This window comes from Apteryx mantelli, chromosome 2 (assembly GCF_036417845.1).
Source record: "Apteryx mantelli isolate bAptMan1 chromosome 2, bAptMan1.hap1, whole genome shotgun sequence".
NCBI classification, from domain to species: domain Eukaryota; kingdom Metazoa; phylum Chordata; class Aves; order Apterygiformes; family Apterygidae; genus Apteryx; species Apteryx mantelli.
Window position 1 is genome coordinate 102563951 of NC_089979.1, and position 144179 is coordinate 102708129.

Here is a 144179-nt window from a genome sequence, read left to right on the forward strand (position 1 = left end):
TGTAATATGTAACTTCTTATTATAATGAGTATATGATATATGAATATATTTTTTCTAATTCAATTGTAGCTATTGTAATTATAATATTAAATTTGTATTTGTAAGGGATAGCCTATGATTAGAGGTGGTATCAAGTAACAGTTCCTGAGCCCTGTAAATATTTTTCCCCTAGGACCTGATTCAGTAAAGCACTGTTCCAGAAAGTTTCCAAACAGTTTTCAGTTTTGCAGTTCTGACAAGAGCTTTGCAATCTCAATGAAGCAAATAGACATCATATGGTCAAAATCCCCAGTTCAGGTCTCTGGCTGTCATTCTGAGAAAAGAGGGGGAAAAAAAGCCCAAAGCAAACATGAAAATTACAGAAAAAGTTTGAATTGGGACTATTTTAGTGACATATAGTGTAAGCTTTTGTAATCAGTGTATGGACTTTTCCATTCCAGGTTCTGCAGAAATGCTATTCCACTATAACAGGTACCCTGACAGAGGAAGATTGACCTGGCTTCGGATTAGGAAAGACAACTATGCATAGTTCCCTTTAAAGAGGTAAGCAGATAATAGCCCAGAAATACTAGGAAAGGACTGTTTAAAGGCTTCCTTGCTTTTAAGAGGGAAAACGGCAAACATGAAACCAAAACATCTTGCAGGAAAGTGTGGGTTTTAATCACTGTTTAAAAGATATGATTTTTTTTAGGCTATAAAAATATCTGATTTGATCTTTTTAGAGTAAGAGATTTACTTGTTCAGTTCTAAATAACTTTTTCTTTTAAAATCCAGCCAAATTATGTCAACATAAAAGAAATACCTGGTCAAAATCAAACACGGTATGCTGAATTTATTTAAATGGCATATTTTCAGATTTTTGATGTTTTGACTTCTTATCACAGTTTGAGCTATGAAAAAATTTCTGCATATAAGCATATTTCCCAGGGTTAGATAGACTCTCTCTTTCTCTGCTATCAGTTTGTGATTCAGATGAGTCCTGGCCATGGGTTTCTACCTTTTTTCTAGCTATAAACAGAAAATGTATTGGCGAAGTGGAGGCAGGAAAATAGGTTTAAAATTAAATCTGAGAAACAACAAAACTGTATTTGAAAATCAAAAGAAAAGCAGCAGAATGTATTAGGAGCATTAAAATGTAGCAGTAGAGAGAAACAATACAGTCTAATCTGTCTGCATCCATCAAAAAACTTTTCTTCTGTTGATTTTTCAACCTTTTATTTGCTTGAGGGGAAAAAAGTCCAAAAAACAAAGGTAAATTGTTTAAATTAAAGTAAAATTGTCTGAAAAAGCACAGCTTCTCGCTGCTGATACTGCTTTTATCAGATTCTGGTCTTACGCCTCCAATCTTTAGTCTGGGTAGTGTACAGATATACTAGAATTTGTTAAAATCAACTGTAGTGTTTCTATCTCTGAAGAAAATGCTCTTCTCTGAGATACAGCCAAACTGACTTAGAGGAAAGTAAGGAAAGAAGGCATTTGTACAACATAACCATTGTACAGAATGTACAGCAAATGCTTCCTGGATTAGCTAAAGACTGAAAACTTTTTAAGTGACCTACTGTGGAGGTGGAGAAAGAAACTGAAGCATTTTATGAATATTCAAAATTGCACAATTGAGAGGTCCCACTGCTCAAAGTACCTCTGAAAACTTCAGTCTGAAACATCTGCTGACCCCAAGAGCCAGATATTAAAAAACAATGACAACAAAAACAAAAATAAATGACCTTTGTGAGACAGATGTTTTAAAGGTGTCTCATATTGGATTGGATGTGTTGTTTTATGGATGGTCCTGTTTGACTGTCAAGATGACATGGAAGCCTACCTGTCTACAGGCCATAAAGCCTGATAAAAAGAGCTCCACCTGCCATGGCCCTTCAACATCCAAAATGATCTTGTAAAAATTGATTGTGAAAATTGATACCTGTGAACTAGGGAAGAGAATGGAGGGGTCGAAGGAGCTCCAAGCAGAGAGAGAGGAGACTGCATGGTAGATGGCTCTTGACCTCCCTTCTTATTAACATGACCGGCTCTGAACGATTCTCTGAATTGCTTTGCATAGTTCTCACTTTTGACAGTTAATGGAAAGTGGAGACTGGGACTTCTATCTCACCAACACAGCTGTAAAAGAGAATTTTACCCTGAGTGAGGCGGCATAAGGTGATACCATCTCCCCCTCTTCCTCACTAGTACGACATTTTTGATTCACTAATTTTATTCCTAAACCGCACAGAGGTGTGTAGATCATGTGGAGTGGAAAGTTGCAACCTTAGAAAGCACAACAAATTACCATTGTTGATGGTGTGCAAATTATTTTAAAACTAAAGTCTAAAAAGGCAACTTTAGAAATAATGGTTTGTGTACTAGTTTGATGGAGCTTTTAGCTGAAGTTTGCTTTTCTAAATTTGTTCTGTAGCCCAGAAAGCAAAGATGCAAGGAGCAGTTAAGTGCAAATGCAGATTTATTGGATCTGGCAAGCATTCTGACTGTGAAACAGTAATCTTGAAAGCAAATCCTTTCTTCAGCATTGTTGTCAATCAGTCAACAGGGGAAACTATCCAAGCAACTGTTTGCCTTAAATGAACATCTTCTAGCAATGCATTGAAAAACAATTCTGTTCCAAGAATTTCTGTCAGTGTAAAACAACAGCCCTGAAACAATATTCAAAAGCTGTTCAGAAGAACAATGTGAAAAGAATAAAAATATAGAAGATGGGGAACAATGCAGCATTTGATGAGCAGGACTAATCTTTAGGAAATAAAATTGTTTAACAGGCAAGTTTTAAGGTCTTTTGTATATGACACTGAACATACAGTAATAATCCTCATTGCATCTGTCACAGGATGTAAAGTAAAAGTGAATTTCCCTTAATAACACTACATAACCTTAACTACATCATTTTTTAAAACTTCTAGTGTGCAAATTTTACCTAACAAATTAGAATCCCCTACTTCATCTTCTATCATTAAAAAGATTCTATTCAAATTTTAATTAAAATTTAAGTGAATTCAAAACTTCTGAAACATTTTTTTACTGAGCTCTTCCCTGCTAACCCAGACACTGGAATACAAGGTGGTAGAAACAGACAACTTTACTGCAGTGAGCGTGTTTTTTTAATCAGGGCCCTTCACGGGTGAAACTTATAGGAAACCTGTAGCAGAATTTAATTGTGCATTGTGAATATGTGATGTCACAGATAAAGGTACTGCTCTTGCATCCTGATATCAAGACTCCCCTGAACTTGTAGCAGTAGCTGGTGTGGTATATGCCATATGCTGGTGGTGCTGTCGTCCTGCTTCCATGTTACAGTGCTGCAGCCTATATTCTTCCTGTCATAAGCCTGTTTAAATTGTTTAAATTAAATTGTTTAAATTGTTTAAATTATTTAAATTAAATTGTTTCGATCCTTCAATGAAGGATCGAAAATTTTGGATGTCTCAGCCTGGGATGTTTACTAGCTTTGTTCTAGGCTTTGTTCTTCACTAGCTGCAGCTGAGACATCCTAAAAAGGGTCTGTATAATAATAGTCTGTGTGAGGAATATACTAAGAGCTGTAATAATATTTTGGAAGAAATGGGATATATTGCTTTTCATGGGCAAAATGAATTATTGGCTATAAAGAATAAATATGTCTTCATTATTAATATTATGTTCTTGTTGTTCAGGAGGACAGAGCATTTGATTTCTAGCCTTTGTTGAGTCTGTGGTTTTTCCTCTTGACCAAATGGCAACACAATAGTAACATACAGTATTGCTGTTAAAGTGATTTTCAACTTTTTGATCTGGGAAAAAGAAAAAAAACACCAAAAAAAACCCAACCCACAATATTTTATAACCCTAAACATTCTCTATGGATTTTCTGGACCTGTTCAAAAATTTTCCATATTGCCCAGTCTCAGGTACGTGTTTTCTTAGATTAGCAGTCTTTGTCATATGCTTTAGTATCTCCAGTCTCCCAATCCTGTCCTCAGGAGTCTATCGCCTACAGATTAAAAACCAGTGCTCTAGTGGTCTCTACAATGTGCTGAATGTTTTGTGAAATAACAGATGGGTAATTTGAAAGGTCTTTGCAAAAAAGTAGTTAAGTCTGAAATACTAATTATAACAGGAGGATCAAAACATGCATTCAAAAGGAAATGGACCACTGAATTCCATACTACTTTGAACCTCATAATAAGGACATTGATATCTGTCTTTTTTGTCATTAGCCAGCTGAAAATTTCCCTATATCCCCAAAACAAATGCAAATCATAAAGGGTTCGATGATGCATAGCAACAGAAGTAAGAAGCTTAGTTATTGTGTATGCTAATGCTGACTCATCAGATGTGCAAGCAACTATTAAGTCAGTACATTATTCTGAAACCTAAAAGAAAATTCAGGCAAGGGCCATGATCCTCTTTACAGACCAGACCCATGCATTGATTTAAGCTGTATGAAGTGACTGGCTACCTTTGGTCATTAACTGTGACCTAACGTTATTTTAGGTTCAGCTGCAAAGCTGGGAAACTAAAGAGAAACTGCGAAAGAAAAATTATAGCCATGTGAGAATGAATTTTTGACTCCAAGACTACAGATTAACACCTTTTTAAGTAACATAAAAGTTAGTGGTTATTGACATTGTGTATTTTCTGGTCAGGGGTGTTTATAGGGACTTTTTTGCCACATTTTGTTATTACATTTCCAGTTCTTCAGAATGCCTTTCTTCCATCTGTCTTCTTACAACTGCTTTTTTTCCTCTGTGCTCATTCCACCCTGGTCTTGTCTTTTATACTTCTGCTGTGAGTGAAGGTTAGTTGGAGAGAGAGAGAGAGAGAGAGAGAGAAATATTAGAGAAAAGAAAGAAACTGTTCTTGCACACCTGAAGCCCCTGAAGAGCAACTGTGTTGAATCCCTTTGAACTGCCATTCAAACTTTCAGTTCAACTGACCTCTGTAAACAAGGTTTTTTTGAAACCGGGCTCAGACCACAGATGAACAGTGAAAGATGTACTAGGTAGAAAGAAAAACTGTCAGAAGAACAACAACACAGGTCTAGAAGCGAACATCCAGGCTGCGGATTCAAGTTCTTTCTGACTGCATGCAAACAAATCTTTTACTTCCTTTAATACAGTTCTGAAATTTTGATTTTAAAATCTGTTCAGTTTCTTGTCCCCACCATTTATAACATAATATTTCTCTAGAGATTCACTTGTAATGAAAAAGCTTGTAATTTCCATGATCATTTTTATTCATCTCTAATCATTTATACCTATGTCAATCCAACCCTTTGTCTTACAGATTTTTTTTCCTTTTTTATGTTTAAATTCCTCTGCCTTTCTCCTCTTGCATTTATATAAAGCATTTTTTCTTTCCTCTAAGCATTTGCTTCATTACACAAACACAAGCCATTTCAGTTTTCCACTTATAATGCAGATGCACTTATAATGCACTTATAATCCCTTTCCTTCCTTTTCCCTGTTTTTCTGTACTTATTCCAAGTGTTGTTGTTTTTTTTTCGTATTACGAACCTAGTATTGTATGTAGAAGGTTCCAGATGACACCCAGGCAATGGCTGGTACTATTTTATTTCCTTATAAACACTGAGTTTATAATTGTTAGGTTCTTTCTGAGGTTAAGTGACATTAATAGATTATAGTCCACTACTGATCAGCTAATAATTTCCTTCTCATGATGTCTATTCATAAATTTATCACAGATATTTTGGTTCTGGTCCAAAAGGATGGGTTTCCATCTTGTTTAGATGGACCTAACTTAAATTAGATGGCTAACTTCTAGGCTACTCCTTAGGATCTGTTTAATCTATAAAGTTAAAGGGAGCAGCAGGAAGAACAACCTCCAGTGGTGCTGCAGAATCTGAATTAGGTGTTGCCCTCTCAGTTTGCATATCAAGCTTATATTTGACATGCAACTTTTACATGGCTGAAGTTAGGTGAAGTGAATCCCTGCCTAAGTGCACAATTGACACGGTTAATTTTTATCTCATTTCCATTTCTGTAGTCAAGGTCATCCAATTATTGCTGTATGATATTTCAATCCACCTCACAGTCGACAGTGCCTCCTGACTTCATGTCATCAAGAAATGTTATTAGCTCACTTCCACTTTCTGTGCTAAGATCACTAATGAAAATATCAAGCAACGTCATTTTTAAGGCTGATTCTTGAAAAACTCTGTTATTAGCTTCTCCTAAACCAGATGCGTGGAGAAGAAAGCTGAGTAATTATTATATTTACCTCAATTTATTTAATGAAGAATTTCAGTAACCCTAATGTCTGCATCCTTTCATGTGCCATTGCTTGCTAGACAAGATTTTATCCAAAAAATTTTGTATAAGGGAAACTTTTAAGAGACAGAGAACAGCAGTTGAAAAGCTCAGGGTGAATAGACTTTGAAGATGTCAGTTATTTTTATTCATGAATGAAGAACAAGGGCAATGGAGAATCTGGTGAAATCCTATAGGGTGAGAAATGGCCTGCTCAGTGAACAGTACCAGCCTCAGAGGAGGTATTGGTCTTGCCCACTTGTTCTGTTCCATGTAAGTGTAGATACCATATTCCATGTAAGTGGATGATGGGGAGAGCCAGCACTGAATCACCTCCTCAGTTTCCCCTTATATTGACAGCTTTTAAACTTCACCTGGTTATCTTTCTAAGTCCACCAATGCATGTTTGGCTAAGGCATTCAGAAAATATTGAGTTAAAGATATAATGAGATGAAGATCCCCTATCTTTCCTGATGGTCTGTTTTACCATTTAGTCAACCTCACTATAAAATATTAGGGCCTGTATTCTAATTGAATTTGTCCGACAAACGTTTAGACATTGATTCTTCCTTTGCTTTTCTCTCCTAGGTTATAGATTCCCTTACTACCTATAGTTTTCCTTCTGTGAAGATACTTATATCCTCGAATTGCATTGTCTCAGTCTTCTTTGTGATAAGATGAACAAATTGTGTTTTAAGTTTCTTATGGTAAAGATTTTCTTCAGCTGTCAAATCATTTTTTATTTTGATTTTGTGAGCCGTTTCAGATTTTTAAAATATTCTTTTAAAAATATGAACCCCCTGAACCCTATATAGTATTTTAATATTAGTCATATGAAAGAAATACACAAAAGTGAAATCATTTGCCCATTTCTACCCTCAACTTCTTTTTTTACATACTTACAGAGTATGGTTTTTCTCTTTGCCACTACAAAGATTTGGTAGCTCACACTTGATAACTTGTAAACCTTATTGTGCATGAGTCCTTTTTCAAGTTAATTGTTTCTCAGAATATATTCTCCCACTCAGTACATGTGGAAACTGTTTTATTTTGAATTTGGCTGCTGTAAAATGCATTTTGTTTGAATGGGCACATCAGATCAAGGAATCTAAATCACTCAACAATCACAGACGTTATCAGCTGTGAGTTCATAGGTCATTGACTAACATTAGACATATCTATCTTTGCAGAACCACACTGGTAAGAAACCTGCTCAGAGATATCACCCCACTGACAACTAGGCTTTTGAGATTTGTCAGGTAGGTAGATTTTCATCCATTCATTGTATGCTTTATCACTATTGTTAGTTCTCATCATTCTGTACTAAATCTATCACCTTACAAAGGTATCTAATATTTATGCAGTTACTTTTATCAACAAAGTTGCAAAAAATCTCCAATCATAATTTCCAGTTAGTTTCAAATAAATCAATTTTATCATAACATCATACTGCTTGGCTTTCTTTGCAATCTTTCTCTGTCAGTTGCATCTCATACCACCTTTTGTATTATTTTGCCTAGCAATAATAGTGGTCTAGCTAGCCCATACTCAGTGGATGTAAACTACACAGTTTATCTGTGGACTCAGATCTGAACTTCTTGAAATACCAGATTTTGGCTATGAATATAATTTAAATTAATGCTGGAATGAAATGTATGTGTTTCACCCTGGTTCCTTCCCAGGGAAGAAATTAATCTTCCCTGGTCCACTTCCGTGTCCTGATACCATAATCATCTGCGCTGTTCATGTTAGGTGGCTGCTGGATTTGGTGTCAGTGAACCAAATGGTTCTCTCTGGGGTGAAACACACTCCCTACAGGAAGTACAGACATGAATACACTGCATTTGGCCCCCTCTATCATGTAAAGTCCTCCTAGCCTATGCCAGTAGGCCACATACCCTCAAATAGCTGCCCATAGTGTAGTTTACATTTCCCAACTGTGAAATAAACCTTGAAGTATCTTTTCCCATTGTGAACTTTTTCCTCCAAAGAGGATGATAAACCACCATGACTTTAAAAAGAATTTCCTATAAAATGCATCATTTATCAAAGAGGAGAGGGGCATTGGGTTTGGATGCCTGTAGACCAAACCCATCCACTGGTAATATAAGAAAACACACAGCAAACACTGTAGCCGCTTTAACTAGCAGCAGCATCTGTTAATTACTGATAAAAGTTTCTTAGTATTCAGCAATGAGTTTGGCATCCATAAGAAAATACAGTAATTGAAATTTTCTCAATATGCTGCCTTATATTACCTTGGAGAGTTTCCAATGATAAGGCCTTGGCCATTAGTCAGGAGTCATGACTTCAGAGTGTCTCAATACAATGTGACAGCACATTTGGGGTTGGTGTTGTGGGTTTTATTCAAATTTTTATTGATTTGATGCCAAACATGCCAGCTGTTAATGTAGATAGGAACTATCCCATCTCTTTTGAATTAAAAAAGCATGGGTAATAAGAATAAAACTATTTCCCCAAATTTATTGGGAATTGATTTTTTCAAGTTCTTTTTTCTGTCTCTCATTTCTCTTGTTCTTTTGTTAAATCTAACAAATAAAATGCTTACCCATTTTTAGCTATATCTTAGACAATTCAGTGCTCATAGAAGATGTTAGAGCATTTGTGCCTTTGACTTCCTTACGAGAAAAAATAGTAAAGACATAGCCCTCAACCGAATGGGTGCATGTTCCATAAAGCCATAGTGTTTTACAAGGGCACTTTGAAAGAAATGTTGGTAGTGCTTAATCTTGCACCTGAAAGGTAATAGTTTTACACTCTGTGTTTTGATCGCCTCTCCCCACTGCCCTTTCTGCACAGCATCAGTCATGATTGTCTGCTCAAATGCTGAACACCGACTTGTTTCAGCAATGTTTGTATGAGACCAAAGGATCTGACCTGCTTAGATGGATAACTGGTTTAATCCATTACAGCAGTTCTTGTGTTCTATGTAGTAATTTTGAGATGCTGAGGAAGTTGTTTGCCAGAAACTGTTGTATGCTAAGGACATGAGGCTTTGGAACCAAAAGCCAGCCAATGATATAGGAGTAAAATATAGACAGATATTAAAAAGCCAAAGAAGTAAGCTTCCCTTTAATCAGGCCATAAAAGTGGAGAAGAAGATCCCACAGGCAAACTCCCCAAAAAGGCCCTTTGTAAAAGGACAACAGCTTAATTACTCCCACCAGGAGTATCAGGGAATGACACTCACGTAACTTAATTCTCAAAGGGAGGGTAGAAAACAGCAACTTGAAATTAGGATTGGATGAATAATAGAAAATATTATCTTTAAATATTGGCTTGAATTTTTAAATATTTTCAGGGTACATTTATACCCCCATTGTGTTTGCTTTCCAGACTTTTTCCATTGAAGATGTTTAGCTGTATGCACATCTGTGAGGTAAAAGGAGGATTTCAAGGGGAATTTCGAGATTCTCTTCATCAGGAAGTCAAGAATAGTATCATGTTACTTTTCTCACCAATGAAGTGAGAAAATTTAATCTGTTAAATTTCTTGAATTCACAATCTTGTAATAAACCCATAACACATTCTAAAAGTTACTGAATACATTTACATAATCAATGTGTTAAAAGAAATCAAGATCTACCCATGGCCATTTTGTAGGCAGAAGAAGAGAATGAATTAGTCATATAAGTGCTTTCTCGTTAATTATCCTTTGGGCATTCACTTAAAAATAGTTCGTGAACATTGAAGGTGATATGACACCTTTGCCTAATCTTAAAAGAAAAGCATTCAGAACCCTTTTGCTGTCCTGCTTTCACATTCATGTCCGTCCTTAACTCAGAACATTAGTCTGTTCTTAACTTACAAGAAAACTACAATTAGTACTTCAATTGAAATAATTCACAACTGAAAAATAAAATGCATGAATAAGAGAAAATAATGATAATTAGTAGTGATGGGCAAACTTTGTAAGGTTCATAGGAAAAGTATTAAAAAATCTATTACTGTTTTAGAAGCTTTTTTTTCCTGAACCAGTTTCTCGTTGCTTAAAACAGGTCCCACGTGTACTTCAAAGGCAGAGATTCTGTGGATTTCTCCGTGGTGTTTTCTGACTTTTAAGTCTTTGAAATGTCAGTAAGAGTCACTTATATCAAAGAGAAAGTGACGTTTTACATTTAAAAAATCAGAATCCTGCTTCTAATTCCATAGAATCATTTTGTTTCAGGTATTGTAAGTAGTGGGATTTGATGAAAACTCTGTGGTATAAAAAGGTAAAATATATTCAGTTTTATGACTGGGTTTAGAGGCCCCTGCTCTCACCTTTAATACAGGCTTATTTAAAAACAATTTGCAAAATTGGTAAGTTCTTCAGAAATGTTGTGACACCTGACAAATTGACTGGAATTCTCAAATATCCAGGATGATCTATTATGAAAATAAGGAATTAATTTTGAATGATTTTGAATATTGAAGTGTTCTTTTAGTTAAATAGAGTAAGTTTAAAATAATTTATTGTATTTTTCAGAATCTTAAATCTATTACTAGAGAAACTAGAGATCGTTCCTATAAAATGCTTTTTTGTTACATTGACTGTTTTGGAAATGAAAGGGAAAAACAAAAGAATATACAGGATGGCATTGCCCTCTAACATTTTCTTTGTGTGTGTTTGTGTATCTGTTTGTGGAGAGCTTATGATTACAGTTTTATAGACTTCTATATTTACATATTATCCCAGTGAAGGCAAATTACTATTCCACAACACATGAGTAGTTACACTCAGTAGAAAGATAATGCAGCAATCCGTTCCCTTTCAAATGTTAAGGAAAGAATAATTAGATATAAATATGTTGATAAGCACTTTAAAAGGTGATATTATTCATCTTTCCTGTTCTCACTGTTGTGCACTGTAGCTTGAATAAAACAAATGTGAGATTTGAAGTCACTGTGCTACAGAAACTAATTCTGGTACCACTATACCAGCTTTCAAAGCAATCATAGCCTCTTATGAACCAAAGCGGTATCTGATTTGGCCTTTGAACAGCAGTTCAAGGGATGGCATTGACACATATGCCTTCAAGGATGGATGGGACTTTAATTAAATTAAAGTAATGGTGGGAGCCACAGAGCTCTTGGAAAGAATAGCTCAAAAGGAGAGATGGAGGTATCCTTCATATTGTTTACGAAATTTCAAGTTCCCAAGACTGGTCCAGTCTGGTGGGGAAGAAATTTTAGTTACGTTACCTGCATATGAACTTTGAACCCTTTACAGTCTTCAAGTAAATCCTTCATTTTGAGAGGTCTCAACAGGTACCGCAGAGTCATACTGGATAACTAAAATACCATATTTGTATCCAGATTTTAGTTCAGATCTGCAATTAAGTTAAAATTTTCTAGACAATTTTGATTTGTCTTTACAAAAAAAAAAAGCAGAACAATCAGCTTGTTACAGAAAACATATTAATAACTTTTTTATAGTCTAAAATTATTTTTCCTGTTTCCAGCAGTACCTAATGGATGATGTGCATGTCTAAAGGCCTTCGTTTCTCATTGCATGGAAGTACAAAGCAGCAGTTTCCAAGCAGGCAAAGGAATGCCATGGTGGGTAGGTACCATGCTTTACTGTGTTGCATGCTATTTACAAAGTATGTTAGGTATCAATATATCTGTGCTTTAAGGGATTCCAAAGAATTAAATTATAACTTATGCCACTTGGAAACTTCTCCATTTTCTATTTTATTCTCACATATTTCTTAATCTTTTTTTTCACAAAGGGGAGTGTCTAATCTATAGAAAGCAGTTACCATCTGTATGAGAAACCTTAATTCTTTCTACTGAGTTTTGAGTGTGCTATGTTGTACTGCCTAGCTTCAATGTTCTTGTGTTATTTTGTATTTCCACAATTTTTTTTGAGACGTAACATCATCATGTAAATACATGCTACAATTGTCCGGATTTGAAGAGTGTGTCTCCTAATTTTTCAAGTCAAATTGTGTCTCCCAAGATGTAAGAAAGCATGTATAGAACCGATGTGAATCAGATACAGAAAATGAGGGTTTTCTATTTTTCCAACATTGAGACAGGTGTAGAATAGGATGAATAATGTAAGTACTTTCTGCATATATTTGGTCTCATTTGTAATAAATTTATTGTGAAGAATATGCACACATCTCCCTTTGTGTTTTGTTAAGAACAGTTTTTCAGCCGTGGAGTTGTATTGGTACCAATGTTCACACGGAAACCAAGATTTTAAAGTAGCATATGCAAAAGTTCATTCAGGAAATATTTAACAGGACAGGGACTTAATGATCAGACATGATCAAGCTCAAATATTTGGAACATTCATTCCTAGCCTGTAACAAATAATATTCCAAAAGATAGTCATCCTTTTTTTGTGTTTAAATATCAGGTGTTTGGGGGGAAATAAGCACTTAGGAATTAGGAAACAGCAGTTATGACCTTGTCTATGTAGTAAAAGGAAATGAAATAACTGAAGCAGTCGTCTGTGACAGGCTAGCTTTTTGCAGTTTAAGTCTGTATGGTAAGACTTGTTTAGAAAAAACATAACAGTATTTTGTTATAACTTAAATCAGTAAATAATACATAAGATAAATATTAATTAATATACTGCTTTAAACTACTTGCTCAGTTCTACACAAAAAAAATGACAAAAGTGTCTAGGTTCTCATGAAAGCAGAGGTAGGCCACAGCCTACCAAAGTCTAAAGTGTATTTTCATTGCAGTTCATATTATCTGTACTTGAGATTCTGCTCTTGCATCAGACTGCAGACAAATGGCTTTTCTGAGCCTCAGCTGTGACAGTGGTTACTGCCTACTGGTCCATTTCTGCTGAAAGGTCCTGATAGCTGGTAGGAACGCTGTATGAGCATGACCAATTTCACCTCAGACAAAGCTGCATGGCCTGCTGGTTAATTTAATTGAACCTGAATGGTTATGTCTGAGACAGAGTTAGCAGATGAGGGGACTGCTCTGCCAGAAGATGAGCTGTGCTGGGATCCTCTAGCACTGAGGATTAACTAGAAGAGAGTCCCTTTCCTCAGTGCAGCTGGCTCCAGAACAGGATGTCCTTAGGCCATTAGCAGACTGCAAAATAACAATCACGGCCATCTGAGATTTGTACTTCTGGTGTGGGCATTAAGACTTCCGTTCTTTTTTATGCTTTTCTGTGACTACTGGAAAAACCTATCTTTGTCTTCTCTGAGCACATGGAGAAAAATATTGGAAGATTCTGGAGGGCTGTCAGCACATGAATGGTGCTAGCTGATGTTTCTTACACATGATAGTCACGCTAGCATCTGGCAAATGATGTTAGCTGCCATTTTTGCATACAGCCTTTATAGACCAGCCAGTGAAATAAAACTTCAGGTCATACTCGAGTTAGAATTGGCATAATTCTGCAGCAAAAATAAATTGCTGCAGGAACATGGAAACCTTGTGGCTGGGTGCTTATAACAGAAGAATAAAACTCACCTTCCATCTCCGTCCTTACCTTCCAATGAACTATTCACTGCATTTCTGTAGTCTAGCTCCTCAGCCAGTGTGAATAATCATTGAGTGATTCAGAAGAGCTATGCTGATTTATACATAGTGTGTGAATCTCTCTCTCTCTGCCAGTCTCTTCATTTTGTCATTGCATAGCAGAGGTAATATGTATCTTGCTTAAACTTTCTGAGATTTTTACTTGAAAGTTGTTGATAGATATTAAAATAGCACTATAAATCTAAACTTTCTGAAGCACTCTCTCTAAAATGGCGGCCAGCACTTCTCTCTTGTGAAACGTAGGCTTGAAACACTCTCTGTATTTTGTTCGGGAAATAATCTCTCACTCTTCAGAACAAAGGGCAAGCTAGAATAATTATGATGTATTCAATTGCTACAAGATAAACTTCTTAAAAGATCCAGCTAAGATTTGCACAATGAGGATAGCTATCCACAAAAATATTGAAGTAAGAGAATGTCCAGTTTTTCAGTGTCATGGTTAACAGTTTTATTGACAAATTCTCAATCCCTGTAAATACATCCCAGACAATTCCAGAATATGTATTAAGAGAATAGAAAGCTTTTCTTAATATGACAATCATGTAAATCTTTAATGACATCAAGAGCAATACTAACATAGCTATCTGTAGGAACTCGTGCACTAGGAAATTGTGTCTTATAATGCAATATTGTGTCATGTAAATGTATGAGGTCAAGGCTAAAGCTCTAACCGGGTGCTTTCCTTTCACCTTTCTTTCACCAGCAAAGTACCTGAATTTAATAGTTTCACTGTAAACTACATTGGATGTCATATCAGACATCAGTGACCAAATACTTGGCTAAATCAAAGGTTAATACCATCTCATATTATATGCAAAAGTAGAATGCCAGAGGAATAGCACTGAAACTCTAATTATTAACAGAAAGATCATCTGTGGTTTTATAGCTGGGTTGTCACACAGGAATTTTTGCTTTTGTACATGGTAGTACTGGAAAAAGGAGATAATACAGGCATCCAGTAACCTCAGTATTTAAAAGGAGATAGAAATGCTTGACAAGGAAGATATTTCCCCAAATTTCTGCATTTATTGGAATGGGACTACACAAAGTACTGGATGTTTAAGAAATATGCTGTCAAGAATACTGTCTAGATTAGACTGTCTTAATGCATAATCACAAAGTGGGCCATGGGCTTTTTTTGCTTTTTTGAAACTGGTACAACTGGAAGTTGCTCTGTGATTGGTCATTTTAGTATTTTAATCCATAAATGCTAATATTCCGTTGCCAACAGCTGATAGTCGTAAGTGGATCATTTTGAGCAGGCAGGAGAGCCAATATTATTAGCCCAGACAGGTGTGAGAGAGCATTACCTAATAAACAATAATTGACAGTTAATAGAAGATAAAAATCAATATGCTGTCAAATAGGAAGCCAGTGCAATGCAGCCAGGTTGAAAAAATATGGGTAGTTTTTTTGTCTGAGTAAGTACCTAAGCCACTGCATTCTAAATGAGTTACAATTTATGGCTAGCCTTCTGGGAGAGGCCTATAAATACAGAATTGTAATAATCCAGTCTGGATGGTAAAATCCATAGATCATGAGTGTGCTGCTTTGTGATCATTTAAATGCAGGCTACTGTAGGTGTTCATTTTAAGAAAAACCTTTTTTTTCAATAAGTAGAATAAGACTGGTAGCACAGTATTCACAATTCATAGCCTCCTACACCCATGTGCCCATCCTCCTGAATCGAAAGTTTAGACAGAAAGTCATATAACACCACTGACTAAAGTAAAAAAAGATTATTAAAGATTATTGTCATCCTGCTCATGCCAATGAGAAATCTAAGTAATCTGGTAAAATGTAGATGTACCCTATTAAGTGCTTTCCTCCCTAAGTAAAATGATAGTTTCTCTCACAAAATACATCACTTTCCCTAAATTTCAGGGTTTTTTGTGGGTGAACAAAAGAAGCTTTTTAATCAATGCAGATGTTCAGTGAAACAGTCAGAATCCTCAAAATCCTTTCATTTGGAAACAAATAACGCTGAAGGAATAGGTCCACTGAAAACAGTACTTTCTTTTTGTTTTTAATTTGTTGCTTCTTGAAGTAAAGGAAAATAACAAATAATAGTTTGATTTTTAGAGAAAGACTGATAAAATATTGAAAATGCCTTTGTAATTGTTTTCCAGTTAAGCACATTAAAAAACTCTATCATGAGAGAGTAAGGGAGCAAACACTGCCCCTCCCCACACATCTTTCCTTGTATTTCACATTTCTTACTGGAAAAAAAAATCTTTCTAAATGGGAGCATTCCACATAGGTGTTTTTCTTGTACATATTCCTATGGGAGAAGTTTGCATTTTCATGACTTGCCTTAATGGACAAGTGATTCCACAAATCAGAGGTCAGTTTTCTTTCAAGAAATATTGCAATGACAATTTAATATATGCTTATTAAGCTTTAAGCCACTCTTCAGTATAAATATCAAGGTTGAAAGAATCTTCCTCTGCCATTAGAAGATTAAAAAATTAAAAAAGCTTGAGGTTTCTCTGTGCTTTAACTGGAGCGGCTACAACTCAGATACTCACACCCCTGGCAGTATCTGAAGGAGTTACATGGAATGACACAGACTTTGCACTATTACAAAGCCTCTGCGCAGATGCTTTTATGGGAACGGGCAATTTTTAAGGTGGAGCTAGGAAGTGAGAGAGGCAGAATACAGAAGTCACATCCCTGGTCCATCTCTGAAACTATGAGCAGGTGCAGTGTGAAGCCATTAAGTAAATTGTGTAACACAACACTATCCAAACTCCGCAGAATATTGTTTTGTTCTGATCTTACAGAGCTTCTTCCCAAGAAAGAAAACACAGATATAGACTGGGGAACATTTTCTCATTCCCATATACTTTGCATTCACTGAAGGCTTTTTACCCCTCCCATGAAGCTGAAATGGTTTCATCAAGCAGAAACACATTTTAGCTCTCAAAAGAGGTGTCAAAAAATGAGCATAATATGAATAACTATTTCAGATGAGCAATTTAATTACAGAAGTCTACTAATTAAACAGGAACAGTACCATAGGACTTAAACAGGGAAACATCGTATGACTTGTAAATGCCAATGTACAATTCAGAATAGGCGTTTAGTTGAAGTGTGTGTGTGTGTGTATGTGTTGTATGTGTGTTCGATATCCTCTCTTTTACAAGTGTTTGTGTTAATTAGGTGATGTGACCCTCAGATTTGCAAAGAAAGGAAAGCACTGAGGCTTCTAAATATTGTGATACTGGAAATTGCCTTATTGCAAATGTTTATTGCAAATATATTACCAATATGTTACTCAGATCATTTAGTCTGTGTACCTCTCAGGCACCTAAAGAAGTTAAACTGATTAGCGTAATTTAAATACCGAATAAAAATGCAAGGAATCTATATATGCTAGTGACATGCTACATTATTTGTAACTCAAAATGATAGCACTATCTAACTGATCTTAACTGTAATGAGAAAAAGTGTAAACAATAAACAGAAGAAGTCAGAAATTCAAACAGTTTAGTGGGGGGGTTTTAAGTCCATTTTCCTTAATGGATTTTCAAATGATCTTCTCAAAGAGTGAGGTACTTAGAATCCCTAAATAGCTACAAAATTAAAAGAATTCATTAAATATAGCCTGTAGCCATAAACAGGCACATCAGGTTATATTTGACTAGAAATTGGTTCAAGGTGCAGAAAACAGAAACAGAACAAAACAGCATCAAGCTCAGGATCTGTGGATTCTTTCTTTTTCTTTCTTTCTTTCAGTTCAGTCGCTATGACTTTGAGTTAGGTTCTAAAAAACTTCATGGGGGTCTTGAGCTGTTCAGGTGATTTATCCTGTCAGCTGTACAGAGCGTGTCTTATTAACAGAAACAAAGAGGTGTTAAAGTCAAAGCGAAGACAAACATTGGCGAAGGGGGGAGCACAGTGTAAGGTTTATATGTATGTTTTATATACGTGTTTGTTACCAAGAAGGCAGTACAAATCAAGGAAAGAGCTAGACATTCATTCATTGTATCATTTGTGCAAGGGAATTGAGATAGAGTTTACAACATCATTTATGTTTACTCTTTCTTGGAGGTTGTCACCTTATGGTCTTTATGCCTCAATGTCTCCTCTCCATATGAATAATTAGACTTGAGACTTCCCTCTCTTTAAATTCTGCTTTGAAAAGTTCAAGATAACAGCTAAGTGATATTTTCTGCAAATTATGTCTACAAAGTTTTCTGAGTTCAGTTTGCTGGAATAGTGATGATGTTAAAAAAAATCCATTTATAGGTTTGGTAATGTGAAGTGAATAAATATTTCTTATCTTTTCTTCAGGGAAAAAATGCTTAAAATATTGCATATAGCAACACAGAATACTGGAAGAGCATTGTACTATTCATTATTTCATCACCTCTTGCTAAAATCTGACTTTGTATACTCAATTCCACAATTTAAATTCAGGGATGTTCAAACGTATACTTAAGACCAATAGAATCTGAGAACTCTGTTAATTGTCAAAACAAAAGTACTTTTGCAAAATAGGAATATTTCCAAAATAAAAGGGTAGGATAGTGACTTTGCGATAGGTAGGTGGAATATAGCCATGGCCAGGCTGGTGAGAAGAATTGGCTAAGAAGTTAACAAAGCGGGGAGAAGAGATTATTCTTCTGCCAAAATTTACGCCTAAATTATTGGGAGCCATTCTCCATAGTACTATAGATAGAGAGAGAGAGTGATTGTGAGCAGCAACCTGACCTGGAGGCTTGAAATACCTTGTTGATGTGCCTGTTCCTCTGCAGTGACTACAGAGGGAGCCTAGGGAATTAGACAGCTGACACAGATGCCAGGTTTGGATCGAGTGAATACTCCCTTGAATACCTCCTCTGAATGACCTTTCAAAGGATCTTACCTGTCTCCACCGGCTATACAGGGAGGGAAGAGAGATTAGCCTCCTAAATTAGGTGTAGATGTGTAGGTGCTATTAATACCTTTCATAGTCTGTAGACAAATTCACTTCTAAGTATGTTTTAGTTTAGGGTAGTAGGGGAAAATGTCTATATGGAAACTGACACAGCCTTAATCTGTGCCTGGAAGTTGGAGCGCTTTGCTGGTACCTAAGAAAAAAGCCGTGGTAACAGCTTTACTCATCTTCTAGAAGAACGGGTGGTCTAGGAAAAGAGATATGATTGTGATACTTTGTTCTGTGGCTTGTATCCATGCGTAGATATATCAATGTATGCATTAGGGAGGAAAAAGGAAGATTATTTAAAAATAAATGTAAATGGTTGATCAAGTTGAAAAAGGCCCCCTTTTGAGGTTTGCTGAAAAACTGTGAACGTAAAAGTCAGACATTATTGCACAGCTTTGTTTTTTTTGAAACCATAAGGCTACTCAGATAGTCTGGAACTTTAATATAGTATAACATGTATGGCAGCCAGGTTCTTTACTAAAGACACAGTTGAAATTTAAAGCTTGATATTACCAATTAAAAATGGAACAGAGCATTGCACGATGATCTGCTCTACCAGCCATTCTTCTGAAAGTTTCTTTTCTGGAATTGATTGCTATGAGATGTCACCCTCATTTTGTGATTGAATTGGCTGATATCAATCAACAAGACTCTCTGTAGAGTATGATATTAATCACAAGGAGTAAAGGTGGCAATCCAATCCCACATTACAGCTTGATTGTGAGAGATATTCAACATCTTCAAATTGCACTGACACTAATGATAATAGAGAATGTTAAACCTTTAACAGAAGTGTTCAGTTCTTTCCAGGGTTGCACTTTTGTTTCAAGGGGTATGTTTTCAGTGTTTAAGATGAATGTAAGAGATGAACTTGAATTAAAATGTGGAATAACAGAACAAATTTTGGATCTAGAATCAAAGATAACTTAACAGGTCCACTTGAATGAATATATAGGTTTGTAGTTTTAAAGGCACAAAAATGTTAAAAATCAGGTATAAAGTCATACAGTATTCCATTAAAGTCAGTTACAGTTTTGCTCTTAACTTCAATGGAACAAGAGAGGAAACCGTAAGGGTAGACCTTATTCAGTAATGTAAGGCATACTGGAGCAGTATTCTTTTCTTGGTAGAATTTCTTAAAATGTCTTAAAGAAGTAGATTTCATTTTCTCCCTCATAACTACCTTTATGTATGTATGAGATGCAAAATAAGATAATAAATCTTACAACAGGCTATTACAGCTAAGTTGGTATTGATCACAAGGAGTGAAATTGCTATATTACATGTTGTAAAACTTTTTCATATCTGAGGAAAATATTACATTAAAAGTATAATAAATTGCAATACTTTAATCACTCGGCAAATGATTTGACTCTTTCTGTTCAATTTATAGTATCGTTTCAGTAGCACCTGCTTCATAAAATGTGCATATTACTGGTACTATTCTGATGGCTTTTATAGGGACATTATTGGAATAATTTATGCAATTGCTCTTTTTAACTAATAATTCTTTTTTTTTCCTTTCCCAGATAGCTCCATTTTTAATCTTTTAAAATCTTTTGTCTTACTTTATATTATTTCTCTTCATCTTCACCAGTGTCAGTTGTTGAGCTAATGAAATATCTTTTCTTCAGGTAACTTAATATTTCATCAGAAGAGCAAAAGAAAAAGATCACGGTTTTAATATTTCTATTACTTGCCTTACAGTTGCCTTACAGTTATAAATCATACAAATACAAGTTTACAGAGTATGAGAGTCTGAGATTACACTTCTGTTTCAGTTTTATGATACCGCATCTTTTATTTTTAATTACGTTTCTATTGAATTTTCCTTTGAAGAGTAACAAACAAACCATAAGCTGTGAACTATACATAAGCTGAAACATTCTACGTTAGTCAAAGGAAAAAAGAATTCATACTTACTCAATAAATATTTTTCCCCTACAGATTTTGGATCGAATCCTACCTTAACAAAGATACAATCTATTCTGCAATATGCATATATAATATTAGTCTCTCATCCGTATTTGGAGGCATGAAAGGATAGGAAAGTGTAATATATGTAGAGCTGCATTCAGATTTAATCATGGCCTTCTAGAATAACTTCAGCAACATAAATAGCACAAAGCCCTGGAGATGAGTTGAAATAAGATCATGCCAAATCCATGGACAAAGTACTAGATCCAAAAAGAACTAAAATCTGGCACTTTTGTAAGATATTTTCCTGATCAGTGATCACTTAGCTTGTTCTTAAGAAAAGTAATAGAAAGTAAATCTTGTTTGAGGTGAAAATGCTATTTGTTTGCAATTATTTTAATTGTCTGCAAAACAAATATTGACATTAATGAAATACATTTCATTTTAAATGAAATATCCTATGTAAATAAAAAGAAAAATTGAATGTCCTTCTTTCTTTTCCAACTTTTTTTCCTTGCAAGTGAGGTGGAGGAAAGAGGAAGAAAAGAATGTGGTCAAGACACTGCATTTTCACTGCAATTCTACTTAGAACACTTTTGCTGTAGAAACAATTACCCCCAAAACTTGAAGTGCAAGACATTCATGGAAATTTTATAAACCTGCTGTATTCAGATCCCCCAAAAGCTGCTCATATTATTACGAAAGGAAGAGCTAAGCGATGAGGATTTCTTGAAAATCAGGACACATGATTCCACTCCTACCCAGGAGTTAGAAGTGTAATTTTAAGAGCACCTGTTTTGAAAAAATGTCCCTCTGTGGTGATCGGTTGCTGCTATTTAGTGGGATGCAGTTATACAGAGATGAGAGAAAGAGATTTGGACCGGCCTAATTCTTTTTTGCTGACACTATCTAACTATGTTTTTCACGAAAACTAGGTGAATACCTCAGGAATTTTAATGCTCTTTGCCTTGACACATAGTCAACTCTGTCATTGTGTTTAATAACATAGAAGGAAAGAAGAAAACATACCAAGTAATTAAATCACACAAATTAGGCAGCCAAGGCTTTTTCTAGAGTAATTGAATCTTTCAATTAATCACAGGAAACATGCAGAATATACTCTGATGCTTCATCTAGTGGTGGGGAGACATGCAGGGGAATTTGAGGTTCACCGAAGGATATGTTTTTTACCATTTAGTCATTTAAAATAAAAAAAAAAACGCTCAAATGATTAATCCAGCATAAATAACAGATGCAGACATTAAGAAAAAGCCTTTTAAATTACTGTAATATCTTACACATATATTATAAATCCATTTAGTGCTAAAATCAGGCAAAAGTCCCCACTTTACACTGTGAACATAAGTAGTTCCATTATAGCACTAGCTCTGTTTATGTGTATGAAAATGTTCACATGGATATCCAGTTATGGAAATGAAGCTGATGCGTATGAACTGTACTATACTATGGTGACATTGCTAGACTGGCAGCGTTACGGTTACATTTTATTGAAAATTTGGTGGTAATATAATGCAGATATTTCAATCACAACCTCTCTGGGACGAATATGTATGTACCATGCTGTCATCTACATGTTAATAGATCAAGTTAAACAGTTATTAATAATGAATGGAAGAATATTGTTCTAGATAGTATGGGCTGCTAACATCTTGATTCTACACAACGATAACAAATTATGATAAAGCCTCAGCAGTTCTCACGCTTTTAAACAGAGTAGGAGATAGGCAAAGATGGCAGGAACAGTCTTACGTTGTACTTCAAAACAGCAATAGCCAAAATGTTCAAAAAATCTAAGGATATTCAGGCCCTGATCCTTAATAGAGAAGTTACCAAAGAAGAGGCTTCAGTACTGTCTGAAAAGCCTGCCTGAAAAATAAGGGTTCACCTACAGCTTTGAAAAATTTTGCTAGCAAAAAAATACTTGAAGCTGGTGGTGGAAAACCATCAAGTGAAGGAATATCAGAAAACTGAGGGTGCTTGTTGTATAGAAAGGTGGAACTATTCCTGGCAGGGAGAACTGTCTGAAAGAAGAAAAAAGACAAGAATCTTCTAAAAATGAGACAGAAAGAAGATAAAGAAATAGCAAGAGAGAGCTCTGAACAAGCTATTCTCATCCCAAGTTATGAAAGAACAGAAAACGGACACCAACAATGAGCCAGATTCCAGTCTGAATGCATTCTGTCAGTAAATTTATCTGCATTTATGCTGATATAAATGAGACCAGCATTCGGTTCATTAAAAAAGAAATAGTTTTCTTTCTTATGTGATAGAAACACTTTGCTAATCATTATCATCCCAGACAAGACAGAAGGGATGTGTGTTAACAAGGCCACAGTTAAACAATTTAATGCATTTGGGGAGTTATCCTGGAATACATCTCCCCATATTAGTCAGCCTTGTTTCTGTAATTTGTACTATATACAACTCTTAACTACTTTTGAATCTGTGCTGAGGGATTAGTTGTTTGCGCATAACACTGTCTGGCTCTTCTGTCCTGGATTGTCTCTATGTACTACTAAGAAAGTAAAAAAATAGTGCTGTTCACAGGGGATGCGTCTTTTCTCACGCTTTGTTTTTTTGCTAGCATAGTTCCACCGACATTACTGCAGTTACAGTGCTTTTGCTTTATAAGATTGTAATGAGAAAAGAATTGGGAATATAGTCCCTTAAAGTGAATTCTCAATGAGCTGGTTTACTTTTTTGTTTCTTTCCTTTTCTTTCTTTGTGTGAGATCTTAGGGTGGCAAAATTTGGAAATGGAATTGTCAGTCCAAAACAGGAGTCTTGTGAGCATCTTGTCAAGTAGAAGATCATTTGGAAGATAACAGGTTATAGAAAATATAGGAATATGCATTCCAGTGAAGAAATTTTAAAGACACGTAATCAAGTTTGGCTCAATTTTTAGTGCAGAGAATGAGCTTAAGTGATCACTCTTTTTCAGGATTGTTTAAACCTCTCTGATGCTGCAGGAACTCTCAAGCAAAGCTAAATACTAGGGGTGTGCTGGTTTTGACATTTATAAAGGTGAACACATAGACCTTTACATTGCAGATAGCTTTGCCTCAGACACTCACCACGGTTGCTGCAGATTCTGGCAGGAGGATTGATGGTGGTTCTGTGATGACAGCTGACGATGAGGGGCTATCGCAGGAATGGAAATTTAGCCTCGAGTTCTGTAACACTAGTATATGACTCAGCTGACTCAAATGTCTTGGATACATATATTATGACTTGTAAAAAATATGTCTGTGACTAAGATTTGTGAATTATGTGCTAGATGGGAGCTGGATATTTAAAATTCTTTTTTTTTTCAGACAAGCATCAAATCTAAATAGTTTCCAGTACTGAGAAAGCTAATATAGTAAATTGAGTAAACACAACACCTTTGAAATTTTTTCTTCTCCTCCCTTTTTTTAAGTCATTTCAAACTATCTACAATAAAGCACAGTACAAAAGATTTTATTCTCACATATTTTTGTTTTAAACAAGAATCAAGTGTAAAGTACATACATGGTTAAAGTTAAGGATCCACTAGCAATACTGCCTTTTCTGTATTTTGTACTACACGTGTGACAAACTATCTATAAGGACTACCTCACTAACAATTGCAAATGGAACTCTAATTTTTAATTTTGTCATTTTAGAGGAAGACTGCTGTGCAGTTCTCATCTGCACAAATATCTCCTTTTAATTTAATTAATAATATTGGCATGTAAATGGTTCTAACTAGATATCTCATTATAACTAGCTGTGATAACATACGTGGGCATATGTTGAACCACATGATCACATCTGTGCCCCTCACTGAAACTACATTAACTTGAAATGAAGTTTGCACAGGCGCAAGAATCCATGTGGGCCAGCTTGCAAAATAGGAGCACTGTTTAGATTAATGTGTTAGAGGGCAGATGTATTTCTTTCCTTCCTGCTGCTCTTTGGCTGGAGAATTTTCTGCTGCTTTACATTTTTCTGGCTATAGATCCAGAACAGAACACAATGGAATCTTTGGGCCTCACTTGGTGTCAATATAAATCAGCAGAGTTCCACTGTCTTCGTTAGCTCTGTGCTGATTTACAGAGCTGATCATTAGCCGCTTTCTAAAAGATGAGAGAATTAGCAGAGCATTGTGGAATGTGGTAGGGAGACATTAAAGCAGAAGGATCTATGACTTTGAATTTACTTTGAACTAAGGTTTTTTTCTATCTATAATAATAGATAATTCTCCTAATGAGTTTACTACATATGCTTCAATGACACACTTAAAATCTCCTACATGGAAATTATCCTCATAGAGACCTGATGTTCCTGATCAGACAATGAAGAGATAATGAACAGTAATATCACAAAAGAGGTAAGAATATAACTAGATTTTGTTCTGAAGCATTAGCAAATAGCTATGGAACAGACTTAGAATAATTTTTGCAGTCATTTATTGTGATTTATAGTGGGTAAATGAAATAGGTAAACAAAAAATTAGGGTGCATTTTTTTTACGAATCCTATTTCTTAGGTGCAGGTTTACTTTTTTATGGAAACTTTTTTTTCCCAACATGCTTTTCTGCTGATTGGTTCTTTCAGTATGATAGCAGCTAACTTTTGCAACTCCAGTATGGTTATTCTGTGCCTGGCTGCTGTAGCTTGTTCCATCCTATTGGTTGTTGTAGTAGTTTTAAGATTTAATCCTTGTCTTCACTTTGTTGCAATTCCTCAGCAGAGGTTATGGTATCATAATTACAGTTTGTATTATTTTTCTTGAATGTTCACTATAAAGAGGCAGAATTTTATTTACCAAAGCTTTTACCTATACTAAACTTTGGATTCCAGATATATTCATTACTGGGCTTTTTAGAATAGTTTGCAAAACAGGCGAAGGAAATCATGGGAATATCTGTTTTCTTCTGCTCTCCATAACTGAAAGGTTTATGATTAGCTTCCGATTAAACATCAGTCAATGTCACGTGATTCTGTCTTGAGTGTTCACCTCTAGGAAGAAATTTCCAGGTATTATCAGCAAAAATGGTTTTCCATCTTTACTACAAAAGCAGCTTCAACTGTATCATGCTAACTGGAAGCCACTAAAAATAAGTATATTCTGTTAGAGTATCTAAGAAATGATAGCAATGAACAAAACAAATCAGCTAACACTTCTAGGAATGCAACTGCAATCTACTGCATGGTGCCAAAAACTTACAGGAAGATACCACCAAAATAGGGAGGGAGGAAAAAGCTCACAAAGTGTTAGATCCAAACATCTTTGCTATTGGGAAGACACCACAGACTTGGTGTCTGGAGTTGATGTCTGCCCAAGGCTAGGTCCAAGTGAAGACTTCAGTCTAACTAGAACGAACACGACGGGAAGTTCTGCTTGGGATCTGGGTTGCAGTGCTGAGCTCCAGGCCCATGCTCAGTTCAAATCATGCTAGATAAACTTACAGATTGGTCTTCAGGATTCAGGGGTGTCTTGACACTTTTGCCTCTGTTTCATATTACCATATGTGAACTGTGTAAAGACTGCAGAATGCAATCCCGTCTGTAGAGAGTAGAATTAAGTTCAATGCTTAAAGGCAGCCTGCTAAAAAAAGTGGGGGATGGAGGTTCTGTAATGTCAAAATCTTACTTGTGGTTTTTATGTACAATTCTAGACATTAATCTAACCCCACAGAAAGAAAAAACATCTTTGCTTTAAAGTGCCCGCTGATTATTTTTGCTAATTTCAGTTGAGCAAAGTTCATTTAGTAAGAAAAAAAGAATGATCAGCTTTAAAACTAAAATAAGCAGAAGCCATTTGTTCCTTAATCATAGCTATTTGTTCTATATAAAATGTCATATCTCCAGAAAGATACAAAGGCAATTTTTTTATGAAAGCAAAACACAAAATATATCCTTGCTTAATGTTTTCTGGCTATAACTCAGCCTGGTGACAGCATATATTATCTAGCTATGTCACTCTGTTCACCATATTGAAAAGAAAAAAACAGGTAAATTAATCACACTGGATTTGAGCTCTATGCAGACAGCTGTTTCCTTACAGCCCAGCACTTAAATATGCTTAGGTGAGACATTTGATTCACTGTTGGCTAGTAGTGGGGTTGTGTGCTTCTTTAGACTTCTTTAGTGCTCTTCAAAACATACATCGAGATGATTCCTTTATACAGCCTGATTTACTGGGCAGTTCATCTCTACATTTTGCTGAGAACACTTGAGAAAACGTCCACCACCTGTTGATAGCAGAGAGGTTGCACTTTGTACTGATGAGAGTGCGGAGCTCCAGCAGTCTGTTGCTTCCCCCAGCCATTCTCAGGCCTGCTCATACCACAAACTATGCAGAAATCATGTAACCACTGGAGCTGGCAAGCCCGGGCAGCAGCGCAGGGACATCATGTTTTGGTATCTGCCTAGGTCTCTGCCTCAACGTAGTGTACCTGCTTAGGTGCAAAGCTGTACTGAAATAGGTACAGTGCTTCTGGTTCTGGAACCCAGTGTAAAAGTGCCCAAGTATTACCTATTGTTTTACTGTAATGCAGCCAATATAATGAGGGCTCTATATATTGGCAAATAAAATGTCGTTAAAAAAAAAAAAGATCAAGTTAACATGGAGGATAACAAACAATATAGACCAAGATTTTCAAATGATTAGTGGTTTTTGGACCTTCATTTCATCCATTAAAATAAGACCTTCTTCATGCTATGTCAATATTTACATCCAAAATCACAGTTTTATTCATAAATATTTGCTCTGCATTCTATAAAGCATGAAAAGTTCAGCTGTGTTTATTTTGTCCCGTGTGACATCATGTGCAGTAGTTATGTAAATCAGTTCTGTTTTTCAGCTTTCTCTTTAAAAAATATACATTAAAAATTAGTCTAGTCCTCAGAGCTGCAGAGAAAAGTGACCTTGGCATAGGCTAATGGTAGTTATCATTACCCTTAACAGTAATAAATGTAAATAAAAGGTGACTCAGGTCTGAGTTTTTTGGAGGAAGGGTGGTAGTAAAGGAATGTTAAAATGTGAACATTGGTTAATTGGACAGAAAGAAAAGGTGAAGCTGAGTATACGAAAGTAGAGATGACTGGACATAGAGGAAATCTGTGTGACTTGAAAGAGGAGAACAGAAATGAGCATTGGGACAATAAGGGTCTTGCCACCAGAAACCTGAATGTAGAAAACCCCGTTAGGTTTAATGTTACGATAAAACATCCAGAAAGATATGCTGGAAAAACACTACCATTTCTGGTTGAACTGAAGGAGATGGATCTAAAAGGGAGTCTAAAGGGTAAATAATGTCCTTGTACAACTGAAGCGGAAATGAATTTCAAAACATCCTTCACCCTTGGAAGTGCTACAGCATACTGATGGCTGTTGTTAATTGAGGCTAAGTGGCATATTCTAACACTGCTAGTTTATATATTTAACATTCTGTCATCATTAATTTGCTATTATTTTTCATTGGAAAGGACTGTGAATAACAAGATACCAAGACTTCAGATATAAAGATGGTTGAAGTGTTCAAGTTGGTTTCCAAACTGTTTCCAGCAGCATAAGAAATCTCATAAAACATTCTCATACATCCGTGCAAGGCAACCTTGTCAAACCACAGCACTTTTTTCATAAGTTGATAGTTCAAAATAAGTTTAATTAGAAAACTAGTGGTATTTGAAAACAATCCGTTGATGACAAAGGATATTGTTAAGCGTGTGTGTGTATGTATAAAATATATATATATATGTGCATATATACTTTTTCTAGAACAAACCCCTTAGAATATAAACTGTGTTTAGTCATAAGCTACTTGATTTTTTAAATTCAAATTATCTTCCATTTTTCAAAATTTTCCACCATTATCCATCATTTTTCAAGATTTTTTGCTTTCCAGGTGTTTCTCTTCAATGTCTGAGCTTCACATACCATTGTTTAAAAAAAGATCAAAACATTTTGAAATGAAAAGTAAAAAAATCAATTACCATAAATATTTATTAAAAGCTGTGTGAAAAGTAAAACTTCTGTTCTAATAAACTGTTTTTTCTTAAATGCTTAGAGCTAAAAGACTCTTGGAAGAGCCCCAATCTATCATTCAGAGTCTTCCTCCGCCCCCTCAAATTAATAGATGCAGTTTTATTCAGCTTCTTGGCTTACCAATACTGACCAAGATTGATGTATCTCACAGTAATTTTATTACTGGGAAGAAACAGCTTATGAAAAAAAAGAAGTTTGATCCTGTCCCTCGCAAGTAAACATCAATTTCTAAAAAATAATTCTGAAAATTACACTTGCCTGTTCTGTAATTGATTGAATTTAAATGAAAATTTTTTCTTCTTGAAATAAGACATACAAATATAAGCAATCAGCTACACTTTTTTCATATTTTTTCCCCCCCAAAACAGTAGATCCTTTAAAAATTCTCACCAAGATTGATTCTTTTTAACTTTTTCCCTTCCTCAGCAACAATTTAGTATCCTTTGAGACACTGCCAAGCATTGGGATTTTATGTTGTGGAAATCTGAAGAACCAGAGATAGAGTGACTAAGAAAAGGAGGAGGGTTTTTAATGAAAAATGAGCCCATTTTCCCTAATATTAATGTTCTTTATCAAGAGAGGATGGCTGATGTGGCTTATACTGTCTGTGAACTGATATTTGTAGTAGCAACCTGTCTCCCTCCCTCCCTCTCTCCCCTCTTTTTTTCTCTCCCTCTAATTTGGGTTCAATTTTCTTGACTACAACAGGCAATAGAGTCTTCCAAGCTTGACACTAGGCTGATGATTTTCCCTTCTTGTACCTTTTATCAGTTTCTAGTGAGCTCAGGAAAGTAGAGGCTTCACCCTAGCTTATGCCAGCATTTATTCTGAAGGCAGAGCATTAGTGATGCTGTACTGCAGTGTATTTGGGGCACATGTGGAAAATCACCTTACTTTAGATCAGTGGTACCTTTCTTACATTTAAAGAGACACTACTGGCAACTCAGTGGATTTAAAATACTGCATTTAGTTCAGCTTCTAGCTTTAAATTATTTGTTGACAGTGAGCCTTTTTCCCCCCAAATGACCTGAGTTCTGATCAGAGTTTGTGCCCACTTTTACAAGAAACCAGAGCCCAGTGCATCAGCCACAGTCTAATGTAACTCAGTTTTCTGTATTTGTATACAGTTGTGTGCTTGTGTGGTACTGGAATAAAATTTAAGCAGCATATAAGATGTTTAGTGTTGCATTCAATGTATGCTGAAGTATTAAGTTATCTTCCTGTTTTCCACAGATTAATATTTCTTAGAATATTTGAAACTATAATAAGACATCCATAGCAACGAATGGGTAAGCAAATGATGAAGCTAATTGTATGTACTTATTTTCTAATTTTGTTTTTTTCAGTAACAACTAGTTGATTAAAATAATCTGCTAATAGAGTTTAAATATAAATGTGGTAAAAGTAATTCCTGTAGTCTAATGTTCCTAAGTACCAATCACTAATAGTTAAACAGTTTTAGTTTAATCACATTGCTTTTAGGTTGATTTTTGGATTATTCGTTTCACCCCAAACATGCTGTTTGGTGTTTATTATAAATCATGCTATTGAATCCAAGTAATTGAATCCAAACATTTGACATTACTTGATTTAAATGTTGTTGAGCTGTAAATGGATCCAATTACTTCTCCAGACTATTTAAACTGAATGTTGTTTTCAAGACTAAAACAGTAGAAGGCACCTATTTAAATACAATTTATTTTAAAATGGACTTAGAACTTCAGTATCACCCATCTAAACTGGGCGTTGGGAGTATGAAAAAATTTTTTATAATAATTACTAAAACCTGACCTGGCTCCTAGTCTTTACATTGGCTGTCACTCCTCTTTGTAACACAAAGTTTTAAGTTGCTTAATACTGCCAAACTTGAGATATTTGGTCTGAAATTTTCTAAGTTGAGTGTCTGTCTCAGGATGATTTTGGGGCAAGTTTCAGATATTTATTCAGACAGTTCTGAGAATGGAATCAGGAAAAAAATACAGTACTTTGACTGTGGTAAGAAAATACATGCAAGCATTCATTAAGAAACCCTAGTGTCCTTTTCTTTGAAGGAGGGACTGAAAATGTGGCTACGTTGGGGGTCTGAATTTTACTGCTAATGTCCAAGCATTGAATTTTCAATAAATTTCAGGTGTCAAAATTTGTCCAAATTAAAAGAAAGGAATCTATCTGCAGTGAGCATCATTGAGTCTTACATGGTTCTTGTCCGTAGCTGCTCTGTACAGCTGTTACGTCCGCCGAGTAACTGCGTATGCACCATTCCAAGGCAGAAGGAGCTGGGCAGGATCTCCCAAGTAAGTTACTACTTTGTGTTGCTGTGGACTACTCACATGTAATATGAATTAGGAAATATGTAAAGAAACTGAAGAAAATACAGCTGGCTTTTGACAGAGATACCGTGCAAGGTTTGGATAGCTTGAAAGAGAAACAGAGTGACTTTACCACAGGAAGCACAAGGAAGTTCTAGTACTATGGTGTTAGGATGGAAGTAATAGTAGCCTGGGACAGAAGTTTAGTCTGACAAAGACAGGAACTAGCATAGGGTTTTCATGACTGAAGCTCATGGAGAATTTGAATAGCAGGTTGTAGGGGGTGTGAGATTTAACAAGGAGCCAGGAAAAGAGACTGTCCTGGGCTGCGCAGTCAAATACCAAAAGGTACCTGAAACTCCTCCAGCAACTAAGTTCCCATGTTTTATTCTGGAGGTGTAGCCCCAAGAATACCAGAATATTTCAAAGGCATAATCCTGGTGGCCCATATGCTGACATCTGTGAACTACGGTATCTGGAACTGGAGTCCTATGGAAAGCTGGGAATTATTTTACAGCTAGATCTTTAGTCAGTTCCAGTTAATTTTACTGACCTATCAAAAAACATGTTCACAGACTTCAGCGTCTTCCAACCTTAATTAATATTTCTTATGCTACAGTTAATTTTTCAAAGCTATCTACACTCTGCCTAACATAAATAATCTTGGAAGAATGAATTTGCATGTTAATCCTTTCTGAGTTTCCTGGTAGCATTGATGCTTTTTACCAAGCTCACTATCATAAGATGTGAATCATCTTTTTTCCTTTCACCCCAAATCACATTTTGGAAATATCCATTAATATATTTAGTGTTTAGGATAAATCAATAATAGAGTGAAGGTATATGAAAGGCAGAGAGTTTGCTTGGGACTGTAACTTTAGCATAGGCCTTGCTACAGTCTCGTGTTGTAAACTTTCACACCGGACATATGATCCCTGGTCTGCTTTGAGACTCCCAAACTCATACAATGCTGCAAGAGTTCAGAAAAGAGCAGCACCTGTGAAAGTATGTATCCATGGAAACTTTTCCACTTGGGTTGGAAAATAGCACACTAAGGAATATAGGTCCAGAATGGCCATCCTAGCCAATATGCTTTGTCATTGCTTATTCTGTGACGGTTTTAAACGTTGGTCTTTTGCAGTAATGAAAAATCAAATTATTTTGGTGCCTTTGAGGACCTGTTTTATGTGTAACTAACAAACTCCAGTCTGCTGGGATATCAGGGGAGACCTTTGACTGTGGAGAATTCATGCAGTGCTACCAGTTTTACTAGCAGTAGCCCTGGCTGACCTGGGACAACCTCAGTCACTCAGGTTTAATGATCACCTGGAAAGGTGCGCATACTTCGTGAGATCCTTAGTTAAAGACATGCTAACAAGATCCTGGAGGCATAAGCAAGACTCCAAGACTGTGGTTTGAGCAAACAGAGCAAATTTGATTTTAAGGCTTCTAGTACATTTGAGAAATGCTACGGCTACATGTTGCAGAGGGCTTCTAGTACAGACATACTCTACCAGTTCTTAAAAATGTATTAGAGTTTAATTTTTGCAAGGAGGTTTCAAGACATGCAGTACCATGTGTTCGTACCATTCTGTCTTTATGCTGTATAAGCATAAACCTGTGTATTGTGTTCACTGGCTAGTTGACAGAAAATGAAACCAGTGTGCCCACTTCTGCTTCATATCTTATTTGTTTGTACTGGAAAGATCTGGTATCGATGATTATGGAACTTCAGCTGAGGCAGAACCTGGTAGTGCTTTGGAGCAAAGGTTGGCTGTTCAAGATTAGGCTGTGACCAGACAGTGACCCCATGGTTAGGAGAGCAAACTGGAAGCTGCATAAGCCCAAAGAATGTGGAAAGGTTATATAGGAAATGAGGCCAGAGTGTATTATTTTGCTGAGACTAGCACATTTTGCAGTGGGGAAAGAGTGACTTATTTTAGAAATGTATATGAAGTCTGTATAGGGAATACATACTACAGCTGCACACACCCACATTAAACAGGGTGAAGTGTCTGTAAAAACAGTTGTTGCGGGTATTGGAAAGGGAGGCACTGGGAAGGAATAACAACATCACTCTTGATAAACTATGGCAGCTGCAAGCATAACGTACATGAAGCATATGCACAGGAAATGTGTTACAGTGCTCAATCACACTGAGGCCAAGGAAAGATTAGGTACAGAAAAGATGCGTCAGAGTGGAACCTGTCACAGCCTTGGGGTGCTTGTACAAACAGAGGCTGTAACATGCCCTATTCTTATAAAGCCTCAATTAACTAAAATAATTTCTTAGCCCCTGTAACCCAGTACCAAACCCACCATATTCCCCCTTTTCCCTGAGAAAATCTTCCCTGGGGAGATAATAGGTTCATGTGGTCTGTGGGTTGGGAAACAAGAGACGAGAATGCTTTCAATTCTGCATTACATTTACAGCTATTGTAGTTTTCTACTTCTGAGTGCTGTTTACAATACAAAGGGGTTAATAACTTCACGCCAAGCAAACAAATGGGAAAAGTTTGTTTGCTAACCATTTTAGGACATATTTGGGTCAAGTGGATTGTTACATCTGAATAACCCTCCTGTAGAATTGAGCGTTCTTTCCATGTGTTCAAATGAAGCTCAGAGAGCTGGGGGGAAAAATATCTTTCCAACCTTTGGAAACATCAAAGACATTACTTTCTGCCTGATCTTTGCATTTGGAAGTCCCAGTGAGAACTGTAAATGAAAGAAAATAAGTCAGCAAACATTGGGACTCACATGTGGAAAGCTAGATTTGGACCATGAAATGGAATGATACCTGCAGATGGTGATCAATAAACTTGGATCCCACTGGGTAAGAGAGTCAAGATCATAAGACCCTAAACAGACCTCAGAGGAAATAAAGCAGGTCAGGAAAAAGGCATAATGGCACAGTGGTTTCTTCTCTTGAATGTCCACGGATTTAAAACACACACTGAACTCCAGAATAATAGAGCTAAAGGCCACTGTACCAAGAAGCTTCCTACTGAAGCCTGATTACTGGATTTGCTTCTGTTTCTCTTCCACAACACAGAGGTTACTGCTTCCTCTGTGCTGTATGAGAAAGAAGGAGCTAAAACAGTTTCTATGCAGTAGACTTGAATTGTGATTACACTGAAATTAGTACTATCCCATATTATTTTAAATTGAAAATCCTCCATTATTTTCCCTGCAGGTGCCTGGCGTACATAGTGGCCTGTCTTTGTACACTGTCACCTGAAATACTCTGAAAATAGATAGGTATCTTTTGATTAGAGCCAAGAGAATTATTTGCAGCAAACAAATCTGTTCATAAATATAGCACTTTCTACTGTTCATGAATTGCAAGCAAATGATTATTGCTTCCCAGAATATTTTCATTCGTTGGAATTATTCAACAGCTATTTTATATGAATATATTTCAACCTATAGATTACTGAGAAATTCTTTGCTAAGAATATTGCTTTAAGTATTTTACATTCACAATTTAAAACCCAAGCTGTTTAGATTAGATACATACATCAATGTTAAAATTCTGTTTCATAATTTTATGAGAGTAAACCTTAAAATCAGGTTGCCTCTGTAACTTTAAAAATAACTCTTAACTTCAGCTACGACTAACAAAGAACATTGGGGAAGGGGAAAAGACTGGCATATTATGCTTTTTATAAGGGTAAAGGGTCCTTTTCTTTGCTGATGGGGTTTTCTCACTGCACTAGTGGCAGAAAAAATTCCAGAAAATGGCTCCCAGTACTAAAATGACAGTTCTTTGTAACTACCAAATACACTGTTTCCTAAAAAAGAATAACAGTGCAATATATTTATATGTGTCTAATTTCCATGCGAGATGCAGTCTGTTAGACTCTGAATTTCGGTTAGAGATGAAAGCTGAAATTATATTCTGAGGTAGCCAATTACATGTTTGTAGTTGTTTAGTTTTATTGAGGAAAAGAGAAAAGCGATTTTACTTTTAAGACTTTAGTAAATTTGCCTCTTATTTGTCAAAATGTAAGCTTTGTACAGTAAAGTGTATACAATCAGTCTTTCTAGTTCTTAAATATAGATTCAGTTTGCATTAGCTTGGTTATCCACCCAGATTTCGGCTACTTGAACAGCACTGAATAGTACACAGAAAATGCAGAATTAACAGTTTTGCAAAGTGAAAGTCAAGGTCTAAGACAACAGGCAAAAATAAACATTTCTTATTATCATGTGGACAAAGGAAAGACACTTAGAAATCACTTTTATATGTCACTGATGGCTGAATGTTTTGATTGTTCTGCCCACTGTTTATGTTTCTGAAAGCAATCCCAGACAAGTCCCCCAAAGGACTCAGGTGGCTAAAAGTAAACTGTTGCAGTGCCTAGTTCTTGGCTGTCTGGCCCCAGATCACAATGTCAAACCCTGTAGGTAAGTCCTCAAAGTACAGTTGAAGTCTGGGCTTTGGCCTGGTGAGTCTCCCAAACTCCTGCAAATTGCATCCAAATGTGTAGGTCAGGCAGCTTGGAAACAGCTTCTGCTCTCCTTCTGAGCCAAAACTCATCTCTTCTTTGAACTCATGAGAGAATTGAATAAGGGTGCCTTGCTGAGCTCAGCCTCCTGCAGCCCCCGGGGGTTTCCAAATCCTGAGTTAGAATATGAAAAATCTGGGAGTCAAGTGCGAATGCACTACGTGGTCACCTGAATTTAAACTCAAAATGTAAAGGATATGTAGAATTTAGGAGCCTTCAGCACTAGAAAGCAGCTGATTAGAGGTTTTCAGGGTTGTAACTTTGGATATCCTTATTCTATCCCACTTTAGACACACTCAATACATCCTCAAACCTTAATCAATTTGTTTGATAGGTTTGATCAATTTGTTTGATAAAGTGTGTCATAGGAAAAAGAGGTGGTATCAAACCATGATTGTAATATATCCAGTGATTGCCGCTTTCCAATCAATATATTCAGCCAGATAGGCAGAATTCCATCTATCTGAATGAACAGCTGAAGTGGAGGTATTTTTTTATATTTAGTTGAATTCATGGAAAAGTCCTCTGACAAGCTTTCATATACTGATTAAAGTGGGTGTTAAAAAAAAAAAAAAGTCATCAATGCCTGTTCTGTCAGCAAGAGATACCTGTCCCAGAAGTGAGGCTCTAAAAAAAGCAATGATAGTTACTTGGTAGTCTCTGTTGTTGTTAAAGGTGGAAGGCAGGGAGCGTATTTTGTGTTTTGCTGTAAGAGTGCAGGCACAATGTGTCATGGATATGTTGGCAGGAGATGTGAAGGGTTTAGTTGTGAAGAGGAGGTCTATGGCTCTTAGAGGATTGTCTGGGCTCTGTCCTCCATGTTCACTGTTTAAAGGGTGACACTAAAAAGTGTAAAAAGAGAAGGAAGCTGCATTTTTTTCTTTTTTGTAATGTGCAAAGATGTGTGGGCAAGGCAGAGGAGGGCACAACAGAGGCTCCACCATCTGAATTCTCTTTAGCAGGGGGAAAAAAAAAAGTGATTGTGAACAGAGGCAGCAGGCTAAGGGTAAAGTGTCTTTGAATAGAAATAGAATAGAAAAAAGGCATCTCTGAGAAGAAAAGAGTAAATCTGAAGCGCAGGGAAAATATACTTCAGAAGTAGAAGGAACAGGAAAAGAAGGAGTTGGAGCAAAATTTAGGTAGGTGAGATAATTTTGCAGACTAGTATCTTCTCCTATAGGAGTATGAATGGGCACAGGATAAGAGGTGGATTGTAACCCCAATTACTTTCCAGGCCAGACTTACAGATGAGTAACAACAATGAAGGGTAGGCATATAACCACACTCAGCAAACACACAAGTACCTTCTGCAGCAGTAGCATCAGAGATCTGGTGCTCATTGTGCTATGGCTGTATGCACAGTGAATGCACTAGTTTGGACCACGTTTTCTGCTTTCTTTCTCATTCCGATTATGTGTGGGCTAGGAAAGCCACAATTTGCAGGACAAGTATCTTTAATGAGACTTTTAAAATCCTTCTCTTAGTACTTTTCAAAATTATATAAGAGGACTGACAATACCTAGACCAGTAAAAAAAAAACAATGGAAGATCAGAAATGGTCGATCAATTGTCATATGATACAAGATAAAAAATCATCTTCCTTTAATTGCTTCATTCGGATATTACATACTTGTTCATAGCAGTTTTATCCTTGATTCTGAAAAATAATAATGAAATATAACTGCTAACTTACAAATATATTGCTAGATGTATAGGCTAGTGCCTAAAAAAAAAAAAGACAAAACAAAGGGTTCCCCTAACAAGAAACGCAAGAGGTGTTCATTCACATCCTGTAGGTTTCTAGTGTTCATTCTTCTATGTACAGCTTTTCTTAAGGCTAGCATGCATTTTCATCAAAGCACTATCCTATAATTAGAAGTGATGGCCAGCCCAGGGACTTTCACCAGAAAATTCAGCAGCTGGAGAAGAGGAGAGACTGTTGCAACAATTCCTTGGACATACAGTGCCTGCAGTTTTGGGCAGACCTACTTTTGCTTTTGTTCATCAAGGTTTTGGAACAACATGTGTACAACAACCCGATCAGTAAAGACTTACTGGTAGCATTTGATATGCTGGCTCTGATCCATCTGTAACATATCACTGTAAACACGTAACTACAGCATGGCTTTTCATATTTGTGGGAATAAATGCTAAACCTTTTTACAGTTGCTTCCCATAACTGTATGCAACAACCATTTCTCTTTTCTACTCCAGGATATAAAAAGCAATATTTTCAAACTGGGATACCTACAACTACATTCAGAAACTGCAGCACAAAATGCCTGGTTCCCAACAGGGCTAAGCGCTTGCATCAGTGTGACTGATCAGGTCTCAGCTGCTGCTTCTGCATCTGGAGTCTTTAGCAAAGGGTATGTCGTCTTCCCAGCAGGGCTTTTTGACTGTGCAGCGATAAAAGTATTCACTTTGTGCAAAGCTCTGAGAATATGAATTGTTACAGAAAAGGCACTGGATTTGAAAAGCATCAGTTTTGGATAAGTTCTCAAATGTTACCCACATTGGTAGACTAGGTCTTGTAAAATACCTGTTCTTGAGTGGACTGGTAGCTCTTCAGTACATTGTTGTAGTTGTACTGACTTCATTGCTTCAAATACAGGAGATCTAAGTGAAAATCTGCTACTTATTTCATGCCCTCAAATCCAAAGGAAGTTAAATTTAGCTCATAACTTAAATCTGAGTTTATTCAGAGTTCTCCTTGAGCATAAAGGGCATATTTTGTTATTGAGGGCAACCAAATCAAATGGTGGTAAACCTGAGATTTACCTGAGGAAAAGGAAATTCAGATACTCCACCAGGAAGGAGTCTGTGGTATCAGTAAACCCTCATCCTGTTCTTGAATTGAATAACTGTTGGTTTTAGCAGGGAGAGTAAACAAAAACTCCAGCAGTTTTTAATTTAAAGAGTGGTGTCTCCCACAACTTTAACTTCTGATCAAAACTCAAACAAAAACATGAATTATGGAAAGGAATACCCATTCACAATCCACCGGTCTAAGCAGACAGTTGCAGGCCAAACATGTTTTTTTAAAAAAAAAAAAAAAAACGCTGGTGGGAAGTTTCCGATAAAACAAGAGAAACATGCTGGCTGAGGTGAGAGAAGTGTCCATAACATCTGATTATCTGAAGAGCTGCCCATCTGTTAGGTTCTGAGGGTCTGGCAGAGGTCAGTAAATGTGCCATAAGTTGCCTGTTCAGGTGCAAAAATTGAGGCTGTGATTTCAGAAGAGCTCTGCCTTTTTTCCAGCCCCCTCAAAGGGGCCAGCCTTTTCAGAAGTACACAGCATTCAGCGTTTCTGTGAAATAAATGGCTGCAACTGGAGAAGCTTTTTTGCAAACATGATCCTTAAATGGATAGTTGAGTATTGTCCTGATAGAAGCAATCCTTGATGTAATATGGTTGACTTACTCTGCCTTCCTGGTTTATCTGGAAAATTTGGGGAAAGAACACTTAGTGCTTTTGCTATGCCAAGAACTGTTGGATAATATAGCCAGGAGTATTTGACATCTGCTCTTTTGTAGCTCAGAGGCTGGATGGTTAGATAAAACTGAGTTTAGCTCATACACTTGAAATGCTCTAATAATGCAGATCTGGCAAAACACAGGTTGAGACAAGAAGCAGGTTTGGAGCTCACCTGTCTAATCTTGCATGCACTTCTTCACCATGTGTCTCCTAAAAATCATTTAGTGACTGACACTTCCAAACAAGAAACCTGGTTTCAATTGATGTGCCAGAGTAAATCAAAAGATGTGTATTAAGAACTGTATGGCAAAGGAAGACGGGGAGGAGGTCTGGTTGTTTTTTCTGTGGGTGACTATACCCAGTTTCAGTGTTTGTTCCACTTTAAGCAGTTCTACATAAAGCAGAAGGAGCAGAAGGCATTCGTTTTTTTTCAAAGGAGATGAAAGAAAAGCTGAGTACATTGTGAGAATGGGTCAGCAATTGTTACAGGAATAAAGGGAAGATTTTCATGACTAACTTCAATATTTACAAAAAAACAAATTTCTTCTTGGGTTTGCAGAATTTAGACAAATAAATGCATCTAGACTATCACAGAAATGATATCTTTTTCCTGTAGAACTATATGCTATAGTTTTATGTAGAATAGTTTATAGAAATTTAAATACCTCATATTAAATTAAAACCCACCAGGAAATGACTTAGTATGTTGTTGGCCACCTTGAAACTGTTTAGGATAAATTTAGTGTTTTTGTATAAAAGTAGATGTTTTCAATAACATGAGTGAATAGAAGTTTTCTCTCATTGCCTGACTAGATTTAACATGGATTTGCACAAGATGTAAATATCAGATTACTTTGCTCTTGTTCATATACAACATCACTGTAGCTATACTCTGTAGAGCTGACACAGGCATATTAAGCCAATACTTGCATAAACCAAAGTGCCTTAGTAAAATATGCATGGGATTGGTTTATCGGTTTCCTGTAGCCTTTATGCCATCTACATATAAAACTATTTCAGAGTATTCCTAGCCCAATAAAGGGATGGCTATACAAAATTCCTTTTTTAATTTGCTACTAATTACTGATTTTTAAAATGTCTTCCTGTATTAAGACTTACTCTGCCTCTTGGCCTAATCACCTCTGTTTCTGATATTTCTCTGGATGACAAATAAGAGGAGAAACCAGCAGTGCTTATATCATAGGAATGCAGAAATAATCCTGCTTTATAATTTAGGAGAAAAATAGATCTAATAACCTACCTGATGTCTTCCTGTATATCTGTGTTCCTAGATGCTTGATGTATTGAATATATTTTGTGTGTGTTTGTGTTTGGAGCTTTAGAAAATAGAGCTATGAGAGACTTGTGCATTGGGAGTGTATTAGTTTTGCTGATTCATGTAATTTTAAAACTGATTTCACTCATAATTCCTAATCTATTGTTAGCAGTCAATCAGCTCTTAAACTAGATGGGACATTCTGACTCATCCAGGGAGTTTTAAGCTTGCCTAAAATACGGTGTTGATTTATTGAAATGCAGTTTTCATTGTAGATTTCACACAGTGGGAAGATATTATGCAACCCTATGAATACTGGATGACAGTAGCACAGGAAGACAACTGTGTGAATATGCAAGGAGAAGAAAAACAAAATCTTTTTTTATGAGAAGAGGAGGCCAAACAACTTTTCCTTGGCCAATTCTTCTCTTAGGTGGCTTTTGGGGATTTGTTTGTGTACTTTGGACACTTAGGAATCAAAGAGATTACAGCTAGAAGAATCAGTGCTGATAAAACAAGGACAGGTCTGAACTTTAAATCCAAAATTCAAAACAGATTTGAAACAAGACACTTTAGATAGCTGAGAGAAAAATATTTTTCATTAATCTTTATCCCATCTGTATCCTGGATGTTCTCATTTTAGATGTAGTAAGAAGCAAAAATATTATGGTTGCACAAGTTTATTTGTTGTTGTTTTTCTGAACTGAACCAGTAAGTCTCTCAATGAGGCCCAAATGTCAGTCTTTTAAACTCAATTTCTTACAAAAAGTGCCCTGTGGAAAGGTGATCTCTGTCTGGCCCATACATGGATAGGAGGGCTGGATAAAGATAGTAATGCCCTCTGCAGAAAACTTTCAACAAGAATTCAGTGATTAAGTCTTGCAAAATGAGAGAAAAGGAAAACTCAGGTTTTCTTACCAATGGCAAGTATTGTACCTAAACGAAGCCACAGCAGAAATGTGTTCTTATTATTCAAATCCTTTGCAATTAGGGCTCCATAAGGAGAGTTAAAAAAATTTTGGAGTAACCATCTTTCCTATTCTATTGTTCAGTATTTTTCTTCAGTCTATGAACACTTTACTGTGTTTTATTTTTTTTCTCCCCTGAGAACTTTGTTCTGTCATTAAAATGCCATATTTTTTTCTTGTAACTAGAAAGCAAAGGAAAGGGTGTCAGAAGGGAGAAATAAAGAAACTTATTTTTGATATGGAACTAATAGTGCACATACCCAATCTAACTAGTCATTCCCAGACAAAAGTTTTGTTTTGTTTTTATCTTGCAAAACAAGCCAGCAACCCTTCATTACCTATGAAGAAAGTGCTTAAGATGGGACAACAGTGATACAATAGGAATCATGAAGAATAGGATCCAGCTGGTATAAACCATTTAGACTACACTCTGAGTGAAGCTGAACCATGTATTACTCTTTGAGTGTGCCAGTTTCATAGTGTGGTCGATGCATGCGAGTGCTGTTGAAAGCAGTGACGTTCGCACGAGAGGTGGAAAGCTTGGGTCCATGTTTATGCAGATGAGCAAGGGACAGTGACATCTCTGTTAGATTAAGCTCTGTGAGTTAAAATATCAACTCAGTTCCCATGGTAGCTAACTCAGCCCTTTGTGACTTTGGGCAAACTGCTTAAAGATAGGGCTCTGTTATTAAGGTGTATGGCAATCACTGGATTTAACCCTAGAAGCAAAGCAGTGCAACTCAATCTGAGCTCTGTAGTGATGTGAGTACTCTTTCTTTTGGTTCCTGAGCTAGTCCAGTTATCTCTATTGTATGCTATAGGCTGTTATTGCAATGTGGGTCATATAAAAGTTCAATGAAAAGGAAAAACAGGGTGCTTTCTGTCACTCCAAAACTTGTGTTTCAGCATTTATAAAAACACATAATCACAAAAGGAAAAAATACATCTATCATGACCAAGTACTAGTATTGCAGTCAATGAAAAGATATTGGAAGAAGTCTCTTAATCATTATGTATACTTTTAGGAACTGTCGTCATCTTTTCTGTTCTATTTAGACACAGGCTATTTTTTAAATGAAGTGTCGGATATGAAGCCTCAGTGCTCTCCCTGCTGAATTCAAGGTAGTATAATATCATTCACCACTCCTAGATTATTTTTTCTCGAAAGGATACCTCAGAGTGTCATTTCAGAAACTTAATATGAGTGCTCCTTCTCCTTATCTGTAAAATCATTATTTGAAACCCTGGATGTGTAAATAATGGCTTAGTGAAACTGTTGACACATAGCTGACATCCTGAAGCAATTAAAATTTGTTATCATCAAGATACTTAGTGAGCCAGCAGTAGTTCCCCATTAGAATCCTACATTGGTTCTTCAGCATGGCTCATCTCACAAAATTAGCTTCCAAGCTTGAACATAGAGGAGAAAGAAGCAAGAGCTTCAGGAAATAGATAAGCAAACTGGGTATGAATTCACAGTGGCATAAATTCCAGCATTAGGGATTTATTGGTTGATTATTTTATTGGTAATCAGTTTGGGGGTGGGTAGCAGCAAAAGCTCTTTGGTACTGATTATCAGGCGGTGGTTCAATGGCAACATAAACCCAGCTGGCTGCTATGGTTCTCCCTTTTCCCTTGCCTTCGCTCTGGTGGCCTCCCTCCCCACACTGGGCTGTAGCAGTGCACAAAGCCACTGAAGACAAAGTTTCATGATGGCTTGCCACACTGAAAGGGCCCACACAGAAACTAGGGAGTGGTGGAGCTGGTGGAAACTGGATGGGCTCATTCAGGGACGGGGAGCTGGGCTCTGGCAAGCAGGGGTGTGACTGGTCTCAGCTGTGGAAGCAGAGCCTGGGTGGGTGGGAGCAGGGGAGGTGGAGGAGGAACTGCCTGAAACATGAAGGTGGGAATTTCATCCTTTTATTTACCATCTATTCTCTAGTTGGAGCTTCAGATACTGCTCCAGAGTATCTCTATGTTTGTCTTTTTATTCTATGCATTAAAGTAATATTTATTTATTTATTTATTTATTAATATTTTTAAGTGGTGGAAAAACAAAAGTGAAGAAACGAAAGAATGATCATACATGTTTCTGCAGACATAGAGAAATTTCTTATAAGCAGAGTTCAGTGAATGCACTTTTAAGCTGGACTATTGCCTGTGATAGCAGAACAGCTATAGTTGCCCAGTTTTAATGCACCTTTAACATGCTTATGACCCATCCTATGTTCAACTTTTCTGGATGTGTGTTTGCTGTTTCTGAAATTTTCTTTTCTTGATGTTCCAGCTCCCAGAATTGTTGAACTTCAGGGGAAACTCAGCTATTGCTTGAAAAAAATGACAAGAAAGCTCTAGCCTTGTAGTTTCTGCCAAGCAGATTAAAACTTACCAGGAGAAGAGGAAGACCGTAAATAATGCCCTAGCTGGCCCCTGCCTTGCTGAACGATTGCCTTCATTGACTGCCTGCTGCATCGTGCACTTGCAGTCACACAGCATGAAAGTTCATCCATTGCTGCAGCATCTTCTACCCTTCTCATAGCTCAAGGGCCTTAGGATATGCCTAGTGTTTTCCTTTAAAACACAGAGAAGCCTTATCTAAGCCCTCTTTATGAATTCTAGATTTCAGAGAAGTATAGGTTGTTCCCCAAGCCTTCCATAAAACTTCGGCTCGTTTTTCTCCTTGCTCTGTATAGTATTTTGATAATAATACCACATTTTCTTCAACATTACAGTGATCTTAAGTGTTTATCATTCTTTTTATATTAGCAAGCAACACTAGAGTCCTCCCCAATAAGCTGTGTTTTATGGAGGCTTCAAAAGTTTGGCAACTGCTGTTCAAATTATTCTGAAGTTCCAGACCTATCCTTTCATCCTAATCATTTTCCCCCACAGGCCGTTTTGGAAAAAAAAAAATCAGAATTAAAATGCAGCACTCAGGATACCCACTGAGACTAAATGTCCTGTTTCCATAGTAAAAAGCTTTTAAAGTTTATTTATTTTTTTGTAAAGTTATAGTAATGAAACTATGAAGCTACAAAGATAATTTTACCCCCTCCTCCTTCACACATTTGAATAACTTTTGGGTAAATGCCACAATGAGTTTTAAGATGAAATTAACTTTCATTTTCAAAAAAGAATAACTGCTGACTATATCACCCTTCCAATATTGTTTTTTTTTCAAATGAAAATAGTGAAGACAAACAAATCATTATATTGTTGGAGGAAATGACATATAATGTCCGGTTTGTAAGATGAGGTTTGTAAGATGAGGTTTGAAGCTGAAATAGCTGAGACCAACTGAAAATTGTTACATAAATGGTAGAAATAATGGATGGTAACCATTCATTGAAGTTACATGGCATCTTTCATTATAACAGATATAACAGTGGTAATTTCTGAGTTACTCCAGCTCTTTCAGTGTTGACTGCAAGCCTTTGGGATGATTTTACTTTGTCACATGAAACCACTTTCCATCTGAGCTGAGTAGCTATTCCCTCTGTCGTGTGTGTTCCTCAGAAAATCACAATATATGAATAGCAGACACAGATATATTGAATGGTCAGATCTCATCACCAAACAGCTGCAGGCATTTCTAGTGTAGCTTTAGTTGCTGATGAATTTTGCTGCATTCACAGGGAAGGCAGAATGGGCATCTTAGGTCTGCGGGCTTGCAGCACTGTCTAGGTCTTCTCCTTTTCATGGTAATTTACCCTTCATGTAGGAGAAAAGGGTGTAGATCTCCTAGATGTAGGAGAAGAGGGTGCCTCAGGGCTTCCCTTGCCACAGTCTGGTAGATGGCACTTCATCAAAACTGCCTATTCTTTTGTTTGGCCAAGAAGAAGTGATCTGGGCCATGCCCTCTGTAAGCCTGCAGACCCAAGAGGCCTGTGCTGCCTTTCGTGTGAATCCAGTGCGTAGTCCAGGCATATTCTCCTCCCTTTCTGCTGCTAGTTAAAACAGCATGACACACGTGTCATTGCAGCTGTGTACAATAGCTATGCATTTATATACCCGTGAAAATAAAAACTAGAAAATGATACAACTCTTTGCCTGCATAAAATTAAAATAATCTAACAGCAATAACTGCAAAGAATGGCATTACAAGAAAATTTTAATAGCTCAAGTTCATATGTACTGTGTGCGGTCGGTTACCATTTATCAGCTGAGCCACAGTAGCTATGTTCTTAGCTCACAGGAAATACAGGGTAGTGAGACTTAGCTTGGCCTGTGACAAAAGGCAGTTAAGCTAAGTCACGTTACCCTGCATTTGCCATAGCTGAAGAGCAAAAGACTCTGGCTTAGCTGACATAATAGCTCTTAATTGGTGGAAATTCGAAACTGTACTTAAATCACTATTTTTCATTAACACACAATTGAAGGAGAATGCCAGGATTTTGTTGCCTATGCACTCCTGCATACATTATGATATACTGTTTAACTGAATGATTACATACTACATTTTAAGGTAGGGCTCTCCCCTATTTCCATGTGCAGGACCGATCTGTGGCATAGTATGAAGACTGCAGGAAGATTGAATAAAAGTTCCTACTACACAGCTGGGCATGTCTGCTGGCTTGGGAGTGTACAAAATACATCCTGTTTGCTCTCCTTGGCAGCTGTAGGATAATCTGCACTCTTGGAAGAGTGCAAGGACTGTCACTTTGGAGTTGTTGATGTCACACACTGTTTAAAGACTAAGCCCAGGATACGTGGTGATAAAATGTAAGAACCTGCTTTTACTTGCCAGCAGGCTAGAAGGAGATAGAGAACTACTGCAAGCAATATACCTTAGTCTCAAAATGCATTCTTCCTTTCCCATTGCAATAAAACTAGTATTAAGTATTCATTTTTCAGGCTCCACTTCCCAGTTTGTTACTACATTAAAGGTTTTTTATTTGTCTTATTTCCAGCACAAAGCATATCGTTAACTACCAATACTGATGTGTGACTAATACTCTAGGGGGATAATATTTGTAAACTTAGTTGGCACATTTCAGAACATAAATGTTCCAATAGGAGGAAAGATAATGACTACCCTGATGCAATACATGAAGTATTATGTGTATATTATACGCTGGCTTTCATTATGATCTGTTTTTTTGCTTCAGTTGTCGGTTTTGAGAAACACAGTTTGTCTTGAGAGGCCAATTTTCATGTAGAAGTGAAAAAAAAGGATTTCTGGGTTGTGATATTGACTAACAGTGTACAGTAAGTTACTGAACTCTTATAAATGAAAAAACTTTTGAAAATGTACAGTATTCACCCTATTTAATTAATGGTGGTTTCTATGGACGATCTTTTTTGTTTTTTTTTTTTTGTTTTTTTCCCCCTTGAACAGCATTAGTAAAAAATAGGACACTTCAGCTGCTGGAACTCTGAGTATTTTCTAAAAGTCCCATATTTGTATCTACTTTCCATCTTTTATTCTCAGCAACATGATAGTAAGAACAGTGGGGTTTAGGCCTGAACACAATCTGAAAAAAGATTATTCTGGATTTTTCAAAGTAGGCTCTAGACTGTAGGCATCCATATCTTACTCTGTTTTTATTTCATTCAGCTCTTTCAAACTTGGAGCTTTAGGTGATGGACTGTTTAGTGAACACCAGTTAGGAAAGTCTTTGGGGTGCTCTGATTTCAGTGAAAGATTTCAAATTAAAGAGTTTTCTAGACTAAGAGAAAGTAGTCATGAAGGATATTTACTTTTTCTTATCCCACAAATTTATTGGCAACACACTTAAATTAAAACATCATTAAAGTCAGTGGTGATTCATGATGGAGATTTCCTTAGCCAGACTACCTCAAGCTTCTTTAACTCCTTACAGCTAGAATTCTTTCTTGACCCATGATAGAAGTGTGTGTGTGTATACATATATTCAGAAACAGCCTTGAGCAATGTTCATTCTGAAACTCTGAGCAACACTTAAAAACATATTTTGCTCCCATTTGGATAGGTTGTTACTTTGATTTTGTGCTTATCTGAGAATATGAAAAGCACTCCAAGAGGCTCCAATATAAAATATTTAAGAGCTTAACTTTCAGATAGCTTCTTTTTACCACCAGCAAATTTTTGTGAATGATAGATGTCACTGTCCTAATTCAATAAGGAAACAAACTGCATATTTTTACAATGATCTTAATTAAAAATATGTATATATATGTATTCTGGACGTGTCCAGAATTGAAGTAACAAGACTGTTAGAGATCCACATTGCATCTAGCAGAACTGTGAGTCATAAGGAGGACAGACTAGAGCTCCTAAGAAGATGAATGCTAAAAGAAAAAAACAACCCTGACAGAACCCCACAAGCTGAAGTGCATAAGCATGTGCTGTCACATACAAATCTCAGTATGTTTTGCATTTTTGAGGAACTCGTTTGCAAGGGTTAAATATCAACAAGGTGTTTGCAAGCAAATGAATGCAATCCTGCTGAATTGTTTAAAACCTTTTTGAAAATTGCAAGCATGACTTAATACATGAAAAAATCCCGTCTTCTTAGTTGTAATTGCCAGTTTTTATTATTCACAGTCTTGTCACTGAATTAGAAGGTTGCTTCAGAATGGCTACTCTGTATTTTTAAGCTGTTCATACATTAAAGAACAAGGCATTGGCAAATGCACAGCAATATATTAGCACAAATAAATTGCGCTTAGCAAATGCCTTATCTTAACATTAATATGGTATGTTGTTATGTCACAAGAGTTTAGAAATACCCTACCTACTTACTAAGTCTGTTTAAAATGTATGCTTATAACTCATTGCTGTGTTTTGAATCCAGAAAAAGCAAATCACCATGAAAGACATAAGTAGAGAAAAACATAAATAAATAGGGACTAAAAAGGAAGGGGAATAGAATTTTCTAGTCAACAATCTACTTTTACTACATCTCCTTCTAAAGCAAACAGAGAAGATAAAATATTATAAATATGAAAAGTATTGCATTTCATCTTATACCTGTCTCAAGGGCTTGAGATGTTTAAAGAGAATTTAATTATGACCAGGTGAAATGTGCCATTAATGTATTGAGTAAGACAAGCCATATGATTAGAATTAGTACATGCTTAAATAATATCTTGCATCAAGTCTTTAGTCTTAAATAAACAGTAATTTAATTTAATAATCCCATTCAAAAGCATAAAAGCTTTCTCTGAGGACAACCTGGAGGAAAACTGGAAGCCACCTATCCTAGTGAAACCAAGGCAAACTTATATGGATGCTGGAAGCATAGTTCTACTTTCTAATTAAGGCCTCTAATTATTCAAACTGTTTTGCACAGTCAGTTCCCTTCCCTTCCTGTAGTGCTGGGAAGTCACAGGGGGATCTATTTGCATACATCAGCTTGCTGCAATCCTGTCTAAAATATGGCATGGCCCAAGAAAGGAAGACAATTCTTTCTGGTCTCTAATTAGCATCACAATTGGAGACATGAAATTTTTGCTCTTTTCCAGCCCCACTTCTGGCTGCAGACCATAGTGCTAGAGTCAGCAATTGTTGCCAGTAAGCGTTGCCAGGCGGTGTAAAAACAAGGAGTCGGTGGCTTTTGCAGGAATCAAATAGCTACTTTTCTCCAGAAGGATTAAGAGTGTGGCCATGCTGCAACACTGAACAGAAAACAGGTGCTGAGGCTGGCCCTTTAGCAGCGCTGCCTTGCAATAGAGGGGTTAACAGAAAGGAGTGGGTTAGGGATGGCAGGGCATGGGAGGAACTGCTGGCCCTGCAGCAAAGGGGAGAAGTAAAGGGATGGGAAGTGGTGGGACCTGAGGAGGAGCCTCAGGCCTCACCTGTAGCAGAGCTATTTAATAAAGTCTGAAAGTCTGAAATACCTACAGGTATTTGCCTCTGAGCTGTAGGTAAGTGACTGCTTTTGTTTGTTCTTTACTTGAAAGTCATGATTTTGAATCCTCTTTGCTTTTGCAGTTGAGTACTGGCAGCACAAGTCTCAGAAAACACTTTCTCTTGTCTTGACCAGTTACTGTATGTTGTTCTTCCTATGGTTGATGTGCTTATGTTTTGAGTAACTAATAACTTCCTTAGGGTGTTCTTGGGAGTAGGATATGGGCATCTGACCCCCTGCGTTGAACCTGTGTGTTTAGCTTTCCCTGTGTTTTGGGGTCTCTGCAGGCATCTGATCTGTGGAGGTCTCTTCTGCTCTGTGACTTTGGTGCTCTCTGAGAACTACTAATTAGACTTGTCTGAAGGGTTTAGGTGGTGCAGGATTTAATACTTTTATTTTCAAATGGGACTTAAATGTGAGCTGGGCCCTGAGCTACTCGTTCCTATCAAATACATGGTGTTCAAACCTGAGTGTATTCAGAAGCGTAAGTGTAGGCAATTAGGGAAACTCAAGGCGCTTCCAGTATTCAAGTGCCTCCAGAATTAGGCGGTAGCTCAGTAAGGATTTCCAAGCTTGCTTGGACTTGGGCCATTCCCGGTAGTCTAAGGCCCAGCTTCGGTGCTGGTTTCTCTCTGTTGTTTCTGGAATATTCTGGGTGTTGGTTTTCTTGCATCAGTCTTGGTAGAGAGGATGTGCCCAACTCAACAGGCTACAACACACTTGGGTAGCTGTAGTCACCATTGCAGTTGCAGAGCAAGTCTGGAAGGGCTGTAGACACGCAGCTGGCGAATTGAGCTCATTGTGGCTTTACGAGGCCTGTGTGTGTTCAGAGATCTGTGTAACCTGAGTTTATTGATAATCCTTGGCAGGAGAGAGGCTCTAAGGGGCTGAACAGAAGAAAATTGGAGTTGCACCTGTGTGGGTACCTGCAGTGATGGTTTACAGGGCTACATGCTTCCAGGTTGCTGGCACAAGGGATATTTGAGGCTGCGGTAGGCTGCATTGGCTGGCATTTGCTGGGCAGTAATGACAGAGGAAGGCAGGGGGGGAGGCAGAGGGATGGGACCTGCCATAGAGAGAGACAGCATGTGGAGAGACCTGCTGGTTTAAGGAAGTGATTCTGGATATGGTAGAAGAGACGTTATGTGTAGTGCAATTATGTGCTCTGGGTAATCTTCAGAACAGAAAACTATTCAAGGCGTGCTGTGGTCTTGTTGTTTGTCATTGCTTTATGAACTAGGCATAACCTGTTTAATAATGGTCAGCTGGCATTTGTGATACTGTGGAGCTAAGCAACAGTACCTTTGCTTTATGTACCCCAGTCAAGAGAGCTATAATGGCATATGCTTTGATATGGAAATAGAGCTGATGTGTATATAGCATATAAATGCTAGTGGCAGAGAGCTATGCGCAAATGTATGGATAGTGTTGCTTTTGCATCTTGGTCCCTGGAACACAGCTGTTTGGGTAATCCCTGCTTACAGGAGCATCTCCAGCAGGGACAGCCTTGTTTGCACATGGATGTTGTGCACAGACAGTATTCAGAATTATTTTTTGGTGAAAATAAAAATCAACTCAAGTAAGTTGATTCATGACTGGTTTAATACAACTATCTCATGAGAGAAAGCGGGAGTGGATAATTTCCAGTATATCTTTGACAGAAATCTCCTGAGTTATATTTTTGTAGCTGGTGGTTGTCATACTAGTCATATATAGTGATACAGTTATCGCTATATCGTGTCTTGTGAAAAGCTTGAGAAAGTGTCTGCTTTACCTTTGACTCTTTAAAACTTTGTCCATTAGCAATGGTGTATAACCTAGTTTTGGCTTCCATTTTAATTCAGCCTGCCACTAAAGAGAGCCTTATTTCTCAAGAAACTGCTGAGAGTTTTTTGTTGTTGTTGTAGTTGTTTCTGAAATATAATGGATTCTGATCCAAAGTGATGCACAAAGATACTGGATAAGAAAATTTCAAAATGGTAAATCAAATATAATAGTTCTTATCTTATAGACTGCTGGTGATGTTTCTAAATTCATGTCGTTGACTAGCAGTCTCTGTGAATGAACAGTCTATGTTTCACTCTCTTCCTTTTTTAATGACAATACATTAAAGTGAAGACCTTTGGGGGGGGCTGTCATCTCTAATTAAAATGGTAAATCCACAAAGAGATTCAGCTCCAATTATTTTGTTTTAAATGGTTCTCCCATTCTGCACGGCATCTCATTTACATTCGGTGAAAGGGGAATGTGGGCTGCTTCCATCCCACCTATTGATCCTGAAATGGCACCTTAGAAGAGTTGACACTGGCACACGGTTGTTTCAAAGTGGGGAAACCGAATGCTTCTGAGCTATATTTTGTCACTGTTTCTTTTTTGGCAGCTCAAGGAAGCAGCAGTAACAATGGCACGTTTAGCTTGTATCAGATAACTTTAACTTGCCAGGTAACTTCAACAGTAAGTTACATGGCTTCTGTCTGTCTCTCTGGATGCCAGAAATGGCCAGTCATCTTGGCACTGGAGAAACAAGACAGATGATCTGCTCCCGACAGGCTGTTCCTGTGTTTCCCATACCAGAAACAGAGACAACCTGGAGGCTTATTTGAAGTATCTCTCTTATTAGATATGTTAGCATTGAAATAGTCTTTGCCGGGAATTACAGTGTGACGAGGGACTGCATCTTAGGGAAAAGATAACTCCAAGAAGAATGAGAAAAAGCAAAGAGAGGAGGTAGCTGAACCATGTTAGCGTGATCAAAAACATGGAAATGTAATTAACATTATTTAAACCTCTCTACTTATCTGTTAGCTCGCTCACTGCCTTTTTTTCTGTTCTGATAAAACAGTAACCATATTGTGGTGTCTTTGTTTTCTTGAATGTTTTTATTATGTTGGCAGCATACCTGCATTCAAATCAGTGCTGCTAGAGGGATTTGGATGGCAAAGAAACATTATTTGGTATATGTAAAAAGTTCTTAAAAACCTTAGCACATTCAAATGTGTAGATAAAAGATGACACATGCTGTGTCAAATGATGCTATTCAGAACATCAGATCTCAACTCTATTTAAAGCCACAGAAAGACTCAGACAAAAACTGTGACCAGTGTATGGGGTGAAGGGAGATTCCCTCTACAACCTGTTGTCACGAGCTATCAAAATATCTGTTGGTCTGATTAGAGACCATGATGACAAAAGCAAAGGAGAGATCCTCCCACACTCCTCCCAGATGTTTTTGCAGTTGACAGGCAAAGTGGTCTAAAGTGTCCTTGGCCTGCCATGGGAACTTTCTCTCTGCAGTGGGCACTTAACTGCACTGGGCTTTCCCTCTAGCTGGAACATGATTTTTATGGTTACTCCATATTCTTATGCTGGCCTGCCTTGTTGCTGAATCTAACTTTTATTTTTACTGCTTTCATCAAATATTGGGCCAATGTAGCTGTATGTAGAAACATTATTTTTTCCTTTGCCCTGACTATGTCTTGTGAAAACTGTAGGGGGTGGGGAGGGAGTGGGGATGTGTGAGATTTGATGTTCTTCTCTTGGACTAGGTAACATGAGCAGTTTAGAAAACATTACGAATGAGATAAAAACGTACATATAGTCATATTTTAAAAGCTACTCAGCGTCTCTTCAGATCTATGTGCATGTGAAATACTCTATGGTTAATCTTCTGTGGTTGTTCTTACCCAGCTGAACAATAGGGCTGTTGTGAAGGTGCCCATCTTTATATTGCAATGGCAGAAGGAGATAGTTTCACCCTTTCCCAGTTTGGTCATGTGTTACACTTGAATGGCAAGCATAGTATTTCTTTTGCAAGGTAGTGTTCTATATTCAGCTAGAAGAAACTACCAGTCTCTATCTAGAACAGTGCCATCTGGTACTATGGGTATCCCACAAATATTTTGGCTTATAAATGTTCTTGGTAAAGGCTATGCTTCCGTAAATGCCCAAATCCTTAGTGTATCTTTTAGGTACTCACAGTTGATGTTCACCTTGTAACATCCAAACACTTGTTACAGGCGTAGCTCATTTGTGGAGTATAGTAACGCAGCTGTAAAGGACTGAGGTAAAGAGTAGCTGCTGGAATAATACATTGGTATAAAACTTCTTCAATGTAGGAAACAGAAATTCCTGAGGATGAGACACACTAAAAAGAATACAACTGGCCCATACCAAAAAGGAGAAAATCTGGGAGAGTCATGAAAACTTAAAACTGTTCTTCAAGGATAAGTTTACTGCCAATGTTTTTGTTCCTTTTAATAAAATTTTGAGGTTTTCATCAATGAATGCAAACATGAACATATTTTTCTACAGTAGCAGTAGAAATGTTAAATGAATGCTGAAATTTTGATGCTTGTAATAACAAAAAAGCGTTCAAGCATTTGTTTCACTGGTTCTTGATTAGTTTTTCAGCTACATCTAGCTTATACCCTGATGTTTGTCAAGTGTCATATTCAAGGTGCAGTATGAAATAGCTGAAGCCACAGGTCTCCTGTAAATGTATTTTAGAGAAACTAAAGACTGAGACTTCTGTTTGGCTCCATAGGATACGGGGATGAGGAGAAAGAAGGGAGAAGGAGGAATTGCGATGGTGATAATAGTGTTATTATCAAAGTGAACTAATAATGTTCACTCCACTGAAATCTGGGAAATCAAAACTTCTGTGGACAGCTGGGATTGAGGATGGAAGGTTAATTGCTTAATGTTCATGTCTGTAGTCTTACTGGACATTGTCACCGTGATATATGTAATGCCTCTTTAAATTTTGAGATTTGAGCACTATGTAGAAAATTTGAAAAGTGTACTATGTAGAATTAACACACTCTAATGATTTTTCCCGTAAGTAAAGTAATATGAAATTTTGGAGTACTGTGAATCAAAACTGTATGTTTTTCATTGTTAGTACTGCTTTTATATAAGTTCTAAACTGGGATTGCCTAGAAAATATGGTTGACTTCCACTCAATAATGTGCCTTAGAATTACCGTTTTGCCTGCCTGTTATTGTACTAAATGTTCTTTATATGACAGAGCAGGGAATGTACATTGTATTTAGAATAGATTTGCTGCAGTTTGGAAGGTTGCAAAGATAGCATGTAACACAGATCTGCTTAGTAGTTGTTTATGGTTATTAGATCCTGATCAGTTTTTCTTCTACTGTGAAGAGACTCTGTAGTTGTTTTTTGAAAGGATTTGTTTGTGTCTTGATTTTTGCTGAGTTTCAGAGAATTGAGTCACTTGCAACATCTTTCTAAGATGCATGGAATGGAGTTAGAGGCTAAGTGCTATAAAATATCAACATAATACTTAGGTAAGTTTTTCTACAAATACTCAACCACCTTAGTTACCCAGAGAGTGCTGACTATATGTGGAAGAATGGTTAAGTGAGAAAGGGCATGATCTCTTAGAAGTGAGCAGTCCTGCCTTCATGATGAAGGGAGGATCCCACGGCTATGTGAACTGTCCTTGAGCATTCCTAGACCATTACAGACGGGGAAGGCAAGTAGTGGTAAACAAGTAAAGGAGGGGGCCGACAAACCCCTCCACGTGAACAGCAACTTTGCACCAATCATATATCCGCTTTAGGCGCGTGGACAGAAGCTGTAAACCAATCATACAGCTATTGCTAGTGCATGCTTATTGCTTGTCTATATATACTCTGTGTAAGCTCTAATAAAGGGAGAACGACCATACTCATATTGAGACTCATCGTTACTCCGGGTCCATCCCCCCACTCCAACAACTATAAATGAAGATGGCATAAATGCAGATGTGTAAGTATGGCCTTTAGCAGCATGTAGAACAGAAGACCTGGTCAAATTCTTTCTAGGTAACTTTGTGAGATTAATAAATAAATAAACCAAGGAGATTCATGCTTGCCTCAAATTAAAATCCTTTCAGAGTCAGCAATTAGTTTTTAACACCCCACTGTATGCACTTCTGACTTCGTATTTCTAAAATACTTTGAATCGGTTATAAAAGCGTTGGCATGTTATCTTTTCCTACAGTGCTACAAAAGCAATCTAAAGTTGACAGTACCAGAGCAGATGGGGCAATTGAGGAGGCAGACGGTACATATTAATGAGGTTCAGATTCACCCTGGGTGGGAAGATTGAGAGAATTACAAGCTACCATACGTTAACATTATCAGCAAGTGTCTGATATCAAAATCCAGAAGCAGGGTTTGTACTATGATACTTTAATGTTTTGGTATCAGTCATTAGCTGTCAATAAACTGCTTTTTGTTAACATAGGATACTATGATGCTTATATAGGCAACTAGAACTACATCTTAAGATAGCAGCATGCAAAGAGACTAAAAGGTACTGTTCTCTTTTGCAATATTTTCTTCAGGTTGCTTATTTGAATCATCATTTTTTCTGTCCAAAACTATTTTTGTCATTTAAATTAAGCTTTTAAAACTTTATGCCCCTTAATTCCTAAAGCTTAATGTAACAAAAGAAAAACAGCTTACTACATAGCACTAATGAAGTACAGCAAGAAGTCTTCCATTTTAAATACAGTTCTCTTTGAACTTTGGAAGATAATATTTAAGGAAACAGAAAAGATAAGCAGAAGTGTCCAAAGGTCCTTTCTGTTTTTCAAGCAGTGATTCCATGTCCAGACTCTCAGGCTACGTCTCTCACCCCCTTCAAACAGCCAGGGGGATGAAGAGGAGTCAAGTTCACCCACCACAGTGACTGAAGGTGACATGGCATGTTAATGCCTGTACTGTACCTTCAGCCGTTCATTAGTGAACACTTGGGAGGCAAATGTAGCAAGAAAAATTAGGAATGTTGGAAATTTTTGAAGCCTTAACCAATAGGGCAAGTTCTCAAAGAATTAACCTGAAGTCACAGCAGCATTTTGTGGGAGCGTGGGATAGCCTGTAAACCTTAGTTTGAACTGTGGTCTGGGGTCAGAGTTGACCTCAGCTTCCTTGGAGATTCCCCCTCCCTGTGTAAGCTCCTGCCTGGAGCTGAAATGCAATCAAGAATCTGCTCCATGGGAATATAATGGGGCTGAAGTATGATTATGTGCTGTGCAGATTAATCTTTCATGATGGTTGCTGAAGTGCAGGATAAAGTGCTTGCTTTATTGATTTGACACGGGACATACTATTTTTGTCACTGTATGACACGTCCTATAAAATAAAGGATAGATGATGAGTCCTGGCAGGAGAGATCTCAGGAAATGCCTTTCTTCCAGCTGCCACCCCCCTGCATTTCTGCTTTTGAACTGACTCTTCTCAGTGGCAGCTGCATAACAGCAGTTCCTGATAATGCAAGATTAAGGATGGAAGGCCCCTTTTCATCTGTATAAATTGGTCCTGGGTTTTATTGGTGTACAAATGTATAAATACTAGATGTCCATATATCCAGAATGGTTTCTCAAGTGCAAGATGAATTTGGGGAACTTTATTTTCCACTGTGCTCTGAATGCAGGGTTGTTGTTTTTTTTTTTTCATCTGCTGCTTCCCCCAAATCCCCCCAAACCTGCTGATTTTGATAGCATTGGTAAATAGTGGGGGAGGAGGAGAAAACTATTCCTGTCAAGGAAAATTTATTTAACTAAGAGAAGGTGCCTTTTTGCTGGCAAAAGTCAATAGGAGTTTGTTCTTTTTGAAAATCACTGAATTTCTGTATTATTCTTGTATTTGTTCATTATAAATTTATTTTTAGGAGTTCTTACTTAAAGTGTTCAGATTGTTTTACACACAGAATTGAGAAATACAAGATCTAAACAAATATAACAAACTGCAAAGTAGTCACAAAGGCTGACTTGAGCTTAATGAAGCTCATCTCCTGTGTAGTTGGTGGGGAGGGAATGAGGAAGTGAAGGAGTGTGTTGGGGATAACAGGGAGAGAGGTATGTTTGCATGGGTTTTTTGAGTTGCCTCTAGAGTAAGATTATTCTGTAAGAAAAACCTGCTCTTCATGGACCGCAGGGAAGCCGTAAAATCTTTGAGAGTCCTTGTCATACTGCTTTATTCCAAGACCAACTGAGGACAAAAGCAGTTCTGATGCTGACTGTAAACTTGCTTTCATAGGCATAACTGAACCTGAAGGTACGTTAGTGTGAGGAGTGTTTCTAGGGAAGTTTGGTTTCTGCAACGTTACCCACTTCTGCTTACCCTTGAGTCTTTCCAAAAAAAAAAAAGATTGAATACTGTTCTGTTGAAAGATGTTTAAAATGTTTTTTGTAACTTTCATGTTGAGATTTCTTATTGTACATGACTGATTTGAGTTTTAATAATATTTCCAATGGCATAGCCAACAGGGAAGTGAAAGATGGCTTTGCTCATAAACTGAGAAATTGTTTTTTGCTTCCAAGTGCTAAGTATCTTTGTAATTGTATCAAATTGAAATACTGCTGCAGTTACAGTAAGATTGGGTAATGAAGCACAACTGATTATGCTATAGTTTCCCTAATATTAACATCATTATTCAAATATAAATACTTGTGCATCTTGTGGGGTATGTAGTAATGCAACTAATTTCTCTTATCTTCGAGTGCTGCATCTTTAGTTCCACATTTTGTGTTAGATTATATGTTCAGATACCATACAGAGAAATGTCTGGTTTAGAGTAAATTTGTAAAGTAATAGATTTTGAGGTCAGAGAGGGACCACCGTGACTTTCTAATCAGAATTAATGAGTAACCCAGGCCATAGACTATTAACCAGCAATTCCTTCATCAAGCATAGAGGTGCAAAAAGAGGGATTATTTTCAATAGCTAGTCCTTATTAACAGATCCAATCTAATAGAGAATTGAATAACTTCCTATCAGTTCTCATCTTAATTGCCCATGTGGTTTCTTTTCTAATTGTCTTTCTTCAGAGTGTGCATGTGTGTGTGCGCACGCGCTTTTATCTAGGTAGAGTTGTGGAGCTGAATAATTCTTAGCTGTGAGAGGTGGTCTCTCATCTTGTTTTCTTATTGATTAGCTGTATGCATACCTGCATCTAGAAAGGAATGGAGGTTTCTACAGTGTATATTTGTTAGCGTTTGTGAACCTATAACATGGTAGATATTTAGCGACATAAACATTCAAATGTGCAAAAATCCTTACCCTAGTATTAAGACTAGAAATAATGCATCAATTCTGAACAGTTTTTACTCAGTGGTTAAAATATTTGGAGAACCAGTAAATGCCATGTATGTTCAGTATCTCGTATATGTGTGCCTCTCCTGTTTAGACTCGTATATGGCTGGTTCCCAGAGTTGAATTACAAAGCCCAAGTGAGGTGTCTGGTTTGTATGTGGTGCAGGGGAAAAGTGGAGTGCTTTGGGCAGATCTGGAGCGACTGATGAGTCGGATGCTGACAGTGAATTGTAAGAGTCAATGAGTTGGTATGAGGTGCCTGGAACGGCTGATGGGGAAACGGCGTGTGTGAGGCTTGGATGTCTTGGGGTCAGAGTTTAAATTAAACTATCAGAGCAGGAACTGAAACCAAATGACATCTGCTTTTCCCTTGCAGACTTTTGTCAATTGACGTTATATGAAGATTTGGTTTTTTTAATTGGAGTTTTTCTTAGTCATTCTTGGGTGGGAAAGGAGGGAAATAAATAATAATTGTGGCAATAGAAACTTCTTTTTTCCTTCCTCCTCACTACAGTGCTTCTCTTGCATTTCTACTTTCGTATTCCAGCTCCCTCATTCATTGTCATCACTTATGGGTGGGATCTCAAATAATACTGCTGAATTATTGGACCATGCATTGAAAATATTCATTTTTGCCCCATCTGTTCCTCACTGATGGGAAGAGGGGTTGGGGGAGCGTGACTGAAACTTAGCATAGATTATGGACAAAGACATCTTAATAGAAAGTACAATTGTTTGAAGAACTCTCATAGAAGAGTGTGTAAGGTGGGTCTTTCCTCAGCCAATATTGTGGACCACGTGTCAGGTTTCTGGACTTAGAGCTAAAACTTTCATAATCACAGCCAAATACGGGAAGGGGATTGTGGAACAGAATAGCTTAATACGGGTACTAGAACAGAACTTGAGCGTGTTTCTCTCTGATGCTACCTGGTACTGAAGGACATACACAAGTAATATGTATGCAGACAAGAGGTCAAAATTTCTGGAAGATCTAGACTTTGCTGATTACGTTCATTACAGAACATCATGCCCATAAAGATAGAAACCCGAACAAGGCATAAGACCAAATAGAGAATAAAATGATTTATAAACAAAATCAAAAAAGAGAGAGAGAACACAATGCTTCACTATTTCTGTGCCTTGCTGCCCTTTGCAGACTCCGAGGTGGTAGGTTGCAACGATTAGGAAAGGTGTTCACAGTACTTACTAAATGCAACAGGGTTTAGAAATCAAAGTATTTAGTACAAGAACACAATGGAGAATATAAGTTGGTAATGTAAATAGCTGCCAATGCACAGCTGTAAGTTGGAGATCTGCTGGAGTTGATCAGAATAACGGAGAAGAAATTAGACAATGGCAATAGATAGGAAGGCTTTGTTCACCAGTGGGGACGTCTGAGGAATGGACAAACAGCAATTAATCTCTACTGTGGCTGAAAGCAAGCACTGGGGGTACTTAGGAACATATAACCTCCAACTGCATATTGAATTTCAGATGCCAACATTGAGTGCCTTGAATAGTTGGACAATCAGTGTATATAAGGAGAAAAGGGTATTCCAGAGAATTTCTGGAAGAAATTAATATCAATTATATCAGTGAATTTAATGATTAATGTAGAAAAGAACCCAGTGGGTGACCTTGATATTAACCAGTGTTAATTGGATCAGAAATTGCAGGAAGTGGCAAGCATGTTTTTCTGCTTTGTAGACTTTAAAAGAGCAAAGGTCATGGACTAGGTGGGAAGTCTTTGCCTTTAGTATGATATCTCTAAAATAATTAAATACAAAAGGATAAATTGGGCCATAAACTGTAGATACGTTACTAAAGCTTATATTTTAAGGGAAGATTGTAAGATACGTAATACATGACTGCTGTATCACAGCTGTGAGGAAAATAAAGTTCTTATTGATAGCTTTAGCATCCAACAAGTTTAATTAGTGAAGCATAGCTACATGAAATGTCTGCAGTAGTACAGTGCGGCTCAAGTTAGTGAAATTGAATATTCTGAATGATTGGTTGTTTAGCTTCATTTTGAAATGATGTAACAGGTTTTTCTTATTTTGCTATCAATGGAAGGAGAGATTCAAAAAGTCAGTGTGTACTGGGCAAAACAGGGGGAAGTAGATGAAACTGGGTCAAAAGCAGTTGCCTGAGGCACTGACCGCTAAAAGGTGTCCCCCTCCATCTTCCTTTTCTTCTGAGCCATTGCACTACACCTAATGCTCAAAAACAATCATCAAACATAAAATGTTATTCCAAGATAGAGCACAATAATAGAAAAATTCATAGTGTTTTTCGAATGTGTTTACAGTCCCACAAAATCCAAGGGTACTTGTGCTTTGCTTTTGTCATGGCTGACTTTTAAGGCTTCCACTGAAGTAAACTTTAAGACACAACTGAGGCACTTGATTGGTAACTCACTCCCAAACAGCTAACAAATATCTATCTATAACTATTTCTAGCTGGGCCTACATCTTTCCGAGAGCAAAAATATGGTCTATTTCAGAAGGTTGGAAGCATGAAGAAATCCTTTTGTTTTTTTAACCTTTAATAAAGGCTGTGTCTACAGGCATATACATGCAATGAACAAACAGAAACCCCACAGAGAACACTTCTTCTCTATAATAAAGTATAGAAATCAGAACATTGTACTTCAATGAAAGAAAAGGTGTGGTGGGTAAGCTGCATCCATATCTTGCCTCCAAGGTAGCAATGATATGGAAATAGAGTAGGGGAAAAAATATATAACAGGGAGCAATTTTTTTGTATAAGAGTTTATAGAGTGCTGTCTTATACCTTTCAGAGACTTTGCTCTAAAGACTTCCAGTGCAGGACAGGTGATTAAAATTGGTCATTCTCATCCTTTTTCAGCTTAACTGAAAGTTAAATATAGGTATGGAAAGGAAGGCCTACAATTTTTATAGTGGGGACTAGATGAGCTGATATAATTTATGTGGGAAAGTCAAAATCTTCTGCAGGTTTGTAGCTTGATAGCTCTACTAATGTAAATACGCCTTCTGGGGAGCTGACTCCAAAGACCCAGAAGCAGGTGCAGAGGTTCGTTCCTGTAGCGTGTTGGGCGCTGCTTTAAGGTTCAGCTTTTTTGGTTTCTCTTGACATCAGTGTGTCTGAGATTGCCCTGGCCTTTTCAGAATGAGCCTTTAATGAGCAAGGCAGTGCTGTCAAAACAAAGTCATATATTAGGCTTCTCTAGAACGGGAGGAGGACTCTTTACTCAACTGTTCTCAGCAAGAATCGAGACGTGTTTTGCAAGCAAAGTGAGTAGAAGTTTTTTGGCACAGGGTCTCTGAGCTCTCACCTGACATTGATATAAGGAGAAAAGTAATGGCCCATAAGTGGAAAGTAATGTAGCACTATTCCCAGAGTACAAAGGTGTAAGTACCTCCACCAGAATGCCTGCTAAGGGCACTACTTAATAAGAAATTGATTTTGCAGAAATGCAAATCTCTTCTACGATGGCTTTAAAATACATGTTGACACAGTGTGAAGAAGTTGACTTGATGTGCAGAAGACAAACACAATGCCAAGATCATTTACCAGTCAATGAAACACTTGTTCAGAGGTAGAAATGACTTCTTAAAAACTTAACTTGGGCTGAGAGGTGAATTTTGCCTTTAGTTTCTTAAGTGCAGGCCTTGTTCACTCTTCTGTACCTCAATATATAAATGTAGCATCGGATCTGGACTAGTGACAAGGAGTTACTTGTTCTACCCATTACAAAACAAATAAATCTGTTGTCTTGGCTCTCCTTCTTGGTGATGGAGATGAGCCAGTTCAGGTCACCTCAGTTATGTTGTCTCTGCAATATTGAGTGAACAAATATGGAGAGTGCCTGGGTATCTTTGGCAGGTTAGACACCTCACATAAAATGTTAGATGATGTAAAAATCCTTCTTAGTGTCTCATCTTCAATATAATAAACATACAGTTTCCTGGTGCTGTAGCATTTTTGTGCTTTTGTGATAAAATAGAGCTAACTGCTAGGTTTGTGCCCAGAGAGAATTGATACCTGTGAGTCATAACTAAATTTTATAGCTTATTTCTTTGGTCGGGATAGTGCTAAATCAGCATAACATCTAAAACTATAAGGGGATCAGGAGAAAGTACTCTGAGAAATGAATCTGACAAAGAACTAGATACAAATTCATTAAACTGGCTCAAAAATTCTCCATCTATTTTGCCCTAATATAGTATTTAAATTCAGTGCTTCTGAATATTTCATATGCTTCTAATAACCTAGTCTACAAATAGAATATTATGCAGTGCCATCTCTCTCACCCAGATACATTCACAGATGTGTGTCCCTATTCTTTTTATTTTCTCAGTCCCATTTTACAGCATATGCTGTAGTCTTTCCTGTTTTTCTGAGGCAAAACTGCTTGGGGCTGTTCTAGGGGCATTGCTGCAAACTCTTTTTATTTCATTTAAGTCAAAACATAGAGTTAGTGTTTAAATTAAATGATGTTTACTTAATTCGCACTTGCGTCTTGTCCCCTATGTCCAGACAGGTTGGTGCTGGTGTTTAACCTGTCTCCATAGGTTCTGCATAGGTTCGGCATCATTATGATCTGATCCAAAGACCACCAGGATCATAGGGAAAAGCTGTCAGTGGCACAAATTGGCTTTGGATCAGGCTCTTCGTTTAAAGTTTGAGGGGAGGAGGGGGTTATATTATTATGTCAGGTTCTTTTTGCTGCACAGCCTGATCTCCATTTGCTTCACTGTTTGGAATCTCAGTACCTGGAAATCGGTGCAACTTTTGAAGACCTTTTCTTCCTCTGTACTAACAATATTTATTGCAGAATTCTTTGTGTTTTCATTAAATGAATATAATAGTCCTTTTTAACAGTATTTAGAATGCTATTATGGTCGATACAAACCGCCTATATTCTAGCCCTTCAGTAATGTTAATTGCAAACTTCTCAGGCTTTGAAGTGGTCCTTAATGGTGAACTTGGAAAGCAAATGTTTATTAACATCAAATGTGTGCATCTTGGCGTTCTCTCTGTCAGGCGTCACCTGCCAAAATCCATGAGAAGTTTCTAGTTTTGGAATTCAGCAGCCACCTGTATTCTGCTCTAATGAGGAAAAAATGAATCGTTAAAGATTATTGTTCAAATACTTATTGTTGTGCTACTACTCTTTCTGACAGAACCAACTATTTAACTGACTAATGAGCTCCTCACTTTTATTTACATTGATCCAAATATTTTAAAAATTGAACCATTAGGTTGGCTGTAAATCTTCTGTAACTGCTATTTAACTCTGTGTGTAATGCAGACTTACTGTATAACTTAAAATTTTAAGGTTTTATTTCCTTTTTCAGATGTGTTCCAAAACTCTAGTTTTTGTACTAAGTGGCTTGCCAAAAAAGGAAACAAATGAATATACACTTTTAGAAAATTGAGGAAAACTGCAGAAAAAAGTACTTTGGAAGAGCTGACAATTTGTGATTTAGTTCCTTTCAGTATGCATGCGCACATACTATCTAAAGCAAGTTGTCTCTCTGAAACTTTTTGATGCGCTGAGTAGTTCCCTAGTGAAAGAATTCTTAGAGCTGTTCAGCTTTACCTGTGCATTATGTTCAACAAAAATACTGTATTGGTTCTATTGAAATGATAGTGTAACTTTAAGCATAACTTTACAGTAATTAAAATAGGTTGTGGAATTAGCTCTTTTTAAGAATACGAATGTTGATATGGACATTTACACTAATATATAGCCTAGAATAGCTATTATATAAGTCAGTTACAATAGCATGAAATTTTCCTATCTAAGTAAGTCCTTAATTTGTTGAGGAACCCATTTGTGATAGACATCTTGCACAGTTTACTTGATGCTTACTTGAAATCAGATTTTCCAGTGATCAACAACCTGCATGTTTCTGCATATTCTGGAGACTAGTTAGGGATCTGTTACGACCAAATAGGAACCCATTTACCTGTTTTATTCAGTGTTTTATTTCAAAATCCTTCTGGTCTGCAAAAAAAATGTGATTTTTTTCAAAATCTTATTAACTTACTATGATAAAATTTTCTAAGCTACTTACTTCTCCCCCCACCCCAGCAAAACTAGAATTCAGTACTTGCCATTTTTAGCAAGGTCATAGTGACTGAACATTCACATTAAAGCTTATTTAATCAACTTTCTGAGGAAAAGGATGTTTCTGTATGTCTTGCTAGTAAATTAAAACAGTTAATGATAGTATATATTTGCAATCTCATGCTTGTGTTTGACATGTTTTCATTTCTTTCCTTGCTTACTCCTGTTGAAAGTTAAACTCCTGCTCACCTTTGGCTTTGTATCGTACCCTTGCTTAAAATGTCTTTGAATTAAAACTATGTGGTAGTGAAGGCTACTGGGTTGTAAGTACACTTGTTAAACAAGCTTTTTGTTTTCATTTTTTTCTTTTGAAACTGACTGTGTCTGAGTATGGTCTCATTATACATTTTTGGTATTCCATTGCTTTTCATTTCAGCAAGTGTGTAAATGGATTTCTATAGTTTGGATTTATTGGATTCCTGATTACAAAATTTAAATAATCTGAGCAATTTTCGACCAGTTGCTGCAAACCCATCAACAGTATTTACTTGTGGTTTCTCACCTGTATGTTTGTATTCACTTGTCTCATAAGTTGTATTCTTTTCTGGGTAAAAAGATAACTTGTGCTTGAGCATTGCCCAGTAAAATCAGGGTGTAGTCTCTAATTCAGACTTAAAAGCACTTCCCTAAATTCATATGTATCAGTGAGAAATGCTGTATGTAATTGTGAGAGAAAGCAAAAACAGAAATGTGCCGAAACTTGTACAAATATTGTGCAGTCATGGAAACAAGAATGGCTCTCAGAACTCAGTGATGCACACAGGAGGAAGGGGGTTATTTCAGTGGATGTTCTCCATTTTGGGAATGGAGAAGGAAATATCTTTTCAAATCAGTGGTTTTTAAACTCATTATTTAGCTTGAGGTTGGCTACCAGAGTCTGCCAAGATACCACTGACTGCAACAACTGTTGCATGTGTGAACCACAAATAGGCTCATTTAGGCTTAGCTTTAATTTGAGCCTAAAGCCCCAATTTGATTTGATCCTGAGGAAACTCATGTTCCTGGGCAAGTATATATATTGCGTATTCTAAAATGGATGCAAGATTTCTGCATGTGCCTTCACATTTTCTCCCTCCTCTTTATGTATTGGCAAAAGTGTGCTGGGCTGGCTGTATTCCATATTGAGCCCCTCTAGCACAATTTGTATTCTGCCTCTGTCTCCCCCAGCTAAGCTGAATTCTAGTCCCTAGCACGTGGTGGCTTTGGCTTCCACAGAGCAGTTTGTCGCACTGTCACGCTATGAAGGTTCGATAGCAATGACTGAGACAGTAATATAATAATAATAAAAAAATGTTTATTTCCTCAAACAAGTTCTTGGATTAGTAACATCCATTAAAATAATGCGATTACTAATTTAGAAAGGATAACACAAAACCATCATTTACTAATTTAGAAAGGATAACCCGAAACCGTCGATTACTGCGTTATTAATTGGAAGGACTGCTTATCCCTGCTTGAAAGCTTTCTTGTTCACTCTCCTAGTGAGAGGACTCTTGACCTCAAGGAGTTACCTTAACCCAGCGTCCCAGGAAAAGGGGAGGGGGGGGATACTCACGGTCCAGCCAGAGAGGATGGTCAGGTCACGTTCCCGTCCCTGCTCAAACTCTCCTAGCTGCCAAGTCTCTCTTTATACGGCTGGGGCTCTGGGCAAACACTGCTTTTGCTGACTTTTAGCAAGTTTCGCAATCGCAGGACTGTTTGTTTGCCTGCTTGGGAGGACCCTGCTAGCGAGGCAAGACCACAACACCTCCGTATTGCTTCTTCCCTCCCCGGGGGTCCGTGCAGGTTCCAGGTGGCAGACTTCACTTCTCCAGTCTTGTTAATGCTGCCATTCCGCAGCCTTGCGCATATCAGTCCTTGCGCATATCGGTTGGTAGACTTCTTTAGTCCTGTTAAGTCCTCTGTTCAACAGCTTTGCGCACGTCAGCTCTGGTGCGTATCAGTTCTTCTGCATATCAGTTGACAAACTTCAGTCCTGTTAACTCTTCACTCGCCCATCACAGTTGTTTCCGGGGAGGAATTTACAACATTGTGAAGCAGTTGGTTTACCTTCAGGGTAGAATCAATGTAGGGCATTTTAAAGTAAGGCACTTTAAAGTTGTGTTATTCACTGAATACGGGGACGCATTCTTTACAGCAAGACTCCTTTCATCCTGAACTTTAACAATCTATAGTATCTCCCCCTTTCACTAATATTTTATTTTGTTGGCAAACTTGATAGTATTACAAAGGGCACAATTACTTATAACTGTTCAGGCATCTAAAATTGTATATTGTCTTGGGGTCTGATCGTTGTTTTTAAGCTGTGTATTCCTATTTTGTGGGACAGGTGAAATTATCCCATTAAGCAGATTAGAATTTGAAATCTACACTTATCGGTAAAACATAAATGTGCCCCTATATGCAGTAGCCCCAGGTGTTTGGCATTTCTTAATATAGATGTAGCAAGTGTTTTCAGTGTATCCAACCAAATACTTTATTTGAAGTATATTTTTCGTTCAGCCAGGAAATGGACTAATTTAAGTGTTCTCAGCAGGAGTAACCACAGATTTCGGTAGCACTGGCTCGCTTATGTTAGGATTGAAGGATTCAAAAGGAAACCAAAAACAGTAAGGTGAATGTGGATTATCTGTTGAGGAAAAGACTATGTTTCTTTAGTTATCTTCTTATCTGTACAGCTTCAGAATTTGTGTTCACAGAATATGAAAGTATCTCAGAATGGTTCCTAGGGTGTTATCCAGCAACAGTTAAGGTTTGTATTTTGTTTGTTTTGTAACCTGGTTATCCTAATCTGCCCAGGGGAAGCTCTTTTAGTGCAAAATCAAAGCCAGACATAGGCGAGAAGTTGTGATATTTTTGGTGGTGTGTTTGGGAGGTGTTCTTGTTTTCTCAAATCCTTTTCAGTGTAAAGGGGCAGAAAAGACTGGCTATATCTATCAGCTTACTCAGTTGACTTATTAAGGAGTAAAATAATTACGGAAAGTTACCTTTAACAGTAGAATACATGAGGAAGGAGTAGAAGTATTTGCATCAGTCTTGATAAAGGACACGAACTATATTGGATGAAGTCCCACAATGGTATTCTTTAAATTTTAAACTTACCTACTTAATTTGATGGTTATCATCAAATCATCAGTGTGGTTAAATCATCAAAAGTCTTGTTGGAGAAATACAGGCACAGAACTAAAGGCAATTGCTATGCCTGAGCAGGAACAGTAAATTATTTATTCAAATTTTATGATTAATACAATTAAGAAAAGAAAAATCTTTTATACTGTTGTTTAAAGTGGATTAAATTAATGGAGGTATTTACTTAAATGGCCTTCTAAACTGTTTTTTTTAAGTAGTCAAATATTTTTTTTTGTATTTATAAGACATGTGAATCCTCATTCTGCTTTCTTTGATGTTTATATAAGGTGTCCTGAGTAGCTTATAAAGTAGTCAGTGGAGCTCATTCTTTGTCAGTCAGCCTGTTCATGAGCAGGTTCTGTATCTCTCAGAATCTGTGGCTTAAATGTTTAAAAAGTATCTCATATGAAAGAGTAAGTCATAGTGATGTTGGCATCGTGCCACACCTGTTCAAAACATTTTGATGCATGCAGCAATTTTGTGATTTTTCCAGTCATTTGCAAATATTCATCACACAGCATCTGTTGAAAAGAGTTTGTTCCTCAACTGCAGAGGGAAATGATACCTCCAGGTGTTGCACGGTACCTCATGTATTTGTCTGTCGTGTAAACATTATGACTGTAGTCACATGAGATTAGATTCATAGTCTATAATAATTATATCAACAGTAATAGGTAACGTACAGATTTTGATAGGCTTAAGGTTGTGACACTCTTGTAGATTAGTATTATTTATTGGTTAGATGCATGCATTTTGGACTTGTTCACAGTGCCTTTTCTGAAGTCTGAATCCCATGAAGTCAAAAAAAGTGTTGTCTAGATAACTTACTGCAGGTTATCAGTCTGTGGCCTAGCTTACTAGCTACACACAGTATAACTGTTTATTCCTGTTGTTGTTAACTACTATAGGAGATTTGCCTTCGATGTCATTGCAAGGAGGAGAGTGCTCTTAGAAATCTTGGTAGTTTCTACTCCTAAAAGAATGAAATGAAAATATCTTTATTTAATACACTATATTTTCCTTTAAAGAACAGTTTCCTTTAGATTTTCATTATAAACATCCTTTAAAGTAATATGTGATCTCTTTTGTTTTGGCTTTAATTATTTATCACTTGTTTCTGCACTGCCTTTCTCTACAATAAACAATCTTCAGAATAGTTTAGTAGTTATAGCTGACAGTAAATGACACTGTAGATTGCATGAACTCTATGGGACATAATTCCTTCCTGTGTATGTGTGAACTCAATGTGGAGAAGGTTTTTTCCTTCCTTTGTAAGGGCAACTGATGATTGTTATGCTTGTTTATTTGTCTACAAAAGAACACTCACCTAATCCACTCCTAATGCCATGTTTATGCTGGAATGACTTGAAGGAAAAAAGGGGGGGAAAAAAACCTGCAGAAGAGCTCCCCTGAGAATCTTCAGTAACTTAATTATACTTCAAGGACTGATTTTAAAAACCCAAGAATTCTTTTGATCTGTTCACAAAATCTTTCATGGTAACTACTCCATTCCACTTCCTCCTTAAATTCTTAAAAGTCCTATTTTTCAAAAAGATATCTTGATTCTCTCTTGATTTAAAGAGCACTTATCACTCCCAAAGTAGAACTGTTTACCCTAAACTGCATTGTAAAATGAGGCAATGCCACTGCTAATCTCCTACCCACCTAGGTGACAAATCTCTGCGTTCTCCAAACTCGGTTCTCCAGGCTCCCAATGGGGATCACCCATTTCATAGGTTATTGGGATGGCTAAATGAGCAAAATTAGATGACCCACATTTCAAGAAATGTAGAAAATCTACATGTAAATAAAAACAAAGACAAACTATAAATGAATACAAAAAAAAGATTTATCTGTGGAGAGGAACAGGCCATGTAGTGAAAGGAGACAAAATACAATGCATAGAGAAGAAATTGGCATTCATGCACTACTGTGCCTAAGGAATTTTAATGATTGCCTCTTAAAAAATGAGTCATTGCATTCAATACTTTTTTCTTACTGGAGTGTTGAGAAGGACTACATTTCAGGTTGTCTGGATGTATGTTGCCAGGTAGTGGTGACTAAGGTGTTTCTTTAGGTTACTGCTACCTCTCTTGATACAACAGGAGAGTTCCAAGAGCTGTGAGTCCTGCCACTCATTTGTGGGCCCCAAGTTCAGTTTTAGCTTTGATTAAAACCTAGGGTGTAGCATGAGATACTCATGAGGGCCACTCCCAAGGAAAAAAAGGTCTGGAACTTGGTGGTTTTTTGTTTGGATGGGTTTTTTTGCTTTTCTCTTGGACCTGTGTTAATGTTAGCAGTGATGGAATTCGGAAGTAGGTGGGTTTATGGCATTGCCTCTAACTCAGCTTAGCTCGGGTCAGATTGGCATCTAAGTTTTAAGTTTGCAAATCACATAATAATTCCATCTCCTGAAATTATTATTTCTATTGGGAACTGAATGGAGTGTTTATTTTTAATTTTTATAATGTGGATATGTTAAAGATCAGAAAGATGACAGCAATATCCATGTGGCTGTGGCTGCAAAGATGACATACATTTTTGTTCGGCTTTTAGTTGGTTTTACATGCTTTGGACAAGAGAAGATAAGGCTGCTGGGTGGCAGAACAGGGCACAGTGTCCACTGACTATATTTTTAGCATTAGACTTGAATGCCTTTGCATCTGTGGTAGAGCAACAGTCTCCATTTGAAGAGATTTAGCACTGTGCTGCTTCATCTTTTTAAGTATCTGATAGCCCTCAGTTGCTGCTTATTAAGCCACATAAATGATTCCCATAGACTTCTACAGGAAATGCCTGTCTGCCTCTGAAGGAAATGCGACTTGGTGCGGGATGAGAATTCAGTGACAATATAAATTAGATTTTCACAAAGTAGTTTAATTTTTAGTTTAAAAACAGATTAAGAGACATTAGAGGCACTGGCAGTGCACATAATGAGCTTAGTATCTAAAGTCTGTGTTGCTGTCTGTCTATTTTGAAATCTTTTATGCAAAATATTCCTGATTTTTTTTGTGGTTTGCAGGCTCCTCAACTTGGGACTCAACCCAGAAGACTGTTTAAAACCTGCATTTTCATGAAGTGAGTAGGATGCAAGGGTGCCTTTCACATTGTCATTTAAGCCCATACATATTTTTTTTATACACTGAGCATTGCACTGAAATACTTACTCTTGTGTTACCATACACAGTGCTCCCTGAGTGTCTTCCCAGTCGCTTCTTCCATAAAACATTGCAACTAATGCATTATACTTCCAACTGTTGATGATGGCTGATGTTATAACATGTCCCCTTAGGTTGTGTATATCTCTTTAATTTTCATGTAAGTAGTCTTTGCAGAGAACATCTACATTTCTGGGCAGTCTAACTGTCTGTAAGGATAACTGCCATTTTGTGAAAGAGAGCACATTTTTCAGTTTATATTTTGAAATACTCCTTGTGGATGCATATGCACACACATGCACCTATTCCTTTGCTGTCTTGGAAGACCTTAGACAGAATGAAAGAAAATAAGAATAATTTGTAGATACCCAGTGGGGAGGAAACGTGGACTGTAACTTGAAGAGGCATGAGAAACTCCAGAAAAAATCTTTTTTGGCCTTTGTCTCTTTTCTGCATTCTCCATCCATTTTTTTTGTCTCTCATGGTTCCTCTTTTCCTGCTGTTGCTACTTTTTTCCCCCTTCTCCTCAGGAGGGGAAAAAAGTCTCTTGCAGGTGTCTTATTTTACCAGCTTGCGGTAGGGGAATAAAAGATGAGTACCAAAAGCTGTGACTTGTTTGGGGTATGAACTGGAGCAATGTCTGGCTGGCAAAGGGTGGCTTCCAGCTATGTAAAGGGAGCCAAACAGTTGCATTCATCTCAGCAGTGACACCAATGTGTTTGGCAGAGAAATGCCCTCTCTGTAGGGAAGGCTAGCTGTGCCAGTTAGACAAGGCAGCTGTGGGTAGCTAAATTTTGGAAGAGAGACTCATCCAGGGCAATCCCAGTCCCTGCAGTCTGCATCTACATAGAGGATATGAAGATGAAGACCAGGGCACCACTTGGACCACAAAGACTTTGGCCGGGAGATGCAGAAAGCTTGCTGGGCAATGAGGAGTAAATAATTTATATTGGGTTAGGATGGACAGATCCGGGCAAGCAAGGACTGTGTAACATATGGGAGTGCTGTAATGGATAATATGGGTTATTATACTTGAGAGATCCTGGGGAGAGGCTGAAAGTTGGTATAAAAAGCTTTGATTGTAAGTCGGGCATTGGGTGCATATGTATGAAATGAGAGGGCAGGATAAGCAAAAGGGAGGGCTATGGTATAGAACAAACGATGTTGGGAAGGGCAAGGGGACAGTGATCTAAAATGTTCTAGTATACTTGATTTATAACATGCCATCCGTGTACATCTTTCATGACCGCTTTGGAGTGCATGTGGAGGAAGGGAGATGGAAAGCCCTGGAGGCAGCCCCTTGTTCCTTCACATATCCTGGTACCTGCTTTTGTATCGGTAACAAATACGTTAGTGCCCTACACTCTCTTAGAAGGGGTGTAAATACAATATTTTCATGTGTGACAAGTTAGATGAAAACAATCTATGAATCGCTTCTGGTGGCAGAGTAGCTCCACTTGCTCAGAAACATGAGCTGAGGCCCTGCTCCAGACTTTTGCTGAAGGCTACTCCTCCATCAGTCCAGCTTCTCAGGCCGAGGCATTAGATACAGTGGAAGTTTTTCTCGTTTATTGACTTCTTATGTGTTACCTTGTGGATCCTGATCTTTAGGCCTTTCAAAGTGGGGTGTAATGACAGAGCTAGTTTTGTTTTCCTTCAGGTAGGATTTCATAGGTTAAAAGCTGTGCAGATTATTAGCCAAACTTCAGGAAAAGGGGAAGAACTGGGAATAACAATATAGCACATAAAAGATAGTAAATCATTCTTATTTGTAAGACTGCTGTGAAACAGTCTTTATTTAGACCAAGATATTACAGCTAATTTTGGGGTAGATATTGCAAACATTTTATTTTCTCTCAGTGGACCAAAAACAAGCTGTGAAAAATAAAATTGTATTGCTTTATCTTAAGAACACTTAAAGTACTCAAAAAAAGAGGGAAGGATAAGAGGCCTTATGTTTTTAGTCCAGTCAACAATACCTTATCTCAAAGGCAAAAGAATGATCTGTTGAAGTCTTTAAGACTGTTCTTGGAGCAAGCAGCTCTTGTGCCTCTGAAGAGTGGAATTATTTTAGAAAAATAGGAATTAAAAGCACTGTATTTTTCATCAGTTGTTTGTATCAACAAGTTGATTTTCCTGGCATGAAGCTCACTGACGATGATAGAGAACTCTTTATTGGCAGTTCTCTTTAAGAAGCATATAGACTTATTTAAACAGCCAAAGAGGGAAGAAAATGATACTACCACTTAAGGTCTTTTAAAGTTGTTTTCTTTTTTCCTTCTTTTGTCTTGCAGTTCTACTTACAGATGAAAGCAGAAATAAGGATAAAAGGAATAGAGTAAACATCAAGGAAGAGAGGAGGAAATGGGTGCAATACTCTGCACCAGCAATACAAAAGGATTCCCTGAGCCTTGGGCTCGGGGAGGAAAAGAGGAGCTGTAACCCCCAAAAAAGAGGGAGCCTGACCTCAGTATAATCCTGACAGCTCTTTTAATAGCAGAGGCATGAATCTCTGGGGGGGATGTAGCTAAGTGCACAAGCTCCATGTAGTGCATACGGTGCAGCTTTCTGTCTTGAGCAATCCTTGTAAACCAGATGCAGCAGTAATTCCAGAAATCTGCTGGGTGGATTTCCCCCTTTCTCTGGATCTCCTGTGTACTGAAATGGATTTGTCTTGTGTGGAATGACTGACAGGAGGCTCTGGGCCAGCCACTACAGTTCTCAGCCAGGCAAAATCTTTGCCAAAAATGCTGGAAAAATTTCCTGCGTAAAAGTACTGGTAATGGTTGTCTTTTATAATCTCTTTTTGGAAGAGGTTTCTTTTGGTGGAATATGTTCCTGGAATAGAAAAAAAAAAAAAAACAGTAGGGAATATGGCCAAGCTTTCTTTTTCTTTTTTTTTTTCTTTTTTTCTCTCCCTTTTAAGATGTGTCTGAAAGATGCAACAATTTGCCAGTGTGAAAAGAGCCTTTTGAATTAATAGTTTTTTCTTAGTTTTTTTCAAGTATATAGCCTCTTGCCTTAACAAGAACAGTTGTGTACAAGGTAATTAAAAAACTGAATATGTTTTTCAGCAGCCTAAAAAGAGGAAATAAGTTTTCAGGTGAAGCTACTGCTGTACGTACAGAGGCTGCTATTTCTTAATGGTACTGAAATGGAGTTTTGAACCTCACTGCTGAAGTACTATTGAGGCTGACATATTTAACCTAGTTTACATTAGGCAGCTTCACAGTTGGATAGGTGCAAATAGCAATTTTATCTTATTTAGTGTCACCCTTGCCCCCCACATGCACACTTTTTTATTTTTTTTAGGAAAACTTTACTGTGTGCAAAGCAGATGCACAGTTTAAGAGTACAAAGCAGTTATTGTCACCTGATACAGTAAATAAGCAATTAATTATTGCCTAATAGGTAATTAGGACTCATGAGCTGCAGGCTAAAATGATTAATAGGCTTGCCACCCCTGAGTAAGTCACCTGATCAGCCTGGCTGGCCTGGCAGTCATGAGTTAGATGGGGAAGTTGTTGGTCTCCATTGCTCTCTGGAACAGACTGATCCTCAATGCTGCTGACTTGCAGTTTTCCAATGTGGGTTTCTTCTTCCCCTTAGGATTTTATTTTCTGTTTGCTGTTTTTCCTCTGGAAGCCTTGAGCTACTGAACATCTCTGTCTCAACACTCTTGCATGTGTCTCTAATTTTACCTTTCTTACCTTGGCTGGCCGGTCTATTTACTTTCTCACAGCTCTTTCTTGCAAGTTAGCAGTTTTTTCTTGAGCACGGGCTGTACAGCTGTGTCGCATCAAAACTAAGCCTTGGCTCATAGTGACCTGTGTGACTAGGAGGAGGGTTGTATTCTTTTCTGTGAGACTGGGGTCAGCTGTCCTCTTGGGCTTGTAGCCAGGTGAAGGTGGGGTACTGCCCACTCCCTGCCCTGATGTGTCAATATGTCTGCCCCTGTAGTTGTTTCCTGTCAAGATGATCCCCTTGACATTAGAAGTGTGTACTTGCTTCTGTGTCAGTGTGTTTGATCGAATGGCTCAGGGAGCAACTGTAGTTGTGCTGCAACCTGTAGTTATGTAGGAAAATTAGGGTGGAGTAGTAAGCTGAATTGGGAAGCAGTGACAAGGACATACACGGAAAAAATGTCTGAATCCTGTTCAACTATGACCGAAGCCAGACTTCAGTGTTGCTTTGGATAGTCATTGTTTCCTTTCCAAAATACTTTACAGTCCTAAAGATTGCTGATGAGATTCACTTTTGTAGAATTGTCATGAGATAATGTAATGATATTCCTATATGCATTTTCTTTTAGCTAGTCCTGTGACTTTAAGGAGTTATTCCAACAAAATATGATTAAAAATAAATTTGAAATGTTATATATCCAATATCTGCAGGCTTCCTAAAAGCTCGGGAGATTTGAAAAGATAAGATTATCTTATCTGATTTTTGTCTGCCACAGTCATGTAACATGTTAGAAGTTTGTTCTTGAGGTGAGAGAAACTTGTTTGGCATGGGAGGCGTATGTGCTTATATAGAAAGAAGATACCTAAACAGAAATCTTGCCTGGCAAAGATCCTCCAGTTTTATCTAGCCTTGCTCATGTAATCCACTGTGGTGCACTGTTCTCTGTAGGTCTGCTGATACCGGTGAGAAGTCATGAAATTGTTCTCCTCACTTTTGTTTCTTTAGGAGTATTTCATTTTCTAATCACAGTTGCTAGCTTGAGCTTTGAACAGGAAAAAAGGACACACGTGGTTTGATGCTAGAAATAATTTTGCTCTCAAATCCAAACAAAACCTCTTGAGAAAGTCCATGATAGTGCATCCATGTGCTAATCAGCATCAGGTTGATAGGACTGGCTTTGCCCTGCCGTAATGAATTCCTTGATTAAAAGTGACTATTGCAATGAATAATGTAGAAACTTTTAAGACCTCAGTCTACACGCGCCCAAACATCCATAATAGTTGGGGTTTGAAAACAGTGATAGTGAACTAATGTAGATGCAGGCTTCTGTGGGATGTGTTGTAGAATTACTGCACAGTTGGTAGATCATGAAATAGAGATTTTCTGGCTTTTCAGGGATCCCAGTGAATTTGTGAGTATATGCAAGACTGGATCTAGCTGTGCTCTGGTAGGAGGAGAGCTACACAGCAGCTTGTGCATTTTTGCTTTTCTCATGTGCTGCTTTTCCCAGACTTTGCATCATCATTATAAATAGATCTGTATGTTATATATGAACAAAAAGTCTAAAATTTGTGCAGCTGTTGTGTATGGAAAATAATGTATCAAAGAGAAGTCCTTTGTAATATAATTAAAAGGAAAGAACCCTAAAGCAAAGGCCAGGATGCATAGCATATAGGCTAATACTGAATTCAATTTTACAGCTTCTTTTAGTGCTTCAGAATTTGATAAAGACATTTTCTAATGTACTTTTGGGGACTTTTAACTTCTTATTTTTGTCCTAATCTTCTTTTCTCTGCTTTATCTTTCCCCTCTCTTCACTGCACCTTTTTTCAATAGCAAAATGAAAAGGGTAGGGAAAGATGAGCTGGGAGGGGAAAGCTCCGAAAGCAGAAGAGATTTTTCACGAAACAGTGTCAGTGTGAAAATGTATTAAAAGACAAGAAAATAGATGAGCTAGCAACCAGTATATTGGAAAACTCCACTCCTTTTGTAAATAACGAATTTTTTTTTCCCCCACATGCTATAAATTCTGAAAGACTCTTCTTACCCCCATTCATTACGTAATGAAAACAACTTCTTTAGGTCTTTTTAATTATAACCTGCTTTCTCCATGCAATATTGGTTTATTGGCTAGGAAGTACATTTATAGTATTACATTATCTGTAGATAAAGAAAAGGCATTTGAATTTAAGATTAGGGGAAAAAATAAAAAAAACCTAACAATTTAGAGCATTATAGTACAGATATGGTATAATATACACTAAAGAACATTCTTGGCAATGTTCTGGTATACACTCAGCTGAAAAGACTGTCTGGCAATGAAAAGTAAATTCAAATTGCAGGAATTGAATCCAGAATTGTTAAGTATATTCAGTTGATTGAGTGGTTATAGAGGTTATTTAGAAGGTAAGGTAAAGGTGATATTTAGTGGATTTTTTTGTTCTGCTACAACTCCTAACATAACACAAGTGACAGTAACTCAGTGGTCATAGGGAAAGTCAGTCTTTTGGGAACAGTAGAGAAGAGATTTTGTTGTTCTTTTTCCTCTGGTATCGTCCTCAACATATATTACATATCACTGTTCAAGGTACAGTGAAATGTCTATTTTTTGGTGATAGGGACTTTTACCATTGAAATATACACCCCAATTTATCACCAGCCAGACTTGGTGCAGAACTGACAGAGAATTTTGACCTTGTTGAAAATAAGTGCTGCAGCTGTAAGTGTTTGTCATACAAATGATTGTTGCCGGGTTTTCACATGCCAGTTTCATAATTTATTGCTGAATTCTAATAATATGCTAAAGTCTTTCCTAAGTCAGAGAAATGGGAGAGGGATAGAACAATATCGAAGGGCACAGTCTCTTTAATGGTTGTGATAGAGACAATTCTTATTGCACATTGTGACGGAAATGGTTCTCTGCTTTCAAAAAGACAGGAAAACAAAAATATTTTTGCACTGATGATGTTTTGTGATCTGAACGTTGTTAGCTAACAAAACGTTATCTTGTTGTAGACTTTGTGCTCTACTCACTCTTAGAAATCATTTTCATCTGTGGCTGTGTGCAGGTAGGAGTCTAAAATACCTGGTGGGCAGCTCTCCAAAAATGCTGCACCGTTGCAAAGAGCAAACATTTCTAGCCTAGTTCAGCTGTGCAAGTAGATTTTCTGAAAATTGTGAGCACTGATTTGGACGAAGGTGCATGTTTTCACATTTGTAATAGATGCTAAGGAGGGGGGAATTAAGGAATTAAGAAAACAAACTTTTTTTTGCATTTAAGGGAGTGTTCTGAAGCAGATTTGTTCTGCAATACTTCCTAAAATGTTTGTTTGCTTGAATTACTGTTCATCTGAAATGCAAACAATAGAATTAGGCTTAGGTGAGCAATATGCTCACTGCTTACAAAGCACACTTAGGAAGCACAGTGTTTGGCAGAGATAGATGTTTCTGCTCAGTCACTGTCCTGAATTCGGTTACTAGTAGGAATTCTTTTAAATGTTTACTATTTGATGCTGAGGTCTGTGCAATTTTTTTTTCTTCTTTGTCAAAGCATGCAGTCATTTTTCACCATCAGCCAAGCGCAAAGTTGAATTAAAGGAGTTTTTTGACCTTATCAAAAATAAATAGGTGGAAGTACTCCAACAAAAAAAGCTTGCTGTCTTTCCAATCACTGCTTATATAATGCACTGCTGGTAGTCTAAAAGTCATATTACCAGTGTTTGTAAGAAAACACATTCTAACAAGAGGAAAATAGAAAAAAAATGAAATGTGTTTAAAAGTTCTATTATGCGCTTGCGCTCTTGTGTATTGTGTTGAAATATGTTTTGCCAATGTTATATTTTCTTGTCTATCTTGCCCCTTTGATAAATGATCTCTTCCATCAGTATAATCCCGTGAATAGTTTAAGGAAACGATAGATTTTATTTTATTTTATTTATTTATTTATTTTGAGTGATGATAGGCTATTTGAGACTTTGAATAAGGTATTTGAAAAAACTAATTAAACTGCTTTGGGCCATAAATATAAAACTAGCAACATTTATCTCAAAAATTATAAGGATTTTTTTAATCCTCCCATCCCTGGGGCTTTGAGGTATGAAAGGTCCATATTGGAATAAAAGTGATTGCTAATAGAATTCTCCATCTCCAGTAAATCCCATCAATATGGCTTATAAGAGGATTTCCTGATACTTTACTATTAATACAGGGCTATAAAAAAACCTTGAGTTAGTATTCATTTTGGTAAGGATAAGAGGAAATTAGGCAAGTGGGTAGTTAGTAGGTGCAGCTATTATAGGGGGTCTGCTTCTAATCCAGTATTTATGGAGTAAAAGCCGTGATTAGGTACTTATTAATAGCTTGCTTTAATTTCTAGAATACTCTTAGACATATGATGGACTGTTTTGTGCTAATAAGTGACTTATTACATTTAAAGTCCTAAACTATAGAAATAAAGCTTATCAGATTTTTCCAGTTAGAAATTTGGTTGTATTAAAAATTGAAATACTTTATGGGGAAAAAAAAGCTTTAAATTTTATTATCTTGTGATGTACACTTTTAGTTTTTTCACTGTAGACTGAACCTTGGATTTATCCAGTTAAAATATATATATATTTTTTTAAGTCTAGTAAAAGCACTTGTTTTATTGGGGGTGTGGGGGTTTTATTTATTTTATTTTATTTTTATTTTTACTTTTTTAATGAAATGAAACATTTTGGTGACCTGGAGTTTGTTTTTAAGTCTCACAGTATAGCAAACATCTTCTCCCTCCCCACCATACAGTTTGGAAAAAGGAAGAGAGAGCTCATGGTTGTGGAATGTTTCAAGAGATAGAAAAAATCATCCCCACACCCCTTGTTGCGAACTTTATCCTGATTTTATAACTAAGCTCTCCTTTTTTTGTTTAAGTATTGCTGTAATAATTATTAACCCTATTTAGAGACTATTTAAGGACTTGCAAAAATGTCTTTTCTTTAGAGGCCTGAGATCCTCAACCACTGTGTGTTAGTAGACTGTATAGAAGTGAGAATACTTGGAGTACTTTGACTGAATTCTGTCACAAGGCAATGTTGTGCTCAGCGTTGGAAATGCATGATTTTTCTTTTCTTTTTTTTTCCTTTTTTTCCCTCTCCCCTTATTCTGCCATAGTTTGGGGAGAAGATCCATCAAGCTTATGCTTTGAGTTCTCCTGCGGAACAATATGTTCCTAATTGCATCTGCAGTTGCTGCTGAACTCTTGTCTCTTATCCCACTCCTGAAAAGAAAAACCATGGTGAAATATAAGAGAAGCAACTTTTTTTTTTTCTTTTTCAGAGAAAAAGAAATCATACAGCTTGTTCTTCTCCATCTTCTAAGTATTCTTAATCGAAGTCTAATTGTTCTTCAACTATACTCAGTCTTTTATTGACTTCTGCTACTCCCAGTATAGCTGGCAGATAGATTTCTGTGGTAAAAAAAAACAGCAGGATTATATGCCCAGTATATGTATTTGGAACTAATAAGCAGTAGGTAAAGTGTCTTGCTATAATATTTGGCCTAATGTAAATGGGAAGGAAAGAAGATTCAACTGAGCTTCAAACAATCTTCTTATGATGAGAAGAAATCTTTCACAGCTTTGGCCAATCTAAATGATAATGTCCTGGCTGATACTAGTACTATTTGTATAAGAAGTTATATAAATGGAGCAGAAATAGAAATCTCTATTTTTGTGTTATTTGGGTGATTTCTCTCAGCACATGTGGGTAGAACTGACTTAAGAAGCAATAAGGTCCCTGCATAGCCACTGTATAGCTATAAACCAACATGCTACATAGAACATTTACCAAGAAAGCAGGTGATACAGATTTGGATCCCATCAAGTAGATGGATGTGATTCATCATTTCCCTATATTCTGGGCATATGCCACTGACCTATTAGAGAATAAACAGCAGTTAAAAACCCTTTGTGCAGGACCAGATCTAGTAGGTATGTGCTGGGAAGTCCTTCTGGTTTTGACCCTATAAATGAGGTAAGTAGAAAATTCTTTGATTTGAAGAGCTTGGTTATAAGATAAATATCAGCATGTGCAGTACTGTCAAGCTATTTAAAAATGTGGACATGTCCTGAAAAAAGCTGTTAAATATTTAAACACCTTCACTATCTGAAGTGAGAGATTTTGGTATAACCTAGTCAGCAGCTGAACAGAAGGGTCTGAATTTTGGACTATTTAGACACTAAGAGTGGTAGTCAGTGGTGCTTCTGAAGGCATTATTGCATATTTTCCTCCAGGCTCAAGAGCAGTGCGTCCCTATGAGTAGGAAGTCAAGCAAAGGAGGTAGGAGACCTGCATGGATGAGCAAGGAGCTCCTGGCAAAACTCAACCAGAAGAAGGAAGTATACAGAATGTGGAAAGGGGGACAGGCCACTTGGGAAGAATAGAGGAACGTTGTCAGAGTATGCAGGGATGCGACGAGGAAGGCTAAGGCCCGTTTGGAATTAAATCTGGCTAGAGATGTCAAGGACAGCAAGAAGGGCTTCTTCAAATACATCAGTAGAAAGAGGAAGACTAGGGAAAATGTGGGCCCTTTGCTGAATGGGGTGGGTGGCCTGGTGATGAAGGATGCAGAGAAGGCAGAGTTCCTGAATGCCTTCTTTGCTTCAGTCTTCACTGCTCAGGCCAGCCCTCAGGAACCCCAGACCCTGGAGGCAAGAGAGAAAGTCTGGAGAAAGGAAGACTTTCCCTTGGTGGAGGAGGAGTGGGTTAGAGATCATTTAAGCAAACTTGACACCCACAAATCCATGGGCCCCGATGGGCTGCACCCATGAGTGCTGAGGAAGCTGGTGGATGTCATTGCTAAGCCACTCTCCATCATCTTTGAAAGGTCATGGAGAACAGGAGAGGTGCCTGAAGACTGGAAGAAAGCCAGTGTCACCCCAGTCTTCAAAAAGGGCAAGGAGGAGGACCCGGGGAACTACAGGCCAGTCAGCCTCACCCGCATCCCTGGAAAGGTGATGGAGCAGCTCATCCTGGAGGCCATCTCCAAGCATGTGGAGGACAAGAAGGTGATCAGGAGTAGTCAGCATGGCTTCACCAAGGGGGAATCATGCTTAACCAACCTGACAGCCTTCTGTGATGGAAGGACTGGCTGGGTAGATGAGGGGAGAACAGTGGATGTTGTGTCCCTTGACTTCAGCAAGGCTTTTGACACTGTCTCCCAGAACATCCTCATAGACAAGCTCAGAAAATGTGGGTTAGATGAGTGCACAGTGAGGTGGATTGAGAAGTGGCTGAATGGCAGAGCTCAGAGTGTTGTGATCAGTGGCGTAGTCTAGTTGGAGGCCTGTAGCTAGCGGTGTCCCCCAGGGGTCAGTACTGGGTCCAGTCTTGTTCAACTTCTTCATCAGTGACCTGGATGAAGGGACAGAGTGCACCCTCAGCAAGTTTGCTGACGATACAAAACTGGGAGGAGTGGCCGATACCCCAGAGGGGAGGGCTGTGCTGCCATTCAGAGGGACCTTGACAGGCTGGAGAGGTGGGTGAAGAGGAACCTCCTGAAATTCAACAGAGGGAAGTGCAGGGTCCTGCACCTGGGGAGGAATAACCCCATGCACCAGTACAGGCTGGGGGTTGACCTGCTGGAAAGCAGCTCTGCGGAGAAGGGCCTGGGAGTGCTGGTGGACACCAAGTTAACTATGAGCCAGCAACGTGCCCTTGTGGCGAACAAGGCCAGTGGTATCCTGGGGTGCATCAGGAAGAGTGTTGCCAGCAGGTCGAGGGAGGTGATTCTCCCCCCTCTACTCAGCCCTGGTGAGGCCACATCTGGAGTACTGCGTCCAGTGCTGGGCTCCCCAGTACAAGAGGGATGTGGCACTACTGGAGCAAGTCCAGCGAAGGGCTACAAAGATGATCAGGGGACTGGAGCATCTCTCTTATGAGGAAAGGCTGAGAGAGCTGGGCCTGTTTAGCCTGGCGAAGAGAAGGCTGAGAGGGGATCTTATCAACGTGTACAAGTATCTGAAGGGAGGGTGTCAAGAGGATGGGACCAGACTCTTTTCAGTGGTGCCGAGCGACAGGACACAAGGCAACGGGCACAAACTGAAACACAGGCAGTTCCATCTGAACATGAGAAAACACTTCTTCACTGTGAGGGTGACAGAGCACTGGAAGAGGTTGCCCAGAGAGATTGTGGAGTCTCCCTCTCTGGAGATATTCAAAACCTTCCTGGATGCAATCCTGTGCAACGTGCTGTAGGTGACCCTGCTTGAGCAGTGGGGTTGGACTAGATGATCTCCAGAGGTCCCTTCCGACCTCAACCATTCTGTGATTCTGTTTGATTCTGTGATCTGTATGTGAAGTGAGGAGGTACATTTTGAATGAAAGTTACTCTGTCAAAGCTACAGGACCTAGTATGTTTCTTTCAGCTCTGTTTCTCTGAACGAGGTGATCAAACTTGTTAAGACTGAACTCTTGGCTTTGCTTGAGGATTTAATCTTGTCCTGGCTTTGCTTGAGGATTGAATCTCATCTTGATAACTGCGATGTGTGTAACAGGAAAACATTTTCATAAAACTGATGGATAATTAAGGGAACTGCAGGCAGGAAGATCTTTGTGGTGATGATGATCATTTTCATGCTTATTTTCACTTATGTATGGATGCGTCCCCCGTATGTGATATGAATTGGGCTGTTTAGAGACTGCTTGCTGATCAAAATCCAAAGGGTTGAAACTAGTGTCTCATCACCTGTGGAAGACACAGGGTTGGGAATAACTGCAACTGTTTATTAGGAGTATGCCAGCATAACATGTTTGGGAGATGAAACTATAAATTGAATATTTGGATGATGATATAATTTAAAACCACAGAATGATTGAGGTTTAATGGGACCTCTGGAGATTGTCTAGTCCAATCCTCCTGCTTAAAGCAGTGTCAACTAGAGCAGGCTGCCCAGGACCTTGTCCAGATGGCTTTTGAATATCTCCAAGGAAGGAGACTCCACAACCTCTCTGGGCAACAAAAAAAGTGTGTGTGTGTGTGTGGGGGGGGTGTCTTTTTCTTTTTTCTTTTTTTTTCCTTTCCTTATTTTTAAGTGGAATTTCCCATTTTCAGTTTGTGCCCATTGCCTCTTGTCCTGTCAGTGTGCACCACTAAGAAGAGTCTGACTCTGTCTTCTTTACACCCTTCCTTTGGATATTTATGCACACCGATAAGATCCCCCGAGCATTTTCTTCTCCAGGCTGAACAGTCCCAGCTCTCTCAGCCTTTTCTAATATGACAGCTCCTCCAGTTCCTTAATCATCTTAGTCCTTCTATGGACTCATTCCAGTAGCTCCATATTGCAGATTGTGCTGGGGAGCCCAGCACTGGACGCAGTACTCCAGATGGGGCCTCAGCAGGGCTGAGTAGAGGGGGAGAATCACCTCCCTCGACCTGCTGGCAACACTCTTCCTGATGCACCCCAGGATACCATTGGCCTTCTTGGCCACAAGGGCACATTGCTGCCTCATGCTTAACTTGGTGTCCACCAGCACTCCCAGGTCCTTCTCCGCAGAGCTGCTTTCCAGCAGGTCAACCCCCAACCTGTACTGGTGCATGGGGTTAATCCTCCCCAGGTGCAGGACCCTGCACTTCCCTTTGAGCTTCATGAGGTTCTCCTCTGTGCATCTCTCCAGCCTGCCAAGGTCCCTCTGAATGGCAGCACAGCCCTCCCCTCTGGTGTATCGGCTACTCCTCCCAGTTTGGGATCATCTGCAAGCTTGCTGAGGGTGCACTCTGTCCCTTCATCCAGGTCATTGATGTGATGAAGATGTGGAACAGTACTGACCCCAGTATTGTCTCTTGGGGAACACCAGTAGTGACTGGTCTTCAGCTGGACTTCGTGCTGTTGATCACAACCCTTTGAGTCTATCTTTTTCAGCCAGTTTTCAGGTCCTGGCCACTTATCTAGCCTATACTTCTGTAAGAATGTTATGGGAGACAGTGTCAAAAGTATTACTAAAGCCTTTCATTCCCTCAGGAAAATGTCGAGAGGAATGTTGTAGAGCATGTAGGATTTAGCCTTGTCACTACAATCTAATTATAAAATTAGAATTAGAAAATGTTAGAAATTAATAGGGCCCATTCTTCAGTCAAGCATTTTTTATATGTCCTGACCCACATCATGAATATCACCACTCGAGGATTTGCTTATTTTGAGTGCTGTGTCACTCTGAGTTGTTCCTTTGGAATTTAAATAACAGCTTTTTAAAATGATAAAAGGCTGGCCTTGGGAAAAGGATATGGCTATGTTCAATTTCAGTTGAGAAAGAACCCTTCATGTTGTTTTTGCAACTGTTATGTGGTTTTGTGCTGATGGAATCAACCAAACCGAACGCATCAATTGCCTTGGGACTCCAGGGATTTAACCTCGTTGCCCCCTTACCTGTGCAACGCCTCTGTGCAGCTGGACCACTGAAGGTGCATTTAGATGTTTGGCTACCTGTGGATTTTTAAACAGAGTCCCTGCAGGAAGACTGGTACACCACAGCACTCTGCCAACAAAATGCATCATCTAATTTGGATTTGCACATAACGAAATCCTTTCTGTATAAAAATTTTTTCACTGTAGATTTCAGAATGCTCATCTTCTCAGGGTGGTTGGGGAGACAGAAGTTAAATCAGTCAAGTTGCTAGCACTTAAACTTTCTAAAGAAGCGTGCACCACTGAGTGGATTTTCACATTACACTCCCACTAGGGACTTTACGTTTTGTAAATGCTTCAGTTTAACAGATATGAAAAAGAGAACTTTTTCTTTTTTGCAGAACAAACTGTTGCTCGGGTGTTTTAGAAGTTGGTTTGATCTCTTTATTCTGCATTTAAAACGAAAGATTAAGGATTGCTCACCGTTCCCAGATGCAGCTGTTTTTCTGACCTGGCTTTGGGTGAGAGAACTTCTTTGCATTAACAGTCTCTTTCATACTATGGCTTCTGGATATATTTTTTTCTCCTGCGAAGTTTGAACCCACCTTTTCTTTCTTTAAATGCATCCATGTCTCTTTCCATAAACAAATCTTAATAAGGCTCAATAGTGTTATCTTTGTGTTTTGGTTTGGTTTTTATGTTGATAGTTTTCTATGGGAGCTCTGCCTGCCTGCTCTTCATTGGTGTCTTGCAGGTCTTCTGACAGCATCTCTTGCCTTATGGCCTCTCTTTCTATAGGCAACTCTACTCCAAAGTCATCAGTTGTAAAATAAGGAGCCTTACGTATGAATAGAATGACCACAGAATTTCAGGCTCAGTGTGGAAGAGTTAAAGACCAGATAGTTTCCCACAGTAACAACATTAATAAAAGCAGTATAACAGAGCATGTAACAGAGCTGAGACTTGTCCCTACAATCTTTTACCTCCTTAACTTCAAACAAGTATTAGGGTGTTTTCATGTGTGGTGTTAACTAGTCCTTGAGTAAAGCCAGAGTACAAGAGATGACACATACAAAGTAAAAAGAGAAAAAGAGAAAAATATATACTTTATAAATGAAGTCTAAAATCTCTTAGGCCTTTTTATTCCTCATAAATGCATGAAGAGGCAAAAAGCAAATCACTTAAAATCATTTTCAGGTCACCTTTAACAGTAACAGTAATATCATTACAATATAAGAGCTGAAACATAAGAGAGAAAGATCTGTTCATTTTAAAAGCTAGAATAGAGCAATTAGCTGGAAAGGATGTGTCATGCCGTATAATAAAAGTTAAATTACAGTAAAATACTTCCTTGCAAAAATGCTCACCATGTCCCAAAGCCCACACATCAAACCACGCTTTTTCCAATCTGCAACACAGTAGTTCCCCCACCTGCCAGATTGTAAGAATGTGAGGGACAATAAAGGGCCTGATTCTCTACTGTGTTATGACAGCTTGATGCTTATTAGAAGTCATTTGACTTTGCTGGAGCCATTCTGTACAACTGGACTAATGGAGTGTTAGGATTTAGGACTTCAAATGAACATCTGGTCACATAATGATTCAGATAGGCTCTGGATACTGCTGCCCACCTTTGCTTTAGAGTCATTCTAGTAGCTCTCTATCACTGACAGAAACAATAGAGAGAATTTATCATTACTTCTAGCCAGTCACAATTTTCTTTTCAACTTTCCCATTCTGTAATCTGTTCCAGACTCCAGGTAGCCTTGGCCTACAGCAGCACATCCCATAATCTTCCTGGTGAAGTCTCACAGAAAGCCACCTTGTTCACTCTTACTGAACTAATGACTGGTAGAGATCCATATACCATCCAGTTTGCTTTACATCCCCGTACAGTCTTATTTTGTACTTTAACTCCTGTTCAGCACCCTGAAAAGGTAGAAGAAAAAAGTGCTGTGTTCCATATGATAGTGATGATACTGCATAAGAGCAAGAGCAGCCATGTGCCTCTTGGTCCAGTTCCTGATCTGTTGCCAACTGAACTTACCTCCTTGAAATCTTACTGGCAGTCTACAGTAATATTAAAGGACATGCAAATCCTTCTGGCCAGGGAAGTCTAGAGGACAGCCACATAACACTTTTTTTTTTTTTTTAGTAATATCAACAAATTAACCCCAAACAACAACAAAAAAACCCTATACTCCCATTTCACCCCATAAACTTCACTGAAGTTCACATATTGTTGTTCTGCCATTACTAGATTTTGCTCTTTGTCAACAAATGCATTAAACTCATCTGTAATATAAACAAGTATTGGAATATATATCTTTGAAAATCAGAATGATGTAGTAGTAAGTTTTATTTTTAGTAGCTATCAGGTATTATCTCTTCTCAAATGATTTCCCAGAACTAATCTCATTGAACAGGCAAATTGAAAGGTGCTTTTTATGTTATGTGTCTTAAAAGAAACAATGGTTTGATACAGTCATTAAAGCTTGAATTCAGAATGAGAGTTTCTGTCATTTAGGAAGCTGCATCACTTCTTATGGTGAATGTCATTAACCAGCCTAAGCCTGAAGAAGAGATTAACTAGGAAAAAAATTATGAGAGAGAAAGGAACATCCAGGCTTCTGGCCAGGAGGTCAAGGAGATGAGCCAGGACACAGGTTATTCTGCAAGTTTTGAAGGTTTTCTCTGAAACATTTGGAGGCCAGTAATCAGTAGTAACAATACCTGGTAATAAATGGACCTTTTGTCTGTTTGAAACTGAAAAATCTATTTCATATGTTTGACTCATGGTTCATAGGTCATGTTCATTTAAATTAAAAACTAAAAGAAAGTCAGGGGGATACCTGCTGAAGGAAGGTGAGATGGTTCCTTCCCTGGAAGGAATTGAGGGTGCTGAGGAAGAGAGGTTTCCCAGGCTGTAGAGTGTGACAGCCAATGTAGAGGGGGCAGGAAACCTATAGATTGAGAAATTTCTCAGGTTGAGAAATCGTTAAGGGATGAGGGATGCGAGGATGGAAAAGCAAGTGGGCCTGCCTCAAAGATCGATGAATGTGGCTCCTGTCATCAAGAGAAATTACTAAGTTCTCTGTATTATGTGTGGGCATACCAAACTTAGAAAAACTGTGTGTGGCTACGGTGGGTAGGCTGACTGCGAGAAAATCCCTAAAAGATACAATTAATCTCAGGATTTTTTAGGGTTGATTTTTGTTTTAATAGAGATAGTTTGGGTACATTTATGTGCTCCCTTTCCCCCAGTAAAAAAAGACTCCTCTGAACCATCTTAAGAGGTTAAGCTTTGAAGAGATTTGGTGCAATATAAATAGCTGAACACTGGACTTCTCTAAAACCAGTGCAACTCTAAAATCTGAAAAGTTCAGTAAGAGGTTGTTTCTGAAATACTGAAAATACTGCTCATTTTAACTGTGTAACTCTACCATGAGAACTCATGGGCAGCAATATTTTAACAATAACTATTTGGGGGCTAGGAAGAGTGGTTAATATGACCAGAAGTCTTAGGCCAGAGGTACAGCCACAATTTTTCCCTACTTTTGGTGGTGACAGGGCTGCCACCTGTTCATGGTAAGTAGCCTCATGGCAGGGCAGATATACGTATAATGAGGAGGGACTCATGTTAAGCAGTGCTAGTCTGCCTAAGGCAATCTGAAGGTGCACCAACTCTTTGTATTCCACAAGCAGGTTAGATCACAACTCCCTTTTGGAGAGGATGTTGGTGGTAGTTTCATCTGCTCTTCTCAGGGGGCAAGTTCTTCTCGGCACACTGCTGTACAGGAAGGAGAGGAAGTAATATTTTTTAATTCTTTTTTAGTGTCTTGCAAACAATTGCTAAGGTTAGCAACTGTTTCCTCTCTGAATATGGTAGGAGAGCTGTAATGAAAAAAATGTAATTCATTATCCCTCCGTATTCTGTGGGCAGCATTTAACAGTGCTTTCTCTTGCTTTGTCTTATCATATACTTTTCTCCCTTCTCAGTTTCTTAATATCGTGCAGCTTATTCTATAGCATACCTGCCTCCTGCACTTCCTGTGTAACACAGTAATCTCACTTTTTATGACAGAAGGGGAAAAAAGCACCCTTTTTGACTATTTATCATTTATTAGGCGTAGGTTTGTTGTTATTGCTGGCTTTTTTCTTTTTTTAACTTTGGAAGTAGATCTATGGCTAAGTTAACACAAATAATTTTGAGCGTGTTCACAGAAGATTATATTCTGTTCTGTGCTTTGGTTTTTGTTTCTGTTCTTCAGTAAACAAGCTCGTTCCTTTCTGGAGATCATGGTGAACAGCAGGCACCTTTTTTTTAGTCTCTGCAGGCAAATTATCAAACTATTTTCTGCGATCCACATATGAGGAGTACCGAGTCATTTCCACCTGTGCTTTCTCAAGTGACTCAGATACTCTTTTACTTTGAAGACACAGATGTGCCTGTATCCACAATATTCTTTTAACTTGCAGTTATTTGATAGCACAGCTGGCACTGAAGCTCTGGGATTGTGGAGATGGAAAAGCTTTCCGGAAAAATTTACAAAAAAAAAAAAAAAAAGAGCTTTCTTCAGCTGTAGCCTCCGTAGGAAATAATCTGCCCCAGTTCAAACCCATTTGCAGCGGCAGAAGAGGGAGGGGAGAATTCTGGCTGCAAACGTTCCATTCAGGCATTCAGCTGCTTCCTCTGGAAGGAAGTAGAGCAAAAAGTTTGATTTTGCTGCTCTTACTTATGCTGATGAGAACTTAACTGTGTGATTAGGCCTGATCATTTGCAAAGAGAAATGTAGGCCAACATGAGTGGCCGAAGCTGGACCTTATGAAATCAGCAGGCAGTCCCTGGCATGTTTGAAATCAAGTCATTTTTTCTTCAAGACATAATACATGAGGCTAACAGGTTAACCTAAGATGCTCAAATTGGAGAATTTTAAAGCCATCATTTTGAAACAAAGGATGCTTTCATTTCCCTTCTTGAGGCTGTTTTTGTGGGAACGGATATTTTCTGTTCGTTTCCACTCCTCCCCCCACCAAGATTTTGAAAGTGCTTCTGTCCTGTAATTTCTGGATCTGGCCACAGTATGTTTGAAAATTAAATAAATCCTAAACTCTGCAAGCAATAGGGGATTTTTTGAAACCAGTTCAAATTTACCAGTTCTTTAGCTCCTTTGTCAATTTAGTCAATTCAGCAGATTAAGGAAGATTAGTATTTTCTGACTGTTTCACTTAACGGAGCCAACTCGATTACTCCTGCAAACTTTCTCGTTTCCTGTTGTTTGGTACTGGGAAGCTACTACACCAACATTCTCCGGAGATGTGTATGATGGTACACGAGGCAGTTACATTTCATGGATTTACTTTTTGCTTTACATGTCTATGTGTGTGTGTGTATATGTATGTGTGTATATATATAAAAAAATATATATATATTTATATATATATTTTTTTTTTACCAAAGGCGTGTTTATGTATTTTCTTGTGCAAACATTTGAAAGAAGCCATATTTCTGAGCTCGTAAAGAATTCATAGTCATGATATAAGTATACTCAGAATCACTAGGGAGAGTGTATTCGAGACTGACTTCCTTAGGAATAGAGCAGCTACATCAGCAGCTGTTTCCACCTTTGATGCTCTCTGAGAATCTGAGTTCATGGGGAGCTAGATGGTGACAATGAAAATCATCAGGAATGATCTGCAGGCCCTCATGAAGTGAGGCATACTAGACAGCTTAGTGAACTAAACTTGTGTTCTTAGTTCCACAAGTGCTGGAATGTAATTTGTAGAGAAAAGACCTATTGTGCTTGCAAGAATAGAAAATAAGGAACGAAATCATGATTTTCTTCTTAGTTTGCCCATTCTTTTACCACCAATGTGACCTTGGGCCAAGCTTTTTGGTTCCTACTGGTTATTTGCTGTATTTGGAAACCTGAGTTATTCATGTAAATGCTTTCTCAGGTCCTTTAAGAAATCCTCACAGAAGTGTGTATAATAGCCTCAGCAGTTCATAGTAGAACACTTAATTTGCATCAGTAAGAGCACAGAACTTTTTACCTTAGAATTTCTGCGAGGAAAAATTGGGCCAGTGAATGCACCTGAGCAGACACACAGACATATGCTGTTTTATCATGCCATCAACTGGATGTGACCAAATGTGCATTTTGTTCTAGGTTCTGTGCTCCGCTCACGGCCATTCCTGCCATCTGAGGCAGGGCCTCACCTGGGGTGATTCAAGGAGATCAGTGAACCAGGGTCCCAGCCAGCACGCTTTAAGAAGAGGGGCCAGACTAGGAGTAGGGGGGAGCAATTATATTTAGGGCACAATTTGTTGCATCTTTTATAACTTGTGTCAGAACTAGACTAAAAAGTCATGTCTCAAGCGCAGAAAATGCAATCAGCTTCATAATGTCTGTCTGCAATGAACAGACTTTAGACAAAAGAGTAGCTTGAGTGCTGATCTGCTACTTCTAGTCATTAGTTGATTTTTCTTGTTCTATGTGTTTGTAAACTGGCTTAGAGCAGTGAAGATAACTTTTTCTTTGATGGAGGTACTGCACCACGATGCTGTCATTATTAATCATGATGAGCGTGTATCCTCAGTCTTGTGATGCATCTCAGTTTGCCAAACAGAAGCAATAACTGCTTTAATTATTGAGAGGTCATCTTTCCGTTTTGCTATTTCCATTTACTGTTATTTCCTATTATTTCCATTATTATTGTTGTTTTAATAGCTGCCTAGAAAAGCTAGAATGTGTGATGTCAGATATTTCTCTGTGTGTGAGCTTCATTGTCATATTGGCCACAGTATGAGTGAATGCGGTACTGCAAATGAATGGCATTTACAGTGGTCTCTTTCTTGTTGGGTTGTGGAAACTGCATATACACTTGCTAGTGACAGATGCCTTTTGTTGATTGCTCAGCCATATAAGTAAGTTAATCTATATATTATTACATGTAGCCTTTTAGCAAGGCCAATTCTATCCACCATTTCTTTTCTTTTTTTGCTTTTAAAAGAAAAAAAAAGAGATATTTATTTAGCCTAACTCTGGGTAAGTAAACATGTTTAGTTTTTAATGTGTAAATTGTGGTAGCACCTAGAGGCTCTAATTAAGGATTAAGACTAGGCTGGCTGCATACTAGCCAGTATCCAAACAGCAAAACAGTCCCCCAAAAGTCGCACTGAAAGCCTATTATCTTCGTCTCCCCCAATCAGGAAATCAACAGCTTAACTCCTCTCATTTATATGTAGTACAATGTATCAAATCCAACAGTTCCTATCCTGTTGCCATGTCACTCTGAATATTGCTCTGTTGACTCTAAAGATAGGGAACCTGGTGACTCCCTCCTTTTCTCACAGCCTTACTTGTCGCAGCTGAGCTGTCTATAGACAATTTTCAGAGTTACCTGTTGGTGTCTGTTGTCCGACATGCCTGCGTGTTACGTTGTGATATTGCAGTTTCTATCTCTAGGTAGTGATAAATTGTAAGCTTTTGTAAAATACTACTTAGAGTGCTAAAAGGAATTTGGTGCTGTGATAGTTATTATTATCTATCTTCATTTGTTCACCCACTTGACTGAACAGTGCAGCATTAGACATGCTTGCTCTTGATTCTAGCAATTACTCTGTTCCCATTACCTTCCTCCATTATGAGCTATTGAAGGTGTAAGAACAGCTATGAGAAAGGATTTCATGAACGCTTTCTTTTCTTTAACGATGAAAAATTCTGACAGCCTAGAGAGGGAAGGCAAGAGTTTATGGGTCACTTTGATCACAGTTCTACTAACATTTGCATCAGTAAGCTGGTCCTTTGAACGTCTGTGTACATGCCAAATCTGTGAGCTGAACTTTGAGATGTTCTTTCAACCAACAATGAGAATTATCCAACTGATCACGCACCTCAGGATTCATGGTGCTTTATACCATAACATCTCTGAGAAATACAAGGCGAAAAATAAGGGTGAGAGGGGGAAAGAACCTTTTAAAGTTTCTCTTTCCAACAATAAGTAATTTTTTTACTTTTTTACACACACATACAACACACACACACACACGCTTACTTAATAGTGATAGGCAAAGGAAACCTCAAAGGGGTCAAAGATTTAACTTGAAAACACATCCAGAGTTCTTGAGCAACTTAGCCACATCTCAGAAACTTTATAAACCCCAGGTAGAGATTAGTGGCTAGAATTTCCTACTAACTCAGACACTAGGGTTTTTTTCCCCCTTTTTTGAGCAGAGGGTGTGAAACAAAAGGTCCATGGAGACGTGCTTCAGAGCTATGTCTCCTGTCATTTTATCAGAAAGTGAAGATCTGTGACAATCGGGAGTACTTTCGTAATAGATGAAAGTCCACACATAAATATAAAAGTAGTGTAAATATATTCAGAATTAAAGCCAAGAACTTGGAATCACCTGTTAAACTGATGGGACCACTTATCTTTCAAAAGTGGTACATGAGTTTTTAAATGAAAGGAATGTGCTGAACAGTTATTAACCAAGCCCATGGAACACTCTCCATTAAGTGACTGGCAGAAGTTGATCAGAAGAATGGCAAACTCTCCAGCCGTGCTTGCGGCTCAATGCAGATTTCCCACTGTTAGTGTTTCTGGCTTCTGTGTAGCTCTTCTGCATATGTCTAAAACTGAGGAGTGTCACGCTCAGATGTTCAGCTTTGAAATGCTTGTGATATGAGAGAAGGGAAAATAGTTAGAAGGTGTAGAAATTAGAACCTATAAAGTAAGCAAAACAAAACTAGCAAAAGTATGTTTCCATACTGAAGTAAGAAAGGCCAAAAGTAATTTGTGAACTGTTAGTGTGAAAGAATCTTCTTTTCAACTTATACAAAAGCTTGCTGTTAGGTAAGTCCAGACAGGTTTTCAATGAATCTGCCTTACCTGCAGATAGAGAGTCAAGCTAATGACAAAGCTCAACTTTATAGGCTTTATAAACCTAACAAAATCTCTTTACTTTCTTAGAAATCCAGTTCCTTAGCAACAGAAGCACTTGCATATGCAGGGCATTTGGACATTGTTTTAACAAAAGGATTTATTTCAATTTGGAATTTTTCAAAAGCGTATGAGTTTTCAGTTGCATGGGATAGGCTTGAATTTAAATCTTATATTCCAAAACCTCTTTCTCAGATTTCCAAATGGCCTGGCCTAGCCCTCTATAATTTCTCGATGTGGTTCTTTAGATAAAAATTTCTCATCTCTGTGTTAGTGTCCATTGCTAATATTTTTTTCTGTTAAATGAACATTGACCTTATCTTTTGAATAAACCATAAGCAGAGAATGGTCCCTAAAATTCCCATGGAAAGATTCTGAGCTACTGAATAACATTCAGAAAGTCTTCCTTTGGTTCTGTTTCCAAGAAAGACTGATATTTGTTAAATAAAATAATTATGTTGTAGAGCCTGTTGTAGAAACATACCTCTTCTAACCTTGCAATTCCTCTGAATCTTGAATAAAAACAGATTAAATGATGCATCTCATCCTTCCTATTGCTCTGCAATGACAGGTGGCAGTGACACATTTTGTCAGTTTTTGTCTTTTTTTTTTTAATACAATATTCTCAATATGCTATTTGTATAGGAAATGTGTTAGAAACTGTGGCAATTATCAGGGAGTCTTATATGGAAAGGCCTACATACTGGCCACTAGATGGTGTGTTTATTTTTATTTTGGTAAAAGCAGATAAATTAAGACCTATGATATTAAGTGAAAAGGTATGTAGGAAAAGAATCAGTCAAACTGGCCAGGAATCTTTTGTCATTGTCGTTACTGTTTTGAAACAACTCTCCAATGTCTATAATTTAAAACATACAGTGGTTCTTCGTAGCTAGCGAATGCTGTACTGTCTATGCTAAGGGGAGGTTCCTCCTCAGAGTTGAGATCCTGAGTGGATTGTGACCTACGCTTTATAGCCAGAGCAGAGGCTTAGAGCAGCTGATACAAAGCCACCGAGAGAATCTCAGTAATAAACATGTTTCCCTGTGAGACAATGCTGTTTTTATCAGAACTGTTGCAATAGGAGATCTATTGATTTTTAAGGATTTCCTGCCTGACAAATAACAAGGGGATGAAACAAAACATTTATAGTGGAAGAAAATATACTGTAGACTAAAGACTGGAGAGAAATCCATTAGCAGGGAAAGAGGAAATGTTGTTATTATTATTATTATTCATAAATATTATGAGACTCCCTTCCTGAAATCCACTAGTCCAAAACAAAGCAAAAAAAGTTGGAAATACGGAGGGGCTGGTGGGGAGAGGAGAAGATCATGTTCGGTCATTACACATGCTAATGTCAGAGTTTAGCAGGAGTTTTTGAGCTTAAGTTGATTCTGGGCTTGAATTCCATATCTCAGGAAATGGGTTTAGAGTGGAGCACGCATTAGAAACCGAAGCTAGAAACAGAAGCCCAGACAGAAACACATATGAATCAAAGGTTGAGTCCATTATAGCAAACCCCCAATGTTTGCTTTGGGCAATAAGCCATCCCAGTGGCAATTAAGCAATCCCAGCAATCATGGCAAACAGGACCCAGGGTAACATTTTGGGAACACCCTTGTTTCTAACGTACAATGATTTATTCATAAATGCTGGTCTAAGTGGTATTCACAGTCCAGTGCTTATTCTGGAGTATAATTAGAGTCTTACCTTGTAGTGTGTAAATGTTGCTTCTCTTATTTACAATGGGATGATCTGTGCTTCTGTTACTGAAAGAAGAATGGAGATCTAAGATCTCCATCGAGTATTTAAATACGTTTGAGGTCTTTTGCATTGCAGGTATTGCCTGCTCCACTATGTTGTGACTTTTTTTTTTTTCCTTTCTGAGCACTTAAACTCCTAAGTGAGACTATGGAATATTAAAAATACTTACAGTAATTTAATCTTAAGGCATGGTAGTGCTATTGGGAGAAGGACACATCAAAGCTGGCCACTCAAAATAGCACTCAGTATTCTAGGCTGCTTTTGAAATTTTAACCCTGTTACTGAACTAGTGAAATGATAATAAATTTGTGGGGGATGAGAGAAAGAGGTGTTATAATCAGACTCATATTAAGAATTTTATTTATGCTTTACAGTTCTCTCAGTTTTGTTTGGCTTCTGAAGTCAAAAACTAATTTGAGAACTTGTGTATGCTTGTCTGTAGGAATCAGAAATTTTTCATTATTATCAATACCCGCCTCCGAAAGATTACACAGAATGTAAGCATCGCTTCCTAGAAACTCAAGGCTCGTAGAACTTTAATTCTCCAATATAAATTTTCTTCTTCCAAGATAGTACTCTGCATATAGTATTTCTTATTTAAAATTTTTAGAAAACTCTCACATCTAAGGATCACTTGACTTGGCTGTTTTCTACCCAAATGTGTGGGTCCATATGAACACGTGTGTAGTATGTTCCTGTCTGTATCTTATCTGCAGGGGAGATGGGTCTGCTGTAGCCCAGGAGAGTCTGGGAACCTACAGCAGGTTGTAGACTTCTGCTCCAAAAGCATTCGTTCAAGGCTGTGTGTCAGTGTCTGTGTTGCACTGCAGAATGACAAACCCGATGAAGCAGGCCACAAACATGGTGCTGATGTCTGTATGACAAATTAGGTTCATCATGCACATTTTTTACTTCATTGCCACTCTGCCAACCAATCCATTTCTAAGCAAGGAATGGATTTGAGTAGCGTCCCTTTGCCCTTTCTCAGAAATGCAGAATTTGACTTTCACCACTTTCCAGCAAATACATTCTTGCATTGCATAGGGAGACATATCTAGCTTTAAGGCAAGCTTAATGCTCAAGACATCACGACCCTAGATAGCTATAAATTTGAGACATGCAGAGAATGCAAAAGGAAAATAGCCAGATTTTAATGGGCCATGCAACATTTCTTCCACATCTTGGAATTCTGCAGGGTTGAAACTCTTCCCAACAGTGCTTTATACAGAAGACTTCTTCTTGGTCATTCTTAGAGGATGAAGTGGAGTAATTTTCCCCCTTTTTTCTTTAATAGCTTTCATGATAATTAAAGACATCTGGCTCTACTTGTGCAAAAATAGGGAGAAAAAGCAAATATGCATTACAAAAAATAAAACTTAAAAATAGAGCATATATATACATACTAAATTCCAAAAGGAATGCTGTTGTATATTAAGATTTTATTGGTATTCCCTTAGAATGACCTGGATAATTTATTGATGGCTTTTCTACTTGTCTGCAATGCTTTCTGATCCACCCATAATAAAACCTTAATGCCCTCATTGGAAATGGTAGTAGGAGTAAAAGTGTCTATCTCATATTAAATATATAATATGTTATAAAAAACTGAGGGTTTCATAGAGATGGTTATAAATTATGAGTTAGGAAATGCAGACAGTTGTTGACAGAAATGATAAATTCTACAGTAAATAAGGGTATGGAAAACAGGAAGCAATTTTAGTATCTCTGGAAAAAGTAGAGCTTAAGCTTGATTTAGTTAGGTTGCTAAAAAGGAAGAGCAAAATAATCAGTGTTCAGAAGGAGCATATGTTGAGTAAATACTAATTTACTGCACTTGGAAGAAATCTCAGTGATGTGTTCACATCTCCAAGTGAGAATATATTCTAGTTCTAGAGTAGATGTCAAAGAGCAAATTCTAAAGATAGTAAGTATCTTTATTTGATATTTAATGAAATATTTAATACAAACACTAAAATGCAAAAGGAATAATTATGTGGATTCAGGAGTCCCAAGATGCAAAACAGATTAAAAAAATAGTAATAATGAAAACTCATATGCAACTGCCACCTTGTGTCTGTTGCTGGCCCCAACCCCTGTAGGTGCCTTGGTTTTTTGGCCATACTCCAAGTCCCTTAAATTGTCATTCTGTGCATGCCATGCCATGGTATGGCCACACGAACAAGTTATTGCAAGCTAACTGTTTATGAACGTGCAGTGCAACCACAAGTCTATGGCACACAGGTGGACACTCTTCCTTTGGCTTTAAGCCATGCGGCTCCACAGTGTTTCCCTAGTGGGGAATTACTTACACACCCTGCTTGGCCTGCTTTCTCACTTTCTGATCTCCACCTGTTGTTTAGGGAGTTTAGCACCAGCTTCTGCACCAGCCAGTGGAGGCTGAGTTCAGAAAAGATTCCACAACGCTCCATAGTAATTCTGAGTTTCTCCTCAGATCTCAGGCCTATAAATAGTTTCTTATTTAGCTGTAAAAATAAACAAACTTGAAGGAAGCTTACAGCCAACATTCTCAAAAGATTTAGCAAGGGAGCTGTCTGAGTTAGTGCTGCCAGTGTATAAAACACTTGCACAATAGCGAGTATGTTCCCAAGGATGAGAAAAAGGCTCGAGAAAGCTGAGCAGTCAATGTGCTGAGGTGTCTGCCCTGCTTTCTGGTGCTGCCAAAAGGTGTTGACACAACAGTAGTAGAGCAACAGAACAAATTACAAAGTAATTTTGTATAGTTTGTCAGTGGCTTTTTTTTCCCCTCTTAAGCCAAGTCCTAGTTACCTCAAAAGTGCATATTACCTTTTTTGTGTGTCTTTTGTTAAATATAAATGATCTTTGTTACAACTAGATGGATATAGCTAGCTTAGAAACTAAAGCAAGATATGTTTCACAACCCACAGCTTTCTCTCAGGCAAGTGAGAATATAAGGTCATGGAGAGGAGCTGCAAGACACTGTGGAAAGGCTAAATAAAATTTTATCTTATCTAGTGCATTTTGGATGAATTCAGTTGAATTTCAGTATTACTTTGATTTCATTCACTTTTAATGCAGTCTGTAAGGGTGCTGAGGACTGACTTGACAGGCACTACTGGGAAATAAAGGCTTTATAAGAGTATCCAGCTATAAAAATACTTACCTTATAGCTTTTTGTCAGTTATTGCAGGTATTAGATATTGTTACTGTTATATCTTGTTGCATGAAGCCGAATGTCCAACTATAAATTATCATTCTTAGCTTTACTTTGGGAAAAAGAAAAAAATCTTGATAAACATATTTTAAAAATCTCCTAAATAAAGGATACATGATAAAGTAATGAGAGTAGACCCTAGTTCTGCAAAAGAAGGTGATTTTTTTTTCAATCAGTGTTTAAATTTTAGTTTAATGAAAAAGCCCACGTACATATAGTTTATTAGATATGAACCATGGAGCAAATTTTCAGTTTGCACAGGTGTGTGTGTGTTTGTTTTTTGTTGTTTTTTTTTAATTCATCCTGGACTGTATTGGAAGGCAAATCAATCTCCACCTTAGAGAAAAACCAAGCAAGTTTTAGATCACTGGGGTTTTGCAGAGCTCAGATGTTTTTGTTCTGAAGAGTCATGCATGTGAATTGTAAAGGGCAGTCATCTTACAGAGCTTTAGTAGAGTCCACAGATAATTTTATTTATTTATTTTTGTTGGTGTTCTAACCAAAATGATTAGAATTTGCAGGATCTGTGTGGTGGGAGGTGAGTGGCATCAACAACCATCTTTTTCAGGTGACATTTAGAGGAAGAGAGGAGTGATTTGTGTCCTTGTTTTTGTCCACTGCAGCCATGAGGAAGGGTAACCATATAATTTCATGGAAAAATGGGAAAATGTTATTGCAGGAACAGTGGGTTTTTTTGTCCCCACTTCAGCCTAAGAGTGAACATTCTGTTGGAAGACGGGTTTAATGTTCTTTATCCAGCAACAGATGGTGAGGGAGGAATTTATTTATTTTTTATATGGAATTATAAGCTAATACACTAGTTGGATAGTTTGTGTCTTTTGGGTGCTCGGGGCGCTGGACAAAGTGTTTGTGTTTGGTGAGGGAGTCGGGAAGAGGCAGTGACAAGGCAGGCAGTGGTATACCAGTGGTCTGCAAATTGCTCTGAATGTTTCTGTGAATATTTCTGTGACTCTTCTTATCCAGAATGATAACTTCTACTCATTCTGTTATTTTTAAGCTTGGGAATGTTTGTTTGTTTTTTTTATAAGCTTTGTCATGATGCTTCTGTAAGGCGACTCTTTCAGTTATCTGCAGACTAAATTGGAAATCTTTCCATTCCCAATTCCTACCTGTTTTGGCCGAAGAGCTTACCACCTTCAGCTGCCTTCCTCTGCTCTGCGGTGCTTTACTCTCCTAGAGCAGGGGTGTCAGAAGACCTGATATTTTCATTGCAGATGAAATCTTAGCATATTGATTTAAACTGATTTTTTTTTTTTAAATACAGTTTAAATGAATATCCTGGTCTGTGAACTACAGCAGCTAAGTCTGATTGGGATTGTGCTCTGAAGCCATGAATTATTCAAAAACTTGTTGTGATGAATGATTTTTAAAATACATGGATGAGCAAGTGAGAATGCCAGTGGTTGATTATATACTGTAGTCATAATATTACAGTTATTGTAAAACACCAAGTGTTCTTATATAAAATAAATATCAAACATTCTGCGGGACCTTATTATTTTACTTTCAATTACCTACAGCATATAATAGTCTGCATGGAGAGTTGGCGAATAGATCTTTTTGGAATGGAAATGTTTTCTAATAATATTTCCTCAATGCCCTTTACATGCAACCATTAATCATCTCTGTGAATTGCTCTTTAGGGAGATAAAAGAAATTTCTTTGTGTACACCCTGATTTCATCTCCACACTTTAAATAGCTTTTGTTTTTCTTTTGCAAATGTTAATAAAAAGTATGCAAAAGAACCATGTGATCACTGTATTTCTCATATGTATGCAAGCTGAAGTCTCTGGAGGATTTTGGATCTACAATTATAGAAGAAGCTATTGACAGAAATTCTTACAAGAAGAATCTTGCTGTTTGTAAAAGGCCTCTCGTACTATGTCTCACGTATGCTTTTTGGGCTAAATTGAAAAATCATTAGAAAGAAGCATTATTTCTTGTGGAGGGTGGAATATTATTTGGCAAAACACTCTTCCAACTAGTGACTTGAAATAATGAGCTACTTCTGTGCTTTTGCGGTGCTCTGACCTCTCTATGGTGGCGGGAAAGGAAAAAAGGTTCTGTCGGTAACATAGGAGTCATTCAAAACATTATTTTAAAACCAGTGTATAACTACTAAGAAACTAGAGATGCAACCTAGGTCATCTAACATCAGTTCTCTCTTATTAATGGGATACTACCAGATTATGATGTTTATCGTTTGAATTTAAGTTTGAATCCTAAAGGTACCAATTTTAAGAAAAGAAGAAATCCTCTCCACAGTGCAAAAAAATGAGTAATCCATTATATAGAACGAATTCACTGTCCTTCCTTAAGTTATGAATTCTCCCTCATTAAAGACTAGAATATGACAGATTGAGAACATGTCAGTTTTAAAATGAGAGTAGAGCTTTGTTGGAAATTTTTTCTTTTTTTTTCTTTTTCTTTTTCCAGTAGTTAAAACTATTTATGAACAGAAAACATACCTAAGCAAATTAACTAGCTTTACATTATCCCTCTTAGGAGAGGGTTATGTTGGATTTGGCACAATATTTTCAAAAGTCACGTGGAATCAAACTTACAGGTGTCTCAGATCCAAAAGATGAAGAGAAGTCCCTAGTGAAACTGAGAGCTGCCTAGCTCTCTCCCATGGAAATGGATATTAAAAATGGAAACAGAGGGAAGATGAAACAATCTATCAAACTACCACATGTCCTTTCAAAGAGTTTTGTGCAGCTTTGGCCAAATAATCCTGTAGTACTCATAACCAGAATAATGATCAAGAAAAGTATGGAAAGACTTGCCTTAAAAAAGAAAAATGAGTGTTTTAAAACTTAGGACAAATCATTCTTTTTCTTCTTTTTTCAGTTTGGTTACAGATGACAATCCCATTTACATCAGCAAGACTCCTGGGCAAGCTCCTATAATATCTTCCTGGCTAAACTGGATCTAATTTAATTGTGCTGCCAATCTGTTGACATCTGAAGATGGAAACATTTTCCTTGTCTGGCTAGTACTGCTTTTTCATCCAGAACAGATTATCTATACATTTTAATGAAAATTCAGCGGAATGTGACAGAAACATGAAATGTCAAATTTTAGTAGCAATCATCCTGAGATTTAAGTTTCCAATTACAAATATGTTGTAGGTATCAATTACTTACGTTTTCCCCACCATAAAGAAATGCAGGGGTTACAGTTTCTCCTGAAAGAGATCATTAGAAAGGTTTCTGATTTTATTTGATGTTGTGGGAAACCAAGCAGCCATAACTTTTAGGTGTTGCAGAGCTAGTTCAGAATCTGTTTCAGTGTGAGAAATGATAAAAAGCTAGTGAGAAAACTGCCAGGGTGATTGCATTCATTGCAGAGGTCATATTTACCTCGTTTGTCATTGATTTACTTCAGAGAGTTTAATCTTGAGGTTTTCAGTCTGTTTTAGGCACAGTATTTTTGTAGGTTAGAATGGAGATAGGATGGCTTGTTTGCCCTGCTCAGAGATAAATTTTATGTATGCACGGTCGCCCTAACGGTGACTTACCCTTTTCCTGGCTCCCATTTTGTGTGTAAATCCCTAAGAATTGACTGTATTTTTCTTTAAATGGCAGTTGCTGGTTTCTCTGTTGCTGAACACGCTGCGCAGCCTCATTCGAAACTCTGTTCTGCTTTATGTACATACAGGAAGCGTTAAGACCCACTGTGGTGTTTGAATGTGGGTTTTCAGTGAAGAGCTGGGTATGCAGACTCTACTTGTATAAATAATTCTACTTAGCACTTTAATTCTTAAAACTTAACACTTTAAAATTCATTGTACTTTTGGGTATGTCAGGGAAGACTAATTTACCGATTATTTCTCATTTTCATGTTTTTTTAAGTGGGGTATATGTTCCTGTTCTTTCCAGTGAATCTTATTACTGCTAAATGTGTTTAGGATTCAAATAACTTTTCTAGTATAGCAGCAGGCACCTTTATTTTTTTTAAGCATACATGGCTAGTTTATTTCAATATTTATAATGTTTATACTGGTAGTGGATTCATTGTTGAACTAAAGAATTAAGTCAGGTAGGAGTTTCCTCTGCCAGCACTGAGAATTCTTGCAGACCACCCTTGCTTAGCTCACTCTAAATAGAGGGAAAAATAGCAGATAAATGATTTGAAATTTCATTTTCTCCCACTTATTTTTTTCCTCTTTTCAGCTGATTTGAATAGCAGAGGAAAAAAAGGATTATGGGGCTATATATACTTAAGCTTTAATTGCTACTTATGTTTGACTATTACAGATGTTATCAAGAATAAAAAAGAATATATAAATAGATTTCATCCAAGCTGCAAGAGCAGATAAGATTAGTAGTAGTCATTTTGGATCAGAGAAGAAACTGAACTATATTTTAACTGAGATAAAGAGGGGTTTTATTGACCCAGTTGAACACAGATAAAGCCTCATCTCTCATAATTCTGGTCTGGACTACAACATTCCTGGAAGAAACTATGCTAAGCTTGATTCATTCATTATAGATGAACCACATCCTTCTGGTATGGGTAGCTGTGGCCAGCTCAGCTTTATTCCTCACTCAGGAGGAATAAAGTCATGTTTGACCCACATCCCCTCCTGCTGTCCCAGAGTCTACACATGCTTTAAGAGCTTTGTCAGGTTCAATGCAGTGCTCTATCATCTTTAGCTCCTTAAATGGGTCTGATGGAGCCTGTACTGTCACAGGAATGGCAGTCTCCATAGTTTTATATAGCATGTCTCCAACTGCGTTGTTCATTGTTTTGTTTTGTTTCAGAAACCAGAATATCCTAAGTCTGTATCAAGCCTCAAATCTTTGTGTGCATAATATGCTTTGTGCCAGTGTCCTTGTCTTTGTGTGATACTAATCTATTTAGACTTCATTTGCAGGAGGAACTTTAACTAACTTTGCGCTTTGTTCTACAATAGTTGGCGGATGAGTTGCACTCTTTTCGGTGTGTTCAAATAAGTAGCGTTCTTTTAGAAACTGTACAATATGGCACATACACACATAAGAAGCATACCATCTTAGATTTATACATACCTTTTTTATAGGTTATCATAAAGTCATATTTGGGCTGCCACAAATGTTTCTTTTGGGTAGTTAGATTGGATGCCTCTGTGTGGCAGCTATTGACAAAACCAGTTTTTTTTCTCATTGCACCATATTTTTACAATCTCAGTGGAGAAGTTCCTTGTACATATACTGTGTCTCATTTACTGAAAGTTGCTTTACATAGAAAAATGGAAAAGGTGACAAGGATTTACTGTTTAAACTCTGGTGGTGCCCATCCCAATCCAAGTACAAATGTATTTAAACTTAAAGTGTTTGCAGTTCTTTGTCACAGACATTGGCTGTTCCCTGCGCTGACAGCTTTTTCTTGGAAAGGTAAGAAGAAAAGGGCTCAAGAGCTTAGCTTTATCCCTAGAATGGTAGTTACGTATAGTCCGTTCGCTGATGTGCAGCTTGCAATGAAACACGCCAGCACTAATCTGTAGGTGTCAGTGCAGACATTTAGAATTACTGCATTGGTCTTCAGCACAGGATGTTTGTAGAGGTAATGTATGTGCCCAGTCAAGGAGACACAACTGTTGGTTATTAAAGTGTGTGTGTGAGGAGGAATCCAGCCCCTCACCATAAAGCTTATTGATAAGGAGCCCTCTGGCCTCTAGATGACACTGTGTACCAAACCCTGCACTCATCTCTGAGCCAGAAGTTGCAGTCCCTCTCCCCTTCCCTTCCCCTCATAATTAAGAGCAGTTGCTGTTCGTTTAGAATAAACACACACAACCCTGAATGAAGTAAATGGAAGAACTTTATTATCATTAAAAACAACAAAAGATACGAAAGAGTAAGACTTGAAAGGTAAAAGCAAAGAGTGCAGTGAGACAGAGTGGATGGTTGTTATTGCGATGCCTGTTTATAACTATATCAGCAAATGAGGGAGTGCAGTAATTCATGCTTTGGTTGACATTTCCCCACGATGTCTGGGATTGTGGCTAGAGAGAAGGTTCTCCAGCTTTTCTCTTTTTCAGTGCACGTTTACAGCCTGGCTTTAAAAAATGACTTAGAGCCAAACGCTGGCATTCAGGAGCAAAGCCTATGTGTAAATATTCAAAACTCCTATTGAAAACAGATGGGTTTGAGGGGATTGTTTTTTATTTGTTTGTTTTTTCCTAAGCTACTGACTGAATAAAAAGGAAAAACCAAAAAAATCTAACCCTAAACTTTTCCTGTGGAATTTCTGTCTAGTTCACAGTAACTGCTGTGCTTCCTTGCTGCATTAAAGGAGCAATCCTATGCAGTATTAGGACTGCTGCTTTGTGCTTACTTGTCAGTTGTATCTGACAGAGATGGATTGCAGAGGGCAGCATTTGGGACTATCATTAAAGTATGGTATGACGATCTGGTCGTTGGGCTAAATCTTTACACCAGCAAGTTTCAATGATACTGTAAGCAGAGAAGCAGGTACTGTGGTTCTTTGTGGTAATTCTCACTGACACCTTTTGTGAAGAGCAAAACAGCAATAAATGGAAAAGAGTGGTACCTCAGAACCTGAAAAAACAGACCAGGTGAGGAATGATTGATTAGTATGTAATGTAGGTTTGGTTCACATAGAGTAAAGTTACAGTACCACTTTATGGAAAGTGACTTTAAAATTTCCAAGAAAATGAAAACTTAAACACTCATTTAATTATACCAGCTGTAGATTTATCAGGGGAGCTAATAGGTCTCAACCCTCCCTGTCTTTAAAGCTAGCTGGAATAAAAGGCATGCTCCAGGATGTATGACACTAGCAAAATGATACAGCTACAACCCCTTAACCCAAACTAAGGTTGCATCTACCCTGAAGTTGAGTGATAACACACTTTAGAGCCAATTTCAATTTGTGTTGAGAGGGAGAAGATACTCTGGTAGGTAGTGAAGTTGCTAGTTTGTGGATGGTGAGAAACATGAAGCTAAACATCATATCAGGACACAGGTGGCTTCTGCAGGTTTGCAAAGAAAGCTTTGTAGTACCTGACTTGCATTCAGGTTCAAATGTAGTATCTAGCGCTTTTGCTGTAGTGGAAAGCAGCAGTTCCGCTCTATATGAGAACAGACAAGAGAAAAGTTGAGCTTTTAGACTACCCTAAGGAGTGCAGTATATATATTTAGCTGTGATATGATTTTTAGTTAGTTTAGTTGCATTAAACCCCTCCTCCCAATTTTCTTTCTTGAATGGCATAGTATTTTAAGGCAATGTAGGGAAATAGTGGACTTTAAGGTGGTTTATATGCATTAAACTTGTTACAGCATTAAAAATACAAATCGGATAAGAATATCTCAGGTTTCATAATGGGCTCTGACTCAGAAATGATTTGGTGGCTGATGAGTCAAACAGTGATTCTGGCCCTAAAATGGCTAAAATTCTGAACTTTTTGTTTGTTTTAATCCATCTTTAATGGTGAGGAATGGAAGGGAATTAAAAAAGTTTAGACAGCTAGGAAGAAATATGAAGATCTGTTGAGAAATATCAGTAAAACCGAATAAGGAAACACCTGGGAGGTGTTGAAAATGTGAACACATCCAAATCAGCAGATCTGGATGACATGGATTTTATGATGCTAAGGGAGCAATGGGTGTGCAGCACTACTTGTGAGACATTTTAACAAGTCGCAGAGAACCGGGATGGTATGGTAGGACTTAAAAGATGAAATGCAGATAAAAATGGAATGCTAAGATATTCAAATAAAGGAAAATACCGAAAGTATGACCAATATTTTTCACTTCATTCCTGAAAAAGATAATGGAACAAATATTAAAACAAAAATGGGTAAATGGGATAAAAGGACATGGAGTGAAAGGTTAATACAGTTTCATAAAAACTAAATTCTCCCAAATAACTTCATGATGTAGTTTTGCTGCTTGTTTGGCTTTTTGGATGAGTGCAGTAAATTTTTACTTAGAGGCAATAAAACATCTTGATTTTCTTGAAATGCTTTGGCAAAATTTATTATCTCTTTATAGACATTAGTATTTATATTGTGCTTGTATTTCAAATGACCTTGACATAACCATGAAGAATGTTCTAGCATTTCCATTGCGTAAACAAAAGTTAGAGCAGAAAGGCTGTTGGAAGGGATGTCTAACTCCTACGACATCTTATGTTAACAAGCCTTATTTAATATCTCTTCGAATGACCAGAAGAAAGAAGAGAGCAGATTTGGAGTGGCATGCTTAAACGACACTAAAAGGCAAGCTATTCCAAATATCACTGAGGACAAAACACAATAAAAAGGATTTAGGAAGATCAGGAAGATGAGTAGGAGAACAGCAAAATGAGATTCATCTCTGGGAAACGCAGACTGGGTGGAAGCAGCACAGTCTCAGTGGAAGGAAGGAACCTCAGGATCTGTGGTACCAAATAAGATTTGTGGCTGATAAGGGGCAGTAATGAAATACAACTTCACAATGAAATAGATAGACCTCCCCAAGAGGTGCTGGCGTATTTTGGAATATCATGGCATACAACAGCAATAACTCCGTAGGTCTTTGCTGCATTTAAGTGAGGCTGGTAATTCGAATGCATTTAAATTGAACCCTGGATGAAAGGAGACACAACCCTACCAGGTTTTCCTATAATAAATGACATATCCTCTTAAAAATATCCTAAAACACTTATAAAGTGTGAGGGTTTTTTTTTTCCTTCTCTCTTGAGTGATGGAAAGTGGGGAAGAGTAGAGCAACCTCATCAAATAACATGTTTTTCCCTCTCATGTTTTCCGTCTCTTAAGTTTGTCACTCCTCCCTCAAAATTATATTTTTGGTTTTATTACTGAGTCGCTTCTAGTGCTAGTCTCATCAGCTCTGTATAGTTCATATCTATGGCTCCTTCTTAGGACATAATGTTTTACCTGATTGCATTGACCATACTCCCTGTGGCCCTGCAGCACCTGGAGTTAAAATACCAACACCAGTTCATTAGTGCTAATAAGCTCGGGCTGAGAAAGGTCTCCTTTAACATGCATTAAAGGATATTTATATTTCTTGGTATCTCTTTTTTACAGCTTACTAGTTTCTCAGTGCTAGTCACAAGTTTATAAAAGGCTATATTTTCATGTTGAGCTCACCTGACTCCTTTTATTGGCTGTTAGCAATAAAACCTTACAATTGTAAGGAAAATCTGTTGCCTTTTCAAGTTCCCATTCTCACAAATTATAAGTTGTGTCCTACATAAAGTCATACAGATGCAGTAAATGTCATTTTATACAGAGATAAGGGGAAAATGATAGTTTTTTCCTTATACTATATAATGTAAAGCCAAATGTGTTTTAAAGCTGTGCTGATATACAGCCATTAAAAATTGAATAATACTTGCAGCATGTGTAAGTTTAGAAGTTGCACATCTTATTTCTTAATTATTCTATTAAATGTAGGCTGGTACACAGTTTTAGTTTGTCCCATGGAAAACCCTTGATCTCTTCTCGTATACAAATGAAAAATACATAGGGGAAAAAAGGTAACTTTCAAATTAGTTCTTGACTTGCAGCTTTTGTATGGGATTGATTTCCTCTTAGCTTGTGTAAGTCATTGAAAGAATTGTCTTTCTGCCTTATTCTTTTCTTTGAAAAATTCAGTGAGTGATACAAAGGCCTCTGGCATTTCTGTGTATTTTGCAGGGGGAAATTGGGGGCGGGGGGATGACTTGTTCTCAACTTCGTTACTGAATACTCTCTCTCTATATATATATATAAATAAATATATATATATACACACACACACATATACACACTACGTATATAGTATTCAGTAATAAAGTTTATATAGTATGCGTGTGTATATATGTACTATATATATTATATATACACACACGTGTGTGTAAAATGTTAGCTTGAAATTCTAAAAGTTTTTAATAAAAATTTTAATATATTTAATATATTTTAATATTCTAATAAATATTTTCTTCCTTTCACTTTTGTTGCTGATTCCAGTACAGGAAAATAAACTTGCCACTTCTTTACTGACAAAATACTGAATTTGTATTTTCCTGTAAAAATGATTCTGCCTTTGGAGAAAAATGTAACATATGACTGTAATATCTTACCCACCTACATTTTTCTAACTGTATTATTCATGTATACTGAATTCATTAACAGACTTGCCCTGCTGTGCACAAATAAGTAAAATTTTAAGGACCTTGAGCTAAAGCTATACAAACATCACATTCCCTAGCTTTTTTGAATATTTGATTAGGCAACCTTAACATACCTTTAATATAGAATTTTACATTTTTCTTGTTTTTTTTTTACTGTAGTTTCCAGTGTTTTAAAAGAAAACAAACTGTACAGGTACTATAACTTCAAAAAGAATGAACTTCTACAAGTGATCCACAATATAGACAATGACAGTCATTTGAATTTGTTTTACAGACAGATATCTGCCACTCAAGCTAATGGAGTAGGTATGGTAGAAAACTAGCAAGTTGCTTTCCTCTGTAAAGGTGAGCTATCTGAGTCAGATGAAGTACGTTTTGGAAGGAAATTTGAAGTAGGAATGTCATGACTTGAGAGTCTTGAGTTCTAGTCCGTATTCTGTGGGAATTGCTTTTTAACAGCTTCATCCATCCCCAAGCCTTACTCATTGCCCACCAGTGGGGAAAGAGTCCCTGTTCTCCACACCAAATTCCCATTAGCTCGCCATTATGCTTTCCTTGTACCAGATTTTCATCACCATCTGTTAGGATGTTTTCAGCTCTTCTCTAGTCCCCTCACAATCTCCACTCATGTCACTGTCCGTCAGTACCTTAGTCCAGGCGTGTTCCCATTGCTGTGCTGCGCAGCCTCTCTCTCCCTAGTTCTGAACCTTGCGCTGTATTCACCCCTCATCGCCAGAGATTAATCATTAATCAAGTGTTTCTTTGTCACAGCCTTAGGAAGCACCATATACAAAGCATACGACAGCTACATTTTCAGGGAGCCTGTGCAGGACAATATTTGTTTTTTCTATATATATATATTCACCACTACACTGGGTAACTTTAAGAGAAGAGAAATAAGGTTAGACTGAAACACCTGGAAGGAAGGAATCCCCCCCTCCCTTCCATTTCCCCCCCCCCCCCCTTTGCTGGGGAATAGCCAAAAATGTTGTAGGGAGAAAAGCTTCCAAAGACAGAAAGGAGTGGCAAGAGAAGTCGATAGGAGACAAAAGGGAATTGCTGCACGGAGCTCAGAGCAGAGAGCCAGGCATCACAGGTGATGTACAGGGAGCTCCTAGGGGCCTGAGGGGACTGAGCAAAGTTTGCTGCTCTACAGGAAATCATTTTTTTCTGAAACCACGCTTAAAAACAAGTACCCACTTTTAAGGACGTAATGCACAGAGGGAGAATTGATTCTGAACATTACTTATTTGCATGTATTCTCATTGACACTTTGAATTTTCTTTATTTAAAACCTAAGTGTGCCAGTATTACAGTTTACATTCTAATAAATCTGGCTTGTTGATCATCTTGGTAGGCTTACATTACAGTTGTGATTGACTTGAGGTCCTGTCACAGAGTCAACATGTTTGCACTGAGCATGAAATACAAGGTTTCAGAGGTTGGTAGCTTGGACAGACTTGTAGCATCAGGTGCCTCTTGACAGGAGGATGAATGTCCATGCGAAAATTAAATCTCCCTGGCAAAGCATGAAGTGCCCACACTTAGTACTAAATTATTCTGAGAGCTGGACAGAGCAAGGAGAATATGTTTGCATCTGGACTGTCTTCTGCAATATGCCATAGTGTGCCCCAAGGGATCTGGAGACAGGAACTGGTTTGAAAGTGGTGTGTCTCTTCTGCTCTTCTCCCCCCTATATAGCCCTCTTCCTTTGCATGGAAATCAAAGTGTTGTGGAGGAAAGAAGAAAATAAAATGTGGTTGGGTCTCATCCTGATGTGTGTGTGTGTGTGTATATACATAAAATCAAGATTATTTTAGGTGCAATTTGATAGCACAGAGAATTGAGGCAGACAGCTGGTATGGAAATTTTCCATTGTGAATGGCTCGATTTGTCCAAGTTTTCTATGCTAGTAAGAGCAGGATCTTATCAAGGAAAGAGTTGGGCAGCTTCGGTGACTTTTTTTTTAACCTGTCATCTCAATATGTTTTCATCCTCTACTTGTGTAGACTGTGTAGCTGATCCAGTCAAGAACTTGAACACATACCTAACTTCTGAGGTGTATGAGTAATCTGCCACTGACTTCAGTTAAGATTCAAATGCTTGAATGCTTTTCTGGACTGGAGCCTAAGGTTAAAATCACAGTCTCACTGAAATGGCTGTGAGTCCATGCACTATTATGTATTTATATCAAATGGAAATAGAAGAGAACATAAAAAGACAGTTGGAGAGCAAAGAGGAGGGTTTGGTTTTCTTATTTCAGTTGTTTTCATCTACATTGTTACAGTTCCCTCTGTATTACTGTCTGGATGCTCTCTCCTTATTTGTAAAATCCTGTTTAAAATATTTTAAAAGTTGCTGTTGGCATGTGAATCAAAAGGCTGAAATTGGATAGGTGAAGAATTTTTGCCTTGTCTCCAAATCTAAGTGATTTTGAAGGTCTCTTGATGGTAGCAAGCCATTTCCTGGGCTTCATTTTTTTGTCTCAGGGTGTCTTCACCAAGATCTGAAAGAATGTGTTAAGAAAGCAGTACTTTTTTGAGTGATAGGAAGTATTCATCTCTGCTAATGATCCAGTTTACTGGTATGCTTGTCTTCCATTGAACACTGAGAAAATAAGGGTTTTTGTAAAAATACTGACAAATAACAAAAGGAGATTCCAAAGCTGATTAGGAGGACTTTGTTGGCAGGAGAAGAAACCTGAAAAGCATGGTTAGCATCACCTATGCTTCCATACTGGAAGGTAAAAATCACTTTTAAAGGGTCTTCCATAAATTAGCAAGATACAGTGTAAATTGCAATCAAGCATCTTGTTCAATCAGGAAATAATTATGATACACCAGCTTGATTGAAAGCAGCATCTTTCTGCCCCAGTTTTCAGTGATAAGTATGAATAAAATTCCAATAAACGCTAAAACATGTAGGCAACAATTTAACCTTCTAACACAGGTTAATGTCTAAAGCAAATTAGCTTGCTGCAAAGTATAGTAAATGTTGTAGATCAGTAATCAGTTCATTCTTAATGCAACATACACATGCAAATTTCTTTTAGAGGGCTAAGTACTGACTGGGTCATAAGAAAATAATGCAAATTGATACCACTCTTTTCATGTTGTTGCTATAAAGCCAGATGTGCTGAGACGTGATCATGAGGCTGAAGGTCAAGTTCTGGAGTATCAAAGTCAGTCAAAGAAACTTGGGCTGAGTATAGCAGGGCCAGGATTTTGCTCAGCATGTTTAATTTATCTAGAACAAATTACTTGGCAATTTAGTCACAGCAATATGTATATATTAATAATTTAAACAATCATTTCTAAGCAGAATGATTTCTTGCTAGTGCAAGTTCCTCTAATATGGTGCTGTGCTGCATAGACATGGTCTTAATAGGCTTTTACCACTTTACAAGAGTTTGCTTGGAGTACCTATTGCTTGAAGTACAAGCATTGCACGTTATGGAACAAATTCACCTATTATGAATCAGCATAGGCCAACTGATTCCACAAGAGATGTATCTGCTTATGTCAACAGAAAATCTAGGACTAGGTTTCTTTTTCTCCTCTTTCCTCCATACATTAATTTTTTTTCTATAAAAATTTTGAATGTTTGTTATATTGTGACCAACACATGATGAGGTAAATGATACATAAACTAAATAGTAATGTTGTAACTGCATTCGTAACTAAATGAATAAACAAGTACAAGCCCATCTGTCCATGTATGATTAATCTAGTAGAAGAGAAGCAAAAACTTTGTATGCATAAAATCCTAGGTATTTCTGTTATCTGTGACTTCCAATATAGTCTATGGTGTGAAGCTGTATTCCTTTTATTCCCTTTTATATTCTGCAAATTCAGTTAATAAAGTCTGAAAAACTTCAATTAGAAAGCCTCCAAATTGATTACATAGTTATAATGTATAAATTTGTTATAATTACTTTGAATGTCTTGGCTTTTACTTACAGAAGGAATGAAAAAAAAAATGATTTTGCTATGCCTGTTATTGATACCCTCTCTGCTAGGAGTTCAGGTGATGTAGAGTTATTGAAAATACTTATCAATAAAGTGCAGGTGCCACCTTAGCTACTAAAATATGTAGCTTATTAAAGTTCAGCTAACCACTACACAGCAGCTGCTGTGCTCAGTAAGGAGGGAATTGAGGGATCTGAGTGCTATTCTCGCCAAAATGTCCACTTCAAGGCCTTTGTGAAAGGTGTGCTGTGCCGAGGGTTTTTTGCGATCTCATTGAGTGAAAAGACAACCTCTCTCCAGCAGGGGAGGTACTTTACTACGGACTTGTATAGCCCTCCTTAGCACACAGAGGGCCTCCACTCAAGTGGGATTTATAGAGGCTACTATAGTAGCAGTTAAAGCAAGTAGTATGAGCAGCAAAACTAATGACAGCTGGTTAACTTTTGATCTCTTGTGAGCCTCTTGTGACTGGGTTTTCTGGTATCCATTAAAGAGCAAGCGCTGTTAGGGCTTTTCTTGCTCTTGAGACATTCGTGACACCTCTCTCCATAGCATCCCAGAAGGATGAGCTGCAACTTATCCTTCAGTGTTGGAACTGTTAGTGGTTTTCTTGGTTGGTTTTGTCAAACTTGGAGGAACTTCATGGCTTTGAGACCTCTGCTTTCTGTCAGATTTGATTGAAATTTGCTAGCAGGTTCCAAAGTGATAAGAGGTCCAGAGACACATAAGTGTATGCATGCACACACGTGCAGAGAGAGTAAGAAAAATCAGGGTCTCCAAAGCTTTTGTAGGAAACCAGGCTTAGAAATAAAGAAAGAAATATTGTTGTGTCCTTTTTCCCTGACACAGGAACATCTCAGAGATGTTGATTTCACATCCATCAGGGCTCTTGTAAGGACTTGCCAGAGAATTTCTGGCTACAGTATCTGTAGTAACTCAGAATTACTCTATTTTTAATGATTTCTGTAAACTGAAACTATAGTAACTCCTATCATTTCTGCAAAAGGGTGGGGTTTTTTTGTTTAAGAAACTCAGCAGTTATTTCAAATTCTAGAATATCAACCCAGTTGTTGCTCATTTTCTTTTGAGAGAGAGGAACTGTCACTTTGAAGTGTTATGACTTTTCCCCAGTGAAAAGACTTTAAAGCAAACTGTTTAGACTAGTTCACGATTTCTAGCTTACAGCCCTTGTTAGATCTGAAAGCAGACCACAGGCTTCACTAGCAGACCATTTTAACTTTGCCTCATAGGGCGTGCATGAAAATGCTGTTCATCTGACCAGTTTACCAAATGTAGATGGGAAGAAGCAGTTCTTACTTGCTAACAAAAAGTTTTCATCAATGGCATCTTCCCAGGATCAGACTGTTGACTGAAGACACAGAACAGAATAAAAGGAAGGAGGGATGGAGAACAAGAAGAAAAAAAGAAAAGCGATACTCTCTCCCCTACCCTCTGTTCTTTCCCCTGAAGATGAGGAGGAGCAAAGATTATGAAGAAAAAGCTCCTAAATGCACTGACACTGCACTTATTTGCCATGTGGAATTTAGGTAAAAAGGTGAGAGTTTTTAAAATGTTTTTTAGAGAGCTGCTCAATAATGTTACCAGGACATAGATGGAAGGGTTAGAAAGGCAGAATTCTCAGTGAATTTTAACTCCCAAGTATTTGCAGATTCTTTCTAGGATGCTGTGATGCTCATATTAGGAGGAGGATAGACATGTCAAGGGATATTGTCCCAAGAGCACTATTTTGGAAGAGTCCAGACAGGCAAAGGACTGGAGAGCACATGTAGGAGGTAAAACTGTTTTGTTTTTGGAAAAGGTGCCACCCCACCAGCATGACCTTGTTCTGATCCAGAGCTTCTGCATATATTTTTGTTGCTATCAGTGGTGCTAGATGCAATTAAAAAAATTGTCAGATTCTTGTTTCCTCATCTCAAAAAGTTCAAACAGACTGAAAATAATGAAGTATTAAAAAAAAAAATCCAGAAGAGTGATGTGCTTACAAGAATATTTAGTTTCTTCCTCAGATGAAATGAGCAGGGCTCAGATAAGTGTGCCAGGTCAAAATTCACTGTGCTTTATTGAATTGCAATGTGTTCCACAGTACGTTGGAAGAATGACATGCTGCTGAAATTTGAAAGGTACACTCTTTCCTTTTGACTGTGAACAGCTGATGTTCACACATGCATACACATAGAAGGGAGGGGATGGGGAGATAACCTATGGAATGGAGGGACAGAAAAAAAGCAAACTGTCCATTCGCATTGTACCCCAAATGTCATCCACCACATAAATAGTGCTTTTTGTTGTATGAAGGTCTTTTATACAATCACCATATGACTCAGGAAAACTTGCATGGATAATTTTATTGAAACAGATCATTTTAGCTTTCACATATGTTATTTTTCTACTTTATTTTGCAGATAAAGACAAGATTCAGGGAAATGACTAATCCTATGTTCAGTTAAAAGAAAACATTTCTGTCTCTGAGATTTCAGGTTAGATGATTAGAAAAATAACATAGGAGGCAGTCTGAAGTTCAGTGATGACATATCAGGTTTGGAAGACTCTCTTGAGAGTTCACCTGTAAGTTACAGTGTAGATTTAAAACAGGAATAGAATTTTACATAAGACGCAAGTGATTTAAGGCTGTATATGATAATACAATATATCATTGCCACTGTATAAACTTGCAAGCATTTCTCTGTGCATAAAATATGAAACACTGAGGAGACTGAATATATTTTTCTGTTTATCTAAGTTTGGGAGAAAATGGGCTGAGAATGACTAAGAACAGCTCAACTTAGTGTGTCATAATTAGGGTAGTATGAAGTGAATTTTCACTTCATTGGCTTCACAGAAAAGTGAAAATATCAAAGTCAAACTACAGATCAACAGAAGTATATTTTGTATGATCCAAAGATGTGCTTTGCTTTTGTTTTGTTTTTAAGAGGAAATGCATGTAAATTTGGTCTTAAAACATTCTGAAACAATAAGCTGAGTGTTCATTTTAAGAAGTTGCAATAAAACATTTGGCTTTTTAAAAAATGCGCAAGGGTGGATGGGTCGGAGGGTGGACGTCAAAAATACTGACTGCATTTGTCATGGAATGGCCCAGGCTGGTTTGTGTCAAACCATATCTTATCTTTTGGTGCAGAAATGCTTTTATTGGGAAAATTTTCCACCATTTCTAGTTAGTGCTCTTGCAACCACTTAAGGAAGCAATCATTCGTTTGATTAAAATCACAATTAAATGGAGGCATTGAAGGCACATGCAAAAGCAAGGAGGTCCTTCAGGAGTATAGAGGAAAATCTGAGTTGCATTGTGATAGCATGCGTGCACAGTAGTCTTAGGCTAGCAAACACAGATGGGACAAATTTGCTGCCACTGTTCTGTACTTTAAAGGCAGGGTTTTGATGCAGTTGTTGAGAAGGGATCAGAAACTCCATGTCTGGATGTCCTGGGAAGAACTAGGCCTTGGAGGCACTTACTAATTAGGAAATATCAGGTGCTTAAAATCGACAGGTGCTTTTAAGTGTTGAAATGTAAGTTCTTGGGACAAGCTCTGTGCCCAAACAAAGGTCAGTGAAGCACAGCTCTTCAGTTACCCTGCTATGCGTTGGATTCACTCCAGCTTTGTGGGCTAGCATAATGCCAGCCGCTAACTGGCCTTGGGAAACAGCTGAATGAAGGAGAAGTGGCCAGTGTGATGGATTTGCTAAGGGGTGATGGGTCAAGAGAAGACAGCACAGTGAATGCTACCGGGTTTGATTCTATTGCAACAATTCCTTTCTTCCAGTTTGTAGGTAATGGGGCAGCACAGAGGTTTGCTGTGGTTGTTAGTGAGATCAGGGTCACAAGTGCCCTGAGACTATGTGGAACTTGAAAGAAATTAGGGGCTGGTACGTGGCAAGAATTAAGACTGAAAACAGTCTTAACTGTCGTGTGCCGGCAGCATTTTCTACAGTCAGATTATTGTCTGGATAAATGAAAGAGCTAAGCGCTAACTCCTCTCGTCATGGTAGCCTGCATGCGTGCTGGCACTGAAAGAATGGAGACATCTGCAATCCTAGTTTGGGGAAACAGATTTTGGGGCTTGGGTCTTGTGCAATTAAAACTTTGAGGAAGGTTAAGGCTCTAGCTCAAGGTTCTGGTTTGGGCATAGCCACATTCAAGTTGCATACTGTCTGTCTTAGGGGATCTTATCGCAACATACTTGACTGCCTGGCCTGCCAAAGCCCCATCAAGAAAGGAATTACATTAAGTATCAGCAAGTCCTCTTAATCTGACCAAAAGATAAAGTGAGAGGCAGAGGAGAAGTTATGACAGAGCTCCATGATGAGAAGAAACAGGTAGCTATCTTTTTATCTTTTAAAATCAAAAGTCAAATGGCGGTGTTTGAATCTTGCTGTGGGTGACAGAAGATGCTAGTAACATGAATTTTTATAATCTTGTGCTTAGAAAGAGTTCCTCTAGAATTAATGTGAGATGTGCTGAAGTCTAAACCAGATTTTTATATTTATTTCATCTTTGTTTTACAGATCTACTTTTAACGGGCAGAGACATAAGTAGCATTAGTGTTTGCCTCGTGATCATGCAGAGAATTGAAATGGAAAAAGGCATGTACAGTACTGCGAGGAGAGGTGGGCTTCATTTCTAGGGGAAGAGCCAGTGCTTATGCTGATCTAGGACTTGCAAGACTTGGTTTAGTTCCCTGTTTTGCCACATGCTCTTTGTATGAATAAGCAAGTCGCTGTGGATGATGTTGCATATAGAAATAGATAGCGGAGCCCTGATTCTTAGAGCTAATTAACCCTGTCAGAGTACAATACTAATAAAGCTTATCCTACTCGTAGTACTAAAACTAGCTGCTGTGTCTTCTTTATAACTGCCTTTTCCATCCAGCCCACCCTTTCCAACTGGCTGTACAGAACAGCGAGCCTACGGAAAGTAGAGCACAAGTGGTGCTCTCCCTTTCTGTCTGTTCTCAGTCTGTAGTTTTCCCTTTCTCACACTATCTAGCCTTTTTTCAGAACTTTATTATGCTTGCCTTTGGCTGCCTCATTAATCCTTTGCTAACCTGCTTTTTACTCCTCTCCAGTTACTCTACCTCATCAGCTAAGTGCTGTCTTGTTGGACAAAAAATAGCAAGCATAGTACTTTGTACTTAGCCTAAACTGTCTCCTGAAGAGACTGTTTATTCTAATGAAGGTCCCTCAGCCAACCCTTTTGCTGTGGAGATTAGTGGGGCAGGCACAGGCTAAGCACACTCTGAGGTTGAGCCCTTCAAGATGTATTCAGATGGGTCTTGATGCAGCTTGTGAGTCGTCTCGGTTCTCAGTTGCCCATTGTGCAAATAAGGCTAAGACCCTTCTTGGTATGCTCGTAAAAAAGCAGTAGTTCAGGTATCGTGTGCCAGTGGATTTTGTACGCCTGTAGGATGCTCTTCACAATTTCATTTTTAGATTCTGTGCCAAGATTCTTCCCAAGTCCTGTTTTGGGGTTGGTCCTCTCTGTTCCTCCCTAATCTGTCTATTCATCACAAGGGTGTGTTACAAAACTAAATATACACATGATTTTTTTGTGATTCACAGTTAGCTCTTTGTTTGGGAGGGTACAGGGTTTTTTGGGGTTTTTTTAAGTGTATGATTTGTTTGTTCTGAATTTGGAACTGCTCAGCTGCTCAGATCTCATCTATTTTGTACTATATACTCCTTATTGCATGTGTTAAACACAAATCAGTGTACCATTGTTTACTGAGAGGTGCCATGCAGGTGTCTGCTGTACCTACGTTCAGTACTTGTCTGTGTGGGGAAGTTAGACTCTCTGAAACATTAAAGAGGAGCACTGTTTGACCTCAAAATGTTCTTGACTTATGGTTTACTCTTCCTTCAAAGACCTCATGTCACCTTAGTTCTAGTACACTTTCATTATTTGCCATCTGAAAATACCTCTCTTTCTGTCATATTTACCCCACTCTCCTGGAACAAATTGAAGATAAGTTACTATGTTTCCCAGCAAGGTTTCTTTCCTGTTTCATCTTTGAGCACACTCTTTTCTTTGTTTAACTTCAGAGGTCTCACTTTCAACTATTTGCTCATCCACACAGACACTGCACTCTGCTTTTGAGAAATGTCCCAGAGTGGCATTCTTTTTCTCGCTTGTCATCTTCATTTCCCCGTGTATTTTACTTAAGAAAAATATCATTATGAAAAGGTTTAGGTAGAAAAGGATCTAGCCAATATTGTAAAGCTCCAGAGGGGCTGCCAGGAGAAAACTATAGAATTTAACTCCTCAGAGTTCAGAGTTATTCAGCTATGAGAATTTTGTTCAGGACCACGTATCTACTGAAGAGCTTGTTTGTCGATTCATGGTGTTGTAAGTCACTGGAGTTGCACTGCTACAAAACTAAAGTGGGAACAAAGCTGAGAAAAAGATCTCCCATTTTCCATTTACATTGTGTACATTATTTTCTCTTGAAGTTCTCATGAAGCTTTTTTGTGTTTTGATTTGCTTTTTTTCTTTCTTTCTTTCTTTAACACCAATGGAATTGTAAAGTTTCATTTTTACTTCTGTAAATTTTTTTTTCTAGGATATGTATCCTATAACAGCTATCTCATAGCACAGTCTGATGCTACAATGTAAATCCTTGAGCTGATGCTGAGCCATCAGGTTAATCTCTGAGTACCACTGCGTTGGGAGGAAATGCTTATTCAGTCACAGATTTCTATATAGTCTGTACAGCTACATTAATTTGAGTGCTGCACTTGTGAGGTACAGGGCTAGTTAGATCAGGTACAGACATACTGCGCTTCAGGCATGCGGTTCTCCACACTTAGCTCTGTAGGGGTAGCTGAAGCCTGTCAAGCAGCACCCCACTGTGCAGCTATATATTGACTGAATCAGGTAAGATCCTTGTTGTCTAATTCAGGACATTTCTGCGTATCAAAAAGCTAATAAATGTACCCTGTCTTGATGTGTTTGCTGCTGTATTGCACCACAGACCTGTTTAGTTTATTCCCTGCTTTTGATCCTGGATCCCTTTCCTTAGGGGATCTCACCACAGATCGGGGTACTGTAGAACTGAGGGCCTTCAGGATCTGGCATAAGATAAAACATGAGCCTATAAATGGTTCCTGCTGCTGTTATGAGGTTGCATAGCGCTTTTTAAAAATCTGCTATTCTTTGAGTTGTCAGTTTTGCTGCATTCCTTCAGTTATTTTTTGCGATGCAGGCAATTAATCCTGTCAGCTTAGCAGTGTCAGGAAAAAATAATGAATGCTTTTGGAAACTGTGATTTGACCTCAAGCTGCAATTGGGTCTTATTTTATTTTATTCTCTTTTTAAATGTAGTCACTCAGCTTGGCTGTATTGTGTGGCTTTTTACATGCATTTTATTTCAATTGAAGAATAAATAACCAACGTATGTCATGAGCTGTGAGCAGTATGTAGCATGACTGAAGCTTTGCAAAGCAATTGTTTTATTTCAGATTTCTGATCTGAAATCTCTTAGAGCATATTTACGCTAATATTTAGGGTTGGGCCCTAGGGTCTTAGCTTTTGTGTTGCTGTTAGCATACGTACATTAGTACCAGAAACTGACTGTATTTATGAAGGCCAGGCAGATTTCAAGTAGCATTTATGTAGGTATGCATCAGGGTGCATACTAGATACTCTAGTGGAGTTAGTATTATGACATATGGTGGGCTATATCTGACTATTGCACTTGCGTACAAACTGATTTTTTTCCTTACGTAATTAGCTGTGACCTCCTATCCTGTCTTTATAAGTACTTTTACACTGTTTTACTGTGAAGTTGATGAGATTAACCTTAATCAAGAGGTTCAAACTGCTTTCAGTGGTGGATGTAGCCTGAACCGGACTTAAATGCCTAGGAGTGTTCATGCAGTCAGATGTTGCATCGCAGCTGGGTGGTGGTAGTTAACAGCCAAGATAAGAGAGCTGCTTAAATGACTGCTCAGCCATAACTGACCTGTGAACCCAGTCCACTTCCCTGCAGCTGGCAGAACTGGTATGCTCTTCTTCAGTGCACAGTGTTTTTGTTTTACAGTAATAAATATCCCTGGGTCTTTTTTTTTCCTTTTTTTTTTCTGTTTGACTACATATATGTGATTAAAAATGATCAAAGAAAAATATCAAAATTCATTAGAAATTATTTGCAGTTCACCATTTCACTAGCCCAAGAACTGAAATACCTATGTTTAAGAGGCAGAGCTCATTGCAATTTGCACCGCTGTCATGCATTTCACTTCAAAGATTTTCTTCAAGCTAAAACCAAATTCAGATTCTTTATTTTTTCTGGACTCAAATGAGTAAAAATAAAAGTTGTGCATGGCAATCATGCAACAATTTCTCAGAAGGTGACTCTCAGGCAAATGGTATAATACATAGTATTCTAGTTCATAGTGCGTGTTGGAATGATTAGGAAAAGGTGGGGAGGGAGAGAATAACCTTGTGGGGGAGATTATGGGGAAGGTTTTTTGTAGTAATGTGATCTTTTAATGTTTATTCAAAATAGAGAAGATCTTGGTTTTTAAGATTTCATCTGTTAAACATGTTATTTATTTTACTGACATCGTGATTAGTTTTACTCCAATGCCAAGTCTGAACTTTCACTTGCTTGAAAAAAGTAATTTAGCTAAGTTACAGGTTTTTAGAAGATGATGGCTTGGGGAGAAATCCCTCAAAGCCTGTAGCAACAGCATGTAATTACATTAGTCGAAGGAAATGGTACTAGCAAAAGCAGATTTTCCTGTATTGCTAAATTATTAGTCTTAAACTTGTTATTTCTCCCTTTTTTTTCTCACACATTGAGAGGATTTGGAGATAGGGGCTGGTAGGTTAAGAATAGGCTAAATTAAGAGAGGAAAAATATAATATTTGCTTACATACCAATAACCTGATAGGATTAATAAGTGATCATACCCATGAAAATTACTGTAAGAGAGAATTGCTGTCATCTTCATCTCAGTTAATGGGACTTAGACTCGCATGCTCTGTGCCATGAGAGAGGTGGTTTTGCTGAGTGAGGTAACTTTGGGATGAAAGGCTAAAGAAATTACTGGGAAGTTATACTTTGGCTTACAAGCGGCTGTCAACTGCTCTACCTATCCATATGGTCACTGAGCAATAGAGGAAAATCTCCCATATATCATGGGGTTGTCAGTGTTGGAAACAACTGCTAACCCTGCCTGATAATGCCCGGCTGTTACCACAATGTAGAAAAACAGTAATTTAAAATAATTGATTTTTTTTTGTAAGGTAGATTGAATTTCTGCTACTCTTCTTGTTGCTTACCTACTTCAGGCATAAGACTCAATTTTTTGTCAGGAAGCTTTATGCTCCCCACCTCAAACTCGCAGACACACACACTCACTCCAACAAGATTTGAAAATTACTGGTTCCACATATCAAACCAAGGAGGCTGCAACACTTTAATTTGTAACTTGCTATTCTTTTCATACCAGAGATAGCATTTCAGGTAAAAGAGCTATGCATCAATTTTCCTTTTTCAACTTGCTACTAAAATGACCTGTCAGTCTCTGGGACAGGTACCCTATTTGCAGGGCTGTCTTGTGAAGTAAACAGCAATGCAGTGCACCAAAACTCAGTACACAGCACGATAGTCCTGCTCTCAGTGATGGTAAAATCTTCTCTAGTACAGGGGGCTTAACATCTGACCTGAGAAAACTTAGATAAAGTTGTGTTAGCATTCAGGAAGTCCTTTATGTAATCTCCCCTCCAAAAATAATAATAAAGCTGAAACAAGAAATCCAGCCCTCTTCCTCCTCATCCCCCGCCAAAAAATAAAAAAATAAGCCCAAGAAGCACAAGCCTGAGAAGATTTTTACTGGGTAACACATACCAGTGAAAGCAGTTTCCTGGTTAAAGGAAATTCAGCTTTTCTACAGTTTTGAATTTGCTAACACCTTAGAATATAAACAAACCCAGTAAGGTTTATGTATCTTGCAAAAAACCTTGTGTCCTAACTTTATGGAAGACACAGTGTTTACACTGGGGGGGGGAGGGGGGAAGAGTTTCTGACACAAACTTCTGTAGTTTGTTCTGTCTTAGAGGAGGTGGTCCTAATTCTATGGTTATACTGGTGTGAAGGAATGGAGTTACAAATCCAGATTTGTGATTTTGTAACTAAAAGCTAAATTTGACTGTTAAAGAAATGGAGAGCAGTGAAACTACACAAACCAAAGGAAATGTATCTAGTTAGTGAAACCACTCTGTTTTGCTTAGGTCTAATCCAGTTCAGTATTGGTAGAATCACACTGTTAAAGCAGAAACATAAGGGTAACCTTTTTTTCTCACTCTCCTCCTCTTTACAGTTGCAAATTTTAAAACCAATCCCCAGATCATAGATCAATTTAAAACACATATTTCTGTTTTATACCTACTCAAAAACTGTAGTTTTTCCCTGATTAACAGTGTGTACAACAATAATAATTGCTTGAATTATATATAATGCTTTAAGAATTCTCAACCTTTTTCTTGCATGAATAATCCTTATTCCAGTAATTCACAAATATGAACTGTATTTAAAGGTGAATGTAATGAATAAATATAAATTAGCTTTAGAATCTTTCACATTCTGTGGGAGAGTTGTGGGAGGAGCGAAGAAGGCAAAGAGACCATTTATTAAAAAACTGGTGATTTTGGTAATTATTTTAAGCCAAAGCAGAACTAGGAAAATACTTTCTTTCTTTCTTTCTTTCTTTCTTTCTTTCTTTCTTTCTTTCTTTCTTTTTGAAGTTCTGATATAGTTCAGCTTATTATCCCTATAATGAAACACTTCTTAAGTGAGCTGAGGCATTATGCTTGTTTCAGTGGTCTTTTCGTGGGGAGCTTGCAGATTTTAGACACACTTTTGTAATTCCAACCTTTTAACTCAGTTATGAAGAAATGCTTGCATGCTGTTATATGCTGTCTCATTTTGACCACTGTCACCATTTTTCTTGCCAGCGGCCTGGGGAAAAGATTTACAAGTGAGTGAGTCAAAGAAGGAAATATTTTAGAGTTAAGCATTTGGAATTGTTATGTTTTATGTATGTGGATTAAAAACTTTCACCTTGCAACTTTTTCAATAAGATATTTGAGACTGTATGATTTAGCTAAATGCTTTACCATTATATTTGGAATTGATTAGTGTTATGCTAATGCAAAATAAACTACATATTGAATAACCAAATGGTAAGGGAAGGATAAGGAGTTATGTAGAGTAAATGGGTGGGAGTTGAATAATATATTAGATGCAGTTGAGAACTACCTGCGGGGCAAGGAAATTCAGATGTATGGTTTTAATAGAGTGTTTGAGTAACAGATGGAATAGATGGCTACTGCAAGTTAGGATGAGTTAGTGGAGATAGAAGAGGGGGGCTGAGCTATCACCAGTTTTTCAGGAGGTGTGTCTGGAAACTTTATGGGGCACATTGAGGGTCCTGGGGGAGGTCTAGGCACAAAAATTTGGGGGTGGTAATGACATTTTGTTGAAGAGTAGTAGTGTGCGATGCAAAGTGGGAATGGCTGGAGGAAACCTGAAGTGTTGGGAAAAGAATATAAAACGGCTGCCGGAGGCACCAGGAGAAAAGCATTTGTACTGGGACAAGAGTCCAGGCTGGGTGGTGAACTGGGGCAAACACATGCTGTTGTTAGGAGGATACGGGCAGGTAAGAGTAGAAGAAGCTGGCCAGTTTGCTGTGCAGAGAAATCTGGACCAATATTAAGTGTGTCTCAACTTCTGTCCCAGATACCTTCATGTACCCCTACTTCTCCTGGCTTCTTTTTGTCTGTCAAAAGCAAAAGGGAAGCAGTGATATCAGAGCGTTTCGGCATTTTTGGAATGTTAGCAGTGAAACTGTAGGCCAGCCGAATGCCTGTCACTTCAAGCTAGATGTCATAAAGGTATAAAAGAATGTCAGCCTACATGTGTGTATATCCTGTGATATATCCAAGACTTGGAAGCCTTTGTTTTCTTGTTTTATAAGTGGGTTTGTAACTGTTACGCTGTCAGTTTGAAATAGTCCTGAAAATGTCACTGTTGTGATTAATGAGGGGGAAAACAGCATTTATTCATCTTCTGTATCCTCTCATTGTTTACTCAAAACATGTAGCGAGTGCCTGTAACTCTTTAATATCAGATGCTTTTGAACTTGTGTGTATGTGCATACAAGAAAATGATGGAGACTCACACATTTCACAGTTGTTTTGCCATTTCCAAAAAAGCATCTCTTTAAAATACCAGACTAGTAGCACCATTATGAAACTGAACAAACTACATTAGCAAACAGTGTTTGTGGCAACTTATAAACAAAGTATGGAAAGTCTCCAAGAGAAACTTTGTGTTACACTGATACTTCTAACTGATAAATTGATAATACAAAGAAATCCCTGGAGGGCACACCCTCTTCCCCCCCCCCCCCCCCGCAATCCCTCCAAACAACAAAAAAACAAAGTTTTGTAAAGAACGGTGTCTGCATATGCAAAGAGAGCCCATAGATACGTATCTACAGATCAAACACTGGTACTGTATTGTTTCTTTAGGGGCGAGATCGTATTAAACTCAAGCTGGCCCAAGTCGCTGGGGCCAGCTACTACTAGCAAGTCATGATCATACACTAAAAAGTTCTTTCCACTGCTGTTACGAGTTGGTGATTTATCACACCTTAGCTTAATGGTATGATTCATAAACTATCCTGGGCAAAAGGCATTATATAAAGCTGCTAAAGGTGTATTGGCAAAGACTTGATATGGGTTTTGGGGGCAAATTAACCTTATGTGATGCCTAGGTCTTTCATGTACAAAAGTTGTCAGACTTGGATTATAAAATATTTCTATTCAGACTCACTTCCCTTCCCTGTTGTTCAAATTACTAATTAGGAATTTGGCAGGATATAGTCCCAAAGTTGATATAAGACAATAATTTTGCAAATCGTGGCTTACTGTTATGTGAGAACAATAAAGCATTATTTTTATGACAGTAAGGATACATCAGTAGAAATCTCTATTTTTGCTGTGAAAAATAATTTGTCAGATTTTTCAGGAGGTGTAAATCAGTGCAACTTTAAACTGGTTCTTGCAGTCTACCAGTAAACACTAGCAGAAAATCTGGCCCACTGTACAAATTACACATACATTTCTACGTAGAGCAAAATAGATTATATGGAAGGAAGACAGGCAATATGCTATACTACCTTTTTAGAAATGTTGGAGAAAGAAACAATGAAATACAGCTTCTCAACAATCCAGGTATTTACAGATATTACATACCAGAGCAGTATAGCTTCCTTTTTTGTAATACTGGGCTGAGATTTTCAGCAAATATGTAATAACATTGTTAACCTAAAACCAGTTTGTAGTTGATTTCTTAACCTTTTTATTCTTCTTGTTTTTTTGTATCTAAACTAGATGTCAGTACTTGTTTGTGTATCTTCTGCTTCTCCTTATCTTTCATGTATCTTGACAACCCAGATTGCATCGGTAAAAGATAAACATTGTTTCATGGTAGAATCCTTGGTAGAATGCAGACTCTGAGTAATTTTGTATAAATTAATAATCTGTAAAAGTCTGTGAAAAGACTGAATCTCTCTTCTTTATTTGCACTTGGAGTTGAGTCTATACTGAAATCTTTGGCATCATTGCTCATTTTTAGCATAAAACTGACGGAATTATTGATCATTGGGTTGAAAAAATAATGCAGATTACTCGCCCAGTACCAAAATATAAGCATGTTAATTTTCAAGATTGTGTGTTTTAAAGCAATCTAGGACTGATTTGCTATTATTACAGCTGAAGTGATTCATAAACATGAATCACTTAGGAAAAGCCACAGCTTTTCTAGCTTTAGTGGGATTCCGGTTACTAAATGTTACTATCTATATGGAAGCTTTTCACCCTGAACTCTTTCTGTAGTCAATGGCAATTTAGTCAACAGAGTCCCAGTTATGATTTGCCTTATCCTGAAGTGGACGTCTAAAATGGGCTAGATGAACCATTCCTTAAACAAGCCTGTTTCTCCCTTTTGTTTTTAAGGGAAGCAGGGCATAGCTAGCTTAGCTGTAGACACTTACCTCAAGTGTTTGAACAAGGCTTAGTTATGTGGGCTCTTTTTCTGTCAGTGGGTTAAGATGTGAGAAATTGTCTTATGTGGATATATGTCTGTCCTTTCTAAACAGCGGGACATTTTGATGACTATTTTTGTGAATGAGGCCAGACACCGAAGTCTTAGATGCCTGAAGTTAAACAAGAGTCTTCTTTCATGCACTTTCATGCACTTAGGAAGAAAGCTCGCTGTTAAATTTATACCATCAGTGTCTACCAAGGTGAACTTCATGCCACTGATACAGGCTATTTTTTTTCCTGGAGTTAATAAAGTACAACCGTAGAGCTCGTTGTTGTTGTTGTTCTATTTTGGCGTTCATGAGACCATAACAAGTACAATAATTCCTTGAAAAGATTTTTTCGGATCTCTACTATTCTTGCCTTCATTTCACATTGTACCAATTGTGGTATGGAAAAAAAACAGGTGGGATTGAATTGAAGTAGATAGAAAGATTCACTGAGTTTGAGATTTGGATCAGGCATATTTTAAATTTAAATATAAATGCAGATTTCCAGATGTTGTTTACCTGTAACAGGAGTTATAGGTACTATAATTAGGTTTACCTAGAGCAGGAGTTCCAGATCCACTTATCCCTGATACAGAGGTGTCATCAAAAATACAATTTAATTTTTGTTGGAGGTTCTTGAAGGGATGTTGGCCGCACATCACTGGTCCTGTGCGGGTCAAAGAATTTCAGTGAAGGTCCATCTGAAATGGCATAGTCTTCTGTAGAACCATTACATGTCAGTGAATGTCCTGCAAGACTGTTATACTGTGGTTTAGAATACAAACTCAGAAATATTAATACATTGGCATAGGTTTAGGTTCTGACTTAACTGATATTGTTGTGAAACTTGAATGACAGTATAGGTATCAGTAGGGTGTGTGGTTTTTGTTTTTGTTTTTGAGATCCAGCCAAAGCATCTTTTTGTTCAATTTTTTTATGAAATGAAATGAACTCCCAAGCCTACTTAGCTTTGTTTCTTTTCTACTCATCCCCAAAGCTTTCTTTCTCAGCCATGGCTTGGGGTAGCCCTCGCAGGCTTCTTGCTTATGTCTCAGGGTCTTTTTCATCTGTCTGTTCCAGTTTTCCCCAAGCATACATACACGCAGTAGCAATAACATCAAGACTCTGAATTCAAATTCCTGGACAATCTCTTCCACCACCACCTTAACTCTACTCTTGAGTGATGTTGCGTGTGCCTTGTATTTTTTATGATACCTCTTTTTATCTGTATATAAATAAAAAGTTCCCTCTGTTTCTCCCTACAGGAAAAAACAGCACTTATAACTAGTTAGCCCCATCAGGGTTTCTCTCAACTTGCTTATCATGCACAGTTTTGAAAATTTGGACTTGACTTAATTTTTCCCTTCGTTTAGCAACATTTCAGCTAAGTATCAGTTTGTTTTGTCATTCAAAAACCTGTGATGCACAAAGGATTGTTTTGTCATTGTTATGACCTAGAAGTATCTTTATTAGCCTTGTTAGCTGACTGTTTTTATATAGATGCCCTGAGATACTATCCTTTTTCGTATCTGTTGAAATAAAAAATAAAAACATTTGACAGTTGGAAACAAGAGACCCTTAAAGCTCCCTACCTGCCTGACCTGCAGCAGCTATTCACAGCATCACCAGTAATATTATTAAGGACTGTAAAATATTCTCAAAATGAAATCTTGAACACTTTGTGTCCCCTAAGATGAACCCACACAACTATGCCAGATGTTCCCCAGCTGCAGAACATGTATCTGCTGAAAGAAAAAAGGATCAGTGGAAGTTTTTCCTAGCATGATATTAATAACATGGAGAGCTGAAGCAGTTTGCAGAGAAACATTAAAATTCTGCATCTTATAATTTGTTTCAGTTGAAGATTTTTTTTATGAAGCAATGTCATTGAAGTGATCATTCAAAAATTAGTATTTTCTAGTAGCATAATAGATCAATTAAAACTCAGTCTTTATTTGCTAAGGGAGTTCAGCAGAAGTAAGAATAGTTTGGTGTTTGATGCTGTGAAGCATTTAAGGAAATGAAACAACAATTGCATTTAAGAATAGTAGTAATAAATAAAAAAAGAGCCTCAGTGTCTTCTATGAAATACCATCATGAGAGTCACAGGACTCTTTGGTCACAGAAAAAGTTCATATGAAATAAAGACAGATCAGGAGCGTTTGCCCCAAACTCTGGTCTTGAAGTGCATTAATACACGTTTCCCTTTAATTACTAGTGGAGACTGGCTTGTAAGCACCCTTTCTAATTTGCAAGTTGTCTCTGGGCTCTGCCAGTCCTTTACTTCAGTGTATTTCTGCATGACCCTGAGCTGAAAGCTGCCATACCAAATGGACATACCCTACTTTTGGAGAAGAAACCAGAAGTTTTAAAAAGCAATTTCTTCCTGCAGGGCTGGGGATACTTCAGATACAATTTGCATAGTTCAGCTGGTGGCTCGAACTGAACAAATGAATCTCTTTCACCATTTATTTAGCCATGACTAATAGATATATGAATTGTCTCTCTGTCTGTCTGTCTCTTTCTCTCTCTCTCTTTCATGTATGTATGAGTTTCCCAACCTGTGCTATTCTTTCTAGTTTATGAACTTCTTATATTTTGTAGCCAACATCAATTTTCTGTAATACAAAATCACTATAATAAATTGAACAGTCTGGAGCCAAGTCCTGGTGCCCCTAGAGCATGGACATATGATGGAATATGATTAAATTCAGCATTGTAATGGGTTACTTCTCTTAAGATGCCATAGATGACCATATAAATGCCCTGAAATAGCTATAAGGTAAAATATGTCCGTAAATTTGCAAGGTGGACTACGTTAAATTAAACCTGTAGTACTGAAGTTTAAGCTAACATGTTTTTCCTTTGCAAATGTATGCCCTAAGATAGCTAAGGTGGCTTAATTTTTAAATGGTAATTTATTAAGCTGCTGTAGCTTGACTGCATTTCATCATATGCTAATAGCCTTTTTCATACTGAAGGGTGCAAGTTTCAACATTATTTATGACTGAAAGGGAAGTGTCTGCCACAAACCCAAATATGAAGGCTCTGTAACAGGCCAAGTTCCCTCTATTGTGCCTCAAGGTTAAGAGAAATTTCCAGTTCCTCAAATTTTGTCATTTTCAGTTTCTCTCTCTCTCTCTCTCTTTTTTTTTTTATTCCTTCCTTGCCCCTTTTTGCATGAATGGATTGAGAGAATTTTATCTTTATCAGCTGGTCACTTCAGTGACAGTTAGTGACTAATTTATAACTGAACTGGTTAGTAATTTGTAGTAAAGAACAATTAGAAGAGCTTATCTTCAGTGTACCACAAAATGTAAAGACATCCAATGTGATTACATTTATTGGGCCACATTTTCTTCCCATTTACAGTTTTATTATCTTACATACTGTATTTCATATATTTTATAAATTGAGAGTAAGTATAATGTATTGTAGTGCCTGAAGAAGACACAAGTTTTTTTTTCCTTTGTGTTCTGTACGTACGCTTGCATCTGCTTTCCAATTGTTCGACAAGCTGTCCTAAAGAGTAGTTCTGAGGAAAAGATGATGTGGTCTGTGAATGCTGAGAGATGATGGCTGTGCTAACCTCCTTTCCTTTCATTACCAGTCCCTCTGCCTCACTTGGACAGCTTAGTGGGATTCCAGATAAGCTAGCAGGAGTTAGTCCAGTCTATGGTTTTTATCTTTCAAAACTGTCTACATTCAAAGCATATACTAAACTCACTTGTTGAAATGATATTTTAATTAATCATTTAATCATTTTAATCCCTAGAAATGTTTTTCTGTCAGGTTTGTTAAATGTAATGTTTTCATTTTTCCTTACCTGCACTGCTAAAAAACTTAGCACATCAAAACTGGAATGAATTCTGAAATGTAAATCTGATTTACATTTCATTATTCAGAGAATATCAGAACTTCTGCACTGAGTCTGACCGAAGATACATTTGGGCTGATACCCTGAGTGCAGCAGTGTCACTGGCAGGTGTATATGTATCCCTGGTACATGTGCATCCCACATGATGCTTTGCAAGGTTCTGGCAAACAGTGATTTGAATTGCAGGTTTCCTAGGCTGTGGTACTTAACACTTGCAGTGGATCTATCCTTATGTGTTTGACTGTTACCCTTTAATCTGTTTATAGAGTTGGTCCTCACTATCTCCTGCAACAATAGGCTCCTCTGTTAAAAGGTGGTGTGTGCTGCACCAGTTCCTCATGGATTTATACAAAGGCATACAGATGTTTTCTGTTTGTTTGCGAACCCTCTGTTCAGTAATGCCTGACTTTTGGGGAGACATAAAGTGCCGCTGTCAGTTAAACTGCCGTTTCAGGGAATTTGTCACAGTGACTCCATGATCTCTTTCCTGAGTGGTAGGACTGTGCGTGCATCGTTAGTGCTGTTTCCCCCCATGCTTTTGCATATACAAAAAATGAATTTCTTTTACCATTTTATTGCCCAGTCCAGATGTTCTGCAGCACTTCAGGGTGAAATTTGCTTTTGGATGTTTTGAAGTATTCTGTGTCAGCTGAAAGCTTTGTCACCTTTTTCTGGATAATTTATGAATTAAATCTCAGCATGAATACTTGTGGACCCTGCTTGTAACCACCATCCATTGCAGAAGTTGATTATTTATTCCTCTTTTTTTCTGTTTTTTGACCAATGTCCAATGTCCAATTTTTAATGTTTAAAACATGCCTTTGCATTTCAGTTCATTCTCTTTATTTTCCAATAGTTCTTATGGCATGGAGGCCAGAGTTACTGATCCCAGACTCCCCCAGGGGTTCCTTCCAAAACCTCCTTTTCAAATAGGTTTGTCTTGACTGTCACCTCTTGTTTGTCTGCCACTGGGTCCAAATTAAGCAAGTTTGAGCACCATACCCCAATGAGTGGGCCAGGGGTTTTATTTTGGTGTTTCAGAGAGAGGATCCAGGAAGCTGCAGGCCAGTCAGCCTCATCTCAGTTCCTGGGAAGATTATGAAGTAATTCCTCCTAGATGCCATTTCCAAGCATGTGAAGGACAAAAGGCAACTGGGAACATCCAGTACAGATTTGCCAAGGGCCAAACCTTGCCTAACCAGCAAGATAACTTTCTATGATGACATGACTGACTCTGTGAATGAGGGGGGAGCAGTGGATATTGTTTACTTTGACTTCAGCAAGGCCTTTGACATGGAAAGGCTCCCATAATACCCTTGTTGCAAATTGGTGAGACATGGACTGGAAAAGCAGACTATGAGTTGTATGGAAAAACTGGATGAACCCCGGGGCTCAAAGTGGCATGAAGTCCAGGTGGTGGCTGGTAACTAGTGGTGTCCCTCATGGTCTACCTGGGGGCAGTACTGGTTAATGTGTGTATTAACAGCCTGAGTGAGAGATGTGGTGCACTCTCAGCAGATTAACAGATGGTGGGAGTAGAGGTTGATGCACTGCAAGACAGGGCTGCTCTTCAGAGGGATCTTGATGGGCATTAGAAAAGGTGTGACAAGACAAAGGCGAATGAAGGCCTGTGACTGGGACAGGCCTATGCAACAGGACAGACTGGGAACAAATTGACCATAAAACAGCTTTGGAGAAAAAGACTGGGAGTCCTCGTGGTCAAGCTGAACGTGAGTCAGCGGTTTGCCCCTCTGGTGGAGAAGGCCAACGGCATTCTGGGCCATGTTAGCGAGAGCATAGCCAGCAGGTTGAGGGAAGTGATGATCCTTTCCCTGCTCAGTACTTGTGGGACTGTATCTGGGGGACTGTCAAGTTCTGGGCTGCCCGGTACAAGACAGGCAGTGACATACCAGAGCAAATCCAGGAAAGGGCCATCAAGATGGTCAAGGGCTGAAGCATGGGAATGAATGGGGCCCCTTCTGCCTGGAAAGAGAAGGCTTTGGAGGATTTCCTTACCTGATAGAAGGGATCAGAGAAGGAGTCAGTCTCTTCTCAAAGATACACAGTGATAGGGTGGGAGACAGCAGACACAAGTTGTAACCTGGGAAAATCCAGTTAGATATGAGGAAATTAATTTTCACAGCGAGGGTGGTTGAATGCTGGAGCAGGTTGCCTGTAGAGTCTGTGGAGTGAGCAGCCTGCCCTAAGATGGCCCTGCTTTGAGCAGAGGTTTGGCCCAGAAGGTCCCCAAAGGCCCCTTCCAAAGTAAATTATTCTGTGATTCTCCACCTCCATAAAGAGAAGTTGTAGCGGTGGAATTTACTCGGGTTCTTCTGTAGCAATTTTAACAGAAATAATAGATTAAACTTTCTGTTTTGGCTTTATCTCCTTTTGATCTGCTTTTGATCTCTGGTATGCTCACTGATTCTGTGGCAGGTTTTCTCCTTCTGATGTTATCACAAAAATGTTTAGATCTCTGGCGAGTTACATCACAATATCTTTGTGACTTTCCTGTGTGTGTGTTTTTTAGCTTGACAGAGTCTCATCTTTTTTTTTTTTCTATTTTCTATACTTGCATATGCTTTCCACTTTCAGAAAGCTTTTTCAACCAGTTTCCTGAATTTGGTTCTTTAACAGGTTGCCTTTTTTGAGAGGGAGAACTTCTTTTTTACAAATGGTCTGCATTTATTCTGAGCCTTCTGTACAGGTTTTCCAAACAGTCCTTGTGCCACCAGAATCTGTTGCTTTTAATTAGTGTTTTTATTTTCTCTATTTTTTTGGTTGTGCTAAATATCACCATTAAATAATGGTCAAATATTGCCCTTCTGGGAGGAAGAGATAGGAAGTCTTATAATAAATCTGACTTCAAATACAATGTGGTACCTTGATAATTACCACTTAAATTAGATGTTAGGCCTTTTCTAAGACTCAAATACAAGATTTTTCAGTGCATTGGGGGGACTGGGAGAGAGGAAGAGAGACTGGGTATCTGTGAATATTTTGTTTAAAGAAGCAGTGCTGTCTGATCCCTAAAAATGTATGCTTTGCATCCATCTCCCAATATGGTATTTATCTAGTCTATACAAAGATGCTTGAAGTTTTCCACTGTTACTGTTTTCTGCCCTTATAACCTCTCTAATCCCTTTTAGTTTTTCATAATTATTTCCTTCAGTCCTGGGAGAGTGGCCACCCTTATGTGACATTGAGTTTAACTGAGATGTAAAGTCAATTTTCATTTCATTGTACTTTTAACATTTGTCTGTCTTATATGCTAATTCAGAGCCATGATGCTTTAGATTTTACACAACTTAATTCTGGACTTTCATGAAATAACATTGTTGAAAACAGAATTGTAAGGACTCCTGCAATTCACTTCAATGTACAGTTTTATTATGAGATCAAGCACACAGCAAGCAAAGGAGTTTTGGATTTCAGAAAGCAAAGTAAGAAATGATACCCTAATACTTTTCAATCTGATTCTTTTTTAATTTACACTTCTAATGATTCCTATGGCTTGTGTTAGCTGTCATCAGTTAAAAGTGGCTAAGGACAGGTGAACCAATGAGAGCAGTCTGATGCTAATTTTCTGGCATTTTTCCAATGCTTAGACAGTCATTGTTTTTTCATTCTTGCATACCACGTTATTGGATCCCCTTCTTTAGCCCAAACTTAGAAATCATAAAATGAGGAGAACAATTCCACCATCATCTATCTGGAATTTTAGTTTCTGCTGTACTTCCAAGATGCTGTACTTTCATTTCTAGGCCTAACAGAATATATCATAAATATGTACAAGCTCTCTCTCTCTGTAAATTATTCTAAGCACTTAAAATTCTGTAGTGCTAAAGTGGATACAGGGGAAAGGTCCCAAAGGATCACAGATTCATTGGCAGTGAAAAATGTAAGAGGGTTAAAAAAAAAAGTGCATGTGCTTATGTTAACTAAGTGTCAAACACAAAGATAAGCTCTAATGTATTTTACTGAATTTGTGTTTAATTCACTACATTGTGGAAATCCCTTAATTTCCAGAGATGTATTCTTTATAAAGCAGGAATATGTGAACTGTGAGGGAGGGGAAGCTGCAGGGAAAAGACGACCTGTCCTGCTCTCAGTCTCATTAGCTGATCCTTCATATGTGACTGAAGATTTGGGGGTGCCTCAGTAGTTGTAGGAGGACTGTTGCCCAGTATTACAAGAAACCATGTGCAGGCTGTCTCATATTCATGACCAAACTCACCAGCCACTTTAAGTAAAGCTTATCCTAAAGTACTTCCTACAGGTTATATATAGACTAGGCTAGAGAAACAGGAAAGAATTTCAGTGTATGCAAAATCACAATTTAAAGCTCGTCCACGTTGTCTATCCTGTGATAGTGCTGCAGATCTGTGGGCTCCTGGAGAGCCCATGTAGCCCAACCATATAGTTTCAGATGAGGTCAGAGAGTGGAAGTACTTTACTATGCGGCCCTCACCTGGTGAGGAGGGTTCCTCTCCCCTCCTACATAGACTAGGACATCCCCAGAGGAACAGCCTGTTCTGCTGCAACAGCAGAGACTTATGGTATAAGGATAAAGACATGCCTTTCTTAAATGAATGCCTTGCCTTCAAAAGATTTGTGCTACTTTAGCTGAGACTTGACCTAAAATACTGTAAGAATGAAGATATACTGTTCAAAGAAGTTCTAGCAATCTTCCAGCTGGAACTTACTGACAAGGTAAATAAGATGCCATCAGGTGTGGCATGTACTTCGCACTCATGCAATGCAGCAGTGGCCACAACATCCTCCCTGTTAAAACTATGACTGTCTTTGACCCTGCTCACCATGACCAGGCCAGTTGCCACAGATGAAGTGAAAAATTAAGAAAATGTCCGTATATAAACATCAACTAGTTTCTGTAATAAGACAGAATTTCAAACTGGAGAGTCTGATTTTTTTGCCTCATTACTCCAGTTCCACTCTGGGCTAGATTTTTTTGAGTTCTGAAGAGCTATTTCTGATTCACATACCACATATGTATGAGGAAAAGCTAGGCCCAGAGATTGTCCTTTCCCAACGTCAGATAACATTTGAGCAGTGCCACCAACTAATAATATGTGCTCACAAAAAGGCTCAGGCTGCTGGAATAATAGATAATTACAGCCACAATTGTCCAAGTAGCGAAATATCCAAATCTCCTGTAGGAAACTCTGAATACCTTGGGACCTGTAAGTACAGAGTTAACTGCCTGGCTTCAATAAATATGGAAAGAAAACTTCTTAAAAGTTTAGTATGTCATTAGTGTGGGATCTATTGAAGGATTTTTTTCCTTCTACTTTCTCCAAAGCGTACCTATTTAAGAGCCAGAACAATCCAGAGGACTGCTGCCTCAGTGTGTCGGTAGAGTTCAGAATGCAAAAGCTCTCTTAATTTCACAATGGAAATGGAAAATAGAATTTCTGATGATTTTTCAACCATGACACTTTCTTTAGGACAATGGATAAAGGTGAAAATATTATTTCAGCAGCTTTTCTTTTTTACTTTTTAAATAGCCATGAGAAGGAATAATGACGGCTTCTACTTTCAAGGTGAATTGCATATAATCTTTTTGTTTTGTATTATAGCCAAGATAGGTCTTTTCATTATTTTAGTTTTCCTCTGGGTTCCTGAATTGAAGTTTAGCATCATCAAAAGAACAGCAAAAAGAGGGACAAAAATGCAAAAAGGGGATAGCTTGGTTTCAATTAGTCTAAGCAGTCAAAAGGGAAATGTTGGCTGTAATTCTGGTGGTGAGAAAAATGGGATAGCAAAATATACCTGTAAATCTTCAAAACCTGGCTCTACTGTTAAATGTTCCGCCTTTCTGTGTTCAATCTAGATCAGACATTGGAGATTGGAGAGGAAAAACTAGTTCAAAACCAATTGCTTGGTTCAAACATTTCTTTTTCATTGGAACTCGTTTCCTTGCTGCTGTATTATTGCTGTGTACTGTTTAGAATACAAAGGAAAGATATGGGGATTAAATCCAAACGTTGCAGAGATTTCCATGCTCTCAAAGGTAATAAAGAAAAGGTCAAAGGCAGAAGACCTTTCAAGACTTTCAAAAATAAATAAATAAATAAGGCTTTCAGTGTTGCTCAGGTGAAAGGAAAAAGGTCTTAAGAGGGACAAATCATCCTCTTTTCCTTTAAATACTTTTCTCTCTGTTCATTATTTGGGAACCCTAATGTGTCTATGTCTCTATTGCTTTGTTGTGGCAAGGCAATTGCAAATGTATTGTAAGTGGACTTGAATCTGGGTTCAGGTTTTCAGAGCTAAGAGATTCAGCCAGTGACGTCTTCAGATTTTCACTGTGACAGTGGGGATGATCAGGAGATCTGGACTTGAGACTTAGGCTACCGTGACTGTCCTGAGATGGTCCTAGGCTCCAGAGATGAATGCTTAATTTGGGAGGGACAAAGCTGGACCAGAAAGCTTTTAGCTTGACAATGCTATTTGAGACCACTATGTCCACCTCCACCTCATTTATAAGTAACTTTCGAAAGAGAAAATGTGATTAAAAACTCATCTGAACTCATTTTAAAGTAACTTTTCAAAATTTTAGAATAAATTTTAAAGGAAGACAAAAAACCTGTAACAGCAAAAAAATGTTATTTCTTTTCAAAATAATCATCTTGTTGCAAGTTACTCTACAGTAGTTACCAATCATTTTTATTAAAGATAAAGAATTTTTGACAGAGGAACGTATTTTCTAAGGGGAGCAAAAATCAAAGGCAATGTAACTATAACATAACTGAGTTGAATACAGAGCTGACGATGTCTTTTCTGCAAAAATGTATTTCCCAACAAACCTTGTCTCTTCTCCCTCAAAAATATATTGCAGAGTGATATGCTGAAAAATATTCAGCTTAAAGTTAATTTCAAGAGCATGGCATTTCTCTAATTTTTTTCCTGTTACATTATTAATTTTTATTTTCATGTAGCACTAGCAACAGTGTGTTAGATTATCATAGCAACAGGCCTTCTGCAATGATTGCCTGAGTGAAATTGCATGGCATCACGCTAACATCTCTGAAACAGATGTCTCTGATGTGTGTATGGTAGCGAGGAGGCAGCCTGCATCTCTGAGCAGGAGCTGGGTGTGTGGGGACCGTCAAGATTTTTTCAGATTGAAGCTATTAACTATACGTATGAGCAGCTGCAAATCTTGTCTTCTCTGTGACTTCCTATAACTGGTTTATGTAAGAAAACTGTGCTTTTGTTTTATCTTACCAAAGTTATTTTGGTGATCTGCGATATATACTAGCACAGATCAGGCTTAAAATTACCTTTCAAGTTTGTAACAGGAAATAGTTGAGAAAACAACTGAAAGATCTTGTGGTTTTGGAGGTGATAGAAAGATATTTAGTGTGATTTATTTGCTTCCCTTTTATATAATAAAGAAATGTAGACTTCTGCACTAGCTGAGAATGATTTTTCTTCCTCTCCACATCTTGAGTTCCCCATGTTTTCAGAAAAAGAACTAGGAAGTGTGCAGGAAACTTGAACTGAGATCTTTCATGTAAGTGTGTGGCACTGTTAGGAGCAGATAAATGACATGGTTTTTGAGGTCACCTTTTATTATTTTTTAGATATCTTTCACTGTTTAGATTCTGTTCTGCTGATTAAGATTGCTAGATGAAGTGAATAAAGATATTAAGAGACAGGCTTATGCTCATATTTTTAGGTTATGTGGATCTATCTTTAGATGTCAGTTTGTGTGGTTGCATCACCCGTACAGAGAGTAGACATTAAATCTTTTTTTTCCCTCTTCTCTGCACTCTTATCTTCTTACACAGCTGCCCATTAATCAAGAAGCAGTGCATGTAGCTCAGTTTCAGTAAATGAGATTTTCTATAATTTGACCTATTGTTAGACTGCCATCTTTCTATTCATCCTTGGTGGTTTGAGGAGGATCTAACAAGATAGAGGTGGAGGAGCTGATTTTGGCATGTGTTGTAAAGATCATTACTCTTCATGTAGTCCCCTATCAAATTTTGTTCTGAAATTGTCTGAAAAAATATTTTCTTGAACACGTTCTTTCAGACCCTGCCTTAATAAAGTAGCAAGCACCATCAAGACAGCTGATTCAGATTTCAGACATTGCTCCTCTGGTGTCCACATGAATGCTGTTTCACAGGTTGCTGAGGAGACAGAATGATGTGCACATGAGTGTATGCAAGAAACAGTGTCATCTTTGCTGACTCCCCTGCCCCTCCAAGCAGGTTCCTCCCTAGGGAGAGGACCACCAGGACCTCCTGGTAAGGTTGCATTCCCAGATGCGACGAACTGCCTGTGATTTCTGTGAGAGTACTCAAATCACTGCAAAGTTGATATAACATGTTGCTATTGTGATTTTTTTGTAGCAGTTTTTGCTCAATATGCAGTACTGAACAAATGTCAAACTTTGTTTTTCTCCTCAGTAATTACTAATTTTTGCTTAAAATGGTGGTTAAGATTGTTGCATGAAAATTCCACCTTAAGTTGTTTTTGAGGAACAAGAATTCGGTGGGGTCCTGTTGCATAAAAGTAATGGGGGAAGAAAAATCCTCCTCTTCTGATCTCCAACACCGTGCATGTGGAAAACGGTAAGACATGTAAGTGGGGCTTTAAGTAATCTAAGTGTAGAAATGACCTTTCCCCACAAGTGTATGCATACGTGTACACACACACACACACACACAGAGGTTGCTGTGTGTACATGTTGCTGTCATTCCTACTTCTTTGTCTCCTCCCTTCTGAAAAATACAAAAGGAAGAAAGAGGAGAGCTATTGCCTCCATAGAGAATGCCTTTCTTATTCTGCTATATGAGATGAAAGAAGTATTTTCTAGTTTGTAGAGGAAAAGATTAAAAAAAAAAAGGAAACACCCTTCCCCAAGAGGGTGCCACATGGGGAAGGTTCAGAGAGCAAGAAGATAAAAACAGAGAAAGAGCCCTCCATTGCTCTCAAAGAAGGTGAGAGAGAAAGGAAGTGAAAGGCTTGGCTTATTTCCTCCTGTCGCACCACCTATGGAATAAGTTAACCCTTCCCAATGTTGACAGGTCTGGAGAAAGAAGAGGTCTGCTATATAAGATCTTGAATGACACCTGCCAAAATCATGAAGCTACTGGAGAAAAAAGGCATCCTATAAAGGGCAACAAAGAGAGCAACAGTGGACGCTCTGTTTGGGAATACCTGTGCAAGTCCTGACATGAAGGGCTTTGTAAGTTTGGTGTAGAAGAAAAAAAGATTCAGCTAAGACTAAACAGATAAGTTCAGGTAACTTCCCTTGGATGGAGTATGCTCAGGTTCAAATCCTTGCTCTGCCTTTCTTTTCCCCTCATTCTTTCAAGAGTCATTGAGAGACTTGAACCTCAGTCCTTCACACCATGCTGTCATCTCTCTCTAAAAAGAAAAAATGCTTTGAAAGAACAGGCTTATTCTTACATGAAATGGGGGGAGAGAGGAGGAAGACATCTACCTCCTCTCCTTTCAAACCATGAAATCTCAGGTCAGATAACGGCATCTGCAAGAATGTCAAGCATGAAGAGGATACTCTCTCCAGGCTGTTGAGTGAGAAGGCGGATCCAAAAGAAGACATTTCTTACCATGAGCTGGGAAAATATTTTCCTGATTTGGAATGAGTACAGTGTTCTTGAAGTTATTATGTGAAACACTGACATTGCTTCAGTGTGGGATACTGATGAGGTAAGGAACTTCGAACGGATGTTGTAAGAACGACTGGCTGAGTTGGACCGAAACCTTCCACAGGGTATCTATAACACTGGTCAAAAATGGGTGCTTAATATAAGAATAGGGCAAGTAGATAGTAATATGTCCCTGGAATGTTCTCCTAAGTGTTCCCAGTTCAAGGGCCAATGATCAGGGATTTTTTGAGCCAGAATGATGCTTCTGTATTTTATAGCCTTCAAAAGATATATATATACATATATTTTTTTTTTGCTAATGATTTTTTGTTTTGCTGCCTGACTGAATAGTGTCTGATAACAAATTTGTGACAAGTAGTTTTAATACGGGGAAACATAGATCTTGTGTAATTTTTTCTATTGAAGCTACTTTGTGGTTGGGAGGCAGGAGAAAAGGAATTGTTGGCATTTGAAAATGCAGTCTAAGGAGATGTCCTGTGCTTTTAAGCTGGAATTTGACTCTCTGTTATTAGCTAAATATGGCAGCAGTAGACTCAGTTTGTTAGTGTCATGCTCTGAAGGGGTCAACTTAAAAGGTGTGGCCTATTTTTTGTTAGAGAACAGATTCATAATCTTTCAGGGATACTAATGTTAAGAATTGAAGGGAATAATGAAAGATTCATTTCCGGAAATAAATCCACAGTTATATTTTAGTTTTTGTATTAGGAACGTTTGGGTTCAAAATATCTAGAGATGGAAATCTTTCACTTGCTGTTTTCTTGGATTCGTACCAATCTGAGCCTGAAAGTGTAGTACCATGAGCTAAGTTTTTTGTATTTCTTTTATTGCTAATTGCACAGCTATATTCTCCAATCTGAGTTGGTTTATTTTATTATGAATCCAATAGGGACTGAGAAAATATTATTTCATTGTAATTCCTCATATTTTTAGGCATTATTTTATAATGCCTAAATAAATCCTTTCCTCTAACTTCCAGTCATTTTTTTCCACCCCAAAATCAGCTGTAATTTCATTTGTGGATTCAGTGGATTCTGTGGACACATTTTATGAAATATTTATTTCCACTCCCTTGAAAAAGCTCTGACATAAATTTGTTGATGCATGTGTTTATTTGGTAGTTTGGACTGTTCCTTATGTTTTCAAATGTTGCTTCTTGAACTCAGTTTTACAGGTTTACAATCTGTATTGTTATAGGTTAACCCAGGATTCCCATGAATTTAGTGTGACATTCAGATAGTAGGTATAGTTGGATAAATGTAATTCATATTAATAGCTGTACCCCGCAAACTGTGATTGTGCAACCGTGAGCGATGTGTGGAAACTGTGTATTTTTATCTTGGGCATCTGAAGTATAGATCTTGGGCTTAAGACTCGGCATATGCAGCACACCTATGATATATGTGGAGACAGAGATCTGAGGCTTTCATTTTATTATCTTCCCAGCATTCCCAACTGTTGGTGCTGGCTGACAAGCAATACAATTATGCAGAGCATGAATTTGGGCTCAGAAACGGAACAGTTATGCCAATTTTCACATAATGCCATTACATCTATTCCTCGTAAAATAAATCCCAGATAGTTCATTAATAAGGGTTAAATGAATGTCTTCTCAGCATCAGATGAGTTGATAGTGGGTAACAAATGACCCTAACTGCTGGTACATAACACTGAAAATCTAGTTCAGATAGGTGAATATAATTAGGAATGATATTCCAGCACCAACCAATGAAAAGAACTGGTGGCTTGAAACTGAGCCCTTAGAAGCAAACAGTATACTCGTCACATATTTGTTTTAACCCAAAAGGGAGTAAGTCCTGAAGGAAAAAAGAATATACCTTAAGCTTCTTTCAAAAATGATTCATCCTGTATATGCTATGTTCTTGTTACATATATACTAAATCATAATGTCACCTGTTCCACATAGCTATTATACTGAGTATGACAGAGATCATGATCTTTGTATATAGTCTGTTCCAATTAAGTGTTCATAAAACAAACAAATCATGCCTGAAAGGTATTTGGTCACCCCATGAAATAAGTCAGGTTATAATAACTAGAAATTAGGAGGAGTGTTGCAAGGCCACCCACTAAAAGGAAAACCTCCAGGCTCAAAGGGACTAATGTGACCCATTTACCAGCCAGCTAAAAGTAAGTGACGTAATTAGGAATGAAAGCAGTCCTATAGTATGTATCCTTGTTATCAGCAGAACTTCCTATTCCAACCTCTTAAAAATATTTACCATGCATGAGAGGAAATGAGAAAGAGCAGAAGCATGTCTGGAACTTGTCTATCATTGCTTAAACATTTAAGAGGAGATGAAAGCAGCAACACAAAGACAGTAGGGCTAGTGAAACTTCAGGAAGAAGCACTAGACACTTTTGGAAGACCTAAGGGGATGTGTCAGGGAACAGGCAAGGAATTGGGATACCTACATTGTGAAGAAATTGGCTAATGGCTAGAATCATAACAGAGAGCAAATGGAGTAAGCTGGATATGTCTGATCCTTAAAGGGTCTGGGAGCAGGGCCACCTGCTTTTTTATCTTTTCTTTTCTACTTTTTCTTTCTCCCTCACTACAGTGATACTAAGAATTTTAAGTTAGATCCATGCAATGCCTCTGGTGAATTCCAAAAATGTTTAATTCGTTGGGTAATCAAGCAAAACTAGGATGAGCTAGATTTAAATAAATAAATAAAATAAAAGGTGGTTCTTCACCAAGGTGGGTGGTAGGGCTGTGAAACTCATTGCCCGAGGGTGTTTTGGATGGTGAAAGGTTACCTGGGCCCAAGAGGTTACGAGACAGGAGTATGAGAGATAAGGCCATTTAGGATACTAAATACACATAGATACTGTATGTTTCATAGAAGTAGTAAATATACATCGTACTAAAGTCGTCCACCATTCAAAGAATACTTGGAGCTGGCAGAACATGTGACTAAAAGGGGAATCTCGTTCATTGGTTCTGCTTTTACTCCGTTAGTCGTCTGCTCATGACCAGCATTTGAGACAGCATGGCATGCACGCTAGACCTTTGTCTGATGCAGCATGTCTTAAGTTACGATTTTCAGGTGCCAAGTAAGGCTGTTCAGCTCCTTAAAATATAAAGATCTCTTCTTTTCTGCAAAGAGCCTTAGTTGTATAAAGAAATAAGACTTTTGTAGGCACAAATGAAATGAGGAGGAGCCAAGGTTGTCATATTTATGACTTAAATCCCTCTCATGCTTGTTAAGTGTTTCTTTGTTTTTTTGGGGGGTGGGGTGTATTTTTGGGGGGAGTGGAAATAGAATAACAGCCTGATCATGATGATTGATAACTGTTTTTGATACTTACCATCACATTTGTAAAATATATAGTGATGAAAGAAGATACGTGTCAGGCATTCACAGACTACAGTATTAACATCACCTCAGGTGTGTGTGCTATTACATTGAGAAGGGCTGAAAGAGCCCTGGTTAGTTGTCTGCAAACCAAGTGGGAGCACCTCGTGTACATCTAAGTAAAAGTAGGGGATGTCAACAGATTATGTCACTTTGGAATACTTGGCCCAGATGAGTAAACCCCAACCTAGATTTCAGCATGTGTACCTGCTGTCCTGATTTATGAAACTTTCACAAGATTGGGTGCAGGGGACAAATGTAGAGCATCTTATCAGTATGAAAATGGGTGAATCTGGTACAGAGATTTCTCTTCAGAAATCAGGAATTTGAAGTACTCGGAGAGTGACCAGCGATGGGAGAAAATTCACAGAGTTACACAACCACTTGGAGGCACTTTTCTCAGACATACTTACGTATTTAAGATTAGTGATAAAAGTAGGCCAGAGTGTTTTCAGAAAATCAGAAGGGACGTACAGCAGTTATGTATGTGTCTTAAGGTGC